Source organism: Semicossyphus pulcher, unplaced genomic scaffold, assembly GCF_022749685.1.
Source record: "Semicossyphus pulcher isolate SPU_LCO1_2020_fin unplaced genomic scaffold, fSemPul1.0.p SCAF_4, whole genome shotgun sequence".
In the NCBI taxonomy this organism is placed as follows: domain Eukaryota; kingdom Metazoa; phylum Chordata; class Actinopteri; order Labriformes; family Labridae; genus Semicossyphus; species Semicossyphus pulcher.
In genome coordinates, this window is record NW_027211715.1 from 19,071,896 (window position 1) to 19,213,208 (window position 141,313).

At 43.5% G+C, this 141,313-nt stretch overlaps 5 protein-coding genes across 5 annotated transcripts; 2 read left to right on the forward strand and 3 right to left on the reverse strand.

Moving 5' to 3' along the window:
• The first annotated feature begins 13,319 nt into the window (after window positions 1-13,319).
• fbn2b (fibrillin 2b) lies at window positions 13,320-73,192 on the forward strand. Its single transcript, XM_069679663.1, has 64 exons — window positions 13,320-13,498; window positions 21,868-21,950; window positions 22,121-22,222; window positions 28,742-28,837; window positions 29,759-29,854; window positions 37,912-38,109; window positions 41,634-41,759; window positions 47,363-47,488; window positions 52,083-52,235; window positions 53,077-53,292; window positions 53,379-53,522; window positions 53,819-53,938; window positions 54,068-54,193; window positions 54,280-54,402; window positions 54,878-55,153; window positions 55,272-55,325; window positions 55,410-55,535; window positions 55,674-55,799; window positions 56,078-56,197; window positions 57,135-57,272; window positions 57,982-58,032; window positions 58,187-58,312; window positions 58,446-58,673; window positions 58,805-58,930; window positions 59,026-59,154; window positions 59,271-59,396; window positions 59,632-59,757; window positions 59,878-60,000; window positions 60,109-60,234; window positions 60,441-60,566; window positions 60,887-61,009; window positions 61,121-61,243; window positions 61,337-61,462; window positions 61,552-61,674; window positions 62,008-62,130; window positions 62,483-62,644; window positions 62,743-62,811; window positions 62,985-63,110; window positions 63,251-63,376; window positions 63,501-63,650; window positions 63,733-63,804; window positions 63,902-64,027; window positions 64,605-64,730; window positions 64,960-65,085; window positions 65,194-65,310; window positions 65,670-65,798; window positions 65,888-66,007; window positions 66,094-66,219; window positions 66,319-66,471; window positions 66,586-66,651; window positions 66,754-66,879; window positions 67,213-67,332; window positions 67,425-67,547; window positions 67,689-67,820; window positions 67,918-68,043; window positions 68,162-68,368; window positions 68,514-68,639; window positions 68,747-68,869; window positions 69,020-69,136; window positions 69,229-69,357; window positions 69,474-69,593; window positions 69,791-70,025; window positions 70,142-70,295; window positions 70,430-73,192. The coding sequence occupies exons 1-64, from the start codon at window positions 13,320-13,322 to the stop codon at window positions 70,805-70,807; spliced, it is 8,643 nt and encodes a 2,880-aa protein (XP_069535764.1). The 3' UTR covers window positions 70,808-73,192.
• A 2,071-nt stretch (window positions 73,193-75,263) lies between these two features.
• On the reverse strand, window positions 75,264-75,826 carry LOC138607604 (cortexin-1-like). Its single transcript, XM_069680238.1, has one exon. The coding sequence runs from the start codon at window positions 75,645-75,647 to the stop codon at window positions 75,264-75,266; it is 384 nt and encodes a 127-aa protein (XP_069536339.1). The 5' UTR covers window positions 75,648-75,826.
• Window positions 75,827-111,530: 35,704 nt separating this feature from the next.
• Window positions 111,531-119,394, reverse strand: timm44 (translocase of inner mitochondrial membrane 44 homolog (yeast)). The gene is made up of 13 exons (XM_069680125.1): window positions 119,348-119,394; window positions 118,729-118,836; window positions 118,166-118,369; window positions 117,989-118,069; window positions 117,722-117,871; window positions 117,382-117,518; window positions 117,008-117,093; window positions 115,840-115,932; window positions 115,497-115,621; window positions 115,203-115,253; window positions 114,933-115,022; window positions 114,331-114,441; window positions 111,531-113,141 (listed from the first exon to the last, which is right to left on the reverse strand). The coding sequence occupies exons 1-13, from the start codon at window positions 119,375-119,377 to the stop codon at window positions 113,022-113,024; spliced, it is 1,386 nt and encodes a 461-aa protein (XP_069536226.1). The 5' UTR covers window positions 119,378-119,394; the 3' UTR covers window positions 111,531-113,021.
• A 279-nt stretch (window positions 119,395-119,673) lies between these two features.
• On the reverse strand, window positions 119,674-126,805 carry hnrnpm (heterogeneous nuclear ribonucleoprotein M). Its single transcript, XM_069679699.1, has 16 exons — window positions 126,559-126,805; window positions 125,629-125,810; window positions 123,986-124,038; window positions 123,281-123,288; window positions 123,031-123,124; window positions 122,683-122,937; window positions 122,342-122,495; window positions 122,192-122,241; window positions 122,049-122,106; window positions 121,758-121,895; window positions 121,610-121,672; window positions 121,284-121,352; window positions 121,082-121,183; window positions 120,373-120,956; window positions 120,229-120,280; window positions 119,674-120,131 (listed from the first exon to the last, which is right to left on the reverse strand). The coding sequence occupies exons 1-16, from the start codon at window positions 126,642-126,644 to the stop codon at window positions 119,968-119,970; spliced, it is 2,112 nt and encodes a 703-aa protein (XP_069535800.1). The 5' UTR covers window positions 126,645-126,805; the 3' UTR covers window positions 119,674-119,967.
• A 1,340-nt stretch (window positions 126,806-128,145) lies between these two features.
• dmap1 (DNA methyltransferase 1 associated protein 1) lies at window positions 128,146-134,061 on the forward strand. Its single transcript, XM_069679998.1, has 10 exons — window positions 128,146-128,547; window positions 128,743-128,834; window positions 129,385-129,580; window positions 129,754-129,912; window positions 130,037-130,204; window positions 130,463-130,648; window positions 130,932-131,003; window positions 131,724-131,796; window positions 132,809-133,164; window positions 133,317-134,061. The coding sequence occupies exons 1-10, from the start codon at window positions 128,452-128,454 to the stop codon at window positions 133,374-133,376; spliced, it is 1,458 nt and encodes a 485-aa protein (XP_069536099.1). The 5' UTR covers window positions 128,146-128,451; the 3' UTR covers window positions 133,377-134,061.
• The last annotated feature ends 7,252 nt before the right edge of the window (window positions 134,062-141,313 follow it).

Genomic DNA, 141,313 nt, shown 5'->3' on the forward strand with positions numbered 1-141,313 from the left:
CCCAAACCTCTAATGATCACAGCGCAGCAGCGGCAGGGCTGAGCAGAGAGGGCAGCAGGCTGGCTGCTAGCTGGACGTCCTGTTCTCCCATTTGTCCCAAGTACACCTGCTTTACAAGAGTTTCACACTCATAAAAGGGCTTTTTGCGGCTGCCCTGACCCACACATTGTGCTCCTACATGTATGTGCGCATGCACAAGATACAGACACACGCAAGTGGATCTACAGATGCTTGCTGGTGTGTTTCGGTGCTCAGGCAAAGCCGGCCTGTCATGCTAGGCCTCATTATATATTATAAATTGGGTTGTAATGTTGGAATGAGGAAACTGTATTTGTACAATCCTTTGGCTTTGATGATCCAATTTCCTGCCGCTATCGTCACCTGATTCTGCAGACGGCGCGCTAACATTTATGGATAAACATTTACTCTTAGCTGACAGAGATGGAAATGTGTTTTTAATGGGAGCGATCCAGTAACCAGATGGAGCAATGCGGTCAATCTCGCCCGCACTTATTGTAAGGGTGATATGTTTAGACGGAAATTTTACTTTGATTGAGTACTTTTAGTTTTTGGGTCACAAGCTCCATGGACGTCCAAGAACCAACGGAGTCAGTGACATTTATTTTGTCAACAGATCTGTAGTTTTTCTCTCTCCGGTTGCATGATCTCATTTCGAAGTGCAATATTTGTTCTGTTTGTTCTAATTGAGTTGTTCCGCGAGATTATCTGTTGTTTTAAATATGAGAAGTCCTTGTTATGACCTGGAAGCTGATGGAAACCCACTGGTTATTTATTAAAGGGATGATGGATCAGTGGAAGAAAGACAAAGGAAGGAAAATATCGTCGATTATGCTGAGTGGACGTTCATCTGAGAATCTGTCTCACGACTTATTACCTTGGATCTTATGAAATCATACAAGCAAACCTTAAGAGCCTGCCTTGAGTGTCTAAAATAAATCACGCCTGTAACTTCATGCGTTCTCGTCTCCATTGAGATCGGCCAACACATTTTATTGATGCATTAAACTGGACACGGAATATCAAATGTTGAGTACAGAAACATCATAAATACTGATTTTAGACTCAAATTTATGCTCACATGCCGGGTCAAGGGGTTCAGCAGGGTGCAGGTCGGACGTGTTTATGTAGGAGAGTCAAAAACAAATGGAATACATCTGTCCTTGTTGTTCCTGTTAACATTTTGGACAACACTTGATCCACCAAAGCTGCGCCGCGGTCCTTTACTGACATGTCAAAAACAGCCACTTCACAGGCTGCCTTTTGACGACAGGGCATGACTCACTTTTCCTGGAACATTTAGCAAATATTGTCTTACTATCAAATAAATATTTATACATTATTATTTTATCAGTATGTATTCTGACAGCTCAGCTACGTTCTCTGAGGACTGTCACCAAACAGTCCAGTAAATGTAGGAAATTGGTAACAGGGTGAGTTTTTCAGAGGTAAAATTTGAGGGTAAATCACAGCTTTCACCACAATATATCATACTATTTACGGATAATTAATGGTTATAATGTGTTATAGTGTATGTTCTTGAGCATACACGGCCCCAAGGAGCTACAGTGCACAACCCCCCCATGAGTAACCCTCAACCTTTTACATTTTCACATAAATTTCGGTCTTTTAAAACACAAGACTTACGTAAATTCCAACCACATATACATACATACAGTACGTAACTCAGCACTGGGCGAATTAAGGCTCCCTTAGACTGGAAATGACAAGTTTATAGCACGCTAAAGTGAAAACATATCAAGAGGAGGGAGGGGAAGCAGATATCAAAGTTGTTACACTAACTATGGTTCTGCTTGATGGATCGCTCCAAAATCCAGACACCATTTCCTTATGGCGCTGCTGCCCATCCCCCCTCTGAGAGTCGACCGAACGGGGGAGACGGAGGATTCATTTTTCACCCTTTTCCTTTTTAACTCAGTGGCATAAGTCATTTTGTGAGGACCACACCCTGTATGGACCACAGAGACTGGGCTTGGGGAAAATTCTTTGAGAGTTTTATTAGAAATGGCAAAAAAATCTATGAGTTAAAGTTAGTAATTGAATATCATTACACTAAAGTAGGTTACACACTCCCAGACAAATGCAGCCACATGTCTTAAAACAAGTCATTTAAAAGTTTACTTGGAAAATGTGGTCATCAATATAGCGGTTACATTGGGGAGAATATGGTTTAAAGTAATAATCTCAAAGGTTTTTATTTAAATAAATGTCACTCTCTATCGCCAAATGAGGTAACACAATGGTGATTGAGGCTATGACCCACTGATGAAAGCCTTTGCATTTGCCGTAGTATTATTACGGACTGGGTGTCTGTGGCGACTTCCCCAGAAAAAATCACAAGCAGCGCCCAGTTAGTGACGCGTTTTCCATCACCCACCAGTGGTTGGTCTGCCAGAGAGGGTAGGCGGAGCTAAGCGGCTGCTTTTCCGGTCTCTGCAAGAGTTGCAAGTAAACAGTAATCTACTATGGCTGAACAAACAAAGAAAAGGTCGATGACTACGAAACAAACTCGACGCTCAGATGAAGGCAAACAGTCTAAAAAGGAAAGAGTTACAACCGGAGCCAACTGTGGATGTCACACAGCAACACTGCGAGGTGTTCTCCTGCTATTACTGTTTATCACCACAGGTGCCGCCAAAGAGAAGGAGGTTTCATTTAATTTTGGGACCTCTGTTAAGGCTATGGTCGTGTTCTGCAACAGAGGTGGGTCAGTTAACCAGTTTTTTCTCTTGTAAAACTGCATCATACTATTTGAAAGTACTTCCAATGAAGCATTAATTTTACCTTCATGTCCATTTTGCAAGTACGTTTACTAATGCGTCATCTTCTTTGCCTTATTGTAATGCGCTAAGCATTAATGTGCTTTTTACTGCCCCCTTAGGCCTCAGGATGGAGAACAACTACTGGTACTTGAAGGTTGTTTGGAACCACCATTGCAAAAGGTGTAACTTCTACCAACAGCCACAAGGGGCAGTAAGGAGCCCAACCCAATCAAAAATGTATTTGGTAAGTGGGTTTCATGTGTTTAAGACCCAATGTTTCCAAGTGAAATTACTTCAAGGATGAATGAACTGAATGGTTCCACAAATGTAAGTCTGGTTAAATGCCAACCTGTAGCAAAGAGCGTGTACAGCGGCTTCCCTGTGATTTTCAGATGGAGCTTTCAAGACTCTGTCTCTGAGGAAAGGGCAAGTGGGGGAGCTATGATTTAGATGAGGCGACGTCATTTCTCAGTTGCCAGTTTGCAAATTGCCCAACAAACACGACAGACTCCAGGGAAGAACTGTTCCCAACCAAGAAATGGTCCGTTTCATATTTCAGTATTAATCAAGTTAAACAAATTAGATTAACCAATAGGATGGAGGTAGAAGGTTAGGTTTTAGGAAGCTACGTTAACCAGAATATGGCGGCATCCTTATATGTAATGGACCAATAGTGAATGAGCATATTTCCAAAACTTTACGACACATTTTAAAAATGTGGCATCTCTTTTTCTACAGTACATGTTGTGGACTGAAACAAAGATATAATATAAGTATAAGTGTTCTGGTAAATGGAGTCCCTGGTCTGTCACAGAGCAGCTGTAACAAGCATATGGCTGAGCGTGGACAGGGAAACTACATCACTCCTCTGCACCCCCCTCTGCAGTCAACTTTACAGTTGAAGCGAGAAATGACCTCACCTCGTCCGAGTCCCCTCTCCCCCCAAGGTCTGAACAGGAAATAGGGAGAAACACCACCCCCGCCCAGCTCCGTGCACCCATTACAGCACTCCCAGAGAGAAAACATCAGCATCAGGGAAAGTATGGAATGAAAGGTAACTTAAATACACGCAGGCCTGTTTGTGTATTTCAAACACGCGATGCTTGTAACGTGAGCAACATGAGATAAACATTTAGTTCTGACTTCTTTTTAGTTCTCAGTCAGTGAATTCCAGCCGTTGTTTGGATTCCTCTGAGAGGGAATGTTTTATGCTTCTTTGAAAATACAATGGACGTTGCGCACATCTGAAAGCCATTAGCCTCTCAAACTGTTAGCAAGCAGTCTGAGGATTCTTTCCGCTCTCTTGGACTCCTGCTACATTTCTCTCTCTGCCTTCTTTTCTCTTTTCATTTCTTCCCTTTTTTGAAGGGCCCCAACCTCAGTTTTACAGTTACAAGGCTTATGGAATTTCAAACCTTTCAGAGAGTCCACGGCCCACTTCAACCAAAGTCTTTCAAACATCAACCGCTCTCCATCCCTGTACATTTTAACAGTCATGTTACCGATGACAAACAAGCCGGGCAGAGTTACAATGTGCTCCACCGCTGGGGAACAACATCACGTGTATACCCGCCTCTTCCTCCTCTGGTTCCCACAAAGCAGACAGGGGACATGTGAGGCAGGTCTTCCCTCCTCCTCATCATCCTCTGCAGCCTAACCTCGCATAAATGGACCAATGTGTTTGTGTGCTGTTTTATGAGATCACATCTTCTCATCCCCCCCCTTTAACACTGCCATTCTTTGTCTCTGCTCGTGTTATACTTTGAAGTTCTACATTCCTCTCACGCTGCATCACCGGGGCACACAGCTGCACAAGGCCAGGTCTTTACAGAGCCAAGCAGAGCGGCACTGTGGGTAAGGTGAGGCAAGAAGAAATGCCTGCCTTGGAAGGAAATGATGGAAAGAAAGATGGAGGGAGAGGTGGAGGACAAGGAGAAGGGGTTGAACAGAGGAGACATTGGAAAAGGAGGCAGAGAGGAAGGAGGGAGTTATGGGCTGTTTCTGCACGTAAGGACATGTTGAGATCTGTCTGTCTCTCTGTCTACCCATCCATCCACCCGTCTGTCTACCTGTCCACCAATCTTTCCATTGATCTACCAATTCGATCAGTCGATCCATCAATTCTTAATCTATCTATCTATCTATCTATCTATCTATCTATCTATCTATCTATCTATCTATCTGCGTTCTCTCTCTTGTGTGTTTGTTTGTGTTTTTAGTCCTCTTCATGCGTGTGGTGCAGCGATCATATTTCCATCCACCCGGGGAAATAAACCACCAGCGGACCACAGGATTCCCCAGCTGGGATCATCTCTAGACCCAGTCACACTCCACCCTGACCCGACCGGCTCCAACCACAAAACCCCAAGACCACGATGACACCATGAAACCAACCTCAAATCCCTCAGCCCCACCTTAACACACACACACATCTCCACGCTCCCATGACCTTAAGGTTAAGCTCTGCCAAAACATACTACAAGCTACAGAGAGGGAGTACAGTGAGTATGGAAAATGGGAACTGTGACTGTCTGTGATGTACATACTTGGGCTTTGAAGCTCCAGTGAGCCTCATCATTGCCTCATCGTTGCCTCATTTGACTTGTTAAACACACAAAGAAAGAAAAGTGATCCTGAAAACAATCCCCTAGTTTTCCTATCTTTCCTCTATTTCAAGCAAAACCTAAACTTTGGAGCTTTTCTCTCTTCTCTTTAACACATCATTATCGTTCTTCGTCTATGTCTCAAAGCTCCGTTAACAGCCGGTTACCCACCAGCAAGTAAAGACTTCGAGCTAACGCTAGCCTGTAGCTGAAGCAGCGTTTCCTTGGTGTCTTTCCAACTTCCCCACCTGTGTTAAAACCTGTGATTTCCAAGAAGTCCATATGGAATATCTGGCTCCAGGCCTGAGGCAAGGCATCTGAGAGTTACTGCACATTTGAACACCTCATAAAAGCACATGGATTCAGTGCATTCGTATCACTTTACATCTCTTTTAGAGAGGTCAACCTTGAGGTCAACGTATCTTTTTATGTGTTTGTTAAAAAAAAACGCCGTCTTGGGACAAAAAAAATGACATGTATGTGCCAGTGGGAGCTTTTGTACAGCATGAAAAATGACCTGTAGCTGTTTTATGTTTTACATTATAAAGGAGAATATAGCATTGTGCAAGTTATTCATGTTTGTTACCCCCGTAGGGACAACCGCAGCTTTAATACAGAAAAAACAATGTATGGAAACAAGTCTAAATCCTTTAAAATAAGCTCCTCAGGCACAGTCCTGTCTCCAATGATCCACAAACGCACCGGCTCACCCCTGCGTACGGCAGTACAGTATGACTAATTCTGGCTGTGAATCTGTCCCTGCAGAGAGGCTGTCATGCAAGTTATCTGGCTCAGTGATGGCTCTCCTAGCCGGGCTAAAGACAGTCAGAAAGCCCCCGTAAGACTCTGGTGGTCCCTTGTGGATCTTTCGTTCCCAAGTTCGCACACTCGCAAAGACACGCCGCCACCTATCAATGAACGATGCTGGTGATCAAAGCGGACATACATGGAATCTGAGTTGGGGTGGGATTTAAAGGGTGTGTAACTATGTGTTCATGTGAGGACAATGCAATCCCCATCTGGTTTCTGTACTGGCTTGTCATCTTTTATACCATTTGAGCTACAAGAGGGACCCACAGCTCAGCAGCACAGCCACGACAGAGCCCCACATTCCTGCTCCGACACTGGGCCAGGCACATGATATAATGATGCAGTCTGGTCAAAAACAAACATGCTTTTTCTTTCATGGAATACCAAGTATTAAACCTAAACGTCAACAAGAACAAAATTGGTGACATCAAAAGCACTCGCTGCTCTTTGTCGTTGACGCAGCCCACTCCTCAAGCCGCATGTATTTACCTGTGGTCGACAATTTACATACGTGTATACAAATGTGTGCGCTGCAAAGTAAGAGATGCTTGACGAGTGAGTGGGGGAGAAAACGGGGAAAGTGAGGGCTAGTAAAAGTATTTCCCCGGGCTCTGAAAATACAATACACACAGACAGTGGTGTGTTTTCACTATAGCTAGATCGCTGCTTGGCGAAATGTGGTTCTGTTTAGAGGGGCAAGGGAGGGACTGCTTGGAGAGAGAGAAAGGGAGGAAAGACATAGAAAAGAGACGCACATACACACACTTATATGAGCTCAAAACTCCTACGGGTGTAATTCTTTGTTCCCATCTCTTCTAGTGTTTCACGGTGTCAGTGTGCGACTGCAAAACTCCCTAAGAGCTTCTGCAGCACACCACAAATCATCCCGCACAACCGCTGCATGTTCAGGGCTGGTCAAACAGCCCACTGCATGTTCCCCATTACAATGCATGGCCATGTTCAGAAGAATGAAGTGAGAGGGGGGTTCGAACGTGCAGTGGGTTGCGTGGAAGCATGAGAGGACAATGTTGCAATGTGATTAATGGAGGAGAGTTTTGCTGTTGTTTACGTCTTGTGGTAGAAATACAGCTGAACACTCATTAATCATTTACAACTGAATGAGGAAATGTTCTTGTTCTTAAGTAAAATTGAAATACATCCTTTGTTAATTAAAGTTGCTTTTACATCATCCCTTCTCCAGACATTCCTAATCCTTGTCCCCCCCCACATCCAGTTTGGTAAATTTAGATCATCCAAGTCCTGCAGAGACCAAAAGCATTGCGCACATGGTTGTAATTACCAATCTTTGTTAATCCTTGTCTTAAAAACGGGCCTAAGACATTACAATACAACAGAGGATGTCGTAGAAAATAAATCAGAGTATTTCCAGATAGCCTTGAGGTCAACATAATGGTCTATTGTGTTCAAAAAGTATTTATGACCCTTACGAAACCTGTGTGTGTGTGTGCAAACAGAGGAGACGTCTGTGAAGGTTCTCAGTCATCCAGGTCATGGTAATTGTAGGCTTTATCCAAAAGGCAACTGGACTCGAAAACGTTTCACCTCTCACCCGAAAGGACGAACTTAAGAAGCCTTTCGGACGAGAGGTGAAACATCTTCGAGAACTTCAACCAAGTCCAGTTGCCTTTTGGATTAAGCTTAGAAACAGAGGAGACGATTCAGGTGTCGTCTCCAGAGAACACCGACTCTGCTTGTGGTCTCCAGACAAACGAGGTCTCTACACTCTGATGAGCAGTGGTTCTTCAGAGGTTCTTTGAGAAATGAAGTGCCAAGAGTTTAGCTTTGTTCCTAAAGCCTGTCGACAAAGGTAACTGTGGCATGCTTAGCTTGTACTTTACTAACAAGAATGGAAATAGAGTCACATTGGATCTTGGGGGAAGTTTATCATTTTGAGGGTCAAAAAAGAGGCATGAAAAAACGCTTTGGGCATTAAATGAAGCTTGATAGATCCCATGTTAACAGCTTTAGTTACAAGATAAACAGGACAGATGTTGGACTCATCAGCTGAACAGATGTTGCCAAGTCAAGGTCTTGAACCTTGGTCCCTTGGTTGACGACGTTTCTCTTTACAATTTGTCATCAAATCACACAAAAGCACAAAGTCCTGTGAAAAGCAGCAGAATCTGTCAATGGGCAGATTTATACTATAATCGCATAAAATTAAAGTTTAGTTGAGTTGCCAGAGTCCTTAATTGATTCATTAACATACATTACCTTTTGTAACGGTAACAATGCATTTCCCTTGAGAACAAGCACATCTACTTAACCCCTGTGTCTCAGTTTATTCAAGCCAAAAGTCTCTTTTCAGGCCCTTCGTTGACCCGTCTTTGTTTAGAGTGCTGGTATCAGCTCAGCGGGTAGAAACACTTGGGATGTGCTCAGCTGTCCTCACCAATATACCACCCAGATGGCCACTCTCTCAATGTTAACTTCCTATCAGCACTTGTGGCAACAAAGCACAAGGATGTGTCAATCACAAGCCGCAGTGGGCTGCTGAGGCAGTAAATAGCAGCGCTATTTGAATAGCAAGCGTAAATGTGACGCACTGTGACAGAGTAACTTGCTCTTTATGCCTCGCCGTTAACTTCATTTATGTTGTTGTGCTAAATGTGGAGCGCCAGGAGAGGTTTTGAGCATACGATTATAATGTAACTATTATAATGAACCATCATGACCTCTTCACCTTCAAATGGATACCGTTAGCTATCCTGTTGATCTGTCATTGTTGCTCATTTTCCACAGCCTGATGTGAATGCAAATGCTGTTTAGCAATCAGCAAAGATCATTTACTCAAGCAGGACTCTTATCTCATCATACCCTGCAGGAGTGTGTTTTGCAGAGTGATGAGAGTGGAGCCATGTTAGCCACAGTGTGAAGCTTTAGCTGCTTGGCCCCTGTTATAACAACTCGAGGAGTCTTGAGGAATGTGGGTTTGTCCTGCAGTCCGTTACTACCCCCTCTCTCTCTCTGTCTCTGCCTCACTTCTCTGTGTCCCCTCCCCTCTCCCAAACAGGGCATTTCCCTAACTTTTCTCTTTTCCTCACAAGGCTATAGTTCAATATTCCACTCTGGGGCACATATATCCTGTCTCTAATTCCGACTCTGGGCTCCTCGACGCCAAGGCACTCCAATTGTTGCAAGGTATTGTGCGCATTAGTAGTCTCATCAAGTTATCAATGGCTGTGATTGTGACTATTGTTTCAGAAGCCCGTTGTTTTACGGGGGATTATCTCTTTAATGCATGCCTGTTTGATAGACGGGGGTCAAAAAACGAGATTAAGATGCAAAAAGGTAGATAAAAAGTTTGACATTTGTTCTTGAGCGCGTGACGGTCGTCGGAAGTTGCACTTTTTTACCGGCTTTTTGATGAAGTGCATGGAAAACGAACCGTACATGCGAGTCACGTTTTACAGTTTGATTGCTCGCCCTGCTAAACTTATCATACAGTGGTTTTCCTGGCAAGTAAAGTGGAATCCAAAGGCTCTAAACTATTTCCCCAGCTGGGATTATCTTGAGTTTCAGCGAGCAGGAGCTGATGTTGCGTTTTTCCTCTCCATTCATAAAAGTTGCGGCGACATGCAGAGCTCGTTTTAGCGATGTTTTATTGTGAAAAACCATAATTGTGTTTGTGTCAACTTGCAATTGACAATTGAAAAGGCTGGTTTAGACTTTGCTGATGGAACTTTTTGTAGCCTTTGTGTATTTTTTATGGATTTAAGTGTGTCTAAGGTTGAATTTTGACTTAACTGTGTTGTTTTTTTAAATTGCTCCGAGACTGTATAGATGCGCTGTGTTGTTTTTGTAAACCACCGTGCAATTACAGTACGTTTTGTCGTATGTAGGCAAATTTCATACATTTCGCTCTGATGATTCGACGATTAATCGATCGTGGAGGATGCATGCTATCTGCGTTATTTTGACAGCACAGTTGGAGAAGAGTTTAGCAGAGGAAGAGTACCCAGGGGTAATTGATCAGGCATTTCTTTTGTTCAGCATTGATCCCGCCTCCATTCTTACTGCAAGCAGCAAAAGACAACTTTTTTTTGGTCATGTTTGAGTGGAAAATCTTTTGTTCTTTAATTACACAGCCCTAACAAGCTTAATTCGCCTAACTTTGGAGTATAGTTGACCATTGAAGTTTTGACAAGCCACATCAAAGTTGTGCCAGGCATCGCCTACATTAACACATTTGTGTTTGCCTTAGATTGCTGAAGTATGGAATGATTAATGGCAGTTATTTTAACTGTAGTATTTCTTAATAGGCATCTCTTCCTGTCTGGTCACTGTCTCGCCAACTACATTATCTTTTTCATCTACATGCTTAAGTGAGTCCACTTCTCATCTATCTTTCATCCCTTCATCAACTTCATCTCAGCCAGTGGGGAGGAGGGGGCCGTATTTATTTTCTTCTCTCTGTCCAGCTCAGATATATAATGTGGTTGGACCCCTGGCTGCAGGGCTGGAGGCTGGGTCTGCTGAGGTTATATATCACCAGGGGCCCACAGTTCACTCTTAAAGCTGTGGTCTATAATGAGGTGGAGAAGAGAAAATAAACCTCACGGCTGTCCATTTCACTTGGACTCGAGATGTTTTTCAATTTAATATACCATAATGCAGTTAGAGCAGACTTGTAAGACTATAGGCTAAGTATAGGGTTAGGAAATCCAAAATAATTAGATTAAGGGATTCAGACTTCATAAATCACATAATGAAAAATAAGTAATCTAATTTTAGGTCTTTGTTAATAATTAAATATCCCCACCTTTCTCTCTTTTTGTGGGCACTTGATGGAGGGAGAGCATTCTGAGTTGATGGATCAGCTTTACCTCACCATTTAACCCTCACCCCTGTCCTTTCTACCTACATCCCTCTGGTCTGTCTCTCTGGCTCCCTCTAGGCACAACGCTAAGATTTAGGGCAGTGATCCTTTAACCTTTAAAATTGCAGCGATCTTTATTTATGGCTCCTTGTCACAGTTTGCATGTACGACCTTTAGAAGCTTAGAGGGGTATGAATATGCAGTTTTACACAATAAGAAGCAGTTTGTTTTTAAACGGTTACTTCTTAGACATTGTAGTTGTGTTGCGTTATATTATTTAGCGTAGTTTAAGAGCCAAAATGTAAACTGCATTGTTGATTTCATACGATTAGAATCCTTAATGACTTAATTACTAATGACAATAAACATTTAATATTCAACCACACTGGATATAGGACATTTGCATGTCTCTCTAATCAGTTTATGACTTATCTCTGTAGTCTGTATTCAGTACACGGTATTAGTGTCTGTGGAGTGATAAACCACTTTTGAGACCGCTTTGAAGAGCAGTATAGTGAAAACAGATTGCTGGAAAGCAGGATTTAAGTATGTCTTTTATTTCCTTGAATGTTCTTCTTCTTTATTCACCTCTCCAACACATATGTTTTCTCTTTTCTCAATATAACCCCCAAGCATGTTACAAACCAAAAAATCAAATCAGTGGGTAATTCCATTGCAGACCATTTTACTGGAGAATTGTATGGTTTCCTGTTTACAATATTTTTAAGGTTGGAAAACGTATGAGAATGATTGAATCACATGGGGTAAAATTGATTTGGTCAGTTAACTCACTGATTCCCAGTGAGTAGGGTACTTGTACCTCAGGGGGTAGGCCTAGCGTCTGCAGTTTCCAGGAGGTATGTGGAAAGCTCATTTAATTAAGTATACGTTGCAATTAGAAAGCTATAAATCAACCAGATGAAGTAATCTATAACATTGCAAATGAAGAGTTCATGAAAACTAATTACCAGATTTAGTTAGCTATAAAGTATAGAGAAAACAGTTAAAATTGTTAGCTAAAGTAGTAAGTTCACGGTTTACATGGTAAGCTAGCTACACAAAATGAGTAATGGGAAGCAGGCTATTTGTAAGTAATGAATAAGTTAAAATAGGCCTATATTTTGCTGAATGTAACAAAAAAGCTTAAATTATTTGCCAGTGTAAAGTATGATAAACAGTTGTGTTAGCTAAAATTAATAAACAAACCACTGAAAGAGTTAGCTAGCGCAATCTTAACGTGATGGACAAACAGTTTAAATATCTAAATAAACACAGCCTAATATTTGAAATATTCTTGCTATCGAGGCTAATGTATAAATTGTTGAAGCAGTTAGTTAGCGCTAGCTAAAAGTATTGGATTTAACAGTTCAAGTAGTTATGCTAGCATAGGCTGAAAATAATGGATAAACAGTTGAAATAGTTATCTAGCGTTAGCCCAAAGAAATAAATAAACCGTTGAAACATTTGGATAAAAATAGCTTGATTGCTTAAAGTAATGGATAGAAGGCTGAAGTAGTTAGCTAGAAATAAGAGAAACAAAGTTGCAGTAGTTAGCTAGCTTGAGTCTAAAGAAATGGATAAGCGCTTGATGTAGTAAGCTAAAAGAAATGGATAAATAGTTGAAATATCTAGATAAATATAGCTTCACCGATGTACAGTTCAAGGAGTAAAGCCAGCGAGGGCTAAAAGTAATAAACAATCAGGCTAGTTGAAGCTGTTTGCTAGCGCTAAATAAAAGTAATGGATAAAAAACTGACATGATAGCTTCATAATTAGTTTGAGTAGTTAGCTAGCAATAGCTAAACGTAATGAATAAATGGTTATCCAACTACGGCCAAGCCATAGGGTTAATATAGAGATGCAGACTTTACCAAACCATCGTAAAAACTGTTAACTGAAAAAATATTGTTCGCACAAGATCCACTTTTTTTAAATCATCATGCAAGTGCTAAATAGCTCCTTCTAATGAATATATTTAAAACATAAGGAGTGGCACTGATAAGACAGAAAATGTAGTGAATTACAGTGTTAGATGAGCCCTTTCACCTTCAGCTTAAGTGTATCTTAGTTACATTCCTGTGTGCTTCAAGTGTTTTTATCATCTTTCTTTCCTGTCTAGCCCCTAGTCTGGAGTGCTCACCAGGACTTGGTCAGGATCCAGGTCTAGATCCCTTTGCTCAGCCTGGGTCCATACAGAGAAAATCGGACCAGAGAGTGAGTTTTGAAACAGAAGAGCTACGGTTGGAGGGATAGCCAGACAGACCAATGGCATCAGGGAAGCTGGCTCAGGTGTTGCTGGGATGGGCAGCGGTGTGCCTTTCAGCTGTCCATGTGCATGGTGCTCAAACAGGGGATGGATCGTACCAAGCTAGCCGATTCACCGGCACTGTGGACCAGAGAGAGGTGCAGCGGGTTCGACGTCGTGGCCAGGAGACACTAAGAGGGTAAGGATGAGAATCTGTGTTAGTGTGTGTGTGAATAATGAACAGCAATCATAAATACAGTTAGCTATTGATTTGATTCATGTGAAGTTATGTTTTGAATGAAGAAAAGTGCATTGAGTTTGGTTTAGCATAAAGAACTCAGAAAATTTGTAGCTGTGTCTGGAGACAGTTTAAAATATAAATGGCTTTCCCCTCTCTGCTTTCCTGGCAGCTCTCTTTCAACTGCTGTGCTTTCTGGGCAGAGGCCAAGCTCGCCTTATACCAAATTATGCTGCTGAATACTACCACATTGTTTTCTCAAAAACAGCACATGTTCGACCTTAACAGGCCGCTTGCCACACTGAAATCTCCCAGTGTATTTACAGCATATTGACATTTTCATGGGAAAGGGAGAAAAAAAACGTTCTATACATCTCATGATGAGATGATGACTGAAAAGCATGACCCAAATTCCCCGGACTGTATTAGTTAAGCTGGAGAAAGTAGTTCAGGACCGCTGTGGGGAGATTGCTGGCCCCAGTGTGTGTGGGTAAATATGAACTTACATGTATGTGTGTTTGTTCATTTGAGTATTTGTATGTAGGGAGTATCCAATGAAGTGAACCAGAGGGATCATCACCTCTCACCAGCTGTAACCCACCCCCCTCCTCCCTCCGTTCTCTGTCCTGCAGTCCAACTCTTTAACTTTGTTACCTAAACACCACAAATTTTTAACTGTATGTATCACCACTTCTTGAAAAACAAAGGATGTTTTGTTGGGGCCCGTTTTCAGTGTCTGCATCAGTTATTCCAATCAGATTCCCATCTGTCCCAACTTATGGCTCCCCCGGTGCCAAGCCACAGGAAATGAGGTATTCGTATCACCGGAGGGGGGAATGAAAAGGGGCATTTATTTCACTGCTGTAGGTGACAAAGCTGCAGAAGGAATAACAGAGGGCAGGAAAAGTGGAAGAGAGCACATGAGAGATGAGATGAAGAAGAAATCTGCAGGAATAGTGAGAAATAGAAAGAAGAACTGAAGTAGATGGATAGTTTTTTGCGTCTTATTAATAGTACAGGATACCTTTTCTACCTGTGTGAGCGTGCATGTGGTCTTGTTACATTTCTGCTCTAGTTATGAGCCAGAGGAGGGAGTCAACAAACGAGGAGACCTTGCACAATAGCATCTTATTCCCTTTAAACACTGTGTGATTTCATGAAAACATGTAACAAAAGCCTGCAGACTTTTTCCAATACATTGTTAAGTTCTGGAAACACTACTGTGCTAGGAATGAAATGCTCATGTAGTGACAGCTTTGTGTACCGAAGTTAAAAGGTAATGAGATTACAGAGCATCTTTGAAGCTCAGGGTACTTTAAGGCTAAAAAGCTCTGTTTGCACGCTGGGCCTCGGGCCAGTACGAGTACCACAAACCAGAGCTGTTTGACAAAATGTTCGAGATCCATTTGATTATTTTTTTTAGGTGTTGCCTGTTAACTGTCATTTGAATTAGAAGGCATTTCCCATGTGCCACGACAGGCCAGGCCAAGGCAAATAAGCTTAATGTGTTGAATTTATTTTCAGTTACTGTTTGAGTGTCGTAGGCTGGAAACAATCACATTTGATCTGAAATCGGATAAAATTAGTCATCGACATCTGTGCATGCTTCATCTAACCCCCTCGCAGGGTGAAGACATCCCAGTGTTTTTTTAGTGAGGGCCAGATCTCGTTTCAGAGGAGTTGTTGAATTTTACTACAACTCTTCAGCCCGTCAAGCTTTAATACATGCAAACTTTTGTCTTGCAGCAAACACAGCGGACTGTCAGTAACTCAGTATGGCTTTCACAGATTCTCTGTGTGGGAGAAGGAGGGAGGTTAGTCTAATGATGGTCATTATGCTGGCCTTGGGCTGGGGTGCTGTGTTTATTTGCTGGCGAGAGCTCCATATCCCCTGGTCTGTCTCTGGTAGCGCTGGGTCTGATGCTGACTGACTCTGATTTATTGGCTCCCACTGCAGCCTGGCATCAGTCCACTCCAGGGCGGGATACGATCAGACCCGAGGACTGGCTGGCAGGCCGGCTATACTTGATGGCTGATTGACTGTCTGAAAGAGAGAATTAAAAGTGTGAGGCAGAGACTTTTGAATTCTGACTAAAAGAGTTGAATATTTATAGTTGTTGAATGTTAGGGTTTAAGATCCCAGCCAAGTTATTTTATTTTGCAGCCACCCACCTTATTAACTTAGCCCAACTGAGCCAAGCTTTACCCAGCTCTGCCTTGGATGCTGGCTAACTTGGCAGACAGTCAGCCCCGAAGCAGAGAATTACGCTCTTCCAGGATAATGTCAATGCCACCCTGATGGACTGGATGGACTCCTCTTTGCTGTCTGCCTTGTCTTATGCTTCATTAGAAAGCGAATAAACCTCTTTACTTCAGACCGACAGTATCTGAGTGTTTTCACGACAGGGGAAAGAAAAGAAAAAAAAAAAGCCCTACAAAAAAAGAAGAATTTATTACGAATTTATATTTGGAATGAGTGAACAATTGCCAGTTTCCCTTTCTGTTTTATGTGCATTATGTTCCATTTTAGGTTTTATGTGTCTGCCTGTAATGCTTGCTGTATGAGCAGGCTAAGACTGAGCCGTAAAGACGGGATTATCTGGGACAGCTGATTGGCATGTGGTCTCCTACTAAAGCGGCTTCTAGTTAATGTCTGGCTGTATGAAACCATTCAGCCGTCAGTTTATTTCCCACATTCGACGTCTCTGCAAACACATTTTGCATTCATTAAGGCATTCGTGAGCTGATCCATTTATAGGGCTATATTTGATTTACTGTTACTTTAGCTAAAAGCCACGTCATTATGGCTAATCACGTACAAAATCAGCTTTTCAACATTGAAATTAGGAACAATCTTGGTTTTACTTAAGCACAGCTTATAAACAGATATCTCATCTGTGGTTTGTGTGGTAGACCACAGTGTACGTTATTATTCTGTAACTGTATCTCCTGATAACAACCCACTGCACAAAAGTGTTAAGTGATTTACTGTTTTGCAAACGCCTGTCATCGTTGCTCTGCCAAAAATGTCTTAACCAATCCCTCTCTATCGCTGTTTCTTTTCTATTTTAATCTTTAAAATAAGGGTGGGAATCAAAGGGTGTGATACATCACGATATCTGATTAAGTTCTTCTTCGGCCAATTCATATCTGTTCACCTCATTCATGTCATAAGTACCACCATGAGGAGTCATGAAGTAGTGAAGCGGTGAGTCAAAATCACAGGGAAATCTGTTTACAGCGTTTTATATTTGTGAATTAAAAAAGCGATATTTGGCGTAAGCCTAAAGATTATTGTATTGCAAGAGTCAGGATATATTGCTGTATCCATATTTTGTCCCGCTCCGACTTTAAAGTGCTAATCTCGAAGATTTCAGTTTTGTTCTCTTTGGCGGCACCTAAAGCGATAAACAGTAGTTGCGGGAGCACACTTCCAAGATATCTAAACAGTGTCACATGTGTGACGTCCACAGTTGACTCCTGTTGTAACTCGCTGACAGTCGCTTTCCTTTTTAGACTGTTTGCCTTCATCTGAGCGTCGAGTTTGTTTCTTTTTCTTTGGATTTTCACTTTTGACGTTGTATCTGTAGTCATCGATCTTTTCTTTGTTTATTCAGCCATAGTAGATTACTGTTTACTCGCAACACTTGCAGAGACCGGAAAAGCAGCCGCTTAGCTCCGCCTACCCTCTCTGGCAGACCAACCACTGCTGGGTGATGGAAAACGCGTCACTAACTGGGCGCCACTTGTGATTTTTTCCGCAAAAGTCGCCACAAACACCCAGTCCGTAATACTTTAATGCTTCATCAGTGGGCCATAGGCTCAATCACCATTGTGTTATCTCATTCGGCGATAGATAGTAACTTAACAGACATTTATTTAAATTAAAATCTTCGAGATTATTACTTTAAAGGCATGACGTAAAAATGTGCGACACTAGCATTACATTGCATTAACATTACACTGCCTGACCTTCCTTCTCCTTATCTTCACTCTCCTAATGTAAAGTATGTCCAGTTGTTTTGAGTAAATCTTCCACCACTGATTAAAATCTATCACCGCCTTTAGTTGGGTCATTTTCCACACACTGCACTCCTTTATCATCCCAGCTCCTCGATCTGATAGGAGAGCAACAGGCCCAGGTGTTGCTAGAGGCAGCAATACATAAGCGTTTAGCCCAGGGGGGTCAGATACCAGGCAGATGACCTTTGACCTCTGACCAGTACACTGAAACACACACATACATGGACACAGACACCTGACCTGGGGCCCTGGCAACTGTGAACTTCTGCTCTGTGTCTTCATGGAAACTGTCTGTAGTCATTTTCCATGCCTGCCCGCTGCTGCCCTTCCTTGTATGTCAGTGGAGGCCGGCTGCATTGAACTGCTTTAACCTTTGACCCTGTGGATTCCTGCTTGGGAAGAGGACCCTCAGGCCAGCTACAGTCGTATAACTTATTTTCTTATTTTAAAATTCACTTTCTTTGCTAAATAAAAAGAAAGCAGAGACTCATTACTTTGTGGTGTCTATTTTGAAGTTAATTTAGCAAGATAAGCAATTGAAAATGTAGTTTGGTTATTTGGCCATGTCCAAAAATCTCGACTCCCCTTCGACTTTGAACTCTGACTACAGTATCCTTGTGTCCTTCATTGTTCACATTTCCCCTCGGATGAGGTGGCAGCCATGTTCCTTTTATTACTATTAATGGCAGTTAACGAGCGATCCACGGCCCGGGAGGCAACTTCAAAGGCAGCGCCGTGGCCACAGAAGAGTTAATCTCCTTTAGATTGAGCCCTGAGAACAGTAGGACATTTCAATATTGAGGAAAACCCCTGGGGCTTAAAGTGCTTTTTTTATGGCTGTCTTTCATTCTGTTTTACTTCAGTTCATCCTCTAAAGCCTCCTCTCTGTGATAGCAGACCAGGCGCTGACCTGGAGGAAAGACTGAGAGAGCCAGAGAGAGGAAGAATAACAAACCAGAGCACCTCGGGGTCAGACCCGTATAATCCTTCATATATTGACGTCCCCCAGGTCTGAAACAGTGGAAAATCTTCAACGCTTTGCGGCGAAATAGATCAGGGAAGAAGTCGGGTTCACTGCTCATTAAGTGTTGGAATGCCGATGTCTTGCTCTGTGCATTTCTGGAGTTTTTTCAAAGCTCACTTTGGTTTGTGTATTTGCCCTAGAAATCCAAACCCCCACCGAGGGCCCGGCCTCTTCTTGCTTATGCTGCTTTCTCCTTTGTTTCCATATCTCTGTTTTCCGCTCCCACTCCTCCTCCTGCTTCCTCCTCTTCTCAACATAAACTTGTTTTGCTTTCCCTCCCACTGATCCCCTGTTCCTTTCCCACCATCCTGTCTTCTCTCCCCCTACCCGCCATTCCTCTTCCTCTCTTCACACTTTCTCTCCAAAACCAACTGTCATGTTTGACTCTCCCCAAGATCCCACTGCGCTTGTCTTTTCTCCCCTTCCTGTTTTATTTTTATCCTCCTTTTATGTCTGAGCACTAATTCCGCCTACGTAAATATCTCTCGTCTGCCTGCCCACCTGTTTGTCTGTCTCCCCGTGCCATCTGGTAATGTGTTTGGAGGTGTGCTCTGCTCTCCATCCATCAGAGATTCAAACCCCAGCTGTCATCTCTTTGGGTAGGAGGAGGAGGACGTTCACACAGAAGGAACTTCAGAAGTTCATTAGAGCTAACAGTTAATTTCCCACTTCAGCTCCTGTCTTCTAATATCGTGGGTCAGATCTGTCTTTTTCAGTTTCTTGCCTAACAAACAGTTTTACATGAGTGTCATTACCTTCTTTTATACTATACGTGCTAACTTTCTGTTACCGCTGCATATTTATTGAGAGAGAATAGTATCAATCCTCTCATAAGAATCTCTTTAAGAAAGTTAAATTAGCATTTCTCCCAAAATATCGAACTGTTCCTTAAAGCCGTTTAACATTCGCTGGTTCTAGCTTCTCTAATCTGTGGACTGATCGCCCTCCTAAGTTATATATCACTTGCAAACATATAACATGGGCTCTTGGACAGTAATCGGTTATAATAACCAATGTAAAGATGTCGTTGATGTTGATGAATGATTATTGGCTCAACTCGGCTGCAAAATTCTTGACTTGAAAAAAACAACTGTTTAAAAGCAACTGAGTAATAAGCCCTTTTTACATTGAGGTTCTGCCTCAGCGCTGTAACGAAGCTCCGCCATCCTGCAGCCTTTGCCATTTTACATTGGACCAAGCCACGCCGGCGTAAAGCCTCCGATGCCGGCTCAGAAGCCAAACGACTTCACCCCACCATTCCGCCTCCGCATGTTTTTTACATAGAAGACGAAATGTAACGGACCCCTAATAATCCTGCCTTCAACTATCAGTGTAAAAGGGGCTGTAGTTCTATAAGCATTGACCTCCACAGTGTTACATTTTGAATGCAAAGAATTACAATTAAAAGCTTTACCTTACAGGAGCGCTCCACTGATTTTATCGTTACACTGAACACAGTTGTAAAGTATCATGTCTTATGTGTCTCTGGACGGAGCTCTCTAAAGTACGATCCTGATGACAGTCATAATGATGTCATCAGGGTTAACGCTCTTTCAGTCTTGGAATTCATCGGCTTCGGTCTGACAACAATGTACGGCCAATATTTCTGAACTAGCCAGCAGATATCCGGAAAACTGATAACAGACACTTTTCTGTCAGCGCGCTGGTCATGTCCCAACAGCAACCCGAGACAGGAGAATGGAGGTGGACAGGAAGACATCTATGATAATTGTTGTATGCAGTCATTAGCAGATATTTGTACTTAGAGGTTCATTGAGGAATAAAACAGGAAAATTAATTGTCAGTGGGTTCAGCCCTTTAACTCCACATGCAGACAGTACTCTTGTATACAACTAAAGCCTGCTCAAACATGGTTGGTCAGTATATCTACTCTGACTACAAGGAGAACAACAGAAACCAAAATGCTTCCGACACCAACCAACCTATCCCTCTGCATTTATATGCACATCTGAGATTTTGCATATTTGACAGAAAGCATTCATTACAAAACTAAACATTATTGCTGAGTGTGAAAGATGATATTTAACAGCTAGAGAAGATCTAATGTAAGAGTTGCATCTCTGTTAAAGTCAGAATCCTCTGCTGTACTCATTCTGGCCTGTGTTTGAATCTGTCCCTCACATGTCACTTTATAGAAGTGCAATACTAACTCCCCGGTGTATCCCTCTGAGGGCTCGGTGAGTTGTTGTCGGATTTTACTACTCCTTGGTCACATCAGAAAAACACAGGCTGATCTAGCGTGACTCTAAACAGTCATAAATTACATCCTGGGGGTAGATCGTCTAGACTAAAGAGATGTGATCTTCTGTGGCAAATGACTTTACCATGAGCATCTGGATCAGGCTTTATCCCAATTTACCCAAACTGTGGTCCCTTAAAGTCTCAGTCATGCCAACAGCAAATACAAGGAAGTAACCACCAGCTGAATGACCACAGATATACCCGTCATTATAGGCTTTGAAAGGTCACAAAGCATATCATTTGTAGCACCGCATTGTTGGAGTCCCGTCAGCTTGTTAAACAGCCTCATGCAGCGTATTGGGGTGTTTCACTCGAGTGTACACACTGACTCATGCACACTTCCTGATGCAGTTTGGGTTTTGTGATTGATACAAGTTGGGATTTAAACAGAGTTTTTAAATAAACAGAGTTATAAGTAGGTGTGTAATTATACACAGAAGATAAAAACCACAGCGCTCTATGCATTAGCTGGCAGGGCAGCCGTCCCACTGCGTGTTTGTGCGTGTGTGATCTGAGGACGAGTCGTTGTTAGATGTGGTTCAGCCATCTCCTCTGAGGAAAACTTTGTGGCTAACCTGTCAGGCCAATCAAGTGCTCCATAAGCACTGGTATGACTCTTACATCTGTCAGACGGGGGTCAAAGGTCGCTGCAGACGGAGGGGGCAGCGCTGGATGCGTGCCAGAGAACAGGACAGCCAGTCATGGAATTGAGGAGAAAGGAGGACTTTATACATCCTGTCGCTTCAAGTTTGAATCCAGCCTTGAATGAAAACAAAATGCTTCTCCTCGTGCTGTAGGCCCCTCGCATTTCCTGCCCCTCCTCCCCTTTCTGAAAATACCTCCATCCATCACCCGAGGAGGCTTTGTATCAAAGTTTTGTTTATTCTAAAAGCAGGGGCCGTGCAGCTTTTGGGCAGCTCAGAAAATAACTCATAGCTCTATCTATTTCTTTAGGGGTCTTACTGAAATATGTTCGGGAGGTCTGCGTGAGTAGTGAGTTTGTTTGTTTTTTCTTTTTCAGGCCCAATGTGTGTGGCTCTCGCTTCCATTCATACTGCTGTCCGGGCTGGAAGACGCTGCCGGGAGGGAACCAGTGTATCGTCCGTAAGTGTCCTCCTTCTATCCTTAAATCCTCTTTTCATACGATGCATCGAAGCCAAGTGGAGGAGATATCAAATAAGCATGAGATAATTCTGTTTATGTCATCATGTGTGGCTGAAGACATGAAAAATGAATGAGTCCTCCACCTCCTCTTCCTCTCTCTCTCTCTTCAGCTATCTGCAGGAATTCGTGTGGCGATGGCTTCTGCTCCAGACCCAACATGTGCACCTGTTCAAGTGGCCAGCTCTCTCCCAGCTGTGGAGCAGGAGGAGGAGGTCAGTAACAGTGGAACTCAACACACACTGAAGCTCCATCAAATCAAAGGACAATAGCTATTCAGCTGCATTTCATCTGTTACATTACATTTATCTGGCAGTTTGTCCCCTATGTACGCAAATTAGAAGCAACTCAGTGTCTCATACAAGGAAGGATCGGACCACGTACGCTCTAAGAGCTAAACGAATTAGTTGATTGACAGCAGCTATAAAGATACTTGATTCATCGTGCAAGTAATTATTCAAGCAATACTCCAAACTTTTTACGTATTGTATGTGATTGTAAACTTGTTCTTTCGGTGTAATTAAGTCGAAACAAGACATAATATGTTGAAGAGATGCTCAATACTGACTAAGCCTGTTAAAAATAAGGCTACAGCCAGCAGCCTCTTTGCTTATGCTAGCATGAGGGGTCCCTCAAAGTGGGGGTGGGCTTAAAGACACTGCAGGTAGCATGGATGATCAATGGAAACAAAGGTTTACCTGACCTTGTTGTATTGATATGATTAATATGGGGTCATGATCACTGCAAGAGCTCTGATGCTAGCGGGCTGTCTTGTTAATCTGATATTCTTGTTTATTAGTCATTTTATTTGTATTATTGATCGGGTGGAGTGTGCATCTGTCTTAAGTTAAAAACTCTGCCTTCCAGCATCTGTGACCGTCTGAATCAGTGAATCAGATAACTAGAAACAGGGGCCTTTCTGGGCTCTGCGCTTGTTAACCTGCAACTGGTTGCAACCATAAAAATTATTATTTAGAATGGTAGTATTAACACTTCTGTTTTTGCACAGATTAAACAAACAAAATGTGATGTGTTATTTAGAGCAGTGGTTCTCAACTAGTCTAGCCTCAGCACCCACCTACGCCTTCTTCATGACGAATCGCGACCCAAATTTTTTAACCAATCAAATGTATTTAATGTAAAATGGTGCAGTTTGGACCTGAGATGGAACGAAACATCACAGTATGTCAATATCACAAACCACAACAGTATAATAGTCAGCCAAATGACAAGCGGGTAGCAGTGCATAAGAACAAAACATAATCCCTTTACAATTCGTTCAGTTAGCAGCCTTTTTTCAAAAGAGATACTGCAACATAAATGCAACTACTGTAGAGCTCATTAAGTTTCAAGAATGTAAATGTAACTGCGGCCCACTGAAAACAGCTCCACGACCCGCTTTTGGGTCCCAACCCACCAGTTGAGAAGCAGGGAATTAGAGGTTCTTTAGGCAGACCCATGCAAGCTCTCTCCCCCCTGTTTCAAGTCACTGTGATAAGCTGCGCTAACTGACTTTTGGCTGTAGCTTTATCTGAGCTGGACAGGTGTGGTATCTGCCTAAAGTTAATGAGCGTGATTCCCTACAGACTGTTTCTCTAAAAGCCAGTCCTCTCTCACACCTGAGCTTCAGCAGATACCAATCAGTCCGATTAGATAGAGACAGATGAGTCCAAAACTCAAAACTTGGTTTCACTTTTTATCTGCTTTTCCAGAGAGAAGCATTTTCCAACACTTGAACTATTGTTCAACTAATCTGTTAGAATAATCAAATAAATCATTGTTATAGAGGCAAAGATAGAAATAGTATATTCCCATTACTCTTCCAAATGACCTTGTGCCTGACTTCACTCCCCGGTGCTCGTTCTGTTAAGTGGCCTAAACTACTGATGAAACGATATCGCCTCTTACACCGAGCTGTTTCAGTTCCTACTCATCCAACTGCTCGGCTATTTTCCAGATGTTATGGTTCCACCCTTCTCTTATGGGAGCCAGAATAGCACTGTAGCCAGTGTAATAGTGGTGTATAGAGTCCCAGGCCTGCAGTCTGCAGGTCACAGGGTTTGTCAGGATTAAAGTAGAGAGTCTGGCTGCCCCAGCTCAGTCTGCTGGGCTTAGTTACAGACCACTCAGGATGTGTGTGTGCGCGTTTGGAGTGGAGCGAGGTGTGTAACTCACATGCAGAGTGTGTGAAATCACGTTTGTCCTAGTGAGATTAGTGCAGTGTGTGCAGGGTTTAAATATGAAGTTAATATGTGCCCAACATGCAGAGAACATTGGCGTTAAGCAGCTCCTTGGGAGCAAGCAAAGTATGTGTCGATTTGTGTATTAAGAAGCGTGCAATGTGATCAGCTTCACCGCGTTAGTCGGCCAAAGTCGGCTCGTCAGTCACGCCTGGCCCCTGCCAGACCCTTTACACATGCTCACATTCCACAAAGCTCGCTAACACACACATTTTCACTTCGAACAGACTCACACTCTCAAACTAACAGAGACTTTAAAACATATTTAAGACAGTGAGAATCACTCGGCAGGATCTCTTCTAGCTATAAGTAAGTATGTCGATTAGAGAAAGGGGGGAAAACGGCCTCTGACCTCTGTGGCAGGATACACGCAGATCTCCTGCAGAGTCAGGGCTTTGGCAAGAGCTATGAGGTAATCTTCCTTAGGGACAGGAATGGCGCGAGAAAGTTGTAAAGTGATAAATAAGAGCGAAAGCTTAGTAGAGCTGGAGCGAACTTAGTGTCAAACTTTGAGACTCTCCGATTTCCTCAGCGAGGATTTATCTTGGCTTTATTACAGGTTTACAGGCGGAGGAGAGGCAGGAGAGGAAGCTACTGAGATAGTGAATGATCGGAGATAAATGTGTCGTTCTAAGATTAGTAAATCAGAAATATGTTTCAGAGTTAATCACAGCTAAAGACCTTCCTCTGGCCCTTCTGGCAGCTTTCATGAAGGTCAAAGGTCAAACAGCTTTATGACCTGAGATAACAAACACCCATCAGTAATAACTGAATGACCCAAAGTAGAGGAAATAGACCTTATTTGGCTAAAGTTAGCCATCTCTCAACATCTTGCTATAATTCTACCTAACGATGAAGCGAGACAGTTAAGTTTCCTCACTGTCCAAACTCTACTGTGTGGAAATCTTTGATATTCTTGGATGAGATGTTCTCTATCATCCTCTCTCCATTCCAGATCTGGTTACAAAGCTTTGTTTTGATTAGAATTCCCTGCGAGCCAGACTCACTGTTTTAGGTGTGTTTCGCATATTAATAAGCTGAAAACTGTTTTCACAACATTATCCGTCTCCGAGGACTCCGGGTCCCGCCAAGAGAAGTCTCCTCATCATAGGTCTCGTCTTTTCCAAATGCGCTTACTCCCAAATTCAGCTTTTGGACAGAGTCCACCATTAAACAGGATAATTCAGTGCAGTTGGGAACAAATTGCAGCTCTATGGAGATCCGTTTGGAAACACCAATTTCCTCTTCCTTAATTACACAGCCTGATTTTAGCACCCTGGTTTACGGGGTTATAGATAGCATCTTTATGTCTCGCGTCTTGTGCGTGGAATGCGGAGGTTTAAATAAATCAGCAACACATTTGAGATGTTCGACGTGTACTCCACATCTCTGTGTTGTGTCCACACAGTTGGTTGTCTATAATGACTCTTCCTGGAAGCTTTGCCGCTAGCCAGTGAACAATATAAGCACGTGTCTTTAGGATAGTCTGGAAGACCTTCGCAAAGCCAAGGTAGCGCTGTAAGTGCACGTTTACTCGGAGCTACATGTCAGTTTCCAGACAACAAGGGTTCACGCTGGAAGGCAGCCTTGTAATAAACCTGCTGACAGTTTAGGGCAGAGCAGCTGTGCTGAGGATCGTATAGGGTCATCTTTATAACCTCGTTTTCCCATAACCATAATTACTAAATCATTACCACGGACGTTCTTTCCCTAATGCTGAGGAACAGCTGTCCTTAGACTGACAGGCTTCCACCGGCTATTGACTGGAAGAGCAGTGAGTCCTGGGAAAATCAGAGAGTCTGTATTAATTAGAAGCCTTGTCGCTTCCAGGCCATCTCGACCACAAAGTAATGCTCCATCCTGCAAATAAATTGACCTAATTTACTCCAAAGATTGATGATGTGTTTGAGGTACAGATTTCACTCCGTTGGAGTTTTCCTAGAATGGAAAGAAATCTTTGTGTTTGACACTCAGGCTGCTTTTACAGCATCTCCTGCAGCTTTCTGTTTCACTACGTCGCCCATCCGCGCTGAAACTGAGGCTGACTTGTCACTGGTCCCTGGGGTGAAAGTAAATCAGGACAAACGGCAGCTATAAAGCTCCTCGGTTTTCCATCAGACACACGTGTACCTGCCCTGCGCAGACACAAATGCACACACGCACACACAAACCTGGCCTTCCTGTGTTTCGCAGCCTCTCGTAAAAAACACCCAGATGTGAGCAGCTCAGCGACGACACTACCAGAATACAGAGGTGCATTGTGGTCCATAATGCCCAACCCAACTCCTTTTTTGCTCCATGTCTGGAAGACTCACACACACACACACATGCAAATCCCCCAACCCTGTTGCTCTGCACGTGCAGCTCTCCAGGCGCGGGTCACTGGGGCAAACCATCTCTCTCCACCTGCGGGGGATGAAGTGCCATGAGGAGGGGGAGCGAGAGGCGCAGTTTACCAGTGAGATCATCTCCTGCTGTCTCCAAATGTGCTTGTTTGCTTCCTCCTCCTCCTATCTAGTTCCTGTTACAAAAAAAACATATGACACCAACAGAATCTCTGAGAGATGACCACCATCTTTGCAGCACCTGTCCCATCATCCTCCGCTTCTGAGGGCAAAGAGTTTAGCGAGCGTAATCGCAAAGAGAAACTGTGTTGCAACATTCCTTTTCCCATCGGCCCAAGCCAAATCAATCCCCTCGTTGTATGTTCTTGACCTATTTAGACACACTAAGTGGGGCGGGGGGACTTGTTGACAAATGGGAGAGTTTACCCAAGTTGCCCTGAGCTCTCTGGGAGTCTGCATTGCAGCACGCTGGAACTGGTTTCTCCACGCTTTATTTCGTGGCAGGAAAAGCTGCAATCCCTCAATGCGATCATTATTCATGTTTCACACCACTACGCCTATTGTTGGCTCGGAGTGAAGAAAGAGAGCCAGGAGAGTGCAGCGTTAGCATCATGTCATGAACAGAGCTGAGAGGAAGTCCTGTGAGAGTAGAGAAGGAGGGAGACAGCACACTAATACACTGACCTACAAACCCATCCTGCCTGAGAGCCCCAAACTATTCTCTTTAATTTATCACCTTATGTTGCCGTGAGACATAATCCAGACAAAAAGTAGTCCCTGCCAAATGTGTACACAATGTCTGCCAAGTGCTGCACAGGAGAAAGTTAACTGCAATTCCTTTTAGACTTCAGATGCACGGAGAAAATAAAAAGCTCCGTCGACAACTTCGGTGAATCACACCTCTGTTTTTCATTTACTGAAACTACACAAAGTTCACATCCAAGATCCGTGCTATTGTGCTTTGACTCATGTAACTCAAGTCTCTGCTGTGTGAGCTGCCAGTAAGGCTGGCGTGTCCGATCAAAGAAAAGCTACCTAAGGAGTATCTTCACTCATCATGACTCACACAAGTCATATTTAGTGTGTTTGGGTACAGTCAGAATAAGTGGGTGGATTAGAGCGGCTGAAATGCCTCCTGTTGGCAAGTGTGCAAACTCCCAAAGTCTCATTAGACCAAGTCAGCTACGGGGAAGCTCAGTCATTTCCCCTCTGCTCCGCAGCCCTGCATGCCTGAGATTTTACAGAGAGAAAGAGACACAAACAGGCAGATGGAGAGAGGGAGAGGAAATTAATGTTGAACTTACGGTTAAGTTATAGACAGAAGGGCATGAAAGGAGGCAACAGGAAGAAAAATAAAGGGGGATTTAAGGGCCATAAAATATCCGCTTGAGCCGGGATGAAAGTAAAGAGAGGATGCAAGGAGACATAAGGAGGATACAGCTCTTTAGCATCCTGCTTTGTAGGTGTCTCCTCTCCTCTTGTGTTCGGTTAAAGGCTGGCTCAGCAGAAAGCTGCCTGCCAATTAGATTCCGTTATTGGAGGCGCTGCTCCGTGCTGGAGACTGTCAGATTGGCCCTGTCACAGTCTGCCAGCTTCACATCATACCTGCACTTTTTAGTCCCTTTATCTCTTACATGTTCTCCTTTGTGCATCCTGTTTGAATTTTCATCACACATTACTTCTTCTTCCCCCCTCCTCTCTCTCTTTTCCCCCTCACCCAGTCTCCCTCTCCTCTCAGCAAATTCCTGAGTGACTGACTGACTGTAGCGTACAGCTGGCTCGACTTATTCCCGACCCCCAGTCTGCTTGATTAGCTTTGGTTTTGTGGCCTGAGGGCTTTAAAGCCCTGTCTGTTCATCTAAAGCTGCCAAAGAAACACCAGCGTTGTGCAAACCCAACTGAAGTGGAAAAAGACTCTTAATGTGTTCAAGTGGCCATGGTTATTTGGCTCTCAAATGTTTGGAAAGGGCCGTTTGATGGGGGAAACGATATAATGAAGCGATGCAAGTCGATCAAATAATGCAGGTTTGGTTGATATCACCAGTAAAAGCTGTTGAATGGGATCATATTTGTAGTGTACCTGTTCTCACTTGTCTTACCTCTTTTCTTTGTGCCCTTCCCTCTCATCTCCCCCCTCTCTCTCCTACAGTTCAGTCCTGTAACGTCAGGTGTATGAATGGAGGCAGCTGCGCGGAAGACTCATGCTCCTGCCCGAAAGGCTACACAGGCAGCCACTGTGGACAACGTGAGTAGAACGCTCCTGCTCAGTCAGCACACTGGGACGTGTCTGTGTGTGGGGGTAGTTGAATGGTGTCACCTGCTTGATTATAGAGTTATAAGGAGCAGATGTCAGAAGATAACAAGCGATAGAAATCCTGAATCCAGTTTTACAAAATTATTCATATTTCTGTCATTATACATGCAGCAAAAGTTTTACATTTAGGACCTTTAAAAATTGTCCAACTTTTTGTGAGCTTGGCAAAAAAGTCCCCATTGGTCCAGCCTCCACTTGCAGCATGTACAATCAGAAAGTCAGTACACTCCTACGTTCAAACCTCGGTTCGGACGTAGGAGGCCTTTCTGTGTGGACTTTGCGTGTTCTCCCCGTTAACGCGTGGGTTCCCTCCAGGTACTCCGGCTTCCTCCCACAGTCCAAAGAAATGCTCGTTAATTGGTGACTGTAAATTACCCATATAGGCGTGGGTGTGAGCGTGAAAGATTGTCTGTCTCTGTGTGTCAGCCCTGTGATTGACTGGCGATCAGTCCAGGGTGTACCCCGCCTCTCGCCCAATGACAGCTGGGATAGACTCCTGCCCCCTGCGACCCTGAATAGGATAAGCGGTATAGATAATGGACGGATGCTTGGATGGGTCAAACAAAAATAATTGAGGTTTTAGAGGTAACTTTTAGGGTAGAGTAAAATTTTAATTGCGGCATGACTTGAAGTCAAGTTGTGTCATTGACTTAAGAAAGTCATCAGTAAAAGTCCTGACATATCTTAGTAATGATGCAATACAGTGTGTGTTCATGTGTTGGAGATTACAAGATGAAGTCGTCTGAAAGTTTATGAAAATCTGTGTTTCTGTTACTGTGAAAGAAAATGTAGAAAATAAGCGACAGTGTGTTCTTCCCTGTGAGTTAATCTCTCTTCCTCTGTCTCCTGTAGCTGTGTGTGAGAACGGCTGCCAGAACGGCGGGCGCTGCATCGGACCCAACAGATGTGCCTGTGTGTATGGTTTCACTGGCCCGCAGTGCGAGAGAGGTGAGAGCTGATACTCTTTTTTTATCCTGATACAGTGTATTATGACTCTCATCTGTCCTGTCTGTTTGTAGAGATATAATAGAGGCCGGCTGGTATTAGAGCTTGCTTAGCATTTTAGATGGAAAGCCAAACAGTTTACAAGCTGGGTTTTATTTTGGTCGTCTGAAACATTTGTTGGTGGATTCCCTGTCCTGTTGATGTCAGCAATTTAGTTGTTTTAAAAAATATTATCATAACTGAAGAATAAAAATCACCACTACAATTTTGTTCTTAAAAAGAAGCTTTTCTTGTTAAATATAATCCCATTGTATGAAGCTGGACTCAAACAGCCTCGGAGAGTCAACCGATCCAGGATTGGCCGGGATGGAAGCCAAGCAGTCAGTGTGGAGGGGTGGCAGACCATAGTGTGACCCCGCCTTTTTTATCAATAGACTCCTTACTCCCACACATACTCTAATGTTAAGCAAGATATCAAACCAGGACGCCTTTGATGTGGCCGTGCGGCCATGACTGTTCCTCTGAGTCCAGACGTACTCTGTTAGGTTGTTTGGTGCTTGGTTAGCGTTCAGACTCCTCTGACGTGGATGACTTCATACAGTCGGCTCAGACAGACTGTGGGTGTTCGGCTCCTGGGTTTTGAGCAGAGACCTGAGGTATGTGTGCGGTGGGTGGGGAAGTGATGGCAGGGTGTTGGACGTAGGTGGCAGATGAAAAAATGAACTGATGGCTTCACTTCGTTTCCGATCACCTCAGTTCACCTTTTCAGAGACGGAGAAGAATCTGTAAACTCACCTTTCTGTGACCTCACAGTCCACCTGCTGTTTCCTACAGTGAAGGAGAGGAAGTTCTTGGCCTGTAATTTCCCTCACCTCATTCATCTCAGCCTTTCTTCTGCATTCCTTTCCCCACCTGTTTACTTGTTTAAAAAACAGCTTTAAACACTCATCTTGTTTTTTTTTCAAATAATATCCTCCAGATTTAGCTAAATCTTCCTCTTTTGTCCACTTCTTCAGAAGCTGCTGGCTTCCCCCTTTTCTAACTCTACACTTTTTTAGCCTTCTTCGTGGTACCGCCTGTTTCTCGACAGAACTGTGGGGTCTTGTTTTGATGGAAAACACAACATTTTGGGGGCTGCGTTCGTCAGGGGGAATCTGTAAGACATCTGGCAAGAAATACCACCCCCCCTCCACCCCCCAAAGGACTAACAGAATAGACTTTCTTTGTGTGATTGCGGACACTTCCTGATGAGGAGTGTAGTGGAGGAAGGTAGGGAGACCAGAAAGGGAGGAGAGGAGGTACAGGGTGAAACAAAAATGGCATACCCAGCTGTGTACACAAAGCTTGGTGGAGGGGAGTACAAACACGACATGTTGGAGAAACACATATAAATCTTTGTTTGTGTTTTTTTGGTGCCAAAATATTGTTCAGAGAGAAAAGGGAGATTTTTCAGATTAACTGCATAACTAATGGGGATTTACACAGATTATCTGAACGTATGTAAACATTAAACATATGTAAACATTAAAATCAGAACTCCAGGGTGTACCCCACCTCTTGAACATTGACAACTGTATCGGCTCCAGCACCCCATGACCTTGAACCAATGACTGTATATACAGATGGACGACGCGTCTCCATCTGCTCTCACTGTACAACATTTAAGCCAAAATAGCCCCCGTGACGGGCACTGCCATCTTGTGATGGTGACGTCATTTGGAGCCAGAGCTGAGCAGTAGAGATCGGTGGGTGGAGCCGACGTAGCTAACCGCTAACCAAAACACACACATAACAAAAAGCTTAACACAACTGTTTGCACACTGACAAAAAGAAAAATCATTTTTAAATCGTAGACACTAAATATCATTTATCTGTTCAACAACTTTGATAAATGACCAGTGTGTCATGGATATTAGGTTTGGCCTGAAAAAGATGGAGTGTCCCTGCTGTAACCTTTGGTGTTCTCACATCTCTAGTGCATATTGTGGTTTCACTGATTGAGTCCGAGAGTCCATGAGTCAGTAGATTTACTGTGTGAGTCAGCGAGATGACTGCTGGTGAACGATGACTATAAAGCAGTGAAAGTCAACCAGTATGGGTTAACTGGGTGTGCAGGGTAATCATCATGGGAATCCTTCGAGTGTTTGTGGTTTTGTGTGCGCGTGCGGATATTTGTGTGTAGCTCAGTGTGCGTGTGCCTGTGGCTCGCTCACTTTGGGGAGTGTATTAAGAGTTAGTCATTCCTCCTTAAATCAAAATAAGATTAACCACCATCTCCGCCATGAGTTCCCTGTCATTAATTACTTAGAACTCTACCTGTACGTGAGCTTGTTGTTAGCCATGCTAGCGGTTGTGTCTCCATGGTAGTGTTGTGTAAATTCACTTTGCATTCATGCTTCCACCAATTCACCAAAGGGAGTTGTGCTGATGAGTGCACACGAGCTTTGGTCCAATAAGCTGGCTGTCCACCAGCTCTCCTCGGCCCAGTTCGTCTCAGTGGACCCACAAAGCCTCTGTGTTCGGTCCCGAAATCCAGCCCGCGGTCCAGTCCAGAGCAAACAACCATTAATCGCAGAGGAGCAATTCTGCCCCCCCACAGGCGGTGACGTCAAGGGCAGTTTGAGGTGCTTGAAGTGAGGAGGCTGTTACTATTTGTGCTCTGTTTACTCTGGATAAGAGTGGACAGAACATGGCTGAACAGCATGTCACTCAGTAAAAACAATTCCCTTGTAGAATTTAGTTTGAGTCAGCATGTTCGCAGGCATCTTAAAGGGCCAGTTTGCTGATTTTCAACCTCAGTGTTATCATGCTTTTAAATGGCTAATGCCATTATGGTTGGAAAAAAACTGCAATTTCGCTCTGTGCCTTTGGAGGACGCTTTCCGCTTCTCCAATGGGCCCTGGAAAACCTCCGCCAGACTACGTAAAACGCGTCATCTGGCGGAGGCCAGGGAGCTCGCTAAACACTTCCTCAATCTAGGACGCCCGCCTCCGATGTCATGTCTCGTTCAAAATCGTCAGGTTTGAAATGTAGACTGCAGACCTGAAGATTTTTTAGACCATCCACCGGTATATTCTCGCCGTATTTCGGATTCTTTTCGGAGCCATTCCCCGCAGCGATCAATGTCCTTTACTGGAAAACAATAGTATTTCACTCCAGCGTCTCTTGCTGGGCTGTTTCCTAACAGAGGGAGGGGCGCAATGCACGCTGGGTGTTGTAGGATTACAGTAATTACTATCGATTACAGAGAACACCAGCTTTGACTGACAGTGGCTTTTTCCAGGGGAAAATTGCTCCTTTAAATATGATTTACAACAAGTCCATAAAAGTCTTTAAATTTAATTGTAAGTCAGCATGATGTAGGCCCAACATGTGTGCTTTCTGCTGCAAATCTATCAGCGCTTTACAATCCTACAACATAATGTTTTAATCCATCACCAGAATTGCGTCTCTCGAGGCTAACATGATGATTCAGACACTGTTAACGATCTGAATGAAACCATCATTTAGTGGATAAAGTGTGATTAGGTGGACCCCACTTTTTCACGAGCATCTTTTACCGTCTGGTTTTCATAAGAGCTCTAAATTTTGATTTTCCATCTGAAAAAAAAAAAACAGAGTCGAGGAAATTATTCACCAGCGCCAAGGCCAAATGTTGAGGCTCCGGTTTGTTCAAATCAATATTTGAGTAGCCTCATGGGACGGCGATGACGGCTGTCTTTGATCCGGCCTGATGAAAAATGGGCTGAATTACTCTCGCTGCAGCTCAGAGAGCACTACAAAGAATTCCCCCTTGCTGAATAACTAACATTTCCCATGAGTGGTAGTTGTTGATGGAGTCTGGAGCCCAGTTGCCTGCCTGTGTTTCTTTTTTTTGCCCGGCGGTGTCTGCGTTCAATTGAGTCGGCGTTATTGTTCCAGTGCTGGACTGAGCTGTGGCAGGAAGTCTCCCGAAGCGGACAGAAATAGCCGAAGAAGTCAGGAGAGAGTTGGCGGCACAATGGGTGCAATATAGACACAAAGTACGGACTTGATGCTATGAGATATGACGTCATGTTCCAACCAGAACAGATAAGCAAAGTTATTGTCTTGATAATAACAATTAAGAGTTGATTAAATGTACAGTTAGCTAGCTGTCGACATCGCTAGACTTCTAAGGGCTTATCTCTCCCGTTGCCGCTCTCCCACAGTTGTTATCCCCTGTACATACAGTATGTGTGTGTTACGTTCGGGTGACTGCTTTTGGTGTGGAAGAAAAGAAAGGCGCGGCGTCTTTGAGGAGCGATAAGGGATAAAGGAAAAGAGTGATTTCAAGCTTGTTGATAATGGCGCTGATAAGACTAACAGAGACTGCTATGGTTGGCTATAATCGAGTTAGCCTCCCAGATACACAGGCGGGCACACACTCACACACACACAAACAAACGAGCCCACACATTTGAATCATTTATTTATACCCACATCAGCAGAAGGACAAACAACGCGAGCAATCAGAAATTCCACAAGACCCGCCAGACATGTGCTCGGGCCGCACAAACACGGACACACAAACGCACACATGTGCACAGAGGATAATTAGAAAAGTTCTCAATAGGTTGTAACAGCATGACGTTTAGGCTCGGAGCACATCGTCCAGCTGTATAAAGTCTACAGAGGAGAATTCATGCATGCACACCCAGAGGCAAGCGCGCAATGTGTTTACATGTTTCATCACTTTATTCGTTTGACCTCTCGTCGTAGCAAAGTTTGTATAAGTGATGTTATCTTCATTTTCATGTGATCAGCTCATATTTCAAGTGTCTTATCTCCCAGACGTCCTCCCGGGTGTTTTATAAATACTTCAGCAGTTATTCATGAATCTGAAATGGGATTTTTCCTCTTTCTCCCTCTCCCAGCGCTCAGGTCAAGGTCTTCCTTGATCTCACAGCCGCGCGGGGTGGATGTGAAAATGTTTTGAGAGAAAGCTTCCAGACAGGCCGAGATGTTTTCTCACTTCAGCCTTTACAGTATTTTATCTTCCTTTCATCGGAGCGTAGAGCAATAAAGCCTTTGATGGGTGATCACATTTTATTTAACAATAACAGATTCTTATGTGTTTGGCTTCACTACAAAAACATCATCTTCTGTGAAGGGTCAGATCCCGTTAGCATCGTCTGATACGACTGTCTGTGGGCTGATTTAGGTGAAAGGTTACAAACTCTCTGGCGGAAAATCCTGGAAGCTTTTCACAGAAATGTTTATTTAATAAAAGTCTTATAAACGTCTAAGAATGAGACAACAAGTCTACCACAAAGACAAGTTCTCACTGCGTTAAGTGTGATGCATGCTTGTGGGTCGAGCAGAGAGGATATGAATGAAACCGGAGAAGTCTGGATGAGACACAGAGAGGAGTAAGGAGCGCGGGGTGGATAGAGGATCGAGGGGCGATTCTAGTGAATGTTTCTAATCTATCGAGCAATTTAAACACTAATTAGACTAAATTACTTCCGAATGTTGTCAGCAGGACGCGGCCAGGATGTTAAACTGCTCTCTTGTCCTGACCTGCCCGCGCCTGTTCTTGAACGTGTCCGGTGAATTTACATGCGTAACGTACAGATGTGCACACACTGATGCACAAGACAAAGTAAAGCCCTACACATGGCCTACATAGGCAGGCTGTTATTTAATGTATGCTTTAAAGGGAGTTGCGACTTCTGCTGCAGTCTCTAGTTTGGCTCGCCGTGCAGCTGGGACAGATGCAGGCATGTGTGTTTACACGGACCAGTATGCGCTTTCTTGTGTACAGACAAGAGGCGGCAGCGTTTGATAAATTGTATGCATATATATTTAATTTAGCGCACATGAATTCACTGCCGGACTTGGCAGCTGTGCTCGACTGTCGAGTACGGCTTGATGATCAGAGTGTGGGAAAGTCCAGTCTCCTCTGAGAGGATGATTTTTTTCTGAGAATCCTCGACTTAAGAGCTGGAAGTGCCATACATTTTTTCTTCGTTATTTTCCTTCTAATTTTTTCTTCTTCGCTGTCCGTTTGACAAACTGTCTGGACTAAAACTATTAAAAACACATCAGTGAGCCACATTGTTTTCTTTGTTCCTTTATTACACTGCAGTTTGCCTTCAGTCAGTTGCACATGCACACTTGAGGCGGACAAAACAGCCCCCTACAAAAGCACTAGTTAGCTCTGTTAGTGCAGTGTTTGCTAGAAACGATAGCACCTAGCTGTTAAAGAAAATTACTCACCATTTTCTAACCTGAAACTATATATTTGAGAGTGCTTTTAAAGGTTTATGTCCTCAGTAGGAACCAGCAGGCGTTGGGAGTGTCACAGAAAGGTAGTGAAGTTGAGAGTTCATGTGCTTTTCTGAGGTGCGTCTTGTATTAGAGCTCAGAACATGAGTAAACGCATGTGGTGTATAGGTCACCACTTCTCTGTGCCAACCCGGCCACGTGAAGATGGAAGATCAAAAAAGCAGCTGATAGTCGGGAGAGAGTGAAAGACAGACGGACAGGAAGGCCCTAAAGTGGGCAGAGAGAAACGAAGACAGATGGGTGAGAGGGAGAGCTGGCGTGAGCCCCAACCTGCACTCTGCATGCTCGCATTGACCTACTTTACTTTCCTCTCTCTTTTTTTTCTCTCTCTTTCTTTCTGCGTCTCCAACTCTTTGCCCCTTTCTCAGTGATCCCCTTTCATCTAGCACAAGGAACCAATAAGTCTGCAGAGAAACTCCCACCAGACACCACCACTGACTTCTATCTTTCCATCTCGCTCCGTCCTTCAGGGCTGAGCGGGCCGCTCTCTTTCTCCTCGTCTCACTGTCACAGCCTTGGCTAGCCAACCGTACAGTTTGTCTTTCATCTCCACTGCGACAATCTAACAATCGACTGTTTTAATGAAGGCTGTATTAAGTTTGGCGCCACTGCAGAGGACTTAATAAGGGTTTCTCCCACAATGGAAGCCATCATTAGGCTGTATGTGATTGAAAAGGCGAACACGGTATTGCTGAAATGGTTTCAGCATGAGGTCACCGTGCATGATTTGTAAAGTGCATTTAACGAGATTATGCCACAGTTTCACTGGCAAGCAGCTCTGCGGCGAGGAGGCAAGGTGATCAGTGAAGACATTCTGTTCTCAAATGTGTTTGTTTGCTGCATCTGGTTGCAGTTTGTGTTGACAAATGATAGGATGTGCAGTTTTAGATCTTTCCATCACTTTTGTTTCACTTGCAACTTGTGTTTATTGCAAAGTCACGCAAAGTTGCGACGGGTGTTTTTGCACACAGAAGTGCCTTGTGAAAACAAAGTGACGTACAAATGCATCAAAATGTCATATAAATTTTGAATGAGCATCATGGGGTGGTTGTTATCGTCCACCACACTGCCATTAGCTGAGCGGACTGCCTCATAGATGGAAACAGGAACCACCACTGTTTAGCCGACCACCAACTCCTAGTTAAAGAACGGGAATGTGCTTCAGTTTGTCAATCCAGCGGGTTAACTTATTATTACAGAGACTAAATACATAGCAGTCATTCCAATGTTATTGCTAAGCTGAAAGAAAGAAACTGTTTCTGTTTGCAGTTCAATCCGTGCTGTTAAAAATGCCTGAAATCACGCGTCATGACCGCGATGATCCCCCATGCTGCTACCAGTTCTCATATTGTTCCGCTTAGGTCCTGGTGAAACCTGCTACTTGTAAATGCTCCTCTGTGAGAGCCAATTGTTGATCCAAAGACACAATTAAACAACAAGCACATGCCTGAGGGTCCAGTGAGTCATCTATGTAAATCATTCTTAAACGATGTGCCAACGTGTTTCCACATCATTCCTCTGTTTGCTGTTTGAGTGAAATTAAAAGAGTCAAAAGAATGACTGACTCAGAAATTACAGGAACAGTTCCTTCTGCTTGAGGAAGAAATTTCTCACTTATGTAGTTAATCTGGTTTCATTTAAAGCTGCGCCAGATGTGTTTGAGGAAATGAATCACTGTTTTATCCCTGAATCGATCAAATGTTAAATCAGTCACCTACTAACAAAGGATTCCCGCCTCTTTCCCTCCACAGACTACAGGACCGGGCCATGTTTCACGCAGGTGAACAACCAGATGTGTCAGGGCCAGCTCAGTGGGATCGTCTGCACCAAAACCCTCTGCTGCGCCACCATTGGTCGAGCCTGGGGCCACCCTTGCGAGCAGTGCCCCGCCCAGCCACACCCCTGCAGGCGAGGCTTCATCCCCAACATCCGCACCGGAGCCTGCCAAGGTCAGAGTGGAGCAAAGTCATAAGCTTCTTTTTTTAAAGATGATCTTTTTGTCTTTTGGTTTTATTGTATCGGACAGCTGAAGAGAGACAGGAAATGTGGGGAGGAGAGAGCGGGGGGTGACATCCAATGATCGGCTGACGAGAATCAAACATGCGATCAGTGTGTCGAGGACTGTTCGAGCCCAGATATAGCCCAGATGTAACCTTCTTTTAACTCCTTTTTAACAGTAATAAGTGAGGACACACAAATAGGCAGCCACATATGATAAACACTGTAGCCATTACTTTATCTGTCATCATCTCAGCTGCAGTTCCTGCTCACAACACCCTCGAGGATGTTTACGTGTAGACAGGCGGCCGGATACAAGCTTGTATTTTCCTGTTGAGGTTTTATTCAGGAGAAACTGCGCGCATGCACATCTGTATCCCAGTGCTGTCTGCAAAAACATCCTTCGTAAGCTCAAAATATGAGCGCATCTTCATGTTGCTCAAACTCGTATGATACAAATGAAAGAATATCATTGTGTGTGTATAAATCAAAAGCTATCAGCTAAAAGCGTCCATAGAGTGGACATTATAAGTCAGAAATCTGAACTGAGATTGACCTTCTTTCAACAACATTCATGCTGCTGGTGTCCCAAAACCCCCTCAGAGCAGCCCAGACTCTCTCCGCATGCCTCTATAATGACCCATGGCCCTGCCCAGACTATGCAATAAGACTGCATTAATATATGACACATGCTGAGGTCGTGTCCCTCGTTAAATGAGACCAGCCAGGCTCCTTGTTGCCTCAGTCCTGCTCCTCATGCACGGACACACCCAGCGGCACCCTGGGCTGATTGTGATGGCTGTTATCTTACTGAGGCGTCACAGAGGGAGCACATTTACGTGTTAACATTTACATTTAAAAGTTACACGTGGTGAATCTATACTTTATCGTCTGTTGATACCACGGCGAAAATCGATAGATCAAGTTCGCAATGACAGATAAAGTCTGAATCTCTGCCCACGTTTCCCGTTGTCCCCACCCTCCAGCGAATAACTAACAAATTAAGTGAAACAAAACGGCCATTCGGTCCAGTTTCTTATGCTGCTATAATGAACTAAGAGGCTCGGATTTTGTGCCGGCACGATGTGATAATGCAATCAGGGACAAATCAATTTTTTGTGTGCATGGGCCTGTTTGGTTTCATCGAACTGGGTGGAGCGGCCCAGTTGTGTTTATTTAGTTCAAGTGCTGCAATCCAATGTTGCAATGCAAGATAATCATTTTTATAGCTTTAGTTGTTGCAAAGGCGAAGACACGAAGCTGTCAGAAGCGCCATCGACCTTTTTATTAGCTGCTCCGAGGTGCTTATTTGGATCCCTAAAGTATCAGCGTTATACTGGGAATGATTTAAAATTAGTTAGATGCAAAAACAACAACAATCAAATTACACTGATGGTTATGATCTCTTCAGCATCTGAAGTGTTTTACAAATTCAGGGGGGAATTCAGGAAAGGATTGCGCTGCTTTTGCACCCGCGAAAAACTTGACATCAAAAACTCTGCCTCATTCTCCGAGCACACGCAGAGGGTTGAAGGCACACCAAAGTGCGCTGGACTGCAAACAGCGTCTTTAAAATGAGTCATTATGCAGACATTCAGCCCCTTTCTATACAGATAAGCCTCGTGGCAACAAGCACCTAATTCATAAACGCCAGCGCTAACAGCACCAGCAGTACCGCCTGCAGAGAGCTGGTGGTAACTGCAGCGCACCTATAAAAAGACTGTCACGCTCTGAGTTGATCATGACGACAGTTCCACCTTTTGTGTGATCAAAAAATGTATTTGTCTGTAAAAACAATCTGTTAGTAATATATTGTCATTATAAGACCAATCAGTCCGGGGCTGCGCGAGGCTCAACCCCGGCACATGGGCACACTTTGTCCACATGTGTGGAGGAGGTCTGGAGCCGTTACGCATGATGGGGATTATTAAATGGCCGAGCTGCTGTTGCGTGCTCGTTTATAAAAATGAAGCTGCGTTAAAGAGAGTGAAACTAGTAAACACCTGTTGAGTCTGGACTCGTCTCCCTGCTCATCATTAATCTGTGCATGGAGTTCAGATCCATCTGTGTGCGCTCACCTAACACCTGAGAGCGCAGCTAGGCGCGCAGCAGAGAGGAGGTGCAGACAGCTCCTCTTCACAATCAGACACGAAATAAGAGCAAACTGCACGGATCTGCGAAACTTTATGGACGTTTTTGTGCTTGAATATAATCAGTGCAATTTGCTTTGTGAATCGGACCTTGAGACAGAGCGGATATCGGGGGCAAATTAGTTTATTCCTTCCTTTGTTCTGGAAGAGTTTTTCGAAACTGGTTCATAATTTCATCGCTGGAAAATATCCTGTTTATACAAGCAATACTCTGTCTGACAAACAGATGTGTTAAAACACACAAAAGGTATGTAGCTCAGAGTTCCACAAGATAAAGTAATACCACAATCCATCCAGCATTATGTGTAAGTCTGTATACATTATTTATGAGGGAAATTCAAAAAGGTAACACATCTGGGATCGGTCACTGGTTTGTATTTAGCTCCGCAGCTTCCTGTCTGTCTGCTCATATGTTCGAGGTTTGCCAGTGTGAGACACTCACTCATCTCTGTGTGACTCAAATACCTCCTCTCTTACTCTCTCTGCTTTTTTGTTATCTGCCCTCACTTTAACTCTCCCCACACACACACACACACACACACACGCATACCAAAGACACCTAATCACGAGTGAGCCTAGAGCAACGTCTTGCTGGCAGCAGTACAAAGAACACCTGACCGTGAATCCAAATGTAAGGACTGCAGGCTCCACATCAGGATGTTGGCTGCTCTATACTTTTTTCTTCTCTCTCAGCCTTTGGCGTAGAGAGTTCCTCAACACCAGACGGTATTTTCAGCATGCTTGAGAAGAAGCAGAGATTGAATGTTTGAAAATGATTAGAAACAGGCTGTGTATTATGGCTGTGTGCAAGGAGGAGTTTACATGTGTGCAGTACAGCTGCACTGTCACTGCACTGGCTGACTCTTAGGTGACTGTGTGTGTACGTGCTTGTGTGTAGGTATATTCCAGAGAATTCAGTCTTTCTTACAGGATCCCGCCCACTCTCATGTCCCCAATACTGGTAAAAGTGACTCACATTGAATGCTGGGAAAAAAACTACATTTAAGAGGTCATTTCCCGTTTAAACATGAGCTGGAGAGGGTTTTTCTGGAAGTGGTCTTAGACATCACAGCCAGCGCCAAGTTACCAATCATTTTAACCTCGTTACCTTTGCGAAACAGTAGAAGAGAAGTACGCAAAACAAAACTGAAAGAGTGGAAGAAACACGCTCTATCTTTGAAGCATAGTTAATAGATGATTTCAGTGAATTAAAAACATGTGATGCAGTAAACCAATGCCCTGCAGTAAGTAATCAAAGGAAATGTTATCTTCTTTTGCGTCTTCTTACCAATGTCCGTGTTTTTCCTTCCCTCTTCGTCTCTCAGATGTGGACGAGTGCCAGGCAGTGCCAGGTCTTTGCTCTGGAGGTAACTGCATCAACACTGTGGGCTCCTACGAGTGTAAATGTCCTGCAGGCCACCGTCAGAGTGAGACCAGCCACAAATGTGAAGGTGAGTCAGATCTGAAGAAAGATCGGAGATTTAACACGAGGAAATGTGAAACAAAGCCTTATTATGAAGAGCGAAGGTGTTACAGTCTTCATGAAAGGATTTGACTTACTTTTGTAAAAAAAAAAAATGACCATGAGGACTGGCGGCCATCTTTGATTTGCAATTATTTTCTAAATGCCACTGACTTCCTGTTAGCTTAATCATTTAGACTGTCAATGATTTTTTTTTTTAAAGAATCAGATTAAAAAAGTCTCCACATTTATAAATATGAAGCAAAGAAAACCTTTTGTTAGCATTTTAAAGCTACAAACTTTAGCCGTTTTTTGGATAAAGGGAGGCTATTATGCTAATATCAAGCTTCATATTTCACTCTGTGATACCTGTGGAGTAGCTTAGCATAATTTACAGTTAAAAGAACTCATCATTTTTCTCACACTGCTGCTCTGTGCAGGCCCTCATACAGCCGCCGCCTGAAACGACTCAGTCAGCTCTGTCTCTTTAAGAAACCCCGCCCCTACAAGCACTCCTTTCTCCGATTGGCCAGCTCTCCGAAGCCTGCGTGTAGAAAAAACTGTGTGAAACCTGGCGTTCACAGCAGCCTCCAACATACTTTTACCTCTTTGAAATTTCACCCACGTTTAGTCTGGACATCCAACATTATATTTTGTATATGTCTTCAAAAGTAAAACAGCAATTATCCCCCTCTTTAAACAATTGGCAGCGCTTCGCAAAATATATCAGTTTTACTTGCAGAGAGTACTTCAGTATGCTAACATATCACCAGTACACAAGACAAAGTGGAGCTTAGATGACATTTTGTTGAGTTAATGGTGAGACAGTCACGGGCCGTGCACTTTATGATAACTGTGGGTTTGGTGGGATCAGTTGTCAAACCTCTGCGGGCGTTTAAAAAAAAGTGACGACGTGTTTGCAGTAAAAGCAGTCTGGACATTCGCACATAAACACATGCACATGGAAACACACGCACACACACGCAGAGCGGATTCACATTACAACGTGATGATTTGGTGGAATTTAAACAATGCCCAGGCTAAACAGTGTGATAGTTAGCCAGGCAGGGGTTGTGTCTGTTGGACTGCAGCCGATGTGTTCTTAGTCTTTTGGGAGGATTACAGAAAGCTCTTAAACTTCTCCAGCCAGATGATATCTCTTCTACTGAGCAAGACCACAGTTCAACAAGCTATTGTAATGCACCAGTGTGTGGATTATCATCTAAATTCTCTTTTTATTAATGGCTACGAAATGCACCAGATACAGCAGGAGTACAACTTTATATATTAGTTTAAAACTTGGATCTCCTACTTCAGATTCATGGGAAGAAATAAGCATGACACACGCACATAAAGATTGATGTCACAGCGAATCAAGGAGGAAATAGAGGGAGGATGATTTCACTAAATGCACCAGAGTCTCAATTTCAGTTGTGGTTTTGGTTGAACGCCACTAAATGTTCAGGACTTAGTGTAAGGGGAGAACTTCCAGAGAGATGCTGAGTAATGCTCAAGGAGATTTGGGTGTGGAGCCACATTCCAGCTGATATTACACAGCACAGAGGCGTGATACTATACGGTACTCAAGGACACGCTGAGAGAAGGTAGAAAACTAACAACCTAATCTCTATTTGTACTACGCTCCGAGTAATATTGACCAATCACGTATCAGCAGGCTGTGGCGTATGCAGGAAAAACAGTCTGTGTGGAGAGCAAAGGCAGGCAGAACGTAATGCGCCCATCAGCGTCATCTGACAACAATTTAGCTTCTTATTAATCTCTATAAACAGACATCTGCATGCTAACAGCTAACAATCTGTTCTAGATCTAAAATTCAACTTGAGACAAACCAGCCTGACACTGTGTCACGAAAGCCGTTCAGAATTCCCGACGTCCTCAAATGCATCAGAAATGATCGATCCGATCTCCGATCAAGAAACGAGCATTTTAAAACTTGGCAAGACCCGTTAAGTAAAGTAAATCACAAGAAAAACTTGCAGGAAAAGGAAGTCTTGACTGGAAGTCGTTTATCGCTAACCGCTTGCTAAACCAGACACGCCTGACATGTTCGCCATTGTCCCCGGAGGCTGTATCGTCTTCAGGCTATCGCCAATGGGATCCGAGCTGGCTCCCAAACCAAATACTAAAGTTTCATTACTTGTTGAAGAAAAACAGCTACTGCTGATTACGTTGGTGATTGATGAGCGACACGGGGAGCAGGAGAAAAACAGCTGGTTCTTAGAGACCCCAAGGTCTTCTTTGGTGACAGATTTGCAACTTAAATTACACACACTCGGCCTCTTTCCATATTTTACAAACATTGTTAGCTGATTTTGTTCAGCAAACGTGATCCTGATCCCAAAATGAATGGAGCTGCCACTAATGACTCCTGATTAATCCCTCTGTTTCTTTAAAACCAACATTTTTCATCCCTAAATGTCAGAAAAAGTCGTTTCTTTCGGTTTCCAATGTTTGAATGGTTCAATTGTTTCATTTGATGTGAAACAAATGGAACAATTTGAGATGCTGGGACCAAACAAAAATAAACTCGATTATCAGTTGATTGATTGTTTATTGAATAACAGATGGCTCTTGTCAGCATTAAACAGCACATTAGGAATATTTAGCTGAAACAGCAAGTTGTTTATCATAATTTATCCAGGGCAAAAGTTAAATATGACGATGTGTCATAAGAATGTACATATGAAAATGTTTATGTACATGACAAGGAGGGACCGTTTGAGAGGGTCTTTTAGGCTTCACTGCTTGTTCAGCTGCTGCTGTTTGGTTTCTCTAAAAGCAGACACGGCTCACACCTGACCTGAACTTTAAACAAGCCCAGTGATGTGGAAAAGCTTCGGCAAATCCTGTTTTAATTATTCAATTAAGGAAATATATCTTGAAAATGATCTGTTTTGCTTTTTTGGTCAAAAATGAATGATGTCAGTCTCCTTCATTCGACCCATGCGGAGCGAGAGGAGAAACAGCTCAGTGGAAACAAAAGAACATTTGTTCGAGAGTGTCTTCAGTCATGCATCAGCAGGAAACCCACGTTTAGTGAAATCTCACAAACAATCAGAGCAGCTCCTCTGGGGAAACGTTTATTGAAATGCCCTTTGAGATAATGAACAAACAGCCTCACTTAGGGAGCTGTTTGGAGCAGTTAAGATGCACTGCAGTTAAGATGTCATGGGTGTCTGATCCTTTTGGGCTCAACAAGGCACCTGGTTTATGGCCTGCTTTTAGCTCAGCCTCTCCTCCTCCCCTCCTCCTCCTCCCTTTTCTGCTTTTTTTTTAGCTTCTCCTTCCATTTTCCTTCCATAAATACAGCCCTTTGGCTTAAAACCAGCTGTTAGTGCTGAACAAAGAAACACTTACGGCATCAGGGAGACTTTCTCATTACGCACACGGACCTCCCCGTTGCTCTGACACTTGCGGATTCTCACGCACTTACGCTGTACAAATACACACACACACAGACAGTTTCACACATCGGTGTTTAGATTAGATGAAACTGGCTAAATTACACACACACTTTATCTAGATTTATTCCCACATTGATGAGTGTTATAGTTATGTACGCACAGTTACACACGGCAGGTTCAGTTGCAGACATTTATCCAGGTGACACACATTTCCTTCCACACACAAAGTCCGTCCCAAAGCGCGCCGTCTGAGTGGAGCGTAATGTCTGGCGCGCTGTTGCTGCTGCTGACACAAGCTTTACTTGGCTGGGCTTTTACAGCCTCACCTAGGCCTTCTGCCGCTGCTGTCAGACAGGAGTCAGCAGGGGAAGAACAGCCGCTCGGCTTCCCACAGCAGGCGCTGCTGCGCGCACTCACACTGAGACGCAGACACATACACACGGAACAGACATTAATAAACGCTCCAAGAAAGACAAACACGAACCCACCCCTCGCTTTTCCAAGTAAAGGTAAAGGGCACACTGTACCGCTGTAATTATGCCCCGCAGCGGTGCAGTAATTACGTATGCGTATAAATAAGCGTGACACATCATAAAAACCAAATACCTTCTGGAACTTCACTTTGGGTCCCCCCGTCATGGAGCATTGAGCCCCCGTCTAGCTGGATAATACAACTTAATGCCATCATAAAGTGTGCCACACCAAGGTGGGCCTGCCAAGCAACGTGACCAGGTACTCAGACAGCATGTTTCTGAGTCAGACGGGGGCCTGTTGGAATTAGGTCAGCTCGTTCCCTTTGAACCAGGGAGTCTTTTGGTTACGCCATTTAATCGCCATTTGTAGATTAGAAATAATTGTAGATAATAATCAAACCACATGCTGAGCCGTTTTAATAAATATGTTTTGCATTTTAATATCGTTCGAGGGTTTTTGTGACTGGGATCATTTTATCCCTAACTGTTTGGGGACCTCATAAGAAAGCTTTGTTGTCTTAACTTATTGTACAAGTTGTTTGAGTTTTCAGAAATGATACCACTGATTATTTTCTATTTATCTGCATGATACCCAACTGATAGTTTCAATACCAAAATTTTTTTGACACCTTAGTTTGAGGAATATGAACAAAAGAAGCTAAACTCTTTAAATGTTAGACGCTACATAATCTCAAGCAGCCAAACCAAATGTTAAAATGACTCAAGTTATATTAAAATCAGTAGATATCTGATTAGAGACCAAATATAGAAGACTACAAATCTCAGAGGGCCTTCAATGCTTGTGCTTATATAGTTCTCTCTGTGCAACACACACATTTTAGTCGATCACAGGGAGCACCAACTGGGATTTCAACGTTGGTGGAAATCAGGTCTGAACGTCTAAGACCTCATTTCAACCTTTTTTCAACCGGCTATGTTTACGACATCAACGTGTCTGAAACACATTTTTGTTTTATGATTGAGTTCATTTGTTCATTTTAGCAATAAAAGGGTGATGATTGTAGCGGCATTTCTCCACAATCATTTTGCAGTAGTGGATGAAATCCGGTCCACACATAGACGTAATTTTAACACATTTTATTTGTCATACAAAAATCATAAACACGGTGCTTTATTTGACTGTGTGATGTTAACAAGAAGGTTCAGGGATAAAGGAAGCTGTGTTAAACATTCCTCAAAGAAGAAGAAAAAATGAGGCTGTGCAGCTCTGACTATGAAGGCAGAATAACCCAGGATGGTGACGTAGTTGATTAATACCTGATGGAAATTCGTTACCTCAGGAGACTTCAGTGGCCCACGGTAATGAGTGCTGGGTTTGAATGCAAGCGTCGTGAGTTCAAGTCCAACGCCACCCATTGGTGACTGTGATGCACTGCTCACTTATTCAATCACTTTAGCCGCAATATGACTTTAAAATTGCCGTCAATGTGTGGTGAAGCAGGTGAAATCTGGTCTAAACATTTACGTTTAATAAATGTCTTAAAATAGTCGGTGAAAAAACGTTCACTTTTGAACCAGTTTTAAACGTCTTTTCAGCGGAAAAATGCTCACTGGGATGCTCAGCTCTGCCACAATGTTGTGTTTATTTAGACTATTTGTTTTATTTATTGTGTTGTAAGAGATGCGAAAATGTGAGCCGTGGTATTAATATTAACTGTCTGCTTGTGTGTCAGATATCGATGAATGCAGCACCATCCCTGGTGTGTGTGACGGAGGAGAATGCACCAACACCGCTGGTAGCTACGTCTGCACCTGTCCACGGGGCTACGTCTCCAGCACAGATGGCTCCAGATGTGTGGGTGAGTCTCACACACATATACAAACACATTTTCAGCATCTCTCTCTCTCTCTTTTGTTGATCCCCCCCCCCCCGGCGAGCTAAAAGCTTCACATCTGGCCGGTAACTTTCCCTCCCTCCATCACTGCTTCCTGTGGGCGGAGCTGTGATGAGTAAAGCTGGCCGGCAGACCAGCGGTCAGCATGTGCAGACAAACAAACTTGCACGCACGTTTTGGCCTTGACAGCATTAATCTACTCTAATGCGAGCGCCCCTCTGACTCACTCACACTGACACACATACAGTGCATACTTCTCTGACATGTCCCATGAAACACTACCAGGTGTTAATGTATTCCTGCAAGCCTCAGCCCTAACGGCAGCCATAGTGAAACACAACCAGGTGTTAATATATTAGTTCAAGATTTACCTCCGAAACGGACAGCTCAGGGTCGGCCTGTTTCACTCTGTCAGCGTCACAGGCCCAGACCGACACAATAAAAGCTCCTGTATCAAAATAAAAGCTCCAGTTTCCTGCATTTCATCCCATAGTCTGTGGTACATAAAGACCGTGTATGCTTTTATTTTGGAAAAAGATGCCAAAAAAACAATTCCTAGAATTTCACTTGTGCCACACATGGTGCGCGCACACACACAAACAGGCTGAGGGCTGATCTGACAGGTAGTGTGTGAGCTGCCTGTCATGTGGTGAATCATTTAGCTTTGGTGTGACAGGCATATGGTGTTGTTTAGGGGAAACAAAGAGGAAATAGAGGACACTAAAGATGGCACCAATCACCTCAGCACAGTGGAACCAATACAGTTATGTGAAGGCAATATTACACCACTGTGGCACTGCTCCCTATCTGATTTGCTGGCTTTTCTGTGAAAGTCAACAAGATGTGAAACCTGGCTGCAGAGATGGCTCATGTTAAGCTAGCATAGCTAAAAGTCCTAATATTTGATAAGACCTTTTTGGCAGTTGAATTGGCAGTTGGAATCTGTGCAGGCCGGTCAAGTTGTTCCACACCAAACTGGGAAACTTGTTTCCTCACAGGGCCTTCTCCCAGCTACAAAGCCTGTAGCACGCTACACTAAACATTAAGATTGTCCTTAATAGAACTTAATAGAACTTATCAGCAGCAAATATCAGCAGACAGGAGTGTCAGTGTACTTTAAATGGAGGCAATGTACAAGGGGAATACAACTGAAGATGAATAGTACAGAAGGCAATGAGAGGAAAAAAGTAAAAGATTGGAAAAGAGTAAGATCAAATCAGTAATTGGATAAATAATTACCAACATTTGGAAGGAGAGAATGAAAAAGAGGATGGGTTAAGTTTTCCAAAATAAACAAATGAAACATTGGACAGAGGAGTGAGAGATAATCAGTGTCATTAGAAATAAAGTGCTAGCTGGCAGCCTGTGCGTCTCGTGCCGGAGTGACTGTGGATCAGTGACACCCAAACCCCAAAAGTCCTCCATCTGTCTGCTGTTATGCGTGTCCATATTGCTCTTTTTTTCCCCCCTCTCCACTGTCATCCCCTCTCTTCTTCTTAGCCCTGAGGACATATGCTCCTCTCAGTATATTTCTCTTTCTTCAGAGTGTGAATCACACCAAAGACCAGCTAAGAGTTCAGTGATTTACGGTTGAAGGTTTTCTCTGGAACTGTGCAGGTTTCCATCTTTCTCTTCTTCTGTATCCTCTAGCTGTTGTTTTCTTCTTCCGCCCTGTCTCCTTAACTTAAACTGAAGCCCCTTAGCAATCTCTACCTCCCTATCTATTTACTGTTACCTCTTTTTTTTACCCCGTCCCGCGACATCTGGATCCTGCGCCCCGCTTCCTTCAGTTGCTCTTCTGCCGCCTGCAGAAGGGAAAAAGAGTGCAAATAAAACAGGTGCCAGACACAACCCCCATACATCCTTCCTCCGTCTCTGTCCCACTTCCAAACTGGACAAGACTAGATTAGGGAAGAGACAGAGGAAAAGATAAGTAAACCGGAACAAAGCCAGACCAGACTGGATCAGATCCAAACACAGTTATATAGATATTTCAGACCAGAGATCCGGAGTCAGAGTCAGACACATGCTTTCGCCTGGAAACACAGATATCATATAAACTCTGCTTGTTTCCTCTGATGTTGCTGACACACTTTGATTAAACCTCCCACTCTGTCTGATGTCCCGTGCCTTTTTTGTGGTCAGAACATAAAGTGACTAAAAGTAAGTCAGTTTTTTTATAGGGTCTGATTTCTCGCTCGCTCGCCTTCATGTTTTCAGAAGCAGGATGTTCACTTCTGGTCTGTACGATTGTATTGGGCTGTGTTTTCTGGGATGTACTGTACTGTGGTGGGAGCTGCTGGGGGGGCCTGACAGTAATTAGAGCCTAATGCCCTGTCACACTGTGGAAGCAAAAAAAAAAAAAAGAGACCTGTCCAGTCAGTCAGTCTGTAAAAACACCTCACCAAATGAAAGCATATGCTTGTGTAGTGGAGCAACACTAGCGAGCAAACCACAGTCTGGATTCAATTTAAGTCATCATCATCCTCATCAGCAAACCCAGACCCCCCCCCTTCTCTACAACCCCCCCTCTCCTCCACCCGGCCTCCAGCTCTGTCAGTCCTATGGGATGTTTTTAAGTGCGCGCTCTTTTGTGTATTTGTGCACATTTATACTTCAGTGTACTATTACAAATATATTACTACACTTTTTCTGTGTATGTGTGTCTGGATACGTACAGGAATGTGTATCTGTTTGTGTAATTGCATGTAAATGTGTGCGCACTGTACTGTATGTGCTCCCAGACGCAGCGCAGCCCCTCTTGTTCTATCTAATTGGCAGGAATTGCTCCACATGGAGCTGATTAATTCCAGACTGCTGGCTCATTAGCGAGTTAATCGACTTGTGCTCCTCCCTCCTTCCCTCCCCTCTTTTGCTTCTCATTTTCTCCCCCTTTTCTGTACATACGCTCAGAACTCTCTTCCACTAACCTTGTTTGCTTTCATAAACGATACACGTGGGCTCTCTCCTTCACAATCTGTCTTTTTCCGTCTCTCAGTATTATCCTCAAATACCCAGAAACCCCCTGTCTTCTTCTCCATTTACTCCTTACACACGCTCTTTGAACCCCAGCCCCCTCTCCCTGCCCCATTGACCCTGACCTGGAAAACTGTAACAAATAAGACCCCCCTTTGGAGGCCCTTCAGATTCCTGCACTCAGTCGAGACCCCAGGCAACCTTTCCCACTGCCTGCCCGTAAAGAAGCTTCCTCCCCAGCCGGGCCAGCCCCGTGACCAACAGCAATGCTGCTCTAAGAGTGGTGATTACCTGTAACCCTTTCCCACATATAATGCAGAGTCAGTGGTGTAGAAGTCCTTAATTTGATACTCAAAGCCCTTCATTTAGAGACTGACTCAACAAGAGGCTGAGAAGCAGTGTTTCACTGCCCTCTCTGGTGGGAAGTATAAAGTCTGAATTATCTTTGTTGCTCTGTTGCACGTGTAACTACAGCCAAAGGTGGTGATCTACTACCAACGTTTACATCAACAGACAACGTAAACATCAACAAGCAACATGATGAGACACAGGGCAACAGGCCCCCTGTACTCCTCCGTTCCACTCACAACTACGGCATTACCATAGCAACTCCTAGTACTACCGCAATTTAAGCTAGCTCAAACGATCTAATACAAATTCTGTTACTGGTAAATTTGACGGCAATAAACCATCTCAAATGTGTTTTAGTTTATATTCAATTATTTTTACCTGAAAGATCCAACCTCCACACAATCGCTTAGATAATTTTTTATCAGTATAAGTTCCTACTCCAGTTGGTCCATTGCGCTATTTTTCAGGCCAGAGAGATCACATGACCCAAAATCTGGGCTGTGATTGGAGCATTTCTGGTGTAATTCTGTATGTTGACCACAAGAGGTCGCTGCTTATCTGACATTTCCAGATCAGAGGAAGTTGACATTTTTCAAAATAAAAGACTACAGTCAACATTGAACATTGACTTTGTCTGTTGATGTTGATGTCAAACTTGATACTTGTATCCCTCCATAACAGTGATGTCACAGTGTAGTAAGAACAACTTCAGGGTGAAGGTTATGTTTAACAAGAAAATATAGCTCCTGCTAAATAACTCTTTAAGGGTACAGCATTAATGCTAAATGAATATAAAAAAAATAAAATAAAATTACGCATTTAGGGCGCCGGTATAGCTCAGTGGTTAAATCATGCGGTCCACGTTCAGTGGCTACAGTCCTTCATGTGGCAGCTCCGGGCTCAACTCTCACCCTTAGCCCTTTTCCGTATGTCATCCCCACTCTCTCTCTTCCTCGCTTTCCAACTCTGTCCACTGTCCTCTCACTTACAAAAGGCCAAAAAAAGAAATATTCACAAATGTATTTTGTGGCATGTATGTAGTATTTTATAATCAAAGCTTAAGGCGTCACAAAATGGACCAATACCTTTAAACACATTTAAAATCGCCTTACTGTGAATTTTACCCTTCATATGTGTACACAGAAGAAAGATTTATGATGATGGCCTTCAACCTATATTTTCCTGGCTGCCACCTGGTCTAACTCTTTAAATGTGTCTCCTTTTCCTTCAGATCAACGCGTGGGCACCTGTTTCTCTGCTCTGGCTAACGGCCGCTGTGCTGGGGAGCTGACTGGTCAGTACACCAAGATGCAGTGCTGCTGTGACACAGGACGCTGCTGGGCTTTGGGTCAGATCCCTGAGATGTGCCCTGTGAGAGGATCTGGTGAGTACACACACAAAGGCATGGTACACAAAACAAAGGATACATAATGATCCAAAGTTTCAGTTGTTGACAAAAACACATGGCTCCAACAACATCGACCCTCGCTGATCCCAGATAAAGTGGATTTAGTTTGAAATCAGGACAGAACATCTATTACCTTCTTCCCCTGCTGACACAAACCTGGCACTCTCCACAATAGTTTGTCTATGACTTGGCATGAGCTCTGGCAGTAAATAAAGCCACGCATGCATGAACGTTTCACAAGCCAAATGAGTTTAACCAAGTAATGTTAAACCAGAGAGGATTTAGGCCATTAGAGAGGGGCTTTGTGTGCGCGACAGAGGGGGGAGAGCATCCACTCTGACTGATGAGCATGATGTCATGAGTACAAACTAAACAGAGAAAAGATGGAAAAGATTTGAGCGGAGATAATGGCCCATCATCTCCTGTGTCAAGCAGGAATTTAGAGGACTTTTCCTCTGCGTGAGACCTTGTGATCCATAACTGATCTGTTACTGATCTTCTGTCACTGGCACCGCCAAAATAAGATGCGGGTGTTTGATTTATTGTTATTGTCAGACAAAGTGAAAACATACAGATAAGCATTCCTGTACTGAACACACACAGACATATACATAAACACAAATACATGCATATATTCAATCACAATACATAAGAAATACTGACACTACATGTGCCTTTGTGAGCTCTGTAAGAAAACAGGGGGTGTAAACACTGACTGTAGTAGTGATTCAAAGTGCTTATCAGCCTGAATAACTATAATAATCCACATAAACTGCATCCACTGACTCGCTCCCTGTGATTTCCAATTCTCTTTTAGATGAGTTCAGGCGCCTGTGTATTGTAGGCGTTCCCCAAGGCCTGCCTCATGCCTACCCCAACGGACACTTCCCCAACGGCAACGGATTCAACTATGGGTTCAAGTTCCCCAGTGTGCCTAATGGTAACGGTAACGGAGGCATCGGTGGCAACGGAGGAGGTAACGGAGGAGGCTTTGGAGGCAATGGAGGAGGACTTCAGACACACCCAAATATAGGTGAGTTGCTTTTTGGTGTTAAATGAGTTATAAAATGATTTTTACAAGTTGTATTGCTATATTTGATTGCTGTGTTTTGTTATCAGGAACGGTGTCTGTGAACGACACCATTGACGTGTGCAAACATTTCACCAACCTGTGTCTGAATGGACGCTGCACTCCCACGCCCACGAGCTACCGCTGCGAGTGCAACATGGGCTACAGACAGGATGTTCGTGGGGAGTGTATTGGTAAGAAATATGCACATATTTGATCAAAGTACATTCTATGTCATTCAGTCAGTCCTCGAGCCACATAGGCAGATAAACTGACTCTGTGACAGTCCCACAGTATATTGCATGCACTGCACTGCCATCTTCTGCTGATTCAAGGAACTTAACACACATTTGGTTTTTGATGCTTGCTGGAAAAATCTGCCAAAATATGAATCATGTGTTTTGTATTCAATATCCAAATACATTTACTCTGGTAGGCAGGAAGCTTGGCAGTCATGTTTTCTTTGTTTGCTTTATTTCTTTCTCTCCAGATGTGGATGAGTGTGTGAGTAAACCATGTACCAATGGAGACTGTGTCAACACAGCTGGATCCTACCACTGCAAGTGCCATGTGGGCTACCAGGGAACACTGTCCAAACAAGCCTGTGTTGGTATGTCAAACTAAGATGCTCGTTAAATTTTAATTTTCTACATATGTATCAATTAAGTAGTTTAATTTCCCTAAATTGTGTGATTCATAAACCGTCTTCCCTCCTCCTCTGCTTGCGTCCTCTCTTTAGATATCGATGAGTGTATTATGAATGGAGTGATGTGTCGCAATGGCCGCTGTGTAAACACGGAGGGAAGCTTCCAGTGTATCTGCAACGCTGGCTTTGAGCTCACTCCTGATGGGAAGAACTGCATCGGTAAGGAACAGCAACACAGAAACAGACCTGCACGTGACTTTGACTTTTACAAACCTGGCCTGAATTCTCCTCTTTCCTCCCAACAGATCACGACGAGTGTGCCACCACCAACATGTGTCACAATGGCATGTGTATCAATGAGGACGGCAGCTTTAAATGTATCTGCAAACCTGGCTTTTCTTTAGCACCCAACGGACGCTACTGTACCGGTATGAATGACTTATAAAGTACAAACACAGACCTCAAGTCTCGAGCCAGTGATTGATTTGGTGTTCATTTAAATCCTGCAGATCCCTTTTGACCCCATTAGTGCACAGTTCTATTGTAGAAGTCAGGTTGTTTGAAACATCCCTGAGGTGCTTCTTAGCACAGTCCAGACGTACACAGAAAGATTTATGTGTGTTTGAAAGCTCTGAGAGCGGCTGCATTCCATTTCAGTCACACCATCACACAGACGCCACAGGTGCATAACCCAAATACTCATGCATCAATCCAGATAATAATCGTCATGACCCGATTGTTCAGAGCTTCAGCTTGATAACCTATCAAGTGCATATTTACCGTGTGAGGTCATTCCCGGAGATATTTACTTATTTGAAATAAACCATCTGTACACACATCTGCCTTAGTTCATAAACCGAAGCCAACATGTGATGTATACATTGTGTTCCCTCTCTACATCAGACATAGACGAGTGTCTCACACCTGGCATTTGTATGAACGGCCGCTGCATCAACTCCGAGGGATCCTTCCGCTGCGAGTGCCCTCCAGGCCTGGCTATAGACGTAGATGGGAGAGTGTGTGTGGACACACACATGAGAACCACCTGCTACGGCGCCATAAAGATGGGCACGTGCTCGCGACCGTTCCCAGGGGCAGTGACCAAGTCTGAGTGCTGCTGTGCCAATCCTGAACACGGGTTCGGAGAGCCCTGCCAGCCCTGCCCCTCCAGAAACTCAGGTAGAATCTTTGATTTGTACTGTTCATTTCTTTTCTTGGAATTCTTTGGGAATTAATTTTATTTAAAAGAAGGAAACATGATTATTTGTCTCATCTTTTCTTATTGTGTATCTTTCAGCGGAGTTCCAGGCTGTTTGCAGCAGTGGTATTGGCATTACAGCTGATGGCAGAGGTGAGTGTGTTGTTCATGAATGTTAATGTGCTGTTTAAACACACATACCCCTTTTATATGTACATATTACCTGTCCTCCTTAAGACATCAATGAGTGCGCCCTGGACCCAGACATATGTCAGAACGGCATCTGTGAGAACCTGAGAGGAAGCTACCGCTGCATCTGTAACATCGGTTACGAGTCTGACACCAGTGGCAAGAACTGTGTTGGTGAGTCGGATCAACAGTCTGATTTAACAAGACATCCAGAGGTAGCAAAGGGAGCATGTATCTGTTATAAAGTGTAACTAAGAGCCTGAGAGTCATCAGCTAATCTTACATCACTGTTTATTGTTCACTTCCTTGCAGACATCAATGAGTGTCTGGTGAACCGTCTGCTTTGCGACAACGGCCTGTGCAGAAACACTCCCGGCTCTTACACCTGCTCCTGTCCCAAAGGATATGTCTTCAAGCCCGAGTCAGAGACCTGCGAGGGTGAGCACACACACACACACATATACAGTATATTCTCTCTGACACACACAATTGTGCGTGCCGCCTCTTATCCACATGTGTTTTGTTGTTCTTAACGAAAATCAGCGTCATTATGCAGTGACATTATTACCAGATGTGTTGCATTAGTTCCCAGTAAACACGAGGCCCATGGAAAGAAGACGCACACTCATTGTGCTGGTGACCGCCAAGCAGGGATGATGACCCATCTGATTCAGCCCTCTCAGCCCTGACCTGAGGTGTGTTTGCACATGTTTCAGATATCAACGAATGCGAATCCAGCCCGTGCATCAATGGAGCGTGTCGCAACGTGGCCGGGTCCTTCAACTGCGAGTGCACACACGGCAGCAAGCTGGACTCCACCAACACCATCTGCGTGGGTAAGACATCCCTCCTCCCGAGCGCCTGATGCAAATTAGAGCAGCACCGCGGGGTCCTCGTGTGAGATAATGACTACACACTTAGACACGTGTGTCAATGGGAAATAAGTCATTTTGTGTAATCATCCTAATGAAGGTTTACTCTCCACTTTTGTAAACAAACACTTACATGGTTCAGGTTTCCAGGAGCCATCCAGAGGCATTATTAGCATCAGATGTTGGGCAGAATGGCACGCACGGATGATTTATCAGATAAATACTTGCATGCATGGCTTGAGTCGACATGGATAATGCTTTATTTCATAGAGATTTGCCTCTGATTCAAATTGGCATGTGATGTGTACTCTGCTGAGGTTTGTTACAGTTGGGAAATCATTCTGAGAAAGCGACATGCTAATAAAGAATACAGATGTTTTTGTAACTGGAAGGGAGAGTGACTCACTAAATAAATACTCATACATGAGGCATGAGCTGGCGATGTCAGAGGTCCACTAAATCCTCCGGTGTGATTCATTGCTGTGTTCGGTTTTAAGCCCCATCACTCAGCAGGGGGAGAAGGAGAAAGTAAAGTGTGGTTTTGTGTTTGGGTGGCCTTGTGGCTTTGGAGGAAAGGTGTTGTGTTATGACTGTACACTTTCAGTTCATTAGGAGTGTAATAGCATGGGGTTAAATGTAATGATTGATGAGTCTTACTCAGTTTGTAGCCAGAGAGGAGAGTTTAAGGTGGCATTGTGAGTATTTTTGTGGTCTATTTGGTTGCTATAGTTAAATGATACTTCGACCACTAGAGGAGCTTTGGATTAATGATTTGATGTGTCAGCTCTACTGGTACATTATAAACAAACAGATCTGTTAGGCCCAGTGAGGAAACACTGTGTTTACAAGAAAACAGCATGCAAATGTTTGACTCTTCTCCGTCATTGCTTTGGCTCCACAGACAGCATGAAGAGCACGTGCTGGCTGACGATACAAGACAGCCGCTGCGAGGTCAACATCAATGGGGCCACGCTGAAGTCTGAGTGCTGCTCCACGCTGGGAGCCGCCTGGGGAAGCCCCTGTGAACGCTGCGAGATCGGTCAGTACATACGCACATACTGTTACGTTCCTTGAAGATGGTTAGGGGATGAGGGGGGTAACAATAAAATAAAACCCAGGGAAGAGAAGGGAGGAATTTATTGACAAACTAAAGAACAAACAACAAAGAAGCCGATCGATCACAAACAGCAAAGAACAAACACTAAGGCCTTGAAGGAAACACCCTCCTTCCACTGAAGGAGTAAGCACTAGTGGAGATCTCACTTCTGACACACGCAGCCGAATGACCCACTGGCACTGGCTGCCTCCTCTCTCTCCTGCTCTTTATACTCTTCCTTGAAGTTGGAACGGGTGAGCTAAATCACCTGCTGCAGTGACGGGAGAGCAGCACCTGAGGAGCACACAGGAGAGAGAACACCACAGCACACACGACACATCACACATACGTAACTCTGACGATTTGTATGATATAGGCTCGAAGGTTTTTCAGAAGTCTAATCAAACTACAGGTAAAATATGTTATGAATGAAGTCTGAAATTTGGGGAAAATAATCCTGGTTTTATGCTAAGACCTACTTTTTAATTGTATATATCATTATCAAGAACATTATTGATACAGTGTTAACACATGAGCAAATGAGTAAGGGGCAAATGCATTGATATTTTGGTCAGGTAGAATGACCCTACACCTTGACTCTATATGAAGTGATCATACATTAAATGTCTTTAATCCTCTCACCTCTCCTCAGACACCGCCTGCTCCCGAGGATTCGCTCGTATGAAGGGCGTTGTCTGTGAAGGTAAGACATTTGATAACTTAATGAACGGTGACCAACCTTCGAGCTCCCGTGAAATCCTTTTATCTTTTTGTCCTTGTAACGTGCCTGTATGTTTTCTCCGTATGCTGCTTTAATATATATGTATGTTACTGTGTGTTTCCCCCGCTCCCTGCAGACATTAATGAGTGTGAGGTGTTCCCTGGTGTGTGTACCAACGGCCGCTGTATGAACACCCAGGGCTCGTTCCGCTGCGAGTGTGCTGAGGGTCTGACCTTGGACAGCACTGGACGCACATGTGTGGGTAAGAGAGCCATACGAAAAGAAGATCACACATCCCCTTTATTGTTATATAAACTGTTATTTCCAGTGACTTATATATTACTGTACAAAAAAGAAACAGAGTTGACTTTTAATTTCATAATAAACGTTTCTAGATATGCGTAGCGAGCAGTGCTTCATGAAGTGGCACGAGGATGAGTGTGGTGCGCCACTGCCTGGAAGATACCGTGTGGACATGTGCTGCTGCTCAGTGGGTGCTGCCTGGGGTGTCGACTGTGAGGAGTGTCCCAAGCCAGGCACACCTGAGTATAGAACCATCTGTCCTAGAGGGCCCGGCTTCGCCAACAGAGGAGATATCCTGACCGGCAGGTCGTTCTACAAAGGTACCAAGACTTTACGACTCACTGAATAAGGTCGCTTGAATCCTTTGTGACAACATGAGTACTATACTTCAGTGACCTCTTGGAATCTCTGCAATCTTAGTTTAAATTTAATATAACGTATTTCTCCCCAGATGTAAACGAGTGTAAGGTGTTCCAGGGTCTGTGTACTTATGGAAATTGCCGGAACACCATCGGCAGTTTCAAATGTCGCTGCAACAACGGCTTTGCTCTGACTGCTGAAGAAAGGAACTGCACAGGTAAGTGGTAAACAGTTCATCTGAGTGAAACATTTCTCTTACAATCAGTAAGCAGTTGCTCAGTGCCCCTTTTTGATATCTTTCTTTTTTTTCAGACATTGATGAGTGCCGCATCTCCCCGGACTTGTGTGGTCACGGTACCTGTGTCAACACACCTGGAAGCTTTGAGTGTGAATGCTTCGAGGGCTACGAGAGCGGCTTCATGATGATGAAGAACTGCATGGGTAAGCTGGAAGCGAATTAATGATGAAATCACAGTCCATCTTTCCAATACATTCAACTTTTGGCTCTTTTATTCATTTGTTCCTCCTTTCTTCTCTCTCCTCCTCCCTGCTGACAGACATTGACGAGTGTGAGAGGAACCCCCTGTTGTGTCGTGGAGGAACCTGCCTGAACACCGAGGGGAGCTATGAGTGTGAATGTCCCACCGGACACTCGCTCAGCACCGACGGATCTGCCTGTGAAGGTGAGCCACACACCATACAGCAGACACACATATACAGAATGCATCCACACACAGACAGGCTCACCTGTGGTTATACAACATACTCATGACATTTAGTTAGAAAGCTAATGAACTTCAAAACTCAGTAAGTCCCTTAAAACTACTTTCACACAGCAAACTTTGTTTCTCTTCTTTAACTTTTTATTATAATCTTATAAAATGTCTTATTCTCTGTACATGTTTGCTCTCCCTTCAGATGTGAACGAGTGCCAGCTGAGTGACAACTTGTGCAAGAATGGGCAGTGCATCAACATGCCGGGAACCTACCAGTGCTCCTGTGACACCGGTTACCAGGCAACGCCAGACCGACAGGGCTGTGTTGGTGAGTGGTACAAACTAAATCCAGATAAATAAACACCTATGCTGGCTTTTTTGGAACCTATGTAATTCTAATCTAATGGGACGTGGATGCCTTACCTGTATTTGTGACCTTCCTCTGCAGATATTGATGAGTGTACCATCATGAACGGAGGCTGTGAGACCCACTGCACCAACTCAGAGGGCAGCTACGAGTGCAGCTGTAGTGAGGGCTACGCTCTGATGCCTGACCTCAGGACCTGTTCAGGTAATAAAGCACAGGATAATACAGTATAAATGTGTTTCAAAGAGCTCTTTCCCAGAAACTAATATGCACCTATAATGCATTAAAATGTATTACTGCTGTTTCTATCAGATATTGATGAGTGTGAGGAGACTCCAGACATCTGTGACGGAGGCCAGTGTACCAACATTCCCGGGGAATACCGCTGTCTGTGTTACGATGGCTTCATGGCGTCTATGGACATGAGGACATGTATCGGTGAGGGGAAAAACAATACTTGCACATGCTTATGAACTCTTCCCTTCTTTTCCATGTTTTTTTTGCCTTTCACGTTAATTTATTCATCCAGCCTCTCTGACCTGATCTTTGGGACCGTGCCTGTCGGGCTCATTTCCTGTCACTCTAATCTCATAAGACCAGAACGTTCACTTATTATCTGCGTCTGTCCATCTCCGTCTGTCCAGATGTGAACGAGTGTGACTTGAACCCAAACATCTGCCTCCACGGCGACTGCGAGAACACCAAAGGCTCCTTCATCTGCCACTGTCAGCTGGGATACTTTGTCAAGAAGGGATCCACGGGCTGCACAGGTACACACACATGAACTCACACACAGGGGCTGCTGCTGAGAGGGTCTGGGCCTCTGTGCGTCCATCTCTGAGTGGAGTGTTGAGACAGGTCACTCATGCATACACTAGTTTCAGGTCTACAATTTTTAAAAGGATCATTAATTCATGACTCGCTACTTATAGAATTACAAACTGCTGAGCAAAAAGTCAGATTGTCCTATGTCTCAAAAAACTACCGCTGCAATATTCTTTAGACTTTTTTATGTTAAAGGGGAAACAGCCAGTACAAAAATGTGTGCTGCTGCCTGTTTATCAGCTAAGTTGTCTCCTAATCTCTCCAGATGTTGATGAGTGTGAGATCGGGGCTCACAACTGTGACATGCATGCTGCCTGCATCAACGTGCCTGGAAGCTTTAAATGTCGCTGCCGAGACGGGTGGATAGGAGACGGCATCAAGTGTGTTGGTGAGTACATGTTTGTTTTAAGACAAAATAAAAGCACAAATATGTTTCTTTTGTCAGTGAAGAATATTTCTGATGAACTTCAACCAAGTTTTACTCCCTCTCCTTCTGCAGATCAGGACGAATGCTCCGCAGAAGACCACAACTGCAACCCCAATGCAGACTGCGTCAACACACCGGGATCGTACAGGTGCACATGCAAGGAAGGGTTCAATGGAGACGGATTTTCGTGCTCTGGTAAGATGACTAAAACTCGCTAACTAAATCCAAACCCTACATTGAGTTTCTTGCACGCTTAATTTAAAATGCACTGGTTCTTTTTTGTTTCAGACATGGATGAGTGTGCAGACAACGTGAACCTGTGCGAGAACGGCCAGTGTCTGAACGCTCCTGGTGGCTACCGCTGCGAGTGTGAGATGGGCTTCACTCCTACAGAGGACAGCAAGGCCTGTCAAGGTACTGCATCCATTCGGTCACACTGACTTCTACGTTTTACTATTCGTGTAACTAACACGGTCTCTCTTTCTCCGCCACCTTTACTACAGACATCGATGAGTGTAATTTCCAGAACATCTGCGTGTTTGGAACGTGCCAGAACCTTCCCGGGATGTTCCGCTGTGTGTGTGATGATGGTTATGAGCTGGACCGCAGTGGAGGAAACTGCACTGGTAAGTGTCGTAGCTCTGTAACTGTAGCTCCAGAATCACTCAGTTCAGACGCTGTGTCAAAATAATAGTTCAAAATATTCTCATGTTATAAAATATCCAACTTGTCCAAAATGTATCTACTTAAGACATTTATTCTTGTAATTTCTCTGTTTTTGTGCAGCTTACCCACAATCCCCCTCTGTTAGTTTGAGACATTAACATGTATTGGAATATTTGAAGTAGAAAAAGTATTTTTAGGTCATTTATTTATGGCAGCATATAGTCCAATAGATTACTTATACGTGTCTGAAAGGTTGCTTAATTTGTGTGTGTGTGTGTCACTGTGTTCTGCAGACATCAACGAGTGTGCAGACCCCGTGAACTGCATCAACGGGCTGTGTGTGAACACTCCAGGGAGCTACCTGTGCAACTGCCCAGCTGACTTTCAGCTAAACCCCACCGGAGTGGGCTGCGTGGGTGAGTAACACTTAAAGCTGGCCTCCTTTACCATCGCAAGGAGCAAGTTCTGAAATCAGTGAGACTTCAGCTGAAGGAGCTGCATCCCTTTATTCTTAAAGCAAATTAGAATTACTATTTATTTTATAGTTGTTTTAATTTAAAATGTTATCATTTGCATACAAACCCTCCTTAACAGCATAATTATCAAGTCAACACCTGATTCAACTCCCTAAGTAACATAATCAGTGCATTGCATCCGTATTTATCATAACATAACACCACACTTTATTGCATTCATACTCTTAGACTCTGTCCTGTTTAATGAAAGATAACATTCATGTGTTCATAAACAAACACGTGTCTTTCTTAGATATCCGTGTTGGAAACTGCTTCCTGGATATCCTCGCACGCGGCGACGGAGGAATCTCCTGCAGCGCCGAGATCGGAGTGAGCGTGACCCGCGCTTCCTGTTGCTGCTCCCTGGGAGGAGCCTGGGGAAACCCCTGTGAACTTTGCCCCGCCCCCAATTCCAGTATGTGCACAGGACCTCAATCAATCAATAACTTATATCTTCTGCAAAATGCACAAGCATCATAGTTAAAACACCGTCTGTCTCTGTGTTGTCTTTAGCGGAGTATAAGACTCTGTGTCCAGGAGGAGAGGGATTCAGACCCAACCCCATCACTGTCATCCTGGAAGGTAAACCATCCATCTCCCTGTTTTACAGTCATGTTTTGAATTTGAAAGCAGCTACAGTGGATGTAGCTTCAAAACGATAAACTTTGACTTCAATGTCAGAATGAAAAATGCCTCTACATAAAATCAATACACTAGTGGCATCTATTGATGTAACACTGTGAATTATTCTCCAGATATTGATGAGTGCCAAGAGCTGCCAGGTCTCTGCCAGGGCGGAAACTGTGTTAACACCTTTGGTAGTTTCCAGTGTGAATGTCCAGCAGGCTACTATCTGAATGAGGAGACTCGCATCTGTGAGGGTAAGAACTGAAGCGTAATCACGCTGAATAAATGATTGGTTTATGGTACTTACATTAGCTTTATACAGTTTGTTATAGATAAATTAACAACCTGCTCCCACTTCCTAATTTTATTATGTGTGATAAATCTTTACGTGCAGATATCGACGAGTGCACATCCCACATTGGGATCTGTGGACCCGGTACCTGCTACAACACTCTGGGTAACTACACCTGTGTGTGCCCCCCTGAATACATGCAGGTCAATGGAGGAAACAACTGCATGGGTGAGTAGGAAAGTCCTCTCCTGGACTGACAAGGCCTCTGAAATAACTACTGAAAAGTACATTTGAAAAATAAACATTTTTAGATTTTAAATTAAAAGTACTGATTATCGTCCCCCTTGTGCAGACATGAGGAAGAGCGTGTGTTACCGTAACTTCAACGACACGTGTGAGAACGAGCTGTCCTTCAACATGACCAAGAAGATGTGCTGCTGTGCCTACAACGTGGGGAAAGCCTGGAACAAGCCGTGTGAGGCCTGTCCAACTCCAGCCACATGTAGGTGTCACATGATGAAAATATATGAGCACATTTTATGACTTTTATGTTACTAAGTGTCTCCTGTTGTGCTCTATTTCAGCTGAGTACCAGTTACTGTGTGGTAACCAGGCTCCTGGCTTCATCATCGACATCCACACTGGCAAACCAATTGGTAAGGTCATCACAAGGTCAAAACTGCTTCAACAGAGTACAAAACTAGTTCTGGTACATGTTTATAATATAACATTGTGTGGTGTTGTTCTGTGCAGATATTGATGAGTGCAGGGAGATCCCCGGCATCTGTCAAAATGGTGTGTGTATCAACCAGATCGGGAGCTTCCGCTGTGAATGTCCAATGGGCTTCAGCTACAACAACATACTTCTCATCTGTGAAGGTAAAGCTCCGTCCTCACACAATATATTCTCCTGAAAATGCATCAAAGGAAGATGTTAGTAACTACAAAACACCCACTTATTATGAAACAATATGCACATATGTTTTCTTTCTTTGTCCCTCAATCCCAACATACACGAAAACAACAGACATAGCATCTCCTCATATCACCATGCTGCTTAATCATTGCATGCTTGTGTGTCCTGTATACAGTAAAGAGTGTATACTTTCGGCTCGCACAAACACTTACCAGTCACATACAGGTTTGCACACAAACACACACACACACACACACACATATACGGTTACACTCACTCACTGGTGAGAGGCACTTAAACTAGCAGTCCACTCAGTGGAGTTAATGCTGCCTCTCCTACATGAAGTATGCCCCTCTAACAAAGAGTGTAGTGGCTCTAAATAGGAGCTCCTGCATGGACGTTCAATCATCCGTACCCTGCCTCATCTACCTGAGCAGTAACAGAGCCAAAATGGAGCTGTTGTGTTTTCTCTCCTGCTGCTCTGAGCTGACAGTTATGGAGCCTGTGACTGATGTCCACTGTTTCTCTCCCCCTGTGCAGATATTGATGAGTGTAACAGCGGGGACAACCTGTGCCAACGCAACGCCAACTGTATCAACATCCCAGGCAGCTACCGCTGCGAGTGCTCGCCTGGATTCAAACTGTCGCCTAACGGGGCCTGTGTGGGTGAGTCCAGCCTGTCTGACAGGCCGTACTGGGGTTTCCCGTCCTATAATAGCAGGGAGGTGGACAGTTAGACTGATTGTGTAGTGGAATTTATTGTAATTTGAATCCAGGGTACCGTGGAAAATCTTTATACCAGCTCCTGACTGATAAAACAGTACTTGGGAGCTAGCTCAATTATAGGCTAAAATAATAGTTTCAGACCTTTAATACAATTAGTTTTCTTTTTCAGACCGTAACGAGTGCCAGGAGATTCCAAACGTCTGCAGCCATGGAGAGTGTATTGATACGCAGGGAAGCTATCGCTGTCTCTGCCACAACGGCTTCAAGGCTACAGCTGATCTGACCATGTGCATGGGTGAGAGGCTCCTTCTACATCCAAGCTACGGCATAAGGAGTAGCCACATAATGCAAACTTTTATATAAGAGGTTGCTTTAAACACTGTTCTTCCTGTGTGTATTTTAGACATCGATGAGTGCGACAGGCAGCCGTGTGGCAACGGAACCTGTAAAAACACAGTGGGATCATATAACTGCCTCTGCTTCCCCGGCTTTGAGCTGACACACAACAACGACTGCATGGGTAAGGGTCACTTCCTGCTCTGTTCTACAAAGGTCAACAGCACTTTTCTTTTAGGGGTCAAAAATATTAACATGGGTTGAGATGTATTTTTGAAGATTTTTGGACAGGCATCAAATAAAAATAGATTTAAAATCTTGTTATTTTTTACTTTTCTTTGGCTTTACAGGGGAAAAATATCAGACCGCATTTAACCGAACTTTGCCAATGTAATAAAGATAATTATACATAAGCCAGCTTTGTCAGGAACGCTTGATGCCAGGGAAAACATATTTCTTGAATTTGCTTCCTGTTGCTGCTGTTTGCCAGTGAATAGACAAACTATTGAGAGAGTTCTAATCCTCTTAATGTTTACTTTACAGACGTAGATGAGTGCAGCGCTCTCCAAGGCCAAGTGTGCAGGAATGGACAGTGTATCAATGGTCTGGGCTCCTTCCAGTGTCTCTGCCATGAGGGTTATGAGAACACTCAGGATGGGAAGAACTGTGTCGGTAAGTCAGCGAATAAATGTACAAAAAAAACAGTAAGAGCATGGTGGCAGAGGAAACGTACATATACAAACTTTCCATTTTTTTCACAGATATCAACGAGTGTGTGAGTCTGCCCGGCACGTGCTCTCCGGGAACTTGTCAGAATCTGGACGGATCTTTCAGATGTATCTGCCCTCCTGGGTATGAGGTGCAAAATGACCAGTGTATAGGTGAGATGCAAACACATACACTCAGAGAAGTACAACTTCAGCACACGTGCCTATTCTCACCATCTGTTTGTACGCTCCCTTCCTAGATATCAATGAGTGTGAGGTGGAGCCCAACATCTGCCAGTTTGGCACCTGCACCAACACCCCGGGAAGCTTCCAGTGCACCTGCCAGCCGGGCTTCGTTCTCTCCGACAACAAACGGCGCTGCTACGGTGAGAGAAGCTGTTAGTTAACTTCAGGCCACAGCGGACACTGTGGATGAATACATGTGGTAATCTGACACATTTTTTCACCCTTACTTCTTATAACAGATACCAGAGAGAGCTTCTGTTTCACCAAATTCGAGGCAGGAAAATGCTCCGTCCCCAAAGCTTTCAACACCACCAAGGCCAAGTGCTGCTGCAGCAAGATGCCCGGCGAGGGCTGGGGACTCCCCTGTGAGCTGTGCCCACGAGAGAGCGAGGGTGAGTAACACAGACAGACACACACACACCAAACACAAAGTTTTAATTAACATACACATGCACAAAAAGACAATTGTAAAATAATGAAGCTGACCTTTTCATGTGTGTCCTCAGCTGCTTTTGACACTCTGTGTCCCTACGGCCACGGAGCTCTGCCCGGACCAAGCAACGCTCGAGAAGGTGAGAGTTAAACCTTAGATCATATCCCTGGAATCTGGCAGCGAATTAAAGAGGTCTTATATCTGTTTTAAATTAATGCTAACTTTTTTTTGCTCTCTGTAGACATGAACGAGTGTCTGGATAACCCAGGAATCTGCCAGAATGGTATCTGCATTAACACAGATGGGTCGTTCCGTTGTGAATGCCCCTTCGGATACAACCTGGATTACACTGGAGTCAACTGTGTTGGTAAGAAATGTTCAGCAACCAAATGATGTATCCTGTGATGTGAGTTATTTTGAGTAAATCATTGAATAGTTAAGAAAGAGAAGAAAATCAATGGCTTCATTAGCGTGTCTCAGAATTTGTCATCTGAATGAGTTTTATCACCCGGCTCTGATGTTCTTTTTCTCCATGCACCAGTAGCACCAGAGCACATCTTTTTCCTGCAGTACAGCCTGATCTATTTTGGGGCTAACATTAAAGCCGCTGATGAGTGCTTTTAAAATCTCATGTTCAGTATAAATGTTTCATTGGTTTTAATTGCCTCCTATATCTGCCCCTTCTCTCCTTCCTCTCCAGACACGGACGAGTGCTCCATAGGGAACCCGTGTGGAAATGGAACCTGCACTAATGTGGTGGGAGGTTTCGAGTGTTCGTGCCAGGAGGGCTTTGAGCCTGGACCCATGATGACCTGTGAAGGTCAGTTTTTCACACAGTGACACACATTTGCACAGCTACTCTGCTTTTCTAAATCATTAATAATATCGTTAATTTAAAATCTCTGACTCCAGACATCAACGAGTGCTCCCAGAATCCTCTGCTGTGTGCCTTCCGGTGCGTTAACACCTTTGGTTCCTATGAGTGTATGTGTCCTGCTGGCTACGTGCTGAGAGATGACCAGCGCATGTGCAGAGGTGAGAGGGCACTTTAAGCAGCTTGACTCCTGTTATCGCTGATTTTTCATTACTTGTTGTTTGTATTTATAACAACTGTTTTATTTAAGCTGACTGTTGTTGTTGTTTACCGATTGGCCCACTCTTATTGTCCCTCACCAGATCACGACGAGTGTGCTGAGGGTCTGGATGACTGTGACTCCAAGGGTATGACCTGTAAGAACCTGATCGGTACCTTCATGTGTATCTGCCCTCCTGGCATGCAGCGCAGACCAGATGGAGAGGGATGTATGGGTGAGTAAAAGTCTTTCAGCCAACCTGCTGTTGTTCCTGTGTTTATCTGCCTCTTTGCTCTCTTCATCCTGCTGTCTTTTCCTCAATACAACGGCAGATCTGAACGAGTGCCGTGCCAAGCCGGGCATCTGTAAGAACGGGCGTTGTGTCAACACGGTGGGAAGCTACCGCTGCGAGTGCAATGACGGTTTCGAGTCGAGCTCCACTGGAACTGAATGTATCGGTAAGATCAGATACAGCTGAAGAACACTGTTGGGTTCAAGACACACAACCAAATAGCAGCCAAAAGTCCCAATCCTCCATCTCTGATCTTGAATCCCCCATTTCCTCCTGTCCCTTAGATAACCGAAAGGGCTACTGTTATGCAGAGGTCCTACAGACGATGTGCCAGCAGTCGTCCACCAGCAGGAACAGCGTGACAAAGTCTGAGTGCTGCTGCAATGCGGGCCGAGGCTGGGGGTCACAGTGTGAGCTCTGCCCGCTGCCTGGCACTGTACAGTACAAGAAGATGTGCCCACTTGGACCTGGCTACACCACAGACGGAAGAGGTGAGGAGCTCTGCCGAGTCATATGATGAAGTGTTGTTTGATTTAATCACTACTGTCTTTTAAAGTAGGTACTGTAAGTGAATAAAAATGAAGCCAGAAGAGAGCTCAGTGTTGAATGTGTTGTAAAATCTCGCTGTACTTCCAGACATCAACGAGTGCCAGGTGATGCCAGATCTGTGTCGTAACGGTCAGTGCATCAACACCATCGGATCTTTCCGCTGTCACTGTAACGTGGGCTACAAAACTGACTTCACTGCAACTTCCTGTGTTGGTATGTCTGCTCTCTTTTCAGCAAATATATGAATAGCTCCTGAATATTACTGTAGAATTTCAGCATCCCTACCAGTATTCCTAATTTTCCCTGTGTGCATATTTTAGATATGGATGAGTGCGCTCTGTCTCCGAAGCCCTGCAACTTCCTGTGTAAAAACACAGAGGGCAGCTACCTCTGCTCCTGCCCCAGAGGATACAGCCTGCAGCCAGATGGAAAGACCTGCAAAGGTAGGCGGACTCCTGATTTGTTTTAAAGTTAGTTGTTATTTATAGTCAACCATTGATATTTTGTTAGTCAACCATATAAGTAATACCATTACCCACAACACATTGGCAGTATAGGCTCTGGTTATTAATGTTTTGTTATTTTCCTCTTAGATCTGGACGAATGTTCCACCAAGCAGCATAACTGCCAGTTCCTCTGCGTCAACACCATCGGAGGCTTCACCTGCAAGTGTCCTCCTGGCTTCACGCAGCACCAAACAGCCTGCATCGGTAAGCACAAGGCAAAAGAAGATCAGTGATCCCATGCAGGAGGGGAATCTATCTAATAAAATCTGAATAATCTGTTTCTCTTCTCTTTGCAGACAACAACGAGTGTAACGCTCAGAGCAGTGCGTGTGGTTCCCGTGCCTCTTGTGTCAACACGCCTGGTAGCTTCAACTGCGAATGCTCTAAAGGTTTCTCTTTGGACAGCACAGGCGTGGAGTGTGAAGGTAAGAGGACAAAGTCATCTCCATCTATAAAAAGATAGTTTCAGTATAGAGATACTAGTCTCTTACACATGTTTTTTTAAAACTAAACTTTAATGTCTTATTTATGTTTTCCTCAGATGTGGATGAGTGTGGCAGTAACCATCGCTGTCAGCACGGCTGTCAGAACATGCTTGGAGGCTTCCGCTGTGGATGTCCGCAGGGCTACGTGCAGCACTACCAGTGGAACCAGTGCGTGGGTAAGTCTGTCATGCTAGAGTGATGAACATTAAAGGAGATGTACACAGTAGAAGAGAGGAACTTGGATAATGTTATGTAATGCATTTTTGTCCTTTAATTTTGATGTCAGCATTGTCATCAACACCCATCATTTGGCATGTACTGTGTTAATTGCTAACACGCTAATCTTCCATCTCTCGGCCTCTTTCCTCCGCAGATGAGAACGAGTGTCAAGGCGCGTCAGTGTGTGGCTCTGCCTCCTGCTACAACACACTGGGCAGCTTCAAATGTGTGTGCCCCTCCGGCTTTGACTTTGAGCAGAGCGCAGGTGGCTGCCAAGATGTGAATGAATGTAGCGGATCAGGCAGCAACCCCTGCATCTACGGCTGCTCCAACACAGATGGAGGCTACCTGTGTGGCTGTCCTGGAGGTTTCTACAGAGCCGGACAGGGGTGAGCGAGCACAATGTCACTAGTTGCTAAAACATTTGACAATATCTAATGTGCTGAGAGAGTGTGAATTTGGAAAGAATTTTTTTGAAACTTACTTACTTCCTGTTTCTCTCCAGTCACTGTATAACAGGCTCAGGCTTCACAGGCCCGTTTACGGAGGGTGACGACGAAGACAGTCTGTCTCCTGAGACCTGCTACGAGTGTAAGATCAACGGAGGAGGAAAGGGCGGACGACACAAACGAAATGCTGATGAGAATGACATCAAAAAGGTACAGGTGTCACTTTTGATTTTCAAAAGAAATCAGTATCAGTGATGTCAGATGTTGAGATCTCTCCTTGACTGTGATAAGTTTCTTCTTTCTCATGTCTCACCTCCCTCCCTCTGTCCTTGTCCTCACTCTAGGATCCAGCAGTGAGTATGGCCAGCGTGGACACCCAGGACTCCATCCACATGAACCTCTCTCTGTCCCTCCTGCTCAACAAGGAGCCTCTACTGGAGCTTCTTCCCGCCCTGCAGCCCCTGGAGAAACACGTCCGCTACGTCATCACCCATGGCAATGCTAATGAACACTTCCGCCTGCTGGAGCGCCGCGACGGCAAGAGCGTGCTCCGGCTCGGCAAGAGGCCGCCTCAAGCGGGATCCTACCGACTAGATATCGCCAGCCTGCGGCTGTTCGGGCCCCGGAGACTACACCAGCTGGAGGAGCAGCACGACAGTGACTACCTACAAGGGGAAATAGGAGACGCCCTGCGCATCAAGCTCCACATCCACCTGCACTGAGCTCAGAGTGCGCTGGCTATCCTCTCCTGGACTGACTCCTAAAGCCTTTGAGTTTTAACCTGCCCCTTCCCCCTCCCCTCCAGCTCCCCCCTGCAGGACCATCCCCACCAACATGGGGGGTTATCAAGGGCTACGAAAGACTGAGTCAATCAGCCCAACTCTACCACCACTTTGTTACTGTTTATGTTATTATATGTTCATGTTTTGTGTTTTTTTTCTACTCTGACTACACTTCCTCTTGCGCCCCTCCACTTGTACCCGACCCAGCACTCATTCTCCACTGAGAGAGCCAGTGGGGGAGATGGCAGAGAGGTGCCCTAGTGCTTGGACCACCCCCCCCAAATAACACAAAAGGGTAGACAGATGGTTCACAAGTCCATGAAGCACTTTTGTTGACAAGCAACGAGGGGTTTTTAATAGAAATGAAGTGCTGAGAGTGGCCCAAACTGTCTATATGCAACAAGTATGGTAGTATTTAAATCACAGTTATATTAATGCTCAAGATGAGGGGTTGGGTGCCATCACGGTGGTCCAAGGACTTTGTCACCTCTCTGTGATCTTTGGTAAACAATCACAACAGTGGGGAACATGGTTTGTCCCCCCTCTCAGTATTGTAGTGTCATTTAATGTATTTGTGCTGTTTGAATAATGTAAACACGAAGGACTGCAACATTTACACAGCATTTCAGGTTCTTTAGTCCGTAGCAGTCTGTTTTTTAAAGCTGGATGCCAACCAATTAGCAGAAGAGGAAACATCAAGCTGTGTTTCTGCTCTGCTGTGACTGACTTTTGTCCCGTCTGTGGGCAGCAGCAAGCAGGGATCAGCGTGTTTGCGTGTGTGCGTGCTGTCATGTTTTGTTACCACAGTACCTCTCGCTCAGCATGGTGCAATGTGTACTTTAAAACAAAAGAGGGTGCTAGAGTCGCTCAGCATCCATCATGAGCAGGGAAAACACCAGTTAGTAGCTCGTAGACTTAAAAGAAGATAGAGCAGGTCATGTTTTATTTATCTCTGTAGGGATTAAGACCTCAGGTGCACTGATTCTGGACCTGAGAGACAGCTTGTCATGGAGTTGACTTTACCCAACTTCTTTGACTTGACCGAGAGCTTGATGTCTGAGAAACACAGCTGATTACAGTAGCACAGTCTCAAAGGTACATGACATGTTAACATTACCTAAGCTGCAACTAATGGTAGTGTTTTACAGTGTAAGGGCACGCACAGGTAAACACCGAACCTCACACAAAAAACCCCAAACTTTCAGGTCATCTTTCATTTCTCGTGATTTGTTTTTCTCTCAAAGAGAAAAAAGGTGCTAGATAAATACCATCTCTTATTCACGCTGTACAAAGAATGTGCAGTCTTGAATCTGGATTGCAAAAGTGATTTTTTTTTTTTTTTTTTGCTAGGATTTATCGTTTTTGTTGTTATATGTCTGTCTCTTGTCTCAGTGCTGAAAAAACAATATTATCAAACTTGCTTCTTGAAAATTAAATTGTATATTTTTAAGTGAATTGTAGATGTTTTTTTATGTCAAGGCTGCCAAAACAAACATGCAAAACCCAAGATTGAAGGCCTTTAGTGCTGTTGACTTTGTTTTGTTGAGGAAAAATCCTAAAAAGCAAACGCAGCACGTGTTTGGTGATTGACTGTACTGTTGAAACCACTTCTACCAGTCAAATCATCCAATCAGCAAAATGAACCCAAATGTGTCAGACTTAAAGATAATTAACATTCCCACCATATATTATCTCATACAAGCTAACACTGTCTGTACAAATGCCATAAGGTTTAATGCAAACTTGACCATCTCCAGCTCGGATCTATGGTGCTAAGTTATCTTTTTCTCTTAACAGTCAAGGTTGCTGCACTGTCCCACAGCCGAGGCAATGTCTATAACACATAACCATTTTTCTAACCTGGGAACATTTGTATACTTTGTATCTTTATTGTCAGTTTGTAATTTTTCTTTTTTTTGCCACTATGTTTAAAAAAAGCAATGTGTTGCGTGTGCTTACTGTATCTCAGCTTCACTGTCAGACTTGAAACAATCATCATCTGCTTGCATTGAAGTATTTGTGTTTATACTTTATGATATAAGGATCCTGTTTCAGTTGTCGAGATGTTCACCATAACCCTTACACTTGTTGCTTTCAGACTCCAGCTAAAAGCTGAAATGACAATCATCCAGTCCCATCACGTCGACCAGCTGAGGATCAATAAATCAATCAGTTTCTGAATAATCATGATCTTTGTGCAAAAACAAAAACCAAAGATTTCTGACACCAAATGGCAGTCTGAAAAATTAGAGTCATTCACATAATATTGTAAACTTTTGTCCAGTGACATTAATGGCAATAAAGTATTGTGGGTTATATTTTTAAGACTTGAGTCCTGAGTTTTTCCTTTCGCTTAATTTATTCGTGTGTAATAAATGACAAAAGGTGACAAATAATTAGTAACTATTTTATTTAATTTCCAACATGAACAATGTGGACCTCCACACAGTCCAGCTATCAGTGGAAAGTTAAGAAGAGTATTTGAAGAAGAAAATCCTGTTGTTATTTTCACTGATTCAACCAGATGTATCAAAAACAAAGCCGATAGTCAGAAAAATATGCAATTACAAAACACAACAAAGAAGCAAAGCTACCGGCTTTGCCTCCTTCTAAGACGTGGCTGCATGTCTACCTCAAAAAATCCACAGTCTAAAGATTGATACAGGGAGAGGAAGAGGACAGACTGATAGCAAAAAGGAGACTCCCAAACTCGAGTCCTGAATAGAAAAATAAAGCTTTTTGTCATCTAAAGGTCGCTGTTTTGCTTCATCACCACACTTGGCAGGCTGACTAAAGCAAAGGACACAACCAGTGAACATAAACTCTACTTGCAAGAGATTATATAGATTCAATATGGCTTCTCAGTTATAGACACAGTAACACACAAAACACACACACAGAGGACATTGTATGGAGACACAAACTACCTGCTTGGGCCTTAAAAAGCATCTGAAACTGTAGTGCTGCTCAAAGACCAGTGTCCCAAATGAACAAAAAAAAAAACAACACAACGGACACTGACACATTAAAGGGGCATCTGCTCGAGTGTAAACTACTTCATTTAACTTCCACCAGAAATGCAGCCTTCAGGTTTGAAACTATGTCATTCACAAGTTTCACAAAGCGGCCATTTTCCTCTGACGTCAGACTCTGGCTCTTACATCTGTATTCCAGGTCTGCGACAAATAGATGGCATTTAGCTCAACTGTTCAGCGATTGAAAAGACAATAGCCTAGATTGTGAAATTCTGGAGAGACATATTTCAAGGTGAAACAACATATTTGATAAATCGTTAGCTAATAATAGACAACAGCAAATGTTAGCACCAAGTAGTTACCATTAGCTGGTCAACACAATCTTTAGCTAGCTAACATTACCATTAGCCGGTCAACATAACCTTTAGCTAGCTTTCATAACCGTAAGCCGGTCAACATATCTTTTAGCTAGCTAACATTACTGTTAGCTGGTCAACATAACCGACAGCTAGCTAACATTACCGTTAGCAAGGAATTTACACCTTTCCTATCGTATCAAGTAACGGTAATGTTCGCTGGGAAGTGGTTTAATGCTAACATCAAGCTGTAACAGTAGCTGTGTTTTTATGTCCTTGTCCCTCCAGATTTTCTCTATTGTCTTTTTAGTTGATGATCAATTGAGAAGGCAGATGGCTGTTCAACATGAGTCTGGTTCTGCTCGAGGTTTCTGCCTGTTAAAAGGAAGTTTTTCCTTGCCAATGTGCCGAATGTTGCTAAGTGCTACTCATGGTGGATTCATGTTGGGTCCCTCTCTATATAACATAAAAAAAGAGTACAGTCTAGACCTGCATGTCTTTAGATAACCTTGGTTATGATTTGGCGCTATACAAATAAAATTAGAATGATTGATGAATCAATTTGTCAACAATACCGACATTTACAATTTCAAACTTGGAACACAGCAGTACTGAATTTATAACAGGATTTGCTTCAGACAGCTTCCACCCTGAGCGTGATCTCGGAGGAAAATGATTGCTATGTGAATTTGGTGAATTAGTGTATGTAGTCCTTCAAAAAACATACTGTCTTTAAATACTGACAACCCCTGGAGTTTGTAAAACGTAGCCCTAAAGTGATGTGTTAGCATGTTCGACTAGGTCAGTTTAAGGCAGCTGTGCAGCTCATTATTTCTGTCCTTCATGGTCCAACATCTGGTTTTATGTTCACAGCGATTCCAGTTGTCTGTAATGTCAAATCAGACCTGTAACAGTTATATAAGCTCCTGCAGTGTCATATTTACACCATCAACAAGTCTGCAGAATAGCGATTTACACCATACATTCTCCAACATCAGGTAAATACCCCTCCGAGAGTGCTGTGGCAATATAATGTCCATTTACACAGCCTAATTAAATTGCACCCTACACCAGTGCGTAATCAAACTGGCCCCTCTCCAGCCCCTCCTTGTGGTCAGTCCAGGATGATGCAGGCATGCGGCTGTAGGGGTCCAGCAGGATCCTGAAGCACCTGACCAGCAGGAAGACCAGGAAGAGCATGAGGAGCCCTACGAAGGCTAAGGCGGTGCGCTGCTCAGTGTCGACCCCAACCAAGGCCAATGGGGGGCTGCTGCTGCTGCCACCGCCAGGGCCGCCGGGGATCGAGGAGCTGGCCGGGGACAGCAGCAACTCGTAGTCAAGTGTGGGCACATCATTCATCCTCCACGGGGCCCGAAGGCAGGGCTTACACACTGGCTGGATGGTTGGTGTATTCGGAGGAGGTGTGGAGAAGGAAGGGAAGGTGTTCATGAGGGGCGGAGCAGAAGTAGAGGCCAAAATGGATACTTGGAGTTTGATCACGAAGCTAAAGAGAAGACAGTTTACAAGTTTTCCTTTTTGTAAACCCTGATTTTTAAGATAAATCAGCAGGTTGTACAACAGAGCAATGTCCTGGTCAGAGAGTGACGTGTCTGTATGATGTATTCTGATCACATCTTTCTCAGCTGGCGAGTTTATTTTGACAAATCTAGGTCAGTCAAAGTGACATGACCCAGAAAAGCCTGGCCCTAATCTGCTCTGACAATGTGAGAGACACACAGGCACAAACACAGAGACACTCTTAAATTATTATGGACTACTTTTTAGTGCCACGCGTTTTCAGAAAACTGACTAAACAGTCTAATGAAGCTCTTTTCTTATTCCAGCTTCCGTCCCCCAGGCGGGAACGTTTTTAGAGTATTTATCAGGGCCGCTCTGCTACATCAGCTCTCATTTTCACTCTCAATCAGAGCAGATAGGACGTGTCGCTGCCTCCTGCTAATGCAAACACACAAACACCAGAGATCCTGCAGTCAAGGTCAGTCTTCTCTATAGGAGATAATAGTGTGCAGATGGACTTCTAGCACTCAATTTGGTGTAGCTGTTAAAGAGTGTGTTTGGGTGTGGTGTCAGTGAACTGAGAGCCAAACCTAGGTGTTATAAACTATTTCCAGCATCTGCAGAGGCCAACAACACCAGGTGTGCATCTGTGTGGCTGTGTTGGTGTGTGGCTAATGGGATCAGGAGGTCAGGGAATCAATTGCCCTGAATATAAAACATTGCATCATCACCGTAGCTGATGGAACCTTTTCCCCTAGCTGGTTGAAGTGGGTAAGCGCTGTCAAATGTTCAAATTTGTTGAGAGCAGAGCAGCAACAGGAGGTAGAAAATTAGTTTTTCTAGAAGGTGAGTTTGCGTTTTTTATGTGATATGTGGCTTCATCCAGTTTTGATCTTCAGTCTACTGAACGCAGAATCTGTTGATGCTCCAGCAGACGTGACGAAGAGGTCGATCCCAGACGTTTTGTCATCAGAAAGTCCCGGTGAGTGACTGCAGCTCCTTTTAACTCGCCACCTGAAAGAACAAGAGGCACCTGGTTAGCATTGAGATAACTGTCGAAAAATGTCACCAATAAAGCTCTAATGAGGACATTTAATTAGCACAATATCCTCAAATCCCTTAAAATAGAACAATAGGCATTGCACAACTTTTCCATTAGGACTGATTGTTTCTAATGTGAACCATAAGGAGAAGATTCCTTCCTCATTTCATCATCCAATGTGATTATTCCCACCCTTTGTTCCATAAGTAACAGCGACAGTGACATTAGCCGTCTGCGTCCCCTGTAATGACACTCAATTAGTAAGCTGATTATGGTGTCATTAAGGCCACATTAGCGCTAATGAATGCACAATTATAAACACTGATACCGCATTACATCACCCTCATTTGTCAGGGCAGTGTTACAGAGGGCCATTTGTTCACTTGTTGACCTCCTTCATTCATTCGCTCACAAGACAGAGGGAAAGACAAAGTGTTGTGGAGCCTCATTAATAATATAAAATCACATCTCCCAGGGAGGACCAGGTTTCAAATCATCGAGGAAACGAGACACGCAAACCATTTTACCTGCTGGTCGGCTGAATGGAGCGGTGACGGGGCGTTTTGCTTAGACCAACGTGATACCGAGAGATATGCAGAGCACTGTGTGTGTGTGTGTGTGTGTGCGTGTGTGGGGAGAGATGCTCAAGAGAGACAAAGGGGGGAGGATGGAGAGGGAGAAAGGTCAGAAACAGGAGGAGAGATTAATAGAAAGCTCATTTTAATTTTAGATTAATGTATTAAGGAGCAAAAATGAGGATGCGAAGATAAGGTTAGATTTGAGTCTTGATAAATTTACAGTGACTTAAGTATGGACTGTAGGGAGGGGCATAATAGAAAACTAATGGTAGAAAAAAAGACTCAAAAACAGGAATTGGAATTGACAGAAACCATGGGAATATGAAAACATTGATGGAGGAGTGAAAGATGGATGATTAGAGTGGAAGTTCCTGTTGTGATCGGGCAGCAGAACAGAGGACAGAGGAGAGGTTTGCCGGTTAAAACTGGGCTGCCCTTCCTCTGTATGACCATGGCGAAATGCCTTTTCCATACACTCTCTCTCTTTGTGTCTCTGCTGCTTTCAGTTCAAAGGTTTTCTATCTGCCACTTCATCAGCCAGTGTCTCCTGGGTGCTCCAGGCTCAGGCTGGCAGTAGGATGACACACCTGGGAAATGGCACTCACTCTGTGGGTGAATGTGCACTCCTGTGTGTGTACAAACAGACCTGCTGTGTGTGTTTGTGGGTGTGATTGTGTGTAACACCTTGCACCTTCCGCCCTGCCTCTGACTAATGGGAATCGCAAACCCAAAAGTAGGTGAGAAAACCTTGACACAGTTTTCAAGGACGCCATTATGACTGACACCGTCACACATCTGTAGCTCCACTGCAGAAATGCTTTCTGTTATCAACTGCTGTGAGACTTTTATTTTGAAAAGCTTGAAACACTGCTCATGGCTTAATCCAAATGTTAAGGCTTGTAGGGATAATGTTGTTCAGCAGTAATTAACTCTATGAATTGAGTGCAGCTTTTGAAGTCAACAAATGTATTTTGGCATCTTTATGATATTGTATTAGAGTCAGAGTCATTACCTCATAATGTTTATAAGTATTGTGGATATTGGAAACTTTTTTTGACTAATAAGTTAATTTTGTTTAAAGTGTTAAAAGTTTTAATTAAAGTGGTTAAAATGGCATTATGACGCATGACTTTGGCTGAAGCTTCAAGACATGTGTCATCCTCCTAGCTTGTGTAGGTAAACTTTAACGACCTGACGTCGCTATTGATTCTAATTCAAAGTTCATGAACTTCATAGGAGTGTTTTCGAGGACCAATTTTTTATATTTAATTAATTAAATATTTGCTGGTTTTCCTTCTAGCAGCCTACGGACCTTCCTGAAGGACTGATTGTTTACTTGTAGCTGTTAGCCAGTTAGCTCAGTTAGGTTTCGAAGCATCCATTGAGTGTTTACTTGTAGCTGTTAGCTAGTTAGCTCAATTAGGTTTCGAAGCATCCATTGAGAGTTTACATGTAGCTGTTAGCTAGTTAGCTCAGTTAGGTTTCGAAGCATCCATTGAGAGTGTACATGTAGCTGTTAGCTAGTTAGCTCAGCTAGGTCTTGGAGCATCGGTTGAGTGTTTCCTTGTAGCTGTTAACTTTAGCTCAGCTAGGTCTTGGAGCTCAAGTTGATTGTTGTGTTTAACATTAAACTGTTATCAAAGGAACTTTGGACCACCAGGAGTGATAGTTTTTCAACTATTTCTAATTTTTCGTATTATACAATAAGTGGAGTTAGGCTCAGACTTGGGGAGTTACACTTAAAATACAGTTAAAGACCTGCTACCCACCCAGGTGTAGCTAATCAGGCTAATTAGACTTCCGGTCAGATTACAGTTGGAGCTACATGGTATAAATCAGCCTTTTTTACAGAAGACATTTTTAACATGACGAGAAAACTTGAAGTCTGGCAAAGTGGTAAGTTTCCTGAAATATATGGATACATATTTACATAGTTTTTATTCGGTGGTTTGAATTTCTATTTGAACTCTATGAAGCATAAATTCCAGGCTCAGAACGCAGACACTCAAATGAAATGGGCGGATGGTCGGCACCAAATGGTGTGATTTTTGACAATCCCAGGGACTGCATTTGCTGACTCACTGTCTATTCTTCCCGGGACACTTATAACTTCTATCACTACCAGATAAAACAAAACTACTGGAAAGGTTGGAAACACTTAACAAGAAAACATATCACCCTAAAGAGGTCTAACCATGGATGTGTAGAGCTTTTAAAATTGAACAAAAAAAAATTTGGTGTCTGATCTGTCGCAGACAGTCACTTCATCAGAACAATTCTACTGTAACATGTGAACAGACAACAGATAAAGACAGGACATTCTAATCCTGCTCTTATGCTACTAATAAACTACCCACTCATACTCAAAATTACACACATGAACACACACACACACTTGTTATACACGTGGGCGCAAAACCACATACAGAAAAGAACATAGCTGATGAAACCCACAGAAAAGAACATAGCTGATGAAACCCACACGCATGGTTAATTTCCATTGTGAATGTGGAAGAAGTGAATAAAAGGTACAAACATGGCTCCTCGTCTAACCACATCCAGCCTGTAATTATTTAGTTTCTCCATTATCTCTGCTTATCAGAGCCAGAGAGAGGATGATAAATAGACTGAGGGAGAGGGGAAAGGACTTCGAAATGAAATAAGGCTAATAAATTAGCTTTGAAATAATGAAATTTATAATATCAGACGATAACAGATGTTCTATTACTTTTACATATAGTGTATTGATTTATTTAAGCATTAAATGTGTAAAACTTAATGTATATTGAACTTTATTCCTAAGAACCTAACATGGAAAAGATACTAGACCGTACTTTCTGCCTTTGCAACAAGTCTAGAGTCAGTGGTCGGATAGTTCAGACATAGGCTCCTTGTGTGCGCCTGTGTGCGTCTGTGTGTGTGTTTCGTGTGTGAATAAGTCATTGGGAGGTGGAGGGAGGACAGACAGAGATTGCTCAGCTTATTTTCCTCCTCGTTAAGTCTCACTCCCACCATCACCCTCCATCAGCCTCACACACACACACACACGCAGGCACACACAACGCTGTCGTCCATCAGACTCGTCTCGCTCGACTCGCGTTAGTTCTCGCCCACTCCATTGCTCCTCCAGGACACTTCCTCAAAGCACCGTCCAGACCCCTGAGAGGAAGGGAGGCGAAGCGGACACTCGTCAGTCTTCATCGAAAAACCCTTAAATGGACACCGCTCTCACACATGCACACACACACGCACACACACACACACACACACACACGCACAAGTGCACTGAGGGAACTTATTTGCATTCAAAAAGATAACTCAACAGATGCCCAAACTTAAAATTAGCATAGTTAAGCTAATTTACATATAGAAAGAGATTCACTTACATTCACAGAACACACACACACACACGCACACGCACACACACAAGCACGGACCCACTTTCATCACCTCCTCACAGAGCCATTGGTCAAGCTAATGTTGACAGAACTCATCAGTGCAAATGAAATGAAGAGCGCTGAAAATAATTTAGTTACCTCTCAGGTGACCAGGGTGTCGCCTTTTTCCCTTGTCTGTCCACCTCCCACTGTTTCTCTCTCTCATTCACACACACACATACGCGGACACAGACACAGTTTCTTAAACTAATTTAATCTACAATTAAAGTAAATTACTATACAGTTCCTCAGAGGAGAGAAAACTTTGGTAACATTATACTTGAACTTTCAGCATTTAGAAAACTAAATAAAATGTCTAATCAATAGTTCATAACGCATTATAGTTCGAAGCTTGTTTAATGAAGTATTTGAATGTTTATTAATGCACCCTTTTGATAGCAACTATAACATCCCCTATGAAGGCATGTGATGCAAATCCTCAAAGGCTAACTTTTCAAGCAAGCTAACGGTTGTCTATTTGGGCTCATAGTAGTTTAAGCAGCAGTTAGCAACATAGCTCATCTGCCTCTCCCTCTGCTACGTCGTATCATTCCGCAAAGCCCCTCCCATCAAATGATGCGCTCATAGGATGCACCAAACATGCACGCGCATTTCGCTAGACTTGAGCCGGAAAGTCAAGGCTGCCAACCGCTGCTAACGGAGGATTAGCGTCCAGAATGAGATAGCTAGCTATGTACTAGCTCTGTTGCAGGGCATTAATGTGCGCGGCTAACTGCCGTAACAGCAAGAAAGATACCTGTGAATATGTTGTTTCAAAATCCGTCTAACATTGTGAGTGGCATGTAATGATCAAAATTAGTTATTTTAACTTAATTCTAATGATTTAATGTTGCCTACCGTAGCTTTAAAATGAGTTAGACATTTTCCAGTACTGATCATATACAGTATGACATCACAGCTGCATTTGGGGTAAAAAGGGCAAACTATAGCACCATATTAAGCAACTTACATGGTATATATGGTTTATTTTTCCTGTTCAAGATGCAATTTTGAGGCCTTTTAAAGAACGGACTTGCAGATTTTGGGCACATTTCCACTGAAATTTGAAATGACACTGCATCATCAACATCTTGTTCTAGGTGTTTGGCTCTCCCTGGACGTCTGCTCTCTCTGTCTCTGACGCACCCACACAGATTTTCAGTCACAGAAATTTCACATTAAAACAGGGACAAGCATGATTTTTCAATAGGAAAACCTTCCCCCTCTAAGCACCAAGATCGCCAACCAAGCCAGCCTCCGCAGGGTTCAGCTCAGAGACAGCCATGATTTGTCATTATTTATAGCCCGAGTAAAGCCACTCTCCAAAAGTAATTAGACTTTAGAAACAACCAGAAAGGGAGAAGAGAGAGAAAGAGAAAGGGGCAAAAGAGAGAGAGAGATGGTAAATGTTCCCAGTCTCAGACTCAGTCTGCTGGGAATTGAATTAACCCTTTCCAATTTGCTGGTTATAAAGATAAAGTGAAGCTGAAGAAAAGGAGAAGGGCAGCTGCATGAGATCCTCAAGCTCAGGTGGGATCCCCCTCAGAAATCTGTCGAGGTGATGCTGTATCCAAAACAAACACGCACACACACACACACACACACACACACACACACACACACACACACACAGTTTAAGGAGGACACCGACAGAATGTATCGATACCATCCATCATCAAGCCTTATTGATATGTTTGATTTTCTTTTTGCTGCAAGTCGTGTGTGTTTGTGTCGGTTCATTCGTCACCTCGGGGAGCCGACTCCTGACGTGTGTGTGTGGCTAATGAGGACGACAGGGACCGGGTCACCTTGAGCTGTGCGCAACAGCAAACCAACTTTATCGAACTGTAACACATGTAAATTAACCTTTTTATGCTCATTCTACACTTCCACAGAAAGACACACAATTTATACATATATTCACTAAAAATTCACAGACCAAAACACGGCCCGTCTCACAGCTATTTTTAGCACCCGGGAGAGACAAAGTGTCTGTGGAGTCATTTCTTTTCCACACTTGGCTAGCGGCTCGTCTCAGCTCCTCAGATAGCCGCCGTCATAATTAGGCTGGCAGACACTCAGTCGCTACAGTAATGGTGATAAAGTTTGGGGCAATTAAATATTCTGCTGCTCCAACGCAGACCCAGACGGCTGGCTCTCCGCACACACACACACACACACACTGGTGTACAAAAAGGTGTGTATTTGGGTGCGAGAGGCTGATACAAAAGACACATTGAGGGAGAGAGCGTCTTGTTCTCTTGCTGAGCGTACATGCAAATGAGAAGGCAGCGCTGCGAGAGTGGAACGCACTCAAGACTGCTGACCTTTTAAAACAAAAGGGGTACAGTAACACAACACAGAGGGCAATACACTTTATATCGATGTGTTCTTAAAGGAGCTGTCTGTTCCCATTAACACACATGCTCTCCCACCAAGGGCGTGTCCACACTCTGTTGACTGGGGTGGCCAGACTAGGGGACTGACTTCTGCAGGGGTGGCATGCAGAATGTATACTTACATTATTGTAACATAATATTAAGTTACAATATCTGACTATATGCAGGTGCAATATCTTTGTACATTTGTACATTGCATCTCGTCTATACACTGAACTTTTGCACATTCCCTTGACAACATACCGCACATTCCTGTACATAATATACAGCTCTTTCATACCAACGAGATACATTGTACGTATTCAAAAAAAGTTCAAAGTTAAGTTCCACCTCTGACCTTGCATATAGCCAATCATAGTTTAAGATTATGTTGTGGCATCTGGGGTGGACAATCAGATTTCAGGGGGACCATGCCACCCCAGGCCACCTCCTGGACACACCCCTGTCTCCCACTGCTCACTCCTCGTCAGTCTGAAGTATCGATCTTACGGACGGGCTTTTTTTTAGGTAGGAAAAAGTGCTCCACAACAGTAGGAAAGTGTTCACACGAGCTCACTGAGAAACTTACACTGTCATGAAGCAGGAGGAAAGAAGGAGAGCTGGAGATACAGAGAGAGAGACAAATGGAGTTGTACACAGATGAAGGAGCAAAGACGGGGAAAAACAAGCTTTGTGATTCTCAATGCAGCCGAGCAATCACGTCTTCAGAGCGGCCGACAATCTATCACTTTATCACCAGCCCAGATGAACGCGCACTCTATTTTCTCTATCAGCATATTTAGGGTTTCAAGGTCACTCCTGCATCAATATTCAAACTGTTCCAGATCTGTATTCATTTTGTGCAAGGCCGGTTTTCTGTTTTAGCTAAATGCAACAAGGCCTGATTCAGAAACTCTCCCCTGATAGGGTCATCTGCTCTGCTGCACGCTGGACTGCGGGTTTCATCCAAAGGCGGCAAGTGGGATCTGACCTCTAGTCAGCAGGGAGGAGGAGGAAGAGGAGGAGGGGGGCTCCTCTGGTCCGTCCTCCCTCCTGGTTGTTTGTGTCACCCTCCTAAATGCCCTGAGCGTGTCACCAGGGAATGCTCCGAGTGAGTCAATAAATTTAGCATCGCTGCACAGTAACAGGGATGGATGCTGGACCCCCCCGCTGTCTTGTTTCCCAACTATGTTGTTCTTCTCTCTAGTAAGCCATCATGAACTGTACTAAAGCAGAATTACCATTTAATTTTATTGATGCTTCAGAATCAGAATAAGCTTTAACAACAATGGACATTTAACAACAGTAAACAATGTCTAATTATAGAAAATAGTATGCAAAGAGTAAAGTGTGTGTCAGAGTGCAATGAGTGCTGCAATAAATAATGTATGCATACAGTTAGGCAGTTTATACACACATATGCATTTTACAGTATAAAGCTTGCTTTGTTCTGAAGTGACAATGATAAAAGTGTGAACCGAAGCACTGACACAGGATTTTGTGTTCTGCATTTCTAGTGTCTCAAACTGTATTCTCTAAGGTGACAGACAGTAGGTAGATACAGTAGCTTCTGCAATAATTTGTAGTGTAATTTTCAGGAAAAAACATGGCTCAACATATCCATCTGTTATCTATACCGCTTATCCTGTTCGGGGTCACAGGAGGTAATATTGACCAATCACGTAACAGCATGCTGTGGCGTATGCGTATGTGTGGAGAGCAAAAGCAGGCGGAACGTCATGTGCCGTAATGACATCACGGCTCCCATCAGCGTCATCTGATGATGATTTAGCTTCTTATTAGTCTCTATAGACAAATATCTGCAGCAAGTGCAGATAACAATCTGTTCTAGATCAAAAATTCAACTTGAGATAAATTCCCTTTGACGCTGTGTCATGAAAGCCGTTGAGAGTTCAGAATTCCTGACTTCCTCGAATGCATCAGAAATGATCAACCCGACCTCCGATGAACAAACGAGCATTTTAAAAGTAGTTTTCTTCTTCTCTTGAGGACAGGACCCGCATCATGATGTTGACATTTCAGCAAAGATAAGATTAATTCAGTAAATTACAGTTTCTTTTTCTGTAAACAATGCAGCACATGGAAAAGGAAGACAACCTTTCACACTCACATTCACACCGACAGGAAATTTAGAGTCAACAATGAACCTAAAGAGCATGTCTTTAGGGAGGGAGGAAGAAGGAGGGAACTGGAGCATGCACAGGGAGAACATGCAAACTCCACACAGAAAGGCCCCCTCAGCCGAACTGAGGTTTGAACTAGGAACCTTCTAGCTGTGAGGCGACAGCGTTAACCACTGCACCACCGGGCAGCCCGGCTCAAGATACCCAAAAAGATACTTGCCCTAGAGATCTAAAACAGAGACGTTGGCCCTTGTGGGTTGATCTTAACAAACATTTTCCTGCTTGACGTTTCTCCTGAGATACTAAAAAACGGCTTCATTGTCTAACGTCATTTTGTGTTACCTAAAAGTTAAAAAATATGAATTCTATTTCAGCTTTTCAGAATATTTCTACGACTCAAAGGCTCCAAAAAGTGACATAATTTAAAGTTATTTCTGGGTATTACCTCACAGGATCAGGGGACCTCTATGTAAGACCTAAGAACTAGTGTTCTGCCTCACCCTGCTCAATAAAGCGAGCATGTCACAAAAAAATAATAACGGCAATAAAATTGTAATAAAAAGACTAAATGCGCACGCTCACAGGGCCGACCTATTTGTGCATTTTATATCACCCAGTCGTGACTGTGGCTCTAAATGTGATTTTCTGTGGCACCTCGGGGGCTGACTCGAAGGCAACACAGTCCTGAAACATATTTGTCTCTTCCAGCCATCTCACTCGCTGATGCGTGCAGGCTGACAGGCAGCAAAAAAAACAGCCTTCTCATCTGACTAGACCATCACCTTACTGAACTCTGTCAAATCTGACCATCATTTCCATCATTTCCCATGCAATCCCTCCACCACGAAACGCCCTCTGTGTCGTCCGTCAGGCTGAATAAATGTCATCATATCCACTAATGTCCTAGATTTATTTCATGAATCGCTGACATAATATAATCCCACGAAGGTGAGGGCGAAGGGAGGGTCAGGGGTGAGTTTGCTGAGTCAGAAGTTGTTAAAAAAAGAGCGGAAAAAGTTCTGTCAATTCAGACAAATTGCAACAGAGAGGACACAAAGAGGGTGCAAGTGATAATAATGGTCGATCCAAACCTATAATTCACCTTCACAACTCCCCCTACTGCTGTCACAATGCTAATAGCGCACAGGAAAAGACCAGGCGCTGAGGTGAGAGCGTGTCAGGTGAGAGATGAGGTAAGAGAAGGCGGAGAACAGAAGGAAAAGAGGGAGAGAAAGGGTAAAAAAAAAGGGAGGAAAGGTGGAGAGCAGAATGATAATCGCTATGATTCACGTCTGCTTTCAGACGGAGCAGAGGGCTGCAGCTACCTGGGAGCGCAGGGTGGCATCAAGCAGATGCATCTGTAGGTAAGAGGAAGATAAAAAAAAAAAAGAGGGTGGGGAGGTGAGCAGAAAAAAAGAGATTAGGGGGAGTGTGTGTGCGTGAAGGGGGGGCAATAAGGAAATGTCAGCACTCTTAAAGTCAGAGGACAGCACTTTCTCCCCGTCAGGCAGCTATTCTGTCCACTCCTCAGGGACCGAGCAGAGCCTGTGCCAGCCAGCCAGCCAGCCGGCCCACGATGAAGGCCATATATATTACATGCCCTGCCCACACAGCACCCGCTTAAAACCAGGGTGGCAGGGCTCCGAGTCAGCATAACAAAACATTACTTTATCGTAGACGGTGAAAGGAAACGACACAAGACGTCAGAGCGAGCAAGAGCCAGGATGGCAAACAATGCTCTTCAGTCATCCACCGCCCACACCCATGAATGTCAAAATGTAATATCCGGGTGAAAATCCGGCTAACCTTTAGAGAAAAAATAAAGAGCTTTAAATACTCAAACAATAGCAAAGTGCTGATTCAAACAGAGACGCTGAAATAAGTTTGCTCAGCAGGGTGCTGCTGATCCTCACGGACAATTGAAGACACCAGTTGGACTCCTAAGCGCGGATTAAACAGAGAGGAAAAGTCGTGAGAAAGACACGGACGTATCACCTTGCTGAGGAGAAGCTAGTCCGTTCAGCTGATTTGATTACTGAGCTTACAGTAGGAAGGGGGATCTGAAAAGAGACGGCCAAACACATCTAGGGCAGAAGAAAGGGGAGCTTATCTTGCACACTTCATGGTCCATCAGCAGATTTCATTCCAACGAGTGAATCGGGCCTCTTCTAGTATTTCAGACGAGTTAATGGACTCGTGCTGCTCTGGGGTCCAAGGGGCTACGGAGACAATAAATCCTTTGCCCTGTGTCAGTTATCAAAGGGCGATAGATTATGGGGTTGATGAATATTTGATGGCCAATCTTCAACAGGAAATCAAAGCGGCTCCATCTCCGAGGATCGCCTCACTCTCACTTGTCAAGACGTGCGACCGTGCCTCGGCTGCGTCTCGACGTGTTCCACGGGAGCCGCTCCGCCCTCCTGCTGGTTGTGTGTTCATGAGCCAATATCATGTTTATGACCCTGTGTGCCGAGTTGCCACATTATATGCAGCCAAATTGAATCACGCTCAGTGTGACATTGCTATTATTTCTGGGGCGATACACTGAAGTGCCACAAAACGCACAGGTGATTTCTCGAGCTATACGCCTCAGTGTGAAAAAGTCATTTCACAAGTGAAGCGTGCAGCATGAAATTTAAATTGTGGCTGTCAGAACGACGCAGCAGAGACACTTTGGTTGACTTTACATCCTCCTGAACAATGTAATAAAGCAGCCACATAGGGAGGCAATAGAGAGTAAATGATACAAGATATCACACAGATTGGCGGGGTCACAGTGAGAACCTGATTCTCTAATGTGCTCCGTGTAATACTGTACATCCGGAGTGGGCTTTGTGGGCAAACCCACTCTGGGTTTCTCTTTCCTTTCCACGTCTCCTCTCATTACAGGTCATCACACGATGACACGATCAGTGTTACCGTGGCGTGCTCTGTATTCTTAAGAAGTGGTAAACTGAGAAAAGTCAATGAGGTAAAGTAGGCACAGGGCACGGTTTGTGCTAGTTTTCAAGCTCATTCATCGACCCCTTGACCCATTTGTTTTACTTGTTTGTTACAGTCTCAATTATAAAGTTGTCAGTGAAGCTTTTGATGTTAACATCAAGTACAAATTAAAACCCAGCACCATTCCATTTACTGGAAATGGACTACATTCCTTGTTTTGCCTCATTTCATCCATAATTCTTCTGGAAATATTTGGCATCTTCAGAGACATTAGTGATATTCTACAATAAGAAGGTTAGAATGCAGTTATGTCTGTTTTAGCAATAAATAAAAAAGTCAAAATTGTTTGTTATAAGTGGCAACTGCTTTTTATGCAGTGTTTAAGAGAGACACATTTCGTCAAACATCCTAATGAAAAATAGTCCCTCTTATACAGTGTATTTAGGGTTGCACGATATTGGATTTTTTGCCGATATTTTCCGACCCTTCTGCCGATTTTGACACAGATATGTTAGGCACATGTTTTTTTCCACCTAATTGCAGAGAACATCAAGTCTCGCCTTTAGTGGAGTTGATATCATGCCTACTCTTACTGTAGTGGCCCACTGCAGATGCAGAAATAAAAATACAGTGCTTTTTAAAATGTACAATTCACTGGGCAATATAAGAAAACTACTTAAACGTACAAAATGCCATATTTATTTGTATGTAACATTTTATTTTTTAGGGAATCATCAAGCATTTAGGCATAAATTAAGCGTTTTTTTATCGCCAGAAAAAGCACGAGCCATAATCTGCAGATAGCGATAATGTGCCGATAATATCGCATCCCTAAGTGTATTAATAAGAAACTTGTGAAATAGCACTTTAGCATGCAGCTACTTAAACTGAAAACAGTTTAGACCTGTGAGCCTTCCTGTTACTTTTTATTTAAGCTGAGAGAGCTGACACTTTGGGTATCCATTAGAATTAAATCCGAAATCTCACACTGCTCTAAGAACAGCCGTGCACCTCTGTCCTCTGCCCGGCGACCTCCGTCAGATTCCAGACAGCAAAAACTCAGATTACTCATTACTGTTAACACGGCTCGCTTAATTATTCAGCAGTTGTCTCTGTAAGGTGAGACGAGACGGATGCAGAGAAGCCAGGAAAGGCTGCGGTGCGTCCAACGCCTGGCACAGATTTCACAGTCCTGGTTGGTAAATGATAAGGTGGAGGAGAGGCCAAAGCCAGCACCTCCACCCGGGCCAGGAAGCAGGATCACATTACACAATAAGTGACAGGAGTCGATCAGTGACAGAGTGTGATGCACTGATAGTTTCTCCTATCAGCATCAGAGCAAATTCACAGGAAATTAGTTTTTTTTCTCTGAGTGACAGGTCTAATTTAAATTCACCAGCGCTCTCTCTGCTGTTTGGGGTGTTTGCATCTGTGCCATGACCTTTGGGGGGGCTCATACACCCGAACTCAGCATGATGATTCACTCTGCCTCTCCGGAAGGTGCCTTACTTGGGGGTAAAAGGGGAGGAGGAATTCTGTAATTTCATGGCACATTGGTGCTGGATGTGGTAACCTGGTGGTTTGTGTTTCAGTGAGCAGATTTGGTAAAAGGATTCCCAGTAGTCATATAGAGACATTCTGTGTTTTTACCGGATATTACCACCTTAAATGAAGACAAATAATCACCATAATATAACATTTCATAAATACGAGACAGGGAAATTAAAAGCAGAAGTCAGTCTGTTACTTTTTGTCTCTTAACTTGATTTTTTAAATGTCCTCTCCTTGTATTTTTACATCATCAAGCCTCCCCACTCCCCCAAAAAACAGAAGCATTAATGACTCCTGTGATGCTGTGTTGCTAATTTGCATTCACAGTTAAACTGGCACAGCACTGGACTGGACTGCCACCAAAGTTTTACGCAAATCTACCCGGAATCGATGGCGAAGTTTTAAAGTCTCTCAAACCGAAAGACTTGCAAGTCATTCTCTGTATCTGTTTCGCATCGCAGTCTCCTTAGATTAAAGTCCGATGCAGTTTTATCTCGCTTTAACTGCGTATTCTTTTAATAAACACGTGCTTTATGAGCGTTACGATTGCCAATATTGACCGGAAATATTGCACAAACCTGATACGGTGTCTCGTGCGTGTCTCCGCTGCAGACTCAAACTTTGTGATGCGCTCCTGCTTCCTCCTCCTGCTCTTTCTGCGTTTGCTCCTGCTGCTCCTCCGCTGCTGTTCCTGCTCCTGCTGCTACTGCTGCTGCTGAGAGTCGCTTCAGTGGGAGACGCGACAGGAAACAGGCAGAGGCTCTTAAAGCTCCCCACCCACTCCGGCCTCCCCCTGGGGCGCACAGCCAATCACAAAGGTGGCCTCGACACAATAATAGAAAAATAAATCATACATTATTCAACTGCTATTGTCATTAAATTAAAAACATTTGTCTGTAACAGGACATTTATGAATTTTAATATTCTCCTGCCCTTATAGAGTCTGTGCTCTTTGGGGAAACATCCAAATGCTGCAGGCCAAAAATATGCCTGTACTGCAGGGTAAATTAAGTAAACAAACTAATAAATAATTAGTTAATAAGTTAACAGTTCATCTAACTTCACAATAAAGGACTTTCTCATTTTGTCCTCAACCTTTTTAGTTTTCGAAAGCACCTTGTTTAACGACATTCTCCTCTGTGGGTCCCTTCACAGCCCCTCCATTAAAGGACCAATCCAAACATTAAAACTGCTGCCTTGTATACAGCTTGCCAATTATGCGACAGTTAGTTCCAACCAAGGGATCTGATTGGATAAGAGCCATTCCATAGAGTATAACATCACTGGGACTTTTCAGGCTGTGTATCACTCCGCCTCAGCCAGGTGTTCTGAATAATGTTAATTAACATTACAGCAGACCGTGTATGTCTACAGTGATCAAGCTGGTACCTCTGAATCACACAGCAGACTCTTATTTCACTGGCTGATGATAAATTAAAACAAACAGATAAATGTACATGATAAAAAAAATAAAGGGAACACATGATCATTACAGTGTAACTCCAAGTCAATCACACTTCTGGGATATCAACCTGTCCAGTTAGTTAGCAACACTGATTGTGAATCAATTTCACCTGATGTTGTGCAAATGGAACATACAACAGGTGGAAATGAGAGGCAATTAGCAAGACAACCCCTTTAAAGGAATGGTTCTGCAGGTGGTGGACACAGACCATTTCCCTGTCCTCGTCCTTTCTGGCTACATTTTGCCAGTGCCCTCACCACTAGAGGTAGCATGAGGCGGTGTCTGCAACCCACAGAAGTTGCTCAGGTAGTGCAGCTTATCCAGGATGGTACATCACTGCACGCTGTGGCAAGAAGGTTTGCTGTGTCTCCCAGGACAGTGTCAAGAGCATTGAGGAGATACCAGGAGACAGGCCAGTACACAAGGAGACATGGAGGGGGCCATAGGAGGACAACAACCCAGCAGCAGGACCGCTATCTGCGCCTTTGTGCAAGGAGGAACAGGAGGAGCACTGCCAGAACCCTACAAAATGACCTCCAGCAGGCCACTAATGTGCATGCTCCTGCTCAAACTGTCAGAAACAGACTCCATGAGGGTGACGTCCACAAGTGGGGCCTGTGCTCACAGCCCAGCACCGTGCAGCCCGATTGGCATTTGCCAGAGAACACAAGGATTGGCAGATTCGCCATTGGCGCCCTGTGCTCTTCACGGATGAGAGCAGGTTCACACTGGGCACACAGACGTGACAGAGTCTGGAGACGCCATGGAGAACGTTCTGCTGCCTGCAACATCCTCCAGCATGACCGCTTTGGCGGTGGGTCAGCGATGGTCTGGGGAGGCATATCCTTGGAGGGCCGCACAGACCTCCATGTGCTAGCCAGAGGTACCCTGACTGCCATTAGGTACCGGGATGAGATCCTCAGACCCATTGTCAGACCATATGCTGGTGCAGTGGGCACTGGGTTCCTTCTGATGCATGACAATGCTTGGCCTCATGTGGCTGGAGTGTGTCAGCAGTTCCTGCATGACGAGAGCATTGATACTATGGACTGGCCTGCCCGTTCCCCCGACCTGAATCCAATCGAGCACCTCTGGGACATCATGTCTCGTTCCATCTACCGACGCCACATCGCACCACAGACTGTCCAGGAGTTGACTGATGCCCTGATCCAGGTCTGGGAGGAGATCCCTCAGGAGAACATCCGTCGTCTCATCAGGAGCATGCCCAGGAGTGCATACAGGCAAGTGGAGGCCACACACAATACTGAGCCTCATTTTGAATTGTCTTGAGGAATTTCCACAGAAGTTGGATCAGCCTGTGATCAGATTTTTCCACTTTTATTTTGAGTATGATTCTGAATCCAGACCTCCATGGGTTAATGGTTTTGATTTCCTTTGATCATTCTTATGTTATTTTGTTCTCAACGCATTCAACTATGTAATGAATAAAGATTTTCAACTGGAATATTGATCTGTGGTAACCTGTAGACACAGTGGGCAGGAGAATGTTTGGGTTGCCTGGCAACAAAAGTCCAGTTTCAGTTAAGTTGTGGAGCTAGTTGAGTTGGTGGAGCAAAAAATAATCTGTTGTTGATGTTACTGTTTACTGCTATATGTCGCTTGTATAACTGTTGTATAAAATTAGTATCACACTCGAGGTGCGTGATGTTATAGTGAATAACAGAACGGCTGTGATTTGCTGCTGTGATGATATTCAGAACAACATCACTCCCTCTCATGTAATATTGCTTAAAAATACTGTTCTCCAACTCCGTGGTTAAGTGAAAGGCTTACATGCTTTGTGTGTGTGTGTGTGTGTGTGGAGGGGGGGGTTACCTAAAAAACAATTAAAAATCCTTCCATCAAAATTCTAAAATCTGTTCTTGTCCTCTTGGTCTTCCCTCACTCTTACTCCACTCCCTCTCTTCATTCCTCTCCCCGATGTCCTCATTCCTTAATCCATTTCTTAAACGACCCCCTCCCCACCATCGTGCTCCACCTCTCCCTGCTCCTCAGTCCGTGTGGCGTCCATGTGTGGGGAACGAGTGGCATCTGTGCAATCTGTGCCACCTGCTGCCATCCCTCCATCCTTCCATCCCTGCATCCCAGTGCCAGGTGCTACTGGTGCGGGTCGCCTCACCTGTGAACCAGCAGAGCGGGTCAGGGGATCGAGTGTTTGGGCAGGTGGGATACAGGGCGCATGGAAGCAGGAGCAGAAGGGTCCTACATGTGGAGAGGCCTTAATCTGATTTATGCTGTCATTCTTGTGGTGCTCGGACTTTCACCTCCACAGGGGTTATGTAAGTGATGAGGGAGTTCTGCCAACCTGATTCCTGGAACTACTTTTTTTGCCAAGCTGTAAGAGCTTATTCGATGCTCTATTTGGACATATTTGAGCAGATTAACGCCTCTTCTCTTCCTACCTAACAGTTACCAAACCTCTGCACCTACTGCGTGGAGGGCATGAGGGCAGAATCTGAAAATGAGTACTTTGTCCTGCTGAAAATATTAGAAGCAAATCAACCCAAGCCTGACTTTCTGGATTTGCCACAGTACAGTTTCTCTGTTATCTCATTAATGCCTGAGCGGAAGCAGGCAGATTGCTGCTCGTACATGTACAAGAACAATGTCAGATATTCCCCGCTGATTCCTGTCATGGTGTCGAGTGTGCGGCGAGGTGATTGTGAGGCTTCAAACCTCTGACAGCCCAGCTGGACGTCCGTCTATTGTCACGGTGCTAATTCTAATTAAAGCAAATTTTCTCTTGGAACAAACTGGCAGCTTTACAATAGAGGCTGACTTTGTCCATGTATTTAAAGTGTGTAGAAGTGTGTGTGTGTATGTTTAACCCAGCGGAGAGGCTACGTGGGCGTGTGCGAGTACATTACGGATGTGTGGAGTGTGTTACTTTCTCAGGTGTGTTTGTTCAAATGTGTGTAGGAGGATGTGAGTGGAGCAGGAGAGCCTATAGCTGGCTCTCACCTTGTTAACCTCAAAGGGATATGTATAACAGAGGAACAGATGTATTTTGTATGTTTTTTATGAATGGTCTTACCAGTTAACATCACAATACACACAGAAAACATCATCTAACTTCACAAAATCCAACTTTTATGTTAGAACAAGTGTGATATTGTAAGAAAAGTGTGTAAATGTGTCACTGTCTTTGTTTCTGTCGTGAAAAGTGAAAAAAAAAATCTTTCCTGGTTTTGTGCCTATGATGTGTGTGTTTGTGTTTGGGTCTGTCCCTGTGTGTGTGTGTGGGCGGAGGGGCAGGTGGCCATGACCAATCAATAAGCCTGATAATGAGATCTGAGGGGTGTCATTACGGTGGCCCCTCAGGCGTGTGACGCCTCCTCTTCCGTAAAGAGCATTGTTGTCTCCTCTCCTCCAAGCGAACAAGCACCTCATTAACCTTTTGAGCCAACACAACACAGACCAGACGCCATTTACTTTCCCCTCTTCATGTTCCGTTGTTTACTCTCAGGCAAATAAACACTTGTTTACTCTTCAGGATGAATGTGGTAATTCTTTAAATGGTCTAGAAAGCTGATCTGCGTGGTTCGGTTTCGGTTTCAGCACCAGTTTGAAGGTTTTTCATCAGATTAAAGGTTTAGTTTCCTCAACTTTGTGCTGTTAAAACGTTGCAGAAAAGAATCAAAGTAAGATGAAGTTTCAGCAGCATCATTTCCTTGACGTATTTATCTGTTTGGAGGGTAAAATCTTTCCTAAATGTTACCAAATAAAGCAGTTTCCCTCATGCTGACAGACAACCCCTAAAGCAGTGCGTGCCTATTTTATGATTGACAGGAAACGGAAATGACATTCTGAAAATATCCCACAATCTAATAGTCTAATCTAATATCTAATAGTTGTTATATTTATTGAAGAAACTAAACGTATTTACAGTATATTCACAGGGAGCAAACGGTGTGAATATGACGACAATGTCTGTTTTCGTGCGGAGCCTGAACGCCTCCTTCCTCCCTGAACCCAGCTGTCCCTCATGGCAGTGATCCCTCCCATGTTGAACACCACACAGCTCGTGGATTAACACAGTTATGTGCCAATAAAAAAAAGAGTCTGTGGTCTGTGTTTCCAAAGTGAAAGAGGAAAAGTGAACCGGGTGTGTGAAAGTCATTCAGACCTCTGGGAATCAGAGCTGTTTTTGTAGGCAGTGACCTTCAGAGCCATGTCAGATCCCCTTTAGTCTTTTTGTTCGTGTGAGTGTGCGTGTGCACGATGCTGTAGGGGTTTGTCTAACTGAGTCGGAGGAACCATCCTAAACTGAGTTGACACTAACTGTGCGTTAGCGGCCATGTTTGAGATATTTGACGGCTTATTGCTCGTGCATCGTTCCCTGTTAGACGAGAACACGGACTAAATCCTCAGATGTAAATGAAATTCAGTGTGGATGCTCTTCTGGCTGAAACACAGTGCCGCGTCAGCAAATTCTCCCAGCATGCACGGACACGTATTCCAAACAAGCAAGGGATTAGACTTTTAATTACATGTAGCGACTAACACGGCATTTCAAACACTTTTACACTACGAATGTACAGTGTTATTCCACTTCCTGTGCTCATGTGGTTCACAAGCGTTAAAAGCAACATGAAAAAGCAGTTGGAAAAATGTTAGTGTGTGTATGTATGTGTGTCCTCTGCTGTCGGGGCAGCTGAGAGCGGAGGCTGTGTGTTCCCTGGTGGTTTCACACTGGCTGCAGGGGAGGTGATCGGTGAGAAGGGTTTAATCGCTCCCCCTCAGTCCTGCGAACATTCATCATGCAGTTGCACGACTTCACCCTGGATTGCCCAAGTGTCGCCACTGTGCAGGCTCAACACAGCCTCCCAGTCCCTCACACACACACACACACACACACACCTTCACCTATCAGTCCCCAGGCAGCTCCTCCCCGCCGAGCAACACTTCATGCTCCATTTGATATTCTATTTTTGTTTAATTACTCTAAAGTGTGTGGCCAGGTATCTCCAAGGCGTAAGCATGCTGGATGTTAGAGTTTGACCGTTTGTAGTCCAGAATAACTCAGATGTAAAACACAACAGCTTCACTTTACAGTTAGTTTTGCAAAAAAGCAACCTACTGCTATGATGTAATGTTACTATAGGCTGTATAAAAGACATGGAAGTGGCCACGTCACGTCACCCATTGATCTTTGAACCCTTTTTTTTTAAGCCTCTTGTTTTGCATCTTGTTTTTCTGTAACGAGAAGTAACCATATCTAGAAAGCCGTGTGGATACACATTGTTAACTCTCTGTCCCGGTTGACAGTTTGTCGTGGTTGCAGCACTGGCTCAACCCTGCTTTATTGTCAAGTGTCCTGTGAATAGGACCATTATTTACAAAATTACCAATCTGGGAACCCATCGGCTATCGTCTGACGATGATGTATGCCTCTGGGAACGATGGCCAACTTCTCTGTATTTCCGGTGTCGCCAGCGGTTAGCGATAAATGACTTCCACTGTTTACAGTCCAGTTAGCAACTTGAGAAGTGACTGCGTGTTAAAATCAAAGGTGAAGCAAAATGTGTCCCCTCCAGATATGTCAACTAAATAAATACCCTCATTTCTTGGTTCATTATGACCCCCTGAAGAACGCTCTGTTTCTGGTGAGTCTCAGTTTCATTGTAAATATTTGGTTACAAATAGGCGTCACTCTTGCTTACTTAAGCCGTATGAACCCGAAAAAGAAACCGATTTTCTTGTGATTGACCTTCAATTCATGGGTCTTAAGTTGCCGAAATTACATCATGATGCAGATTTATAAAAAGTAAAAACGCAAGTTTTGTCAGGTCTGTCCTCAAGAGGAGAAGAAAACAACTTTCTCGTTTGTCTAACAGAGGCTGGATTGATCATTTGTGATGCATTCCAGGAAGTCAGGAAATCTAGACGTTGATTGGCTTCTGCCTGCTTTTGCTCTGCAGACTGTTTTTCCTGCATACACCAAAGCCTGCTGATCCGTGATTGGTCAGTTCTACTCTCATACCTAAGTCTGTCCCTTTGTCAATAGAGATTACAAAATAACTATCATGTTGGAGTAGACTTGAAACTGGCAATTAAGACCATAAACTCACAAGGAAGATGTTAACTTCTGAACTGAGAAGAGGGTCATTTTCTAATCTGATTTCATAAAGTCAGACTATTTTGCAACCACTGCAGTCGCCCCCTGCTGGCCATCAGAAAGAATGAAGGTTTAAGGCAGTTATGCATTAGCATCTCTGAAAGTAATGCAGTCTGTAGGCTGCGTCCCAATCCAGCAACCTTACAACAGGTAGCTAGTGGGCTAACAAGCTAGCATAACTAACGTCGAGTAAGTTAACCTCTTATTTTAAAGATAATTTGTTTTAAGGGCCCCTTCGTTTTTTTAAACAGGTGTAACACTAGCTATTCAATTGAGTTGAAACCAACAACTTTTTTATTTCAAAGTGTATACCTCGGGCGTGTAAGAGTCCGCCATCCTGTTTGAATTGGCGCGCAATGCATCTTGGGATAAATTGGGCAGCGAAGGATGCACCCGATGGATCCTTTGCGGCCCGGAAAACGGAGGACGCATTTGTCGGCCGCATCTGAAGGAGGAGCCTTTGAATTGGGACAGCTCCAGGATTGGGACACAGCTTGCGTTTTTGATTTTGTGCACCACATGAACCTGGATGCTAATATAGCCTCGAGTTGCTAGCCTGAAGTAGAGATGAGGAGCGGGCTCCAGACAACTATACCAGATATTTCTTCTTTTCAAACAAGACTCAAATGACATCTCCTGAGGTAATTTATTGGATTTCACTCAGCTTATTTTGGAGCCACAGAACGCTTCATACACCTTTACTCACACATGCTGTAGTATTTTCCACGACCTGTTGGAAGACCTTGATGTGAAATATAGGAAGCATGCAACAACTGTGGATCAATACCCTGAGGATGTCCATCACTCCTCGCTCACCCATGATGGCATGATGGGAAAATGAGTTTTTAATGAGACATTAGCTCAACCCCTGACCTTAGTAAGAGCATTGTGAGGATTTATCTTCTGTCCCCGGGGAGCGTGTGGCGAGGTTAAATGCATGTTCTTAGTTATTCATAAGAGCTTTAATTATGCATGCTGTTCCACAGTAGTAAACAGTCCGTGTGTAAAGAGAACGGAAACGCGTTCGCAGTGGCCGACTATTTAGCTGCTTGATGTGGGACATTTATTACTCTCAAAGTTAAAGCCGAATGATTGATGACTGCTTGATATCAGCTTTGGAAATTAAGTGTAAAGCTGTAAAGGTTTGATCACGCTGGAGACGTCGACAGTGATTGGAGGAGTTTGTCAGACCGGGCTGCCAAAATCATTTTGTACTGCTGCTCACGGTGTAATTTTCCTCCTCAGAGAACAAGAGCGAGAGTGAGGGAGATAGAGGGAGAGAGGGAGAGTGGGAGGGGGTGAGTGAATTAAATTAAAAGGAGAGGACACTTGGTTCAGATAACAGAGCCTGATGGAGACAGTTGACTGATGATGCACCGTTTCAAATTTTCTCCACCCGATTAGCATCGCCAGAGGATTAATTCTGGCTACAATCAAAGTGATCGATCATTTCTATAAATTAATGAAACAAATAATAAATATATTAATCAGGAATGAGGGATAAGCCTTGCCACAAAGGCAACCAGCCATGGCGCTGCATTGCATCACTTTCAAATTTGTCATTTGCATTTTTTTTAAGATATGCTGGTCCAGTATTTACACACACACACACACACGCACACACACACACACACACTTATGACTCTCTTCAGCACTTACTGTTTTCGTGGTGGGGACTCACTCAGTCGACTGGAGTCAGTGAGGCCTGTTTAACCCTTCACTTCACCTCGTCAAAGCCAATAATCAATACCATCTCTCCACCTGTGATTAAAAAGAAGAGGCCGGGGATCAATCTCCTCTGATCCATGAGACACTTTGAGGTATTGGAGGTAAAGTGCCACACACAGAGTAACTCCAGTACCAATGGAGATATCAGGTTTGGATGGGGTGAGTGCCAACGGGTCGATGGACGCCCGCTGACGCTGGAGTAGAGTGCAGACCTCCCCGTCCGCAGAGCCGGAAAATTACACATCGAGGCCTGCTTCAGCATCACATCGTCATCGTCATCAGTTCTGCTCTGCTCCCAGCCTGCATGAAACATGTCCACTCATCACGCCGACATCACACCAGCACAGTGAAAAGCAATTATTAGACTTAGCTTGTGATGACAGCCAGCTAATGAATATGGAAATTACCATCTAAATGTGACCATTTTCAAACTGAACTAATGGTGGAGTGGAGAATTTCAACAGAACAATCTATTAACACATTTTGTGCAATGCTTGCTCTGGTTCTGTATTATCGTTAATAAATTATATTATTCTTCGTGGACCTTCGTCTGCAGTACTTGGAGTTTGGAATAACTTCGATGAACTTCTGAAGTGTCTCCCTCTGTGTGTGTAGTCTGACTCATCAGTACCTGTAGTGATTTATGTCAGGAGGGAACGCTCCTATTCACACAGGATGAATGAGGAACACTCATACTAAGTGTTGAAAAGGTCTGGCTGGCACCCAGCAGGATTTAGTTCCAGTGCAGCTGTTTTAAATGATTTTCAGCAAGAGGGGGAACAAAGTATACAGAGTTTACGCAACATTGTGTAACTCATGGACTTACTAAGCAATAACCAAATCTGTAGGCCTGTATGTGGCCCAAATGATTTCCATTGGTAGTAACATTGTAACACTGGTAGAAACGATACAATCTCAAAACGCATACAGAGTTGGAAACAAGAAAAAACATGCTGCAAAAAGCCAAAAGAAATCACACGACTTTTATTGTTAAAATGCTGCTGAATGACAGATAGCTTTCCTAAAGTAACTGCTACCAAGTGTAGCTTCTGTTAGCTACGGATCTCAGTTAGCTGTGCAGCTAGCGGTACTTTAAGATGACTGCCTGGTGTTGGGCTCTGAGCACATGAAATTAACAGCACACACTACCATCTGCATGGCTAAGTTAGATCCGAAGCTAACAGAAGCCACACGTAGCTCTTGCTCTTCCACTATGTTGACTGGATTTTCAGTGTTTTTCCTTTGCATGTGTTTTCTGGATTTGTGTTTTTGACTTTGCATCATTAAATGTATTTGCTGCGCGTTTGATGTTAATGCATATCTTTAGTTTATTGCAGCACATTTTTTCATTTGCAGCGCAGAGCTTTGCATGAGATTTTGAATTTGTCATTTCTGACTTTGCAGCCTGTTAATTCTAATGGAAAACGATTGGGTTGCAGTGTGATTGCACTTGTCACCCGCTGTGGATTTCTGCTATTCAAAAGGAGAATTAGGGATTTTGGCCTTTTTACTTGTTTTTTCCTCTTTTAGAGCTGACATGCTGTTCAGGTGACGTGGATATGGAAAAGTCTTGGTTGTCTATATTATAATATAACATGCCAAAAAGCCCCGCCAAAGGTTTGCTCTGTCTTTTAACTAATGTGTTGGTTCCAAACCCTCTTAGGCCCCTAAAACTGGCAACCTCATAAAAAGAACAAACTTCAGCCATCAAAGTATAATGTGTTTATTGGCTCTTTGAGAGGTGCTGGCTGGTAGGTTTATTGTACTCATTCTTTTTTTGATGGAACCAGGATCACTGTTCCTCATCTTTCTGCTAAGCTAAGCTAAGATAACGGGGTGTAGCTTTATATTAATTGTACAAACGTGAGAGTATCAATCTTTTCAACTGTTAATAAGTGACAATTGAATAAGTCTATTTTCAGGAATATCAAAAAAGGAAGAACTTAAGGAAAAACTTGAAATACTGCTGATCTTCTAAAGAGTTTATAGGTCTCAAATTCTTGTGTACCTGAATGCATCTTACTTCACATTAGCTTCAGTGGGATATTAACATGATCCTCTTTTTGTTTTTCAGTTGTAGTCTAAATAGACAATTTGGCATCACCTGAGTTTTATTCTATTAAAGGACAAACAGTGTATGTTTCCCCGTGAGTGAGAGGCAGCCTTTCAGAGATTCGTGGGTCATGTGTAAAACCTGATAATTGCCTCTGGGAGCAACACCTGAACTGTGTGAAGTGAAGCAGGTGTAAAAGAACCTCTCTGCTGAGGCTAAGTGATACAAAGAGCAGACATTTTTCTGGCGCCTAAAGGGGACTCATTAAAAATTCAAAATTGCCCCGGCTTTCTTCATCAGTCACTAGAAATGGAAGGTAGAGGAGGGCGGGGGGGGCAAGTTTTGATATTTTTGTCTGGGATTTAATTTCCTCCCTTTACATATTTTATCAAAAACCCTCTCTCCCCACTTCCTAAATCCTCCCCTTCTACCTTCCTATCTTCCTTTCCCGCTGCCTACCGCCTGTTATCCATCATGCGATCTGACTTTAATATGCTTTACGGAGGAATATAAGCTATTCATCACACTGTGGCGAGGCCCAGGACACTGCCATGCTGCACATTTCATAGGCCAGTAAGCCTCGGCAGCAGCGTGGGCCAGCTGTAGAGCTGCTAATGCCTCTATTTATTCCGCCAGGCAGGCCTGATTCAATCCGTCACTCCAGGCCGACAGGCCTGACTCTGTGTGACGCCTTTTATGGAGCCATGAGCTGCTCTTTAGTAAACATCTCTCTAGTGACCTGATTGGCCTCTGTAAGGACGGATGGATGGGAAGATGGATGCAGAGGGAGAGAAATGATATATGGGTGAAAGTGAGTGGGAGAAGTTGGAGCTTACAAGAGAGAGGAATGTGGATGCAACAGTTGCAACAAATAAAACAGGCACAGTCCTTAATTCAGTATCAGCTTTAAATAAAAGGACAGCAAAGATGAAATAACTCAACGGCTATGACCTTGATTGATGGAAATCTGGAACATAAATTCATGGTCCCTAGAGGACAAATAACGTAATGATTATTGTGATCCCGTGACCTTTCAGTGTAGCACCGCCAGCAGGATCAAATGTGTAGTTTTGTGGTCTTGACAACTGCTGAGTGAATTGCTGGAACATTTGGTCCAGACCCTCAGAGTTAATTATATAAACTATGGTGACCTCCTGACTTTTCTGTTTAAACAACCGAGTCAAAATCTTAATGACCAAATGGCCTGCAAAACTACTGTCCCCTCTGTCAGCCACAGGTTGGATTTCATGCTAATTAGCAGTATTAACATGCAAGCTTGTATTTTGTGTTATGTCTTGATTCTTTGTACGTGTTCATGCTGGGACAGCAGTATAAAAAAACATATATAAAAAAAGAAAGTAATTTAAAAAACATGCTAGCATATCAAACTAGGACTGGAACCTGCTAACATAAGTATGCTAGCATTGCTATTGTGAGAATGTTAGCATGTATAGCCTCACACAGCCGCTAGGAAGACAGTAGACTCTTTTAGGGTAAGGCAAATCTCTTTCAACCTAATACTGAACATAGGAAGCTGACAATGTTTGTGAAATTTAGATTTAAGAATGATCAAGCAATTAGCCGATGTTTGATTTAGCATGGCTGTGAATTTGGTTGCCCAGCCCAGTAGCTCAAATATATTCAAAGTTGATGGACAATTTTTCCATGATTCAAAGTTTTTAGTGTCAACAGCAACAGCAAGTGTACATGTATGGTTATAGATGTGTATAAAGCTCTATAAATTATTTTATTTTAAATTCTAATTTAATTTCATTGTTTTGTATATCTAAATATTAGTACATGTGTTCTATGGGTGAGTGGGGAGAAGGAGCTAAAACATAGTATATAGCACAACCCTGTGTTGTGCGATGACATATTAATGACCTTGACTCCGTGTTATAACTTAATATTAACAGCCTGCTTCTAAAGGTTTTCTCCATACAGATGGGACACAAATGCACAGGACCCCAATCTTCTACTCTAAACATTCACGAAGGATCCGAAGACCCCACCGAGTCCTTGCCACTGGCCAAAAGTAGGATGTGGAGGGTCTCTGGGAAATAAGAGTCTGTGGGGAAAATGAATTCATATTATGAAATACCATTCACGCATTGCTTTTAAATGACTGCAATTATTCTTTGAAGCACGATTAGCCCGTGGAGGGTTCTCATGAGAACAGCGTGGTGGATTAACTATGTCATCCTGACACTTGTGTAATTTGACAGGGGATTGCAAGGAAACGCTACGAGCCGAGGAAGATGTAGCCGTATATTAATTTGACTTATGTTGCGAGGTTCAGCCTAATTTTAGATGTGCAATCAATGAACTGAATGATTAAAGTTAATTACAAACAGTTGTACAATAAAGAAAGACATATGAAAAAGAACAGACGTTTGGGCTAATTAGACGGGCTGAAAAATGTCTTATCACAGGTCATCTGAGTCCCAAACCCTCGCTTCATCTTACGTCAGTAATCCTTAATAAGAGAGCTCGTGCTGATAAGTTGTGCAGAGTGGACATGTTGGACATACTTGATTAGTGGAGTCAATTCTTGGCCAGGACTTCCTTGAAAAAGAGGTTCTTAATCTCAATGGGATTTCTCCTGGTTAAATAAAGGTTCAATAAAAAATAAAAAAAATTCAGCAAAACATGTGACCTGTGTGTTTGTGAATGTCAGACTTATGTCATGGAGGAACATCAAACTATATGATTCCTATAAGCCTTAACCTTTGCATTTTAGCTACTATAACATGTCTCACTGCACTGTCGCATGTTTAGGTGTTAGAGCTGCTCCAATACCGGTACCAGTATGCGTATCGGCATCTGATACTGGAGCCTAAAATGCAGAATGGGGTACTGGAGGATGGTCATTGCACCGATCTGATCCCACAACCAATTAGTTAGGTTTCTTAAAGGGACAGAGCTGACTGAGTCGTTTCAGGCAGAGACTGTATGAGGGACTGCCAGAGCACCAGTGTGAGAAAAATTTGGAGTTGTTTTTAAACTGTAAGTTATGCTAAGCTATCACAGAGTGAAATATGAAGCTTGAAATTAGCGTAATACCCCCTCTTTAAAGGGGTACCCCTCGACAGACAATCAATTAGGTATCTGAATTGGTATCGGAACATCTCTCGTGGGTGTTTCTGCACTCTTGGGTCCATGGGTCAGTCCTTTTTTTGGACCTCTAATGTTCCCCTCAGTCTTTTTATTCCTCCTTTCCCCACAATGTGGAGAAAGACAACAACCTTACTTGCACCTGTCTGTCTCGCTGACCCTGATCTTAATAACTATTGAGTACACGTCGGAACTCTTTATTCATAACCTCATCTACCTTTCATGCTCTTCGAGGAAGGGGACCAAACCAGCCGCACACACTCAGCAGCAGAGAGTGAAGGAAGTAACTCTATTTTTACTGCTATGGATTAGGGCGCCGTGTCCTGGAGTAACCTCTGAGGGCAGTCACGAGATCCCCTCTTTTAATGATTAGCAGTCTTTAATTTCCCCTATGCAAATGCAAACCTTTGACAGGCTAACATTCGTTTCCCCGGCCCAGTGGCCTCCATGACTGATAGGACATGGTAACGGTGTGGAAAGTTAATCTAACCAGTCCTCCATCATCATTAGAGGTATTGATAGGCTGTGGGGAGCAGACTAGCGGGGTAGCACCTGTAGCCCTCTCCAGCTGTCCTCTGGCTTTAGCCCCATTCTGATTTACTCACATAGATTAGCTGCCACAGGAGGTGAGGCGATCCGTCACAGAGTCTGCCCACAGGGTTCATGAAATAGAGTATAAAGAAAAACATGAGTCATTTATTTTGTTCCTCTGGCTAACTTACCTCTTCTCCACTTGTTGATCTGTACTTCGTCACTACACACTTTAAAATGAATCTTATGATATACTGCTCTCTGTGTTGTCTGCACTGTGTGGGCCAGAAGTTAATGGCCACTTCTGAAGCTCCTCCAGACGACGTGTGAAGTCGAGCGCTGTGCGTGCCTGGTTAGCAGAGCAGCCTGTATTTACAGCCACGATTTCCTCCGCTCATCTGCTGAAATTCTGCCCGCAGAGGCTAATATGTGCACCCAGGCCACTAAATCTTCTGACATATCAGCCCTCTGAGCGGGAACAGTAAACACAGCCGACTGGAGGGAGGACAGAGACACTGGCTGATCAATAGAAACAGCATTTGCTTCCATTGTTTTTCCTCCTCTCAGCAGAATCGCCGGTCTCATAAAGATTCTGCTCCCTGCAATTAGGGTGGGCCTGCTGATGGTGTCTTGGGTGGACAGGGGATTAGATTTTGAAATAAGAGGGGGAGGGGGAAGGAGAGAGGGGTGGTAATGGAATTGAAATAGCTAGAAAGTGGCTAATGCGAGATCCGATGAATTGGCGATGGAGGAAATGTAAATACAGCAACATGCCTCTCTCTCTACACACAAATTTAGACTCATACAAACAGAGATGACATTTTTAAAGAAAGGAATTCAAATCTACTGAATCTTAACTGATAAAAAGTTAGATTTGATAAAGAGATTTGTTTGTTTTGCAACTGTAAAGGCTGCAGATAACTGTGAGACTCACTTGAGGTCAGTCCGAAGTAGCTTACAAGTCCAGTGCGGGAAAAGAGAAAAACTCAAATATCCAAAATCCAGGCAGAGTCGAAACGTAGAAGCAAAACTATGAAGTAGCTGAAAATCAATGCACTCACGAGAAATAACAAAGACAGTCTGGCAAATGAAGAGGGAGCACAAAGGAACCGTATGCACCGGGTGACTAACGACATAATCAGGGGCAGGTGTGTGATGACAACAGGTGTTGATAATCAAGAGAGCAGAGACACGTGAGGACAGGAACTGAAATGACAGGAGATGTTAGACTTCAAAATAAAACAGGAAAAGGACAGTGCAAGGTTAACTGAATGTTTCAACAAACAAACATAAGCATTTAATACTTCATCAGTCAATAGAAAATCAGTTAACCTTGTGAGGTTAAAGCTGAGGTAATTTGGTATAACATAATCAAATGCAGCATGTAGTACACTATAAATTCAAATAATTGGGTTAATAAACAAGATGCCGATTGAGTTTACTGATTTGAGTCAACTTAAATTATACATTTTGAAAAGATGAGCAACATGTGGCAACACCCGGGGTGCCAAAGTGCCAAAAACTGCAGTTCTTCGCATGACCACTTGAGGCTGGTTCTTTAAAATAAGTCTATCCCAATAGACCTCAGTGGGTGGGTGGATAGATTGATACTTTATTGATCCCAAGGGAAATTTAGAAATACATTTAGGAGTACACGGGCACCGGTTTAGCTCTGCGCTTAAACCGGCGGCCACATACAGAGGCTATAGTCCTTGACGCGGTGGCCCAAGGTTCAACTCCCGCCCACGGTCCCTTGCTGCGTGTCATCCCCACTCTCTCTTCCCCCCATTTCCGCCACCTTCCACTGTCCTCCTTCTAAAAAGCATAAAAAGCCAAAAAATAATCAATTAAAAAAAAGTATATAAATGTCGAACTTTACAGCACAAATAAACTTGTTCACAGCCAGGTACAAACACACTATAGCTCATTTGACCCTTCACGACAACAGTGAGTTACAGGTTTGTCAACTGAAATAACTTTCAGACAAACAACATGGCTTCCTGTGCAGTTAATTGTACTAACAGCCTGTTCAAGAGGTGTGTCAGATTATTTGCTGAATTAAATTCTTGTATTAATTAACACTAACATACCACACCTGGCTTGTTAGATTGGCTCGTTAACTCGCTAATGAGCCAGCTAATTAATTATCCTTGGACATCCACTGTGTAATTTTGATGACTAAGCGTTCGCTAACCCCTCGCTCCTCACCAGGTCCACCCTGGCTTTTATGGTGGTGGCCAAAATGCCAAACTCAATGCTTCAAGGCAGCAGTCCTCGAACCAGTGGGTGACATCACGCTGGCTATTTCTTTTTTTATATAGTCTACAATGGGAACTAAAAGGTGGTCTCCTAAATAATCTTTGGATAAACTGCATTTCTTTTCTACAGTTTCAGAGTAAACTTGAAGTTAATTCAACTGAGTGAGATAGAGAGAGATTTGCTTCTACATATGCTCATATTACTTGATATTTGCAGATTCTCCTGATCTTGATATTTGGTTATCTAAATGATTACACATACTTTTGTAACATACATTTTTATCAGCCATACAAATTAAGCAAGTTTAAAGAGAAGTGGTATTTTACTAATAAAGCAGTGCACAGCTAGTAGTGTTGGACTTACCTTTTTTACACACTTTTTTATTACATACAAGTTTTGTCCAGGTCAAACATGGCGCCTACATTAACCACAATGCATTTAGATATATGAAAGGTGATGATGTGCTCGTAGTTAATACTGTATTCTAAAACCTTTAGCCTCAACCTGAGATTCGGCTACGGAGGTCTAGTGAGCCAAATACGTCACACCTCCAGATTTAGTTTTCCAGACTGACGCTGACTCGAGTGACATCATTCACTGCAGCTCCATCTGGAGACGTCAAGGTTTATACAGTTATCAACGTGTGCAGTTGTACACCTAATGGAAAGGAAGAGGCATTGAACATGGAGAGAAGTAAAAGGAAAATGTAAGAAGAAGAAGTCTGTTTAATGACCTGGCGTGACCTGTATGTGCCTGCGCTGAGCGTGATGCAGCCTTGAGGGCGAATTTATCAGCGACCAACGCATGCAGACACACACGGAGCTGTGTCTGACAGAGCTATAAGAGCCATCATCCCGCGTTTCGGCTGTAATTTTGGGCCTGGGAGTTCCAGCACGTCCCCCACGTCCTGCCGCTCTTTGGACGTGCATGGTTGGGTAAGACACGGGGCTGGTTAGAGCACTCTCTGTGCCTATTACTGCTGAACAGGCACACCTGACCCTCCATAAATTTACCGCTTGCTTTGCCTCTCATTTACAATGCTAAACAAGTACTGTCTGTTTGCAGTCAGTCAGTCCTCATACCTCACCTTGTATTCTGTCCCTTTCTCTCTCTCGCCGACCACACTTCTCCTTCCTCGTCTTTTCATTAAGTGACGCCGTTTTTTCATTACACACTTCTGAAGTTAGCGCCGCTCTGGGTTGTGATATCTCTTATCTTTTGGGACTGAAGCGATATATGAAAATGAGATAAGGATATATTGACCACCGACTTTCATAGGAAGATAAAGAAGCTCCTCAATATTAGATCCCAAACACTGTTAGAGTAGCAATAACAGAGGGAGCGTTATGAAAAGATGAAGAGGATAACCTTTGAAAGTAAAGTGTGATTTTAATGTAGGGCAATATCCCCAAACAAAAGACCTATTATTGGACTGTCCTCGACCAAAGGCTCAGAAGCTACTACACCTTTTTGTAGTACTATATATGTAAACTATGTTTGTAATATGAGAGAGCCTATCCTATCCTCAAATGTTTAGACATTTTACATACATGTAGCAATACCTGAATTATCATTATAGAGCAGAAGAGGTGTGGACTCTGAGAGGTAGCAGGATCCAGAGAGAAGTGGTGCAAAATTAGGTTGTAAAAGTGTCACACGCCCAGACAACAACACAATGGAGATGGTATCCTGTGGGGGTTAGTAGGCCGCCTGGACACACTGTGATGTTAACTGGTTTAGGGACACGTGTGCACAGATGAACAAGGAAACACTCAGAATACAAAAAATGATAACATTAACACATGATTTTATTGGCTTTTGCCTTTATTACTGGTAGGACAGCTGAAGAGAGACGGGAAGGGTTGGGAGGAGAGAGTGGGGGGATGACATGCACCAAATGATCAGCAGACCGGGAGTCGAGCCTGCGATCAGTGCGTGGAGGACTGGCGCCTGCTCTACCAACTGAGCTAAACCAGCGCTCCACATTTAACCTTTTTAACCTTAGGCGAGAGTAGGTTGTTGATATAATAATGATGTTAAATTAACCATTGTTTTTATTCAGCGTGACCCTCTTAAATATGGAGTTAAACCCCAGATCAAAAGTACGTTAAAGGGCCTTGAATACTTCTGTCCTGTGTTATGACATGTCTGCTGCAGACATGGAGCTGCTGTGATACAAAGCATATACACAGCATGTGTCTAAAGTTCTGAATAAAAAACTGTGCCTCAAAACTACAGAATGAGGTGGGTGGCTGTGTCAGCCGAGTAAGGAGGAACATCTTGTATTGGAAGAAATTATATAGTTTCATATTTATAATTTTTCAATGATTAAAGGGCCAGATTGAGATTATTATCGGTTTCCGCCTCACCTGTCCTCTGTCCGAGCACTGCTCCAGTGAGCTCTCTGACGCACACCAACGTCCTGCATAATCCCTCTCCCAGCGGGACCCCCTCCTGACCTTCCTTCGTTGTTGTCTGACTGCATCTATGCATGCGAGCGCGTGTGTTCTTTCCTGTGCGCCCATAAATTGACATGTTGGCACAGTGCCCCACTGCCCTGCTGAATCTGGGTCAGAGTAGGCGCCAGTACTTTCATACACACACGCGCTTACACACAGAAAGACTTTGGTGACCTTCATTTGGGCTTTATCCAAAAGACTCTGTGCATCTGGCACATCAGAGAGTTGTCGTAGCAGCTAATGCTCAAATTAAGTAGGAATAATGTCATGTTGTGATATCTGAAATCATCTGATGCATTTAATTGTTATTAACGATTAGTGCGGTCTCCTGCCTCCATATTGCTTCCTTTTATCTGAGATTACAAAAGACATGAGAGGATGTGCTCAACCTGTGTATTTTGCCTCAACTGCAAATCTATTAAAATAGATAATTAGATGGAAGAAGGACTAGAGAAAAGGACGGTGCTGGTTAAATCTCCCGTAAGGAGACTGGGTGCCAGGGGAGCTCAAGGACAGCATAGTTAATGGGGCATCATACACATGACAGGGAAGACAGGAAATGGGGCGGATGTTTAATAAAAGGACGTCTGACAGGCGAGAGACGCTTTGCATGTGCTGGAAAAAATACCATTTGTGGTAAAAGGATGAATAGTAAATGTAAAGGCCATGGAATAAAACAGCCTTAAGTGGTGGGAGACGTGAACACCACAGTCAGTTAGCTTAATGGCATCACTGTGAAAGTCAAGGATACTTGTCTGCATGCTGTTTTATTGCTTTTAATATTTCATTTTAACTGTTGTCTGGTTTTTGAATGCTTAATAAAAAGCCCAAGGGAATATTTTTTTCTGAATTAGACACATTTTGACCTCTTAATTTTTATATTTTTGGCTGGACTTCTTTCTATCTGAACTATTTGTCACTCCGCTTGTTAGTCCTGCTGCGGCTGCCAACCTGGATCCCAGGCCGCGACGGGGGATGTCAGCACTCACTCGTCAAGTGAGAGAGTCTGTGTGACACTTCTGCCCTACTTCCTTGGGACTTGACCCAGCATCGCTTGTGTGTGTGAGCGTGTTTGGGGAAGGGCATACAAATGTGAGAATGGCCCCCGGCTGGCCAGCTGCATGATTGCTGCCTTCTGTGCTCCTCAGACGGTGACGTTTGTATTCTGTGGATGTGTGAGGACCAGTTTGTAAGTCAGTGAGATGAGGTTAAACTGTAAGCAGGGCGCGTTTATGTAAGTACTGCAAAAACAGGGAATACCTTAGTGTAGACAAACTAAACCTAGACTTAATGGATGTAAAATGAAATCACTGCAAAAGCCTGCGTGCAGACAAAGTCAGATTTTTGATCAGGGGGTGTCTGAAAGGATCCAACATTCACCAGCAGTGAATTCTCCAGAGTGGCTCCCATGAATACCTGCGCCTGTGTGTAGGCTGTGGGGGTGCATCCTGAGCGATGAGCACCACATTGGGGAGCTGCAACCTCAGCACAGCTCAGCGACAGAGAGGATCCATCATCCAGGACGGACCGTGGAACAGTGGAGCTGCAGGTCTACATGTACAGATGGACGTAGAGCTCAGTGCACATGGAAGCATACACGACATGCATGCTGCTTTATAAGCCAGCGCGTACCTTCAAACACAAGGCCGCTGCAATCAATCCTGCTGGATGAGAGCAGGCCGGTCCAAATGAATGCAACCCTTCATGCTGCTCTGCATCCCACCATCTGTACCGAGCTGTCTGACTGCTGCCAAGGACCGTGAACATCACACCATGTCATCTGCACCCTTTTTCAAACGCGTCTCAGACACGTCAGAAGTGAAGCATGGGTCCTGAATGGAGCAGGGGCTCTTTAAGGGGGGAACGAACCTGATTTAGTTTGCTCTTTTAGGAACACAAGAGGACAAAACATAAAACAGACAAAAATAAGCGGACAGAAACTGTGTTGTCAGGGTGATTTCAATTCAGACACTTTAATTGAGGTGGTGTCGTCTTACACAGTGGAAATGGGCAAACGCAGAGATGGAAAATGCAGCAATAGTTACCTGTTGGTGCAACTTTGTTGGCAATCTACATTCTTTAGCTTTTATAAACTATCATCTGCAACAGAGGTGCTCGGGTTACAGACCCAAAGATCACACCATGAAATCTGCACGCACGATAGATAGATTGTAATAAAGTCTAATTACCTGTGAATTTAAATGATTCTCACTGGAGCTACACATACTAAAAGTGCAACATGTTTGCCCACACAGCCAGCACCATTTTAAGAACCGTGCAGACACGTGACGACAGATTATAGGCGGGATTTGGCAGAATGGGTTCCATTTATCTATTGCATCCTCAAGTGTTATTTGTCCCACAGAGGAGTTATGGGTGATTGATTCTATGCCATATGGCTCTGATGTTTAGGGCGACGACATGGCACGTTGAGCATATGTAGCAGTGAGTTATAACCCTCCACCAAACTGAAGGTAAAAGCATATATCATGTGATAACAGTGAGAAGAATCAGAAGAATCTGTATGATGGCACATGGTGTTTTTGTCACATTGGTTCTCTCCTCCACACCATGAAAGCTGCCATAATGAGCATGGTCGGTTTGTGTGTACAGTCATGTTTATACAGGCAGCTAAAGGTCGCTCAAAGCAAATGAGCGCTCCAGCTCTGCTTTGGAAATACAACTGTGAAAAATTCACCCAAAGTAGCAACTTTCCCGAAGGAAATATTTAAGCAAATACTGAAACCCATCTGAGGATTTAACTTAAATAATAACTGCCCTAAAAGGAGTCACATGACACACTCCAGATCAGAAGAAAAGCTGAACCATTCACAGGGTAGAAGGTAAAAATATTTAATAGAAATGTATTTTCAAAAATTTCAGCTAGTGTGAAAAACAGGGGTCGTGTTTATTTCTCATAATAAATATAGACTTTCTCACAGTTTAACAATTACGCCAGACAATTATCATACAAACAAGGACCTAGGAGAGCACTGATTGGCCACAGAACCATCAACCACCAAGATAACGACGCCTCAGAGAGGAAGAGAGACATACTGCCGCCAGCTGGATGTTCAGGGGTTAACTTCAGGTGATTTCTTTTGTCATTTTCAAAATAAAAGAGCTTAATCTGAAAATGTAATATATCTCTGAAAGGCCAACAACAGTTACTCTACAGTTTAATACCCAGACAACCTTTAAGACACTGCAGAAAGTTGTTGGTGTTCTACCGCCCTCTAGTGTAAGCCAGAAGAAAATAACTATCAGGCATTCAAAGAAAACCTAGGCTGCCAGTGACGATCCCAAAGCCAGTGCGCTAAAACAAAGAGAGTGAAGCAACAATCTTTTAGCAACACCGCTCCATAATGTTTCTGTTGTGAAGTGAACACTTCACTGTTGTGAAGCGAACACACAGCCGGATCCAGGGCCTCTTCACGTACAGTAAGTTCTCTCCTGAGTCATTTGTAGTGTGTATCAAAGAGTCTTAGAGGATCTGTTCTGTGCTTGAGGCAGAGATGTCGAGTAGTCTCCATGCAGCATATGGGTTGAGCTCCTCCTGGTCTCGACACAGAGCCCACACGTACATCATCCTGAGCACTTTGTCCTGGGCGGAGAAAAACAGGTGGTTACACTCATTCCTTATTATTCAGTTATTCTTTAATCATTGTGAAACACTGAAGACAAATGCAAACTTTAAATTTAAAAAGAGTCTGTTATTTGCTGTCCAGACATTTGGATTAAGCTGATGAAACACAGAAGAACAAACGATCCACCATTAATCCTCCTGCAGGAGTCTTATAATCTGAACACTGGGCAAATGCCAACTACATGGTACTGAGTGGATACTGTGACCTCTTAACCAATCACAGGTGTCCCTGAGGTGCTCTGAGAGGACAACACGGCTGATTTACAACCACTACAGCTTCAGTCTGGATCCTCAGCCTATTAAGATATAAAACCGTGCCTAAATAGTAAGACGCAGTTTCATGTCTTTCTGGAAACAATTCCTGCTTAAAGGAGCAGTTCTCCCCCGGAAAAAGCCGCTGTTCTCTGTAATCAATAGAAGCATTTATTTTTAAAATTGGCGCCATAGCTGTGGAGAAAGTTGTACAAACAGCTCGTGGTTTCGCCCATTCTACATTCCTACAACACCCAGCGTGCATTGCGCCCCTCCCTCTGAAAGGAACGGCCCAGTGAGAGACGCTGGAGTGAAATACTATCGTTGTCGCTGCAGACAAGAACGGTACAGAATCCAAAATGGGACGAGAATATACCAGTGGATCGTCTAAAAAATGTTCAGGTCTGCAGTCTACATTTCAAACCTGACGATTTTGAATGAGAAATTACTCAGTTATAAATGTGGAATGTCTGGGAGGGAAAACAGGAGAGCAGGCAGCGTTTCAAGGCACGTCACAGACAAATGATTACATTTTACGGTACGTGTTTTTTTAAATTAACACTGCATACATCGGAGGCGGGCGACAAGCTCCCAGGCGTCCACGGGATGGCACGTTTTACGTAGTCTGACGGAGGTTTTCCAGGGCCCATTGGAGAAGCGGACAGCGTCCTCCAAAGGCACAGAGCAAAATTGCTTTTTTTCCCTACAATTATGACATTAGCCCCTGATAGCACGATAGGACTGAGGCTTTAAGACTAACTTTACTTTTATCATTACTTTTAGCAGATTCTAGTAAATCAAAGCCTGTTTTCTTTATGATAATGGCGTTTTTGCTTGTGTGTGTGTGTGTGTGTGTGTGTGTGTGTGTGTGCGCTTGCGTGCGTGCGTAACTTACTGGGTCTCCCTCCACCACCTCTCCTTTGGTATTTCTGATCACCATGACTAACTGAGCCTGGAAGGTGATAATCAGCACCGGACCCTGGTCCATCATCTTCCCCATGGCCAACTGGAGAAGAGAATATTTGCAGTATTTACTTTACCTACTGTACTCCTGATAACAATGTGATTGCTTGATTGCAATAAAAACAGAAGTTACTGTTAAAATGACCTAAGCACTCTGAGAATAACCCTAAACACAGTTATAGTGGGACTCTATTCCTGTAGATTATCATATTATCTAAATCCAAGCAAAGCAATGGGTGTGTATTACAAAGGCTGCTATGTGTCTGTTTGTAGGCTGTCATGTAGGAAAAGAAAGTCAATGCAACTAAAATTCTATATCTGCTTAAAATAAACCCTTTCTTTTGTTTATAATTATCATTCATGTAACCAGGTAATGGCATAGGGCCAAATTATTGTATTTCAGGGATTGCTTATGCTCAACAAAAACTTCTGTATTCATTAATAAACTTGTGAATTAGAGGCATTTAAGAAGATCTTGGAGTGTCTCAAAGCTTCATTAACAGGCTTTATGTGGTGTAGTCTGTAGTAACTTACATCAATATTATCAATGTCCAGGATCTTAGAGTGGAACTGAAGTCCCATGGCCTTGGCCTGCTGAATAGGGTGTGCCAGCTGGCTATATGTCTGCACGCCCAACATGGAGAAAAAGAAGATATGATAACATTATGACCATATGTTTAATGCAGAGCTGCTCATCAAAGGTGATGTGTGCACCAATGCCACCAGCGTGCTCTCTTTTATCTGTCTTTACTTATCAAAGGCAAAGACATCATTGGTGTTTGACCAACAACAAAAAGGTCGTACCGCTTCATAACACCAATCCTTCAGAACGTCCAGCTCCCCTCTGATCATCGCCTGCATGAGAAACAAACACTCTCTTAAATAACTCACTGGACACAGCTGAAAGGGTGCATTGATACAGAATATCAGAGGTCTATCTACGTTTCATATTTGAACATCATCTGTGATATTTGTTTCACAATTAAGTTTTTCTTATTCTTTGATCTGTGTTCAATTGATCACAAAACTGTTGTCCAATGGCCTAAACAAGCCGATCACACACACACTCGTACCAACGTTGCTTGCAGGCTAACATACCTCCAGTATATTGGGGATGATATCGTGTTCACATTGCTTGAGGAAAGAATCTTTTTCAAACGATGGGTCCGCCTTCAAGATCTCTGTTAGTACCTCAGACATCTCTGTCTTAGAGAACAGCCCACCTACACACAAATTAACACAGACAGGAAACACATGCATCAGAAAAAATGCATTCATTAAAAGAAATTTACCAGGTCATTCCAAACTTTTCAACTGAAGTGTACGATACAAACGTTTAAGAATTTACAGGTACTTATAGATCCCCTGAAGTACATATAGCTTGAATAAACCTCCCAGTGGGATTGAAATATGAAAGACAATCAAAGCAGAAGTTTCTCACCTATAAGGTCAGTCATCTTGTCGGTGACAGCACGAGAGGCTCTGATGAGGGCGTTGTCACTCTCATCATACTTCATCTTCATCTCAAAGAACCCTGAAGTGAACATAAGGAAGACACAATTATAAGATGAAGCCTGAAGCTTTCATCTTCTCCACCCAAGACACACACACACTCATTAAGGTTCAAAAAATATTTCCTATTTATATAATAACAATTTATATAAAGTTCATTCACAGGGAGGAAACATACATTTTCCTGTAAAAAAATAGGAATCCACAGGCTCCTGTTCAGCGCTGCTGGCTGATACATGATTTGTTGTATAATTCCAATACATGTCTAGATAAATACATGTACTAACACACTCACATCTCTTCAAGAAACTTTCACAGAAACACACACACACACACACGCATCTGAAAAGTGCAGCCTACACCTGCATGTCATACAAAGCCTTTAAAACAGAACACATACCAACTTATTAAAAGGCCTTTGAGGAAAGCTTTGGGTTGATTGTTCTATGTTGTGTAAGACATTGTACAGGCACAGGAGATCTGCGATGATTCAATCCCACATTGTGAGTACTATTGGAGCTACAGAGTGCAATCCTGCTGACTTTGATGAGCAAAAAAAAAAAACATCTGCTGCAGGTTTAGCTTTTCACAGAAAACTGAAGTTCTGGTTCACAGTCCAGCTGTCGCATTAAGGGGGAATAAAAAGTGTTGATGTTGCAGATCTGTAGGCTTTGTGCAATGTCTTTTCAGTAACCCAGGTAATTTCCTTCACCTGTCCAAACATTATTAACGATCAACACTGTTTCCCCAACTAATATGCATAATATTGTCTAACTCAGCACAGTGACGAAAATCACTTCATAAAACCCTTGTTTTACACCCTCTCAGCCTAAACCCATTAAGGCACAGTCTATTAATTGGATCTCTCATATATTAAGTTTTATTACTTGGACAACTTTGCTTTCAATAAATGTGTCCTACACTGTGTAAAACCTCCAACAAATCTTTTCCAACACAAAGTGGAATATTTGAGATCACTGATTTCACTTCTTTTTGAGTTGGAGTCAATATTTCTTTAGTCCAACGCACACAGATTAAACGCATTCTGTAATCTAACAGCCAAGGCAGCAGAGAAAAAGAGCTCAGTTAGTCCTTACTGTTGAAGACCACATTGTTGTCTTTAAAGTCCTTCCACTGCTGGTACCATTTTGAGTCTTTGTGGAGCACCACGCCCATAGCTTCCCTGAAAAACACACAAAGTAAAGCTCAGAACAGCAGGCTGAAAGAAACATGTTGACCATAATATTTGACCATTCTAACACAGAAAGGAAACCCCTGCTGTATTTAGGAACAAAAAATTAAATGTAGAGGAAACCCTATCAAGGACATTTGTGTTTACAAATCGTTATTGTTTCCCTCTTGGTACCTGATCAGAGGGGATTCTCAGAGGCTATATGTGTCACTAGCTAACGCTGATCCTAAGAGACGTTCCCCCACCAGTGTCAGGGCAAAGCAGAGAGAACTCACGTACTCGTTGGCTTCGAAGACCTTGTTGTCATCGCCCGCCCCCTTGGAGGAGAACTCGCTCCTCTTCCTGAGTTTGGCAGGAGGCCGATAAGGGCCGGTGTGACCCAGGTCTCCAATCTCTTTCTTCACGCTCTCCATGCCCTGAAATCACATTAACAGGAATATCCCTTAAAAGAAACTGTATATTTTTATTCCTAATTTATTTCTAAAAGGTGCATATATATCTACCTTTATGAAACAGAGTGAGCGGTGCATTAACTTGGTAATCAAGTGAAACATCATTAAATAACAGGCATCTGTTGTTTGTATCATCACGCTGTTTAGTGAGAGCAGCGACTCCATACCTGTGATATTGCTCTGAACGCACCAGTCTTCCCCAGCTTCTCTCCACTCTTTGAGACAGTCTCTGCTGAGGTCTTCGCTGTTTTGGCTGCTTCCTCCATTCCCTCCTTGATTTTCTTCCCAATTTCTGTACGACTGACCTCCCCAAGCCCCTGTCCACACACACACACACACACACACACACACACACACACACATAGAACTGGTAAGCATGGACGGATCAACTGACGTGCATACATCTATCATAAGAAGACCACAGTCACATTTACCTCTTTAACTGTCTCAGAGATGTTTCCCAGCTTCTTCTTGAGAACCTCGGAGGTCTTTACTGTTTCAGACTCTATAGTTTTCTGGGGAAGAGAAGACAGTAGAACATACCGGTAATCAACACTAGCTGATATGAACATGAAAAGAAGTGCTGTGGGTCTGTGTGGACAAATACTGACATATTTCCTTCGGGCTTGCTGCAGTGCATCTGACTCCTCCAGTTTTTTGGCCTCTTCCCGGAACTTTTTGATGTTGTCTTTCATTTCCTTGTTCTTGTTAAGCTCCTGTTTGAGGTTGTCGAGAAACTCCCCAAGGAAACCTTTTCTGCCACCGCCTCTTTCACTTGACATATACCTCACCTGCGGACGGGGTGACTGAAGCGCCTTGGATTAAAATGAATAAAAACAACACAAACAATTGTGAATTCTGAGCATGTTTGGAGCAGTTCGGTCACACATACATTTATGTTCATTTTGTTGCTAATTCGCGGTAGCAAGGTTCATTAGTTTTAGCTAGGTGATCCTCTTGGTTACAGTATTATTGATCAAGAACCCCGAAAATGTAGTTTTCTTTATTAAAATAAAACTGTACAGAGGTGTGTTGGGATTGAGAGCATAATCAAACCCTAACACCAAAGGACTTCTCTACAGAGGGAGGCAGATAGCTGCACATAGCCTGCAAAGCATAACTAGTACCCAGAAAGAGGTGAAGTAGTAGCACAGCTCATGTCAAATGTGTGTACCTGTGAGGAGCACGTGAGGAGCCCACGTATCCTGTAGACATTTGGTCTGTTGTGAAGCAGCATGTAGGAAGAGGAAGGGAATGCCACCAAGCCTCTTCTTACACAAATCTGGACATTGAGGACACAGAGATAAAAAATTGTTCTTAAATTTCAGTGCAAACAATGCTCAGTATTTAGATCAGACCAGTATTAAGAGTTTGGCATGTCACTGATTACCGAAGTTAATTCATTAAAGCTCGTTAATTTGAAGTCTTTGGAGTAAAATATGAGATAGTGTTCAAGACAAAGCACACATGCATTAATTAACATTAAATAGACACTGTTCATAAGGAAGGTTGACGGAAGATAAAACTATGCAGCTACATAACAAAGTTGTCCTTTTCCTTGAAAAACTATTTCGTCCTGTACTCCTGAGTTCAAATACCGGCTGGACATCTCCATAGAGAAAGAGCTAACTGAGCTAGCTAACGCTTTGTTAGCAGCCTGTGCATGACAAAAGTCATGATTTATACAGGCAGGAGTATACAAAGTAGTTCAAAAACACCGTTTCAGTTCTCCGCTCGTTTTTTTCGTCTCGTTTAAATGCGTTAATATTAAACAGAAGTTCACAAGCACTCACCTGATAACACTGACATAAGGGGGCCGCCATCTTGAATGGAATGACTATGACCTTCTTCCGGTTGTGACCTTCCATTTCCACGTGGGAGGGACTTCACAGATCATGCGAAACCCGCGTTACCCCCATGAGCTTTACTTAACTCATTGTATAGCTAAGTATGCTTTATTGCAATAGGAAGAATGTAACGCATCCATCAAACTTATAAATATGTGACTAACTAAGCAACAATGTATCCAAACAAAGCTCCAATTTGATGTTTCACCAGCCTGTGTTACAGTCACGTCTGTACTGACAGCCAATGCAATAACACAAAGGAACCAAAAGCATTTCAAATATCGAGGTTTATTTATCAAAACCACCTTATACAACAAAGGCAATGACAAGTGAAGCATGACAGAAAAAAAAAAATTAAAAATTTGGTCTCTAAAAAAAGTAAAATTTAAGCAAGAACTAAAACGCCATCAGTTACAAATTACAAACTAAAATAACATTTCACACATATCTAACAAACCAAGTGAATATGAATATAATATGAATATGTCAGAGGGCAATTCAGATGATACAAAGCGTTTTGACATTGAAGACGAGAATGAAATGTCACGTTAACACAGACAATTAACTTATGCATTCCTATCAATCCTAACATCGATCTCTCTTCCGTTCAGGCGATATCCATTCATGGTCCTGCAGGCGCGCTCGGCAGTTTCAGGGTTGTCGAAGCGAACGACGCCACAGCCCTTGGACTTGCCGTTCTCCATCTTGATATCGGCATACTGAACCATGCCTGCAGAAGACAGAGGAGGGAGACAACAAATGTTAAGTCACCTCAATATTAAATGATGATTAATTGCCTTATACTGACAAACAGCAGCTATTCTTACCGCATGTGTTGAAGGTCTCCTTCAGCATCTTCCAGCCAAAGTCAAATGGCAGCTGGAAAACAAAAGATTGAGTCAAGATTAATTATCATCATATGTAAGACACTGTCCTAACAATTTAAGCCTAATCTGTAGTTACACACTTACATTTCTGACAAAGATCTGGCATCCCTTCCTGACATTGCTTCCTCCAGTTCCAGGCCCTCCAGCTCCTCCAAAGGAATTACCACCAAAATTGCGGTCCATGTCAGCAGAGCGATCAAACTGACCACCAACGCCTCCAGACCCCATCCGATCCATGCCAGAGCCCATGCGGTCGAGGTTGCCGGTGGGGAAGCGGTCAAGTCCTCCAGTGGAGCCTATGCGGTCAAAGCTGCTGGCCATCCGGTCAAGCCCAGTGTTGCCCATGCGATCCATACCCATCGGGGAGCCAAAGTCCATACCAGAGCCCATGCGATCCAAACTGGACGGGCCTAAACGATCAAAGCCAGCTGGGCCGAGGCGGTCCATGCTGGAGCTCATACGGTCCAGGCCTGGTCCAAGCCTGTCCATACTGGGCCCCAGCCGGTCCATCCCAGAGCCCATCCGGTCAAACCCAGAACCCAGCCTGTCCAGGTCAGACACGCGGTCCATCCTGTCCATGCCCATCCGGTCCACCCCTCCCATGCGGTCCATGCTGCTTCCCAGACGATCCATTCCAGAGCTCATGCGGTCCATACCCATGTTGTTTCCTAAAATGGTAAGTAAACAAGAAAGCAATTTAAAGAAAGGTTCAATGGACAATGAGGTGAGCATTACATCTTCCTCTTCAGATTAGTTATCAGAGGACGTTTAGACAAAATCCTGAAATACTAACCCATTCCTCTTTCAAACGACTCTCCAAAATTATTGCGAGACATTCCCATTTCATTTCGCCCAAACTCCCTGTCAAAAGCACCACCAATCCCACGGTCCATCTCTGACAATGCAAGAGATGAAACCATTAGAAACCGTCACCAAAACGTGAAAGAGTTCCACGCTCGCCTTCGAGAGATGAAATACTCGAACTGTCTCCTTACCGTTCATTCTGCCCATGCCCGAAGAGCCGAAACGATCCATGTTGTTCATTCCTCCAAAGTTGTCCATTCCTCCTAGAGAAGGAGAAGAAAGTCAGAGGGAATAACAGACAGCTTACATCAAGCATGTGATTGGCAAAAGACAAAAAACAAGAAAATATACAGAGTACGGAGGACCGTGATTTTATCATCTCTTCTTTTGTGTCTTTAATTAAAAATTATCTCAGCATCTAGCACCTGTTTACATCCCTGATAAATTCATACATATCGCTTAATTTACAAACAGTAACTTGAAAAAAGTATGTACATACCTCCACCACCACCACCACCTCCTCCTCCTCCTCCTCCTCCCATACGACCTCCCATGTTACCAAAACCCATTCCATCCATTCCTACAAGTGAGAAAGTGATAAGATTTATTTCACTGGTGTCTTTTATCAAACATTCAACAATTAAAACATTATTTGAGATATTTACCTCCAGGGCCCATGTTGCCCATTCCTCCACCACCTCCGCCGCCGCCACCACCACCACCACCACCTCCTCTGTTGAGTTGGGCAGCATCAATGGGCTGGCCACCGGGTCCCAGGCCCAAACCAATACCACTCAAACCACCTGGGCAGAGAAGAAATGAGAAAAATGTGTTCATTATTCTGTACACCAAATTAATTAAATGTAAGTGACTGAATACAGACAGACTTACATGGATGCCATTGTATTTAAAAGACAATTACAGTCACAGTGCCAAAAAGTTCGGAGTGTACTTACGGGGAAGAGCTGCACCTCTATCGGGTGGTCCAAAATCTTTGGGCATGGATTTCTCATCCTGAAAAAAGCCATATAAACACATTCAGACTATGCACTACAATGACACTGAGTCAATATATTACAGGGAGATTTAGGTAACATACCAGTTTGACGTGCATGAGTCTGTTAAACAGCAGCTGCCCATTGAACATGGCTTTGAATTCATTAAGGAAAGCATACTTTTTTTTGGGTGATTTTACTAAATAATTATTCATACACTTTGAAGATTTTCCAAGTTTTTTTCAAAAGGATACAGACAGCTTGGACTGCTTCAAGGGGCATGTCAAATGTTACTGTGCCCATGCCTCTGCTTTTCCCATCCTTGTCCTCCAGAATGTCAGCTCTCACCACCATGCCCGCCATGCCGAAGACCTCTTTGAGCTTCTTCCAGCCTACTTTGTAGTCAAGCTGCAAGCACAAGGAACAATTTCAAGTAACAATATTATTTCATGAGATTAATAAAAGTAAAAACACATTTACTGGCTGCAGTTTCTCAAATGTATTTACTGACTCTTTGCGTAATATATAATCCTAAGTATTTGGGTTCAATTGGATTATATATTAGAGCAACGATAGAAAACTCTGGAAGCCTCACATTAGCCACAAAGACGGTGCTGCCAATCCTGCCAGCCTGAAGACCATGGATGATCTCGTTGGGGATGTTGGGGTTGTTCATCAGGCTGGGAGGAATGTTGACCATGGGTCCATTGGGTCCAGGGCCCATTCGATCCATGTTCATTCGATCCATACCACCCATACCACCCATTCCTCCCATTCCTCCGTGGCCTCCTGGGGGACCTCCACCTTGAGCCTTGTTGATTTCTCTCTGAGCAATCACACCATCAGGGTCCTAACAAAAAAGCATGAACATGTGACTTGTAAAATATGATCTTTGGGCTCTTTGCTGCGCTTCGTTTGCCTGGTAATTCTTGTTGTAGCTTACCTCTTTCACTTTGAGGGGTCTTCCATTGAGGTTGTGCTTGTTGACCTTCTCCACTGCTTTCCTCATTAGCTCTTCAGTCCTAAACTCAACAACACTGACAGAAGTATACAATGTATAAACGAACAAGCTCCTAGCTCCTCTTTCAAACGATCTGTCTGTTATACTGAAATAGGTACTGGCGATTTCCGATTTATCAATGAGTAGCCACAACACAAACAAAGGAAATGACAAATGGACATAGACTACTTACGCGCAACCCTTTGTTGATTGAAGAGGTCACAGCAGGCCGCACCAAGGGGATAAGGAATAGTTTAAATTAGTCAAAGCAATGGTTATACTTGGTGTCTTAATTTGACAAAAAATGTAACCAAGAGAATTTCATGCACAAACAGAGTTCAACATCACACAAGCCTACAAACTTGGCCACAACTGTAAAACTACATTGTTCACGTTTTCAACAGTCACTAACACAATGCAGTCAAGACTGGAATATTAAGAGGATTTGTCCAACGTCCAAAAGGCAGAAAATCCACAGTGAAATAGGATTCTCCACTACTAAGGTATTGGAGCTAACTTTTCCAGGAAAGCAGTTCTACGGAATGGGGAATATTTTACCACCATCTAACAGCCTTGTAACAACCTCTTGCAGACTACACTCCTGTAGTTCATGAGGAACAAATCCAGCGACAAAAAGGGGAACTTTTCAGCTAACGCAATCCCACAGGATTGGCTACAAAAAAAGCTGAAGACCTGTTATGAGAGCATCAACCCTCAGGATGACCTCAAGTCAGTGCCACTGACGACACCAAATAAAACACGCCTCCTGCATGTCACCATCTCACACTCACACTCCACCAGGTTTGTGAATCCCAACAATAAAAATAAGAAACCAAAGCTGACAAACACAGGTTTGTCTAGGAATATTCATGTTTTATTTGTATGTATTTGCACTTACCCTCGATTTGCCTTCTGCGTCCATTAAGTGTTCCACGTACGTTACCTCACCCACTACAAATCAGATTCCAGAGACGACACACACCAAGGGGAGAGAAGCCGAGAGAACAATTGGGGTTTAGAGCAGAAACACAAGTAGGGTGGCCGGTGACAGTGAGCTCAGACAGCCCGTCCTGAGCCTTCCCACAGCACCTCAGCAGCAGCACAATATGGTACAGGTCTACAAAAAGCAAGCTTAGGTCTTTTTTTTTTTTTTTAAAGAAAAACAGACTTCTCAGCCTGTCCTTGTTTGAAGCACCGAAGCACCAAAAGCAATAGACTGAGGACAACAACTGTTGAAATGGCCATCAGCCTTCCTGTTTGAATATAATGCCATGAACACCACCTCGTACCCGAAGATATTTGACTAAATAATTTCAGTAGTAGAAACCCTTTCAATGCCTCTGCCATTTCATTGTCAAACCTTTGCGTACTTTGTTAAATGTTCCCATTTTAAACCTCAGTCTAATACATCAATGCTTTCACACATCAACTGAGCCTCAAAGGAACCCTAGAATTAGAAAATTAACCATTATCTTATTAACTGCAAGCTCTTATTGATGAGAAGTGTTCCAAACTGCAAACATGTTCTTAAAAGGTGACCTGTTCCTGAAAGGAACAATATGGGAATTTTGATTCAGCGTCAACCACAGCCAGGTCTCCGTTGGACATCAGTGACCAAACCTCTAGAGACAAGGACAGTGCATGAGAAGTTGCTTCATTTTGTAGACCTGTACCCCAAGAACGTCCCCAACGCATAGCTGTGTTTGGCACAACATGGAGATCTGCTGAGAAAACATTTGCTTGTCAAGGTCACACCTAAAAAAAGAAAATGCAATTTAACTCCACAGTCAGTTGTCATAAAACAAATACCAGGCACTCCTTCTATAATAAGGAGTGTACCGCACTTAACACATGCTTAAACTTAACGTTAATGCCAACTTAACGTTAGTGCTTTACTTATGATACATCAAAGACTTTCCAATACACAACACCAACAAGTACTTTCACATGAAAATCTATTTTTTTACATTAAAAAGAGAACTTTTGGCAAATAGCTGCAGTAATTAAAAGTTGCTCACTAAGGACTTCCCTTGATGTTATTAATAAATCATGTGAGCTCAGGCTATATCGTTAATTGCAAGTTGCAACGAAGAACATCGTTCCTCATTTCTCGGCAATACATAACATCACATCTAGGTATTGTGTATTCTTTCATTCATGTTTCTTGGGAAAAGGCATCTCATTTTGCCACTCATGATCCCGAGCCGTTGGATTTTCAAATGATGGGACTTGCCTTACACGTGCACAACCTCCACGTCCCAAAACCACACGTGTTATTAATCTCAATGGAGAATGAATGCCGAGCTAACACCCATGTTCACAGCACTTGTGCAAGTCTGCAGCAACCCCTAAATTGAAGGACAAGTACGGGGGGCCTCATCCAAAACCCTTGTTCAAAAATAACTCCCAAGAGATTTCAACCATCATGTTACAACTAGGACCCTACACAAAATCCCAAAGGCTTTGCAGTGGTCAAACAAAATGACCCTGGAAGTTTTATTATGTCCAAAGCTGAATCAATCCCTCAGTCAAACACCTTACCTTTTTCTTTCATCAGGTCTTTGAGTGATTGCCATTTCACATCATAGGGGATGTTGCTGACAAAAACACGATATCTTTTGTTCACGTTTCCGTAGGGTTCAAAGCGCCCGCCTCCGCCTCTCTTCTGGGGCCTCTCCTTCCTGCTCGGATTGGGCTCATGCTTTGCTTTCCCGTTCACTTCTCTGTGAAAGGAATTAGTAAGAGTTTAAAAACATTTCTTAAAAAAGGATGTTTATAAGCTCAAAGAAATCCAAGAAGTGTACAGCATTAAGCACTTAAAACTGCAAATTTGTTTAACTGCAGTCACATTTCCTGTTACATGTTGTACACATCTGATAATGGGGGAAAAAACATCGACTACTTAGAATTTGAAGTAAATACTACGGTTAGTAATACTTGAATTAAGATCACGTAAGGTTTATTTATAAGACAAAGTACGCTAACGGTCGTCTGCAGTGGTTTGCTAACGCTTGCACCGAAAAAGCATGGCAAGGCCGCTCCTCGGACACAATGGGTCTGTATTCATTAACAAAACACATTGCATTACATCAATATTTATTAAGAAAATACTAATAAATATATATATATAGTATAATTTTAGTTTGTTTGACCCTTTAAAGTCGCAGCAAACTAAGTTTTCGTTTCCTAAAATGGATGATCCACTCCTGTAAATAGACGGGGCCCACACACTCTGTAAATAGACGGAGCCCACACACTCGCCACCTCACATTAAAAATACGCATTTTAATTAATTAAGAAGACAGTTTTCTCATCAGAATACGTCTATGGGAACATTTCCCATCAAGGACTGCTCAAAATACGAAATTGCTGTTCATGTGAATCTTAAGACGAAAATGACTTACGTTAGGTAACTGTTAGCGTTAGCTTGCTAGTTAGCACCAACAAAGGGATTTCAATGAATGGACTTACTGTTGCTGCTGCGGCGGCTGCTGCTGCGGTGGTGGTAGCTGCTGGCCTTCTTTCTCGGTAGTGTTTTCGGCCTGCTCGTTAGGCATCTTTTTGCGCAGTTTATTGTCTTGCTAAATTTAACTGTGTTGCTATAGACTATCTTTATTGATAGTAACGAGTCAAGCTCCTTCAAAATTGACCTAGCTTAAAGAATACTCCAACCACTTCTGCAGACGCAACTGACGAAAATGGCGGCGAGAGCGAGAGCGCAGTCTGTGACCAAGAACAACGGAGCTGAAAATTTTTAAAACAGGATCTACATCCGGTTTTTACCTTCCACAGTAAAGGTCACCACGGCGCAAAAAAGATTTTCAGAATAGTGCCCAGAATACAGACGAAGATTCTAAATAATTAAAACTTACTTACATTATTTGTCAAAACGTACCTTTGTGAAGATGTTTAAGTGTACTTCAGCTGTAAATGTCAATATATATATATGATTGTGTTGTAAAAATTCAAAAATAAATCGGAATAGACTTTATTGGAGAAAGGCTATGTGAAGACATAAAATGATTTTACCCTGATTTTCAGTTGTGTACTTACACATATTTTTAATAACATCTTAACACAGATATATGTAATCCAGTTAACTATTTTAACACACGCATTGTTTTGTACAACTAACAAAGCATTTTTTTAAGTTTAAAAGGAAAATTAAAAAATATATATTTTTTAATAATGTATACAAACAGACACAGCCTGCAGCTATAAACAGTGCTACTGCAAAAGAAAGCAGAACTTTTCACACTTTTAAAAGTTGTTACCTCATAGTTTTGGTTGAGGTTTTTAAACAGACTTAATAACTCACATGAAATGGCAAAAAGGTTGTGATGCATTGCCTTTCTGGATGATGATGATCTGTTAAGGAATCAGATTACTTACACATGTATCAGGAATTTTCAAAACTTGTATATATATGTGTTTTTCTATATCGTCTCTATCGTGATAAAACAAAACCAGCAGCTGAACTGCTTTACGGTAATATTTATGTCATTTTGACAGTATAAGTATAGGTCTACGTGAGTTTCTCATTGCCGATGCTAAATGCATATATGGTGGCTAATTCTTGTCATTCCATATCCCATCAGACGCTTTGATTTTGTCTGTGACTGTTTAACTGAGTGAGAATTGCCTATAGTTTAAGTAGTATAATCGTGCTTGATTGGGATCATGTTGAGTGGCGAGAGAAAATGTCTCACGGAAACCTATCAGTGTAATGCTGTTTTTTTCTAATTATCTAAAAATAACAATAACAAAATATCACATCAAATAAATTACATATTTGACTGTTTTATGTTTTATCTTCCGATGAAGAAGTTGTTAAAAACGATTTTTCTTTCAGGACGTTAAGGTTTATTGGGTGAACGTATAATATTTATGGTGAAAAACCTTTGTCCCTTTAGCAGGTGTGTTGATTAACTCGAAATAATAAAAATAAAACTAGGATCGACAGTGCACCGCCAGGCCTCACGGGGGCGACAGTCAATTTTTGAGCAGAGCAGTGTAGTCACAGCGGCATCAGCGGAGCCGTGTCGTGTTGGTTTAGCCCAGTTAGCTTTTAACCTAGCCTAAACAATAGCCTGTGAATGTTCATATTAACTATCTTTGTAGCTTTTACTGATAGTAAAAACGTTCTCTGTTATATTACAAATACATATAGTACTAAATAGTTACTTGGCTCTTCGCGGGATCGTGTAAAGTTTGAGTAGATCAGAAATGTTGACGCTGGCGTTAGCCTTTAGCTAGGAGCGTATTTTTGGACAGTAACATCACAGTATGTGCGCCCGTGAATGAATGAACTGTATATACGTTTGTTAAGTGGTGAGAAGGGTTAATTAACAACACATTACAGCCATGGCTACTGGTGCCGATGTCAGGGATATTCTGGAGTTGACTGGAGGTGAAAATGACGGTCCCATCAGCAAGAAAGATCTCATCAATTCAGACAAGGTGAGAGATTGTCATAAGATAACGTTACCCACAATGGTGCTTGTCCCAGTATTTCTATTTAGTATATAGAAATTTCGACCCAATAATTCAAACGTTACATACTGTGTTTTTCAAAAACATATGACCACGCTATTCCAACAGTTAGAAGATTGTGCTGGCTTTAAATGAATAACGGATTTCCCCATCACCTTTCAGAAAAAATCGAAGAAGACGACAGAAACACTGACCTTCAAGAGGCCAGAAGGAATGCACCGAGAGGTCTATGCTCTGCTCTATTCAGATAAAAAGTATGTTCTCCTGTAGTGAATTACCCCTACAGTTTTTGTTAAAGTCCTGTGTGTAATAACTGCTTCACTGTTTAGTATAATATTGCAGGAGGCAGGGATCGATACATAAAGGAGTCGTGGATTTTTCTCTATTCTAGGCATAATTGTTATTATTATGCATTCAGAAAGTCAATCACAATAGTTGCTGTTATTTTGTAGTGTGTTGAATCACAAATTAAGACCAATGACAGCCCACTAAATGTATTATTTACCCCATCAAGCAGTGGATAGGGTCACTTTAAAGCCTCATTGAAACGGCGGATTTGTTTGTTTTTACCATTGAAGCATGTTTTTATATGTTGCCCGTCCTAGAAATACATAACACTAATAACTATACTGTGTATCTCTGCCCTTCAGGTCACTGCCCTTGCACATTCTAAATGTGTTTGTATTTTTATCATGTGTTTATGTGCTGCATAACCTAATTAAGACGGATAGATTACAAAAAGTGTATTTTTACTATGATGTGGGCCATCTCTAACAAAGGATTGTTTTTTCTTTTAATCCCCAGAGACGCACCACCACTGCTTCCAAGTGATACAACTCAGGGCTACAGGACAGTCAAAGCCAAGCTGGGATGTAAAAAGGTCCGTCCCTGGAAGTGGATGCCCTTCACAAATCCAGCTCGCAGGGATGGGGCTATATTCCACCATTGGAGACGTGTAGCAGAAGAAGGAAAGGACTACCCTTTTGCCCGCTTCAACAAGGTAGGGATGACACCTCCTTTGATGGTGGAAAATTTCTCCTCTTTGGTCTTAACAGAAAGGATAGATCGCTTATGGCTTCCAATCTTCTTACATTTCATCCTTCAGATGTAAACACTCATGTACTCTTTAGTAATTTATCCAAATTCTTTCTGTTCTTCTTTCTGCTTTTTTAGACAGTGCAGGTACCAGTGTACTCGGAGCAGGAGTATCAGATGCATCTCCATGACGATGGCTGGACTAAAGCAGAGACAGACCACCTGTTTGACCTGTGCAAACGCTTCGACCTGCGCTTCATAGTTGTCCACGACCGTTACGACTACCAGCAATACAGAGTAATGACAGAGTCCCTTATCTAACAGTACACATTTTCCCTGTCACTGTGGATGTATTGCATAGTCATAACATTGCAAATTAAAGCTCGTATCTTTAGTAACATTCTTTCAAATATGCTTTCAGAAACGATCAGTGGAAGACCTGAAAGAACGGTATTATAGTATTTGTGGTAAGCTGACCAAGGTCCGTGCAGCTTCAGGGACAGAGCCAAAGATCTATATCTTTGATGCTGGCCATGAAAGGCGCCGAAAAGAGCAACTGGAGAAACTCTTTAATCGCACACCTGAGCAGGTATGTGATGGTTGTATGTTTATTCTGTTTCATCATTTAAATATAATTCCCACTTAATATGAGAAGCATAATGCAGAGGACAGTTATTATTGCTGTTTTATTTACTTATAATTAATTATGATTAAATTGATTATAATGACTTTAATTATAGCTACTCTTATTAATGCAGTAGTGCCTAAAAACTATATTTTCAGAGCCTCTAAGATGTATGTTAGCCTGTAAAGTATTAAGATTGCACTTCTCCTGTTTTTCCTGCAGGTGGCAGAAGAGGAATATCTTATTCAGGAGCTCAGGAAGATTGAGACTAGGAAGAAAGAGCGGGAAAAGAAGGCCCAGGATCTGCAGAAACTCATTAAAGCGGCTGACACAACCACGGAGTTAAGGCGAGCAGAGAAGAGGGTTTCCAAGAAGAAGCTCCCACAAAAAAGAGAAACAGAAAAACCGGTATGATACGCACTCGAACAAAAGAAGCAAAGCCCAAGCCAAACATTTGTACCTGAGACATGTTTAGCAGCAAATGAAAGGATTGAAAAACTACACCGAAATAATCAGTCTCGATATTTTGACTGAGTCCCAAAGAAACTGAGCGGGCTCTTGTGTCTCACTGTGTGAACCACTGTAATGCCTGTCTCCTCTGAAGTATTTTAATTGTTTTTACCCCTCAGCTGTTTCCAAAGTCCAGAGTGCTGCCATATCTAGTCTCTTATCTGTTATTTCTTTAATTCAGGCTGTTCCAGAGACAGCAGGCATCAAGTTCCCTGACTTCAAATCAGCGGGCGTCACACTGCGCAGTCAGAGGGTGAGTATATCTAAAACTGATCTACAATTTAAAACTTCACTCTGGCTCTCAAATACCAGTGAGGAGTTTTAAACCTGAAACTACAGTTGTCAGAATGAATCCAAAAGCTCTGTATAAGAAACTTTCATCCAACATTTATTATCGGAAATGCTGTAAAAACATTCGGAACTTTTAAACTTGAATTTAAAAATCTTAAAAAGTTTAGTTTGAACTGCGATTAATATGAAAACTTGACCCTGCAGTTGATATATGTGAGTGTTTGACTTGAGCTGGCGATCTCTCATTAGCACTGACATGATTAATTGTGCTAGTGACTCGCTTATATCTGTAAGACTTAGCATGGGGACTCTTATTCATCTTTAAGACTGATGAGGAGCTGCTGCTCTCTATGGAAAATGCATTAGCACAGCTAAAGGAGTGGAGTACCCCCCGAGCCAATCAGTCAGACAGAGTTCAGTGGATAAAGACATTTTGATCTGGCCCACTGAAGTGCATTTCATACGAATTAAAAGCCCCGAGGTGGAGCTGTTTATCCTAATACCTCCAGCACCTTAAATCACTCTCTGTGTGTGTGTGTGTGTGTGTGTGTGTGTGTGTGTGTGTGTGTGTGTGTGTGTGTGTGTGTGTGTGTGTGTGTGTGTGTGTGTGTGTGTGTGTGTGTGTGTGTGTGTGTGTGTGTGTGTGTGTGTGTGTGTGTGTGTGTGTTTGCGTGTGATTCAGATGAAACTGCCAAGCTCGGTAGGCCAGAAGAAGATCAAGGCCATTGAGCAGATCCTGATGGAGCAAGGAGTGGGTAAGTTTGAAGAAATACTAGCAGTCTGCGGACATTACAGATGTTTACAGTTTAAACTCTAATCTGCCAGAGACTCTTTTTAATAATAACCACAGAAAGGGACATTCTGACATTTTTAAATGTGTACAAATAGAAAAGAAGACTCGGGACATAGGATCTTTTTTTGACTGGATGCAATGGCCAGGTCCTTTTTAACATCGAGGTTGTCAGTTAAAATCTGAGGGGTCTGCATTTTTATGCCTCCATGCACGCGACAGCCGTGGCCAGAGGCATTATGTTTTCGGGTTGTCCGTCCGTACGTACGTACATGTCTGTCTGTCTGTCCGTCCCATTCTTGGGAACACGATATCTCAGAAACTGCTTGAGGGAATTTCTTCAAATTTGGCACAATTGTCCACTTGGACCAAAGGATGAACAGATTAGATTTTGGTGGTCAAAGGTGTCACCTCACAAAACACGTTTTTGGTTATAACTCAAGAATTCCTACACTAGTTATGATAAAAGTTTGCACAAACGTCCTCTTAGACAACAACATAAATATCAACGCCATAACTCAGGAACCGAAGGGGAGATTGTGACCGTATTTCGCATTTGGTCAGATACTGAATTAGTGACACTAATCTTTGGTGCCCACGTTGAAACTGTGGTGATTATATAGATCTTCTGTGCTGCCGGGTTGAAGAAGCATTCACGTTTTGCCAAGAAATATATTTAATACCTTTTATTAAATTCCTTCAAAGTCTTCACTGTCTGAGTCTGGACAGACATAGATGTAAACTGCAACTTGACTGCTCGGCGGAGGTATATAAGTGCGAGGACGTAATTCTAGTTGAGGATACGAACTATCTGTTGGACTGACTTCTTATGGCTTTGCTAAACACACAATACAAACTATCTAATTTCCATACTGAATCAAAAGCTTTGTACCGAACAGTTTGGGATCAATACGTGCTTGTGGTGTGTTTCAGCCACATTTTCACTCATCTTTGTCTGTATCTGTCTGTGAATCCAGATCTGAACCCCATGCCCACAGAGGAGATTGTTCAGATGTTCAATGAGCTGCGCAGCGACCTGGTGCTGTTGTATGAGCTCAAGCAAGCCCACAGCAACTGTGAATACGAGCAGCAGATGCTGCGTCATCGTTATGAGGCGCTGCTGAAGGCCGGGAGCGGAGCTGTGTGCGGTGCAACCTTAGGGACGGGACCGGCCTCTGCAGGACAGGGAGGAGAACTCATTGCCAACAACAGCACCACAGCATCCACCCCAGGAGGGGGTGAAGCTCAATCCTGGCCCAGTGCTGACGACATCAAGGTGGAAGCCAAGGAGCAGATCATTGATGTTGTAGGAGCACCACTTACCCCAAACTCAGTGAGTATTAACAGTTTAATGGTAATTGAGCAAACACGCTCTCGGAAAGGGTATTGATTATGAACTGGTTAAATACTCTAATGATTGTTATAATTGCATAAAGAGGAGTAGATTCTTGCCAGATGATGTGATTGTTTTGTGTCATATTGCAGCGCAAACGGAGAGAGTCGGCCTCCAGCTCGTCTTCAGTTAAAAAGGTGAAGAAGCCGTGATGAAGACGTGAGTACCAGCTGTTGCACGGTGGAGGACGGGGGGCAGCGTTGGTTACTCGGGTCACACTGGAGACGCCCACAAGTTAAATGGTCGGACAAGAGGGACACAGGGGAGCAGGACACCATATAGCTCTCCATTAATGTAGAAGCACCACTGACACAACAAGCACACACACAACTTTCCACCCACCTACAAGACCTCCCCAACACCTCCCCATCTGGCCCAGCCTGCATCTTTGTGACAAAGGCAACAACTGAGTGACATTTCATTCCATTACGGCAACGTCGCCCTGCCTCCACCGCGTCTCGGCCTCAGATGAGGCAAGATCAACTGTAAATTGCCAGGCTGAGCTAATCGGGACTCGGGGAAGAAGGTGGGAATGACGGGGTAATTGAAATGAATTGGAATGAAAGAAGAGACTCCGGGAGTGGGAGGACCTCGAGCCAATGAGTTTTTTTTCTAGCCTAATCATGCCGTAGTGTTTACTGGAAATGTGTTTTTGTGTTCGCGTTAGTACCCCCTGTAGCTCTCTCTCCACCTAGCTCTCATTGATGCTGGCTCCATCTGCTGCCCGTGCTTCATGTTGGACTAGTCGGGCTGATTCGTGTTGTTTTGTCCTCAGGTGACCTTGAAGATGCTTCAGTCAATGATTCAATAAACCTCATTGTTTTTTTTTTTTCCATCTTTCTGCGTGTTCTGCATCTTTATGCCGCGGAGGTCCCGCTCACATTTCAAGGATCTGTCGCTCTCTCTCAGATGAGATCTTAACTTGGAGGCAATTAGTGTTGAATACACATTTGCCGGGGAAATTGTAAGTTCATGACATTCTTATTTTACCTGTCATCTAAGTTAAGTGACAACTAATGACTTCATTAATATGATAATTAAGCAGTGATCATTCTTAGGGTTTGAACCGCCACTGAAACTTCATTAGGTTCCCTCCCCATAATGTTGCTAATTGCGTGTCAATTATGTCGCTTAGCCCACTTAGACATTAATTTCTATGCAAATTTTGAATACGTTTGCTGAGAAGAAGAGAGCAATGTGATCAGGGCATTCTGTGCACTGTATAGATGTAGTCTGTACAGAGATTCACGTATTTCAGGTGACTACAAATTACTTTTTTTTTGGGTCTAGAAATGAAACTATTCAATGGTGGCTTGGATAAAAAAAAAAATGAAGGTTTAAATATATAATCGCATTTTGAAAACCAAGTGTGATCTTGTTGATTTCATTGCTAATAATTAACTCAAAAGTAAAAACATTTTATTTAAACTATTTGATAAAATCCTCATCCAACTACACAAACCCTCTTCCTTAGCTGTTATTGTCGAAGCTGCATCATCACCACAATCAAAACATGTTCACGCCTCTAATAAGCACTGCTAAGGTAACAGGAGTACACATCCACACATTGTAGGCCGTTTGATTTAGAGAGAGAGAGAGAGAGAAAAAGGAGTGAGAGAAGGCAAGTAAACATGGGTAAAATGGATTCTGTGTGTCTATATTTCATGTTGGAAATTGGCTCATAAATCCAGTGGTTTGATCTATGGAACCCGTCGTTGCTTGAAAAAACCTCCGTAAATGTGTAATTTCTCCCTTGACAGAACACAGCCGAAAGGCTATCTTTCTTTTTGCTTCCTCCTCCCCTCTCTCTCTCTCTCTCTCTCTCCTCTTTTTCTCTGTCTCTCTCATTCCTGTTCTCTCTCCACCAGCATGCCGTTGGATTAATGCTCTGCTCTCTTCCCCTCTCTCCTTTCATGCTCCTCTGATATCTGCTTTTCATCACCGCTCATCCATTTATCAAAACTAGGGCTCCTCTCCTCCTCTCGTATCTCTCTATATCTAAACCCATCTTGAGTTATATGGCAGGTATGTTGTAAGATAGGCTTCAAGAAAGTGGAGGTTATTAATAAATACTAGTGTGAATTGAAAAAAAAAAAAAAGGTGGGCAGGGGTGCATCACCGGCCATGTGTGAATGATAAAGACCCCATCTTGCTCCATCTGCAGTGAGCTCCATCCAGGCCACAGTGTACGTTCTGCAACACTGATGTGAAAAGCATGATGCAGAACACCACGGCGGAGTGTCTTATAATGCGCTTGTGATGGCATTGAGATGGGATCTCTTTATCAAGGCCAGGCTGAGGCTTTAATCACGGCCTAAGAGGTGCGCTGGCTGTTTATCATAATTGAACTGTATCCAGGCTAATCGCCGGCATACGTCACTGTCGAGGGGTCGCTCGGCGGCACCAGCAGGCGATGCTGGTGGTGGTGATTGAACACACAGTTAAGAGAAAAGATGTGTACGGAGGGACATAAGGCAGGAAGAGGCAGGTAATAGCAGATGTGATAGAAGCCTGTTCAAATACATCACGCCCGGAGGTAATCGCTGATGTGACAATGATTAGATTGTCAATGCCTCCTTGCTGTGGCACTGTGCTTTTTACCCGTCACGTCACACACAATCTCTGATTACTACAAGGAAAGAGGAAGGGAGGGAGCAGAGGAGTGTAGGTACAGAGCCGGATGAGTCCCTTCCTATATGTCCAAAACTGACTTTCACCTCCGTGCCCCTCTCTCATCTCCATGTCCCCCACTTTGACTTTCACCTCCTGCTATATTTAGGTCACCTTGAGGGAGAAAACTTTTAATCATTGCTCCACATCAAATTCACCTGTGCCCCCCCCCCCGGGACGCTGAGCTGCAACAAAGGGGAGAGGAGTTGAAACCGCGGGTTGGAAAATCACAATCGCCCACAGGGCTGGACAGTGGAAGTCATTTCCACTGGATTTTTTTTGCTGGTGGGGGAAGGCCGGCTACAACACAAACCCAATCACTGGCACTAAGCAGTGCTTACAGCTAGGCATTAACCCCTCTGTCCACTCTCCACATTAAAGCCCCGGGGAGGCAGAGGAGAGTGGAGTGGAGTGGAGCGGAGAGACTGGGACTAAATCTAGACTTCCTTTTCCCCGGCACTGGGCTGCTCTCGGGAACATCTCCGGTCAGGTGTTGTCGACTTTCAAGGTGTCCTACCTTGAAAAGAAGTAAAGGGGCAAGATGGTGATGAAATAGGAAGAAAAGTCATTTTAGGAGGAGAGATTTGCTTTTTGTAGAAATACAGAGTGTCGGAAAAAAATGGGGCGGATTCAGGGGACAGATTTGATCCCCGTTTGATTCAGTCTCTTGAGTAAACTGAGATGTTCCTATTTGTACACATGTATGTTGTGAATGATCCAAATGAAGGCATTGCTAAAAGAGGAAATTCAAGTCATTCAGTCCAACTTTTAGTCTTTTATTCTAAATAAACTGCATATGGTTGCACGTACGTCAAATGTAAATCACTAAGTACCCTCCTTTGATGTTTAACTACCGGTGACTGCATGTTGCCCAGACAACGCCCAGCTCACCTCAACATTCTAAAGTTGGCAGTTGCTGGTTGCAGTCTTTAGAATGTTCCGGAAACCAACTGCCAGCTCCACACGGCCCAGACATCAGCTGACAGGACTTTTGTTACCTACTTTATAAAACCTAAACTGAAGTGAGTGTTTAACGGACAGATAGTTAACCGACATTAGAAAAAGAAAGTCGTGCGTACTGATGTTCCACACGAGGGTATAGGCTAGTTGTCAAGGGAACGCGCTCTCAGAATGTTGCGGTTTGTTGACTTTCCACGACTCCTCCAAACCCGACTGGGCATGTCAAACTCGGAACAACTCCATCCAACAAACACAGACTGTCTGCGCACACTGACCTGACAGTTGGTGTTGGTTTAGAGTTGGTTAGAGTTGGTTGGCATTTGTCTGAGCAGTGTGCAGCCACTTTTAGTCTTCCCAAACTCCTTATTGTCTAGCTCTTTGAAACTTTTTCAAACCAGATTCAAACTTTTTTGTTTGAATCTGGTGCTAAAGCAGGCTGTGTGCACTGGGTTTAACGAAGCTTTGACAACAACACCTTCTTAATGTGGCTGGAAACGAAGTAAAGTGAACAGATGCAGTAAAATTGCTTAAAGTACAACCAAAACAATTAGCTGAAAGATGTTAAACTAGGGATGCACGATATTATTGGCACGTTATCGGTATCGGCCGATATCGGCTTAAAAATTGGCCGATATAAATAACCGATAAAATAACGGGCTGCTGCATACTTGATTAAATACCCGACCTCGGCGCAATATCCCCGGCGCGAAGAAGACCTGCGCGGCGCGGCGCAACGTGATGACATCACGTGTGTCTACCTGCAGCATGAGAGAGTTAGAAGCCAAAATGTCCGTGGTGGGGAAGTTTTTCAAAGTGTCCGAAATAGACAGCAAAACTGCTATTTGCAATGAGTGCTCAGCTTCGGTGATGCGAGGAGGAGCCAAGGCAAAGTCTTTCAACACTACAAACTTGATTAACCATCTCAAGACCCGTCACCCCGACCGTTCTCTGCAATTAGGTGTGCAGGAAAAAAATATCGGTATCGGTAATCGGCTAAATGAGTTTTAAAATATCGGCATATCGGATATCGGCAAAAAATCTAATATCGTGCATCCCTATGTTAAACCACAATGTTTTAGCACTAATCACCAATAACCGTCCCCTCTTTCACTCAACATATGGTCGTTAGAAAGATGATGAAGCATGTTTGCATGAATTACCCAGACTACAAGTTTGGTCTGCACCTTGTGTGTCCATATAAATTGACTTTTATTTTATTTTCTGGCACCAGCATCTAAGCTAACACAATGAAGAAAGTGGGGCACATTGGGGTGAGCAGAGTGTTGTCTGCTCAGGTCAGCTCTGTGATTGCATGCTGACCATAAACAAGATCAGGTTGGACACATCAGCTCCGCTCTGTTCTACCATCAGCCCTCAGAAACGAGGCAGTTTGACTTGATTTGTCAGCGAGAGATAGAGAGGCCTCCGAACAATATGTGACAGAGTTACCTCGACAAACCAGTGCAGAGAATGTCCCTGTCTTCACCTGCACCAGCACAAGTCTAACAAAGAGGGGGGAAAAAAATCCAATTTACCATGCGGATCCACAGCTGTCACGGCAGGGGAATTAAACATTACCCATAACTCACTGGGGGTGCTGAGCAGGTCAACGCATGGCAGGGATGGTAACATCACTCTGGGGTGCAATAACAAAGGATTTTAACCTCTGACTCCTTCAGGACGGCTGCTGGCAGAACATCCTCCGCACCAGCAGCAGCTTTCACCAAGCTGGTTAACAATCTGGGTGCGCTGATGACTCAACTAACTGGCACACACCTAACTTACTCCTCATCGCCGGAATATCTGCCTAACACAAACAGGAAGACGTGTCAGTGTAAATGCAAAGCTTTCCACCCTGCTGCCTCCTGGAGCAGCTCCTGTGATGCTTCATTGGGGGGGGTGGGTTGCTGAGATCCTGTAGCAACTAGCTAGCGTCCCGGTGTCATCACCCACACAGGCTTGACTGCTTGCCTGGCTGGTCCGCCACCACCAGAGCCTCAATTACCTGACTGACGTTTCATTAGCGGCTGCAGCTGATCCCGTGGCTGAGAGGCAGCGGGGCGCAGAGGAGCATGGAGTGAAAGAGAGAGAAGAGGGGGGGAGAGAGCGCATTACATTCTCATGCGCTGTCAGAGTCACAGCCACACAGCCACTCATTACACTGCAGTCATTTAGTACATGGTTTTATTGAGCTGGACTGTGTATGCTTAAATAGAGCTGGGGGTTTTTGGTGACACCAGTTCGGAGCTGACATCCCCAACCTTCCTCTGGAACTTGCAGAAACAGCAAGAGACAAATCAACGTGCCGTACGCTGATCTGATTGGAGGTAATTCTCGTGTTTCTTGATACATTTGCGGCTACGTTTCCTGTACACATACCTGCGCTCATGTCTCATGTGTGGCCTCTCCATCCTCAGGGTTAGTGCAGGCCGCGTCAGAGATGATCCAGGGCAGAGCTGAGGGGGGCTTAGCGAGACCCCCGGCCTGAGCCTCTCCACAGAGCCCACGCTTGGCTGGCCTCTCCTTCCCATTTGTCATCCAGGGCCAGTAAGACCCCCGGAGAGATTAGGGCAGAGCAGAGAGACTGGAGGAGTAGCAGGAATAAGAGGATCAGTTAAGCTATAAACACAGACAAGTTTGTGTCTCTCACCCACTCTGGCGCAGTGACAGTTTGTAATGGCTGTCAAAAGTTCCCTCTGCGCCGTACATCTTTCTTTAAAGGACACAGCGGTGCCTGAATGAGCCTCTTTTTCCATTCAGGTAAAAAGAAACTTGCTTCGATCAAATGTGGAAAGCGGCGTTAAGTTGGACATTAAACAGAAGTGTCGACCCAGATTGACCCGAGCTAATGATCCATAACCCAACGCAGAACAGAAAACGCAAAGGTTTGCCTATAATTAGAGTTCTGTGGCACAAAGACCATTAGTCAAATCCTGAGAGCTCCTTCATTTCCATATTTTTGAATATTCTACTTAATTATGCAAAGAGAACAGTGAGGTAGATGAGAAGTTTTAAGAAAGCCTCATAAAGTCCTTATTAAGAGCAGAGGGGATTAATGACAGTTAATATGAGGGCAATCAAACATTTAATGCAAAGGCCCTCCTGCAGGCAAACAGTATTTAAATGAGTCAATTAGACATTCATTATCTACAAGCCTATAAGTGGAGTCAGGTCTGCATAAACGTTGGCGCGCACGATCGCTCCTCTCTGAAAAGGAACTAATGAAATATTAAAAAAGTTAACAAGTTGGACATGGAAAATGTACAAATATTGATTGCTAGAGGGCTGGTTACGTGTTGTCGTGGAATCAGGGGAGAATGCGCGATATATCTGCTGGAGATTGTCTCATAAATCATAATTATCGAGTTAGCGTGATCTCTCCTCCCAATTAGCTGTGTAGCATTGTTGGGGTAGAATGAGAGAGGGGAAAGGGGGAAGCCCGACAATCGCCCGTTTAAGAAAACACACAGGAAGTCCATATGTACAGTTTGATTATTTACATGCTAACAAACACGTCGACATACACAACAACATTCTGCAGTGGATGGCTGGAATAATGTACCAAACTATGCAGATATATCATTGTCAGCTCCTCCTCCCTCCTATCCTTCTTTCTTTCTCCTCCCTCCGTGTCTGAGCCTCCACTCTTGTCAGTTGCCCCAGCACACAATTACTGTGTGTGATTGCTATCAGGCGGGACGGTCGGGGAGGCTCCCAAATTAGGGCCTAAATAGGATTTCCTACATGGCGAAGGGCACAGGCCTGGACATGGTAATGAAAGCCTATACATCACAATCAGGCCGACAATCCTATTCATACTGCAACACATTACTCTCACTCCTCATAATTATAGAGGGGTGACAGACGGGCCTGTGAGGCATGGTGGAGGAGGCGCAAGAGCGAGGAGAAGAAGGAGAGAGGGGGGGTGTTACTCGGAGGGCGGCTGAGCGGTGTCACAGTTAGCTTCGAGTGGCTTCTTCCTCTCCGCTCCTGTGATCTCTTGATACCTGGAGTGACCGGATTAGGTGGGAGTCCACTGGGTTTAATGCTCCATAGTTCCAGCGTGCGATGCAGCCACCTATAGATGAGTGTAATTACAAAATAAGAGCTCTAATTTGGGCGTTTTCCCCCGACGGGAAGATTCTTCCAATGGGACACTGACCACCACATCTTCCATCAGACTGACAGGCACACACACACAGACAAACACCCTCCCGATGTGATGAGATGTGAGAGGGACAGCTTTGCGATCAATACCACGAGCAGGAATCAGCGATGGGGAGAATAAGACAATGGCCTATCAGATTGAGGTTGACTTCTCCTTGTATGTGCGGCAGGCCTGTGACAATAGATTGGCCCAGAAATCCGATGGCACTCGGCGACAGCAGGGGGGGGGGAAAAAGAGGAGACAGATGAAAAGAAAGATTGCTAATGCTCTCCAAGCAGGCATTTTAATCTG

Bases quoted from the DNA above. Each gene is read 5' to 3' on its own strand.
- fbn2b (XM_069679663.1), top strand. From the start codon at position 13,320: ATGGCATCAGGGAAGCTGGCTCAGGTGTTGCTGGGATGGGCAGCGGTG. The intron at 60,567-60,886 runs GTACACACACAT...TAATCTCTCCAG, and splicing joins GGGATCCACGGGCTGCACAG to ATGTTGATGAGTGTGAGATC. The intron at 65,799-65,887 runs GTAAGTCAGCGA...TTTTTTTCACAG, and splicing joins GGATGGGAAGAACTGTGTCG to ATATCAACGAGTGTGTGAGT.
- dmap1 (XM_069679998.1), top strand. From the start codon at position 128,452: ATGGCTACTGGTGCCGATGTCAGGGATATTCTGGAGTTGACTGGAGGT. The intron at 129,913-130,036 runs GTAATGACAGAG...ATATGCTTTCAG, and splicing joins ACGACTACCAGCAATACAGA to AAACGATCAGTGGAAGACCT. The intron at 133,165-133,316 runs GTGAGTATTAAC...GTCATATTGCAG, and splicing joins CACCACTTACCCCAAACTCA to CGCAAACGGAGAGAGTCGGC.
- timm44 (XM_069680125.1), bottom strand. From the start codon at position 119,377: ATGGCGGCCCCCTTATGTCAGTGTTATCAG. The intron at 118,837-119,347 runs GTGAGTGCTTGT...CTCAATGTCCAG, and splicing joins CCTTATGTCAGTGTTATCAG to ATTTGTGTAAGAAGAGGCTT. The intron at 115,254-115,496 runs GTATGTTAGCCT...TTTCTCATGCAG, and splicing joins TCATCCCCAATATACTGGAG to GCGATGATCAGAGGGGAGCT.
- LOC138607604 (XM_069680238.1), bottom strand. From the start codon at position 75,647: ATGAACACCTTCCCTTCCTTCTCCACACCTCCTCCGAATACACCAACC.
- hnrnpm (XM_069679699.1), bottom strand. From the start codon at position 126,644: ATGCCTAACGAGCAGGCCGAAAACACTACCGAGAAAGAAGGCCAGCAG. The intron at 124,039-125,628 runs GTAAGGTGTTTG...TCTGATTTGTAG, and splicing joins AGACCTGATGAAAGAAAAAG to TGGGTGAGGTAACGTACGTG. The intron at 121,896-122,048 runs GTAAGTACACTC...TTCTCTGCCCAG, and splicing joins TAGAGGTGCAGCTCTTCCCC to GTGGTTTGAGTGGTATTGGT.